Here is a 144,179-nt window from a genome sequence, read left to right on the forward strand (position 1 = left end):
CAGACCAAATCGGGCCTGCTGCCCCTTTCTGTAAAATAAAGTTTCATTGGTATACAGCCACACCCGTTCACTTACATATTTTCTGTGGCTGCTTTTACACCGTAAGGGCAGAGGTGAGTGGTTTATAGAGACCATATGATTCTCAAAGCCCTGGATTATTTACTATCCCATCCTTTACAGAAAAAGTTTGTCAACCCTTGCCCTAGGGGGTTTCCCAGCAATCTAACATAATGCATATGTTTCTCTACTTTTATGAACACTCTGCTTTCTCTTCAAATGCACGTGTGTAGTTCATGTATTTTATACTTCATTTTATTTGTTGGTGTATACCAAAGAAGCTCAACATCCCAGCTGAGTTCCCATGTTTAACATATTTGGAACATAACTGATCTCTCTGGCCATAACCTGTTTGATTCCAGGTCACTCAGGAATTTTCCAGGGGTTGGAGGATAATAAAGTGGATAAGCCACGTCTAACAGAATGGCCGGGAAACTGTACATCTTATTTTATCTTGAATAAGGAAGTTGAATAGCAAAAAGAATAATAAAAACCAAATATCCCTTAGGGTATATGCCATTAAGTCAGGGGAAAAACAGCTCAAGAGTTTTCAAAACACACACAAACATATCCAGGGCCATCTTCCCACCTATTACAAACTAATGACTACAACATAGAGTATTTGTTTTATAAATATATTACTGTCTATATACATATAGATACGTCCATAAAAGACATGTTAAATAATTATCTGTATAAGCAATACTACTTTAAGGTTTTTTGTGTGTTTTAAAATTACACATTCTATTAAAATTATCAAAATAATTCTTTAAAAATACCAGGAATAAAGCCAGTAAAGAGTTGCTTTCCATTCAAGTGGTTCTAAATCTTATCATTGGTCATCCAGACTCCAGACTTGGTTGTCCATAACTCAAAGAAACAGTTCAATTAAGGAAAACTTAGCCATCAAAAGCATAACATTCTCCCATTTTTAATACTTCTTAACAAATATGTATGCATGTATGTGTGTATATATATATATATATATATATATAAACACTCTTTTTAGTTATATTACACATTCTCATAAATGAATTTTCATAAAAGCACAAAGTTCAAGTTTCTCCCAGTATCAAATATTTTATACTGGTGTGCATTTCTTTCAAATGTTTAGGTCAATGACAAACTCTATGAGGATACAGTGATCACAAAAAGGAGATTGAAAACTTAGGTGTCACATGCAAGAAAGGAGGAAATACTAAGGGCCAGAATTTGGCCAGTTGGGTACTACTCCCTCTGTACTAAGACACAGAGACAACAAACCGGCTAGTTACTGTGTAAAACAGTCAACTGTCAATTATTCAGGGGCAGAATATTCCAATCTGAATCCTCCTCTTCTATCAGTTGACCACTTCTGGCAGTTCTACTACTTACTAACATACCTCTCTCCGGTTATTTGTTAGCAAGTCTGAAGATACGATTAAGGTGAAAGTTTTGGCTAAAATGAAGTTTGGGAATCAGCTCTGAATTTAATTAATGATGGATCCTTTTACTTATTGCTTTAGATAATTAAGAAATTGCTGCATCTAAAGTCAGCCAAATACCTCATTCTTAAGCTCTGAAAGCAACATCGGTGCTTCAAAAAAAAAAAAAAAAAAAAAAGCGCGGGTGGGGTGGGACAAATTGCCTGTTGACATAAGAAAACTATTTCTTAACTCACAGTCAACTACACTGCAGGATTTCAGCGTGGCTATTCAGAGCTATTCACGTCAGGCCACGGGGCGGCAAGCCCCACTGTTTTTCCATAGTCTAAAATCCGGAAAGCAATGAGAGATAGTTAGCTACAGACATTAGGAGGTCAAATTAAAGGGTGTGTTACACATTTCACCGAAGACCTCATTTAAAGAAATTTCATAAAATTTGGCAGAATCTTCAAATAATTCAAATGCAAAAATTAAGAAAATGGAAGCAAAACCTACTTGTACAATTGAAAAATGATTTCATACTTAAAAAAAAAAGCAAGCTTAGAATAAGACTGAGATGAAAGGTACTCCACGTTTGTAACTCTACTTTTGGCACTGGGTTAGCATCTACATTAAACTTGTTACAGAGAGTGACCGACAAAATCAGGAGAACGATTTCACAAGTGAGCAGGTCGCTCAGAGGACGCCTCGGCGGGTCCATGCGGCCGTGCCCGTATCCTCTGCGGGCGCAGCGAGGGGCACCTCACCTAGCAGGCGGCAGCAGCGACTGTGAACCCCACTTTCCTGAATTAGGTTTGCTGAACATGGTTCAGATTATTGGATATGTCAATATGCACAATGCCTTTTAGAAGCATTTACTGTAACCCAAATCCTACTTCATGCGACACACAGTGTCACAAGAGTAGTGAAAATGTTGTCCTAGTCAAAGGTGCTTGGACGTTATTTTCAGGCAGCATTTTACCTTTATTTTAAGTTAAGTTCACGCTAGATAAGTTTTAGGAGAAAGAAAATGCCAATAAATTCATTTAATATATTTTAATATATAAAACTAAGACAGACACTTTTATTCACCTAAATTGTTTTTATTTTCTACCCTATTCTAGACCTCAATTTTACTTTAAAAATTTGTATTTAAATAAGGGATAAAATGTTGCCCAAAAGTCTAATCATAGTTACACATCTGTGTTTTAACTAGATCTACAAATCAAAATAGTTCTTATAGTTAAAAAGATACAATTTGTATCAACAGTAAAAGGTAATTTCTGGTTTTTCAGGGCTTTACTTCAAACTGTAGCAGGTAGAATACTAAGGATAACCAGGGCATCTAGGCACACTCCAGAAGCAGATCGGAATGCGTCTGTTACACTAAGTAAAATTCAAAAACTGGAGGCAGCGGTGAAGTCGTGTCAGTCACACAATTGTCTGCCACTGATTGCATCATCTCTCTTCTAACCAGCGACAGAAAGGAATCCACGCTCAGCAAAACCCATGACTTTGAAACCAGAAATATCCCTTACTAATACGAGAACAGACTTTAGTCTGTATCTAAAACTACACTATTTGTGGCAAGAATCTGGCCTTAATAATATAACAGGCCCCCCCCAAAAAAAAACTACCTTCAGGAAAATGGAAAATATACAGTATCTTACAAAAATTTTAAGTTACCATTTACAACTCCTGCATCACCATTTCTATAGTGCAGTATCAATAAATGTTGCATATGCTCAACACATAAAACCACCTCAGGCCAGCCTTGATAAATAGCAGGAAAGCTAAAGGGTATATTAAATATAAAAGTTGCATTGAGAATAATTAGATTCATTAAAAACAGGCAAGTACTGCAAAAGGGTTATTTTATCCAGTATTGTTGTGCCCCCAAACAAAAAGACAAACACATGAAAAAATACAGGTTAATGGAAGTCTAGGAATTCAATTCCATTTCTACTGTCCAGAAGCACATCATAGCTGGATAACAAAGCTCTAAACTGTAACAGTTGATGGCTTTTGCCTTTTTTATAAAAAAAAAAATGGAAACAATTTTTCCATTGATTGCATCTGCTTTCCTTTAAATCAACCATATTAAATTAACAAATTACTTAACACAAAAAATCCAAACGAAAATAAAACAACGAAAAGTGCCATACTGTAAATCATTCTAATATATACTGTTACCCATTTCAACATAAACTGGTAACTTTCATTTTGTTTAAAATATAAAGTCAGTGCTGTAGTATATCTTTGTTTCTATAAATAATGATTATAGCACAAAGAAACCCACTTTCCCCAAATAAAAATAACTTAAAAAGCTGTAAAAGATTCCAATTATGCTTGGCTTGAAAAAATAGTTTGCTAGGTCTATTCAAATGTTCAACATTCTGAAGGTATTGTAATTGCTTGCAATTGATAGAGAAACACCAAGTTAATAAAACATGAAACAAGAATAAAAAGTGCTGCATATAAACCCCTGATGCACCAAAGATTAATATCAAAGATCACAGATACATCTAATAAATCAAACTGGAAAAACTTCCAGCCAAGGATATAGCTTTAAAAAGGAAATATTAAAAAAAAGTTTGAATGTAAAGCAATCCCGTGATACTTCCACTATGTGGGGCTATACATACAGATTCCATGATACAGTATTTCACATAAATGGATACTATATAACCTCCTTGCTGAGAAGGAGATCACATGTGCTATTGTAGCAAACCTCCCTCAGCATTTGAGCTGAACAAAAAACTACTAAACACCACAAAGATGCATCATCTTTCAATAACCCAGCTGTGATTTCTCCACTAAAATGGCTGCAGCCAGCTGCTGGGCATCTGTCATGTGAGGGTTCCTTTTCATGACAATTCTCACAAGGTCAGGTGGGAAGATGTTGCACAAGTTGATATAAATCTTTTCTCGGCTGTCTTGGTACCTGGGGGGGTCTTGTGGCACCCCACAGTACGGGACGCGCCAGGTGGGCTCCGGCTGCTCAGGGAGGCTCTGGAAGGTGAACTGCTCGTAACACGGCTGCGTGGAGGTATCAGGCAAAGAATAAGTCTGCCGGTAGCTGTACACATCGATCCCGTAGCTCTGCCTATCCCAGCTTCCCAGCCCTTCCTGGCGGGCGTAAGGCTTTCTTTGTCTGGAAGGAGAACTGTCATACAGCCGAGAGTCAGAAATGCTGTCTATTCTCGTGGCCACCAAGGACCGCCCCAGGTGTGGTGCCTTCGAGTGCGCTGAACTCGGAGGAGACGGGTAATCGCCAGGATAGCTGGACCGGGCCCCCACGGCGGCGTGCTGCAGGTGCACGGCCAGGTGTGGGAGGGGAGGTTTGTGATGGTACTTTGGTTCTTCGTGACTGTAACTCTGCACTCTGGTTAAGGGGTCGTGGAAATTCTGCAGGAAGGGCTGAGAATTAAGGCGGCTGTGAGGGTGCATGTGTTGACACTTCAGATTCTCCTCCAGCTGTGGGTCAGGAGAACTGACGTAGGAGCGGTCACTGTACCCCACATATGAGTCACTGCTCCCGCAGCTCATGCTCCCTTCACTGCTGCAGTCAGAGGCGACAGAGCTTATCCTATAGTCTGTGTCTAAGGAGAAACGCCTTTCAGGACTTCGTGGGCCTGAGATACTCAGATTTGAATATGCATTCAACATGGAATAATATCCAATGTCGACAGGTGAGTCACATTTTGGATACTGTTCATAAGGCATTGGCGTTCCATGATTTTTGGTTGCCATCAACATTGGAGGATATTGTCCCTGTGGTCTTTGATCCTGAGGTGGGAAATGAACTCCAGATGGAAGGCCATTGCTTAAAGATGTAGTGCTTTGGGGTTTTGCAGTAGAAGTAGCCGGTATACTAACTAAGGAAGGTACAGACCTGGTTTCCAGTTTGTTTTTGGTGGGAAGCTTTTCCTCTAGGTCTTGGTAGACTTGAGTCCTTATGCTTGGATCTGATTGCCTCTTTGGAGCACCTCGCTTGACATCGGAAGTGCTGTCGGCTTTAGTGCTGCAGGGGACACTGTTGCTTTTCACCAGTCCTCCTTCATTTGCAGTTTTGGCTGCTGTGTTTCTAGACATGGCACGCAGTTCATCAGCCACTGACCGCTGAGGCTGACTGCCCCTTTCCGGATGATAATATTTGCACTTGTGTCCATAGGTACACTTCTTTCCTGTGAAGAGTAAAATCAGTTAGGCAAAGGGCCATTCATTCCACCAGACCCCTGACACCCAGTGCGGCACTGCTCTTTTAACGTGAAGAAGAAACAAGGGCAGAAATGAGAGCTGTGTTCACTGCTACTCTGCTACTTGTTTCTGAGAAATGCCGCCTTTCAGTCTTATCCCGTCGGCACTATCAAGAGCAATAAGAAAGCTGGCTGGATGAGTAACAATCACCTCCAGAGGTTTGGTTAATACCCCGTGTCCTTAATCCCTACCTGCCTCTTCTCTTCCACTGTGACTCTGCAATCAGGTAGGACATTCTGTTTTGCAGAACACAATGTACTGCCGTGATGTGACAAAACCAAGCTAATCTGATGTGTAGCTAGATGAAAGAACTCCAAATTTTTACCTACCTGAAAATTTACTTCATGTAGAGTTAATCAAAACCATGTTTTAATTCAGGGAAATGCATATGCGTTGACCCCAGCTAGGTAAAAATAATAATTTTTTTCACACAGACTTTTTCTTAAATTTAATTACACTCAAAAGAACCACATACTATATGCCATCCAAAATTTATTTTTAATAGCAAAAGTTTAACAACATATTGTGTTCTAAAGGCATATATTAAATACTCATAAAGAAAGTTACCATATGGACAAGGCTGCTTTTTGTGTTCAGGAACAATAGGTTTCTTCCTCAGAAAATTATCCAGGCTTGGGCCATGTCTGCCAAGAGGGTCATCTGGGGGCATGAACCTGTCATGGATATAATACAGAATTATACCTAAGTAGGAGGCTGACAATTTAATTCTAAAGACAGAGTGTAAAGATTATTCACCCCAAGGTATATTTTTGAAATTTTAATCCAAGTATTTTGATTCAACATTTATAGGATAGGGACTTCCCTGGTGGCGCAGTGGATAAGAATCCGCCTGCCAATGCAGGGGACACGGGTTCGAGCCCTGGTCCGGGAAGATCCCACATGCCGCGGAGCAACTAAGCCCATGCACCACAACTACTGAGCCTGTGCTCTAGAGCCTGTGAGCCAAAACTACTGAGCCTGCATGCCACAACTGCTGAAGCCCGCGTGCCTAAAGCCCATGCTCCGCAACAAGAGAAGCCACCGCAGTGAGAAGCCTGCGCACCGCAACGAAGAGTAGTCCCAGCTCTCCGCAACTAGAGAAATCCTGCGCACAGAGAAGCCTGCGCACCGCAGCAAAGAGTAGCCCCAGCTCGCCGCAACTAGAGAAAACCTGCGCACAGCAACGAAGACCCAACGCAGCCAAAAATAAATGAATAAATAAAAAAAAAATAAAACATTTATAGGATAAAAAAAAACAGTACAGGAAGTTTTCTTTTCTTAATGAAAACAAAATTAAAATGTTTCAGGCTGAACCTGTATTTGTTTTAATTCAAGTAAGTTTTGAGCCTACCATGTTCTAATTAATTCTTCCTTTTCTTAGTCTTGGGATTTTGTAAGGACTTTAGAAAATGACTACAATGACATTTTAGGAGAAGTTTTATGAACATTAATCTTGTGAAGCAATATGAGGCAGGTGGGCACCAGGAGGAGCAGCTGAGGGACAGAAGGGAGAGGTGGGGGAGAGGAACGGGAAGACTGAAGCTACCCAAACACCTAGTACATATCGGACACCCTGCACACATCACTACATCTCATCCTCACAATATTCCCTTGAAGTGTTAGTTCCATGTTACAGATGAATACACTTTTCTAATCTAGGCTTAGATGAATTGAGTATTTTTATCTCTGTTCACATGGCCTAGCCAAGATTTAATTTGTCTAATTCCACATTCATTCTCTTCCCCCTATAATAAGGTACTTCTCAGCTGAGATAGAAAAAAATCTTAAGGAAATAAACTTATTGTTTTGGATTGATTGTCCAATGGAAGCAAGAATTCATGGCATGAATACTGTAACAAGGTTATGATTGCAGAGTTTGACTACTAGATATGTCACTGTTTGAACATGAAATAAACCAAGTGTTTACCCACAAAATGTGAATAATGTTTGAACACTTAAGGGAGTGTCAACATGCCTGAGTAATAACACTTAGCAACTATGATGTTTAAGATTATTATAAAAATAATATGGCAACCCGAAAAGTTTAAAAATAGAAGACAAAATCACTCAATCCTACAATCTTAACACAATTATTTTCCAGTTACGTGTTGCATTTTAGTCATTTTCCTATATGTACATATCACTTTACAAACACAGATGTAATTTTATGCTTTGTCTTTTTAACATAAATATTTTTCCATGTTTCTTAACAGCTTTCATAATCATAATTCTGAATAGCTGAATAATATTCCACTAGGAGATGTATTGCAATTTAATTGTCTTCTCTATAGTACCTTTAGTTGCCTTTGAAGTCTTGCAATTATAAATATACAGAAATGAACATATTTGGGCTTCCTTTTTTCCTCATTATATACTCTAAGAAATGAGATTATTGGCTTGAGAGGGTATTTTTAAGACTTCTGCTAAACCATGCCAAACTTTATTCTTAATGGCATAAGGCATATGCAAAAATGTTTTTTAATTTTGTGAATTAAATGGGTGAAAAAATATGCTCTTTGTAGATTTAGTTTGCATTTTTGATGATCAACAGGTGAGCTTTTCCCATATATTTGTAAATACAGTTGACCCTTGGACAACATGGGTTTGAACTGTGTGGGTGCACTGATCCTTGGGTACTTATTTCTCAGGAGACAATCTTGTTCATGTCACCCGTCCATTCATCAACTTAATCATGACTAGCCTTATATTGCTTTAAATTTTAAAAAATCATATATTTAAAAAATCGTATATTGAAGTAAGCTCTCAATGCTCTAAGTTGATTTCAAAAGGCAGGGTTCTAGCGGTCAGTATGTTCTACATCTGCATCCTCTGAAGATGGCCAGTCTCCCTGTGTCAGTTACTCCCTGTCAATCAGCCACAGAAGACCTGCTCTGCTAGTCACTTATGGGGAAGGGCAGCCTGCGACTCACACAGGGCCTCCCGAGGCAGGACTCTGTCGTTTTCTTACTCTCACTGAGGATTAGTGGGGACATCAGTGGTTAGAAGAAACTGTCTTAGGTCTGATCAGTGGCAAAGAGAGAGGGCTTCTGTAGCAGCTGCCCAGGGATAGTTATATTTTCAGGGAAACAGTGTTACTGTAAGTAAGTGGTTTTACTTACTTGTCATTGACAAATGAATACATTAATAGTCGCTCATCTATGAACTTCTTCCATTCTGGCTTCTCATTTGCCAAATCCCTGTAGTTATCATTGGATACAATTATACCATCCGACTCAAATGCCAACTTCACGATGAACCTGTCATCATAGCACACCACTCGCCTCCCCTGCACTCTCCGGGACGGTGTGAACACCAGGATTTTCTCCTTCTCTAATTTACGTAGAACTTCTTGATCTGCAGGAATAATCAGGGTAGAATTTCAGTAATAAGTACCTACGAAACACATCTCGCAACCTTCATACAAAGTGAGTGTTTATAACATGAACTGGATACCTATAACCACTTAATTAGGGATTATGATTTACAGTTTGTAGATGTAGCAAATTTGTAACTCCCAGTAATAGTTTTTCTTCAGGATTTTCAATAAAAAAGGTTTAAAAAATAGCCAAAAAAGTGAACCTGAAAAACATGAAAAGTGTAAAACTTTAAAAGCATAAAACCTGAACATGACTGAGCAAATTCTGATTTTCATTACATAAAGCTTTTGCTTGATAGCTGGAGCCTGCAGCTCTACACTGTGAACCAACTTCTCACACATCCCTAGCACTATGCCATCCTAATGAAGCAGTTGTGTTGGGTTCAGGTGTGAGCAACAGATTCTTTTCCCCAAATTTGTTTATTTTGTAGTGCTCTTTTTCTAACTAGTGGATGTGATGGTGGGAGTTTCAAAAAGGAAGGAGGCAGTGAAGTCAGAACTGTTGTTCTGGACATGGCCATTCTGCATTCTGTGTCCTTTCCTGTGAAGCAGGTGCTAACAAAGGCCAGCAGTCTTGTGGGGCTGAACTGAGTGAATAAGAAATTAGAAGTGATTATATGGGGAAAACAGACATTGATTAAATATGGACAGGTAAGGGAATGTCCATTTTCTCTTTGGTGGGCACACTCTTTCAGTACTTTCTAATTCTACTGACTTGTTAGTGGGTTTTTAAAAAAAGGTGCCAGAACTCATATTTTGATTAATGATAAAATTCTCTCCTCGCCATGCCTTCTTCCTACTTTTGCTTTTCCACTCCCTGACTTCCCACCCCTGTAAATTCTGGCACAGAGTGCTGGGTATAAGCTGACAGATGTCATGATTTTTTTTAAAACAAAGGCTCACTTCTCCTCAATGCTTATTAACTGGAGTTACTAATTTTAAAAAAAATCTCTCTTTTCAGCGGATAATCACTACATGCCTACTCTATGGTATGTGCTGTCTAAGTGTCAGTGGCCCTCAAGATGAAGAACACTTTCTCCTCAAGGAGGCCTCAGTTATTGGGCCAGACGAGCCTGTAAACTGGGAGAGCAGGGGTTGTGATCGCCACAAGAGAAGTATGAGCAGGGTGTGGGGAAAGGGGGAAGGAAGAGTGACATGGGTCAGCTTGGCATACAGATTTCATGATGTCCCAGACAAATGAGTTCATTAAGACCAGAACTTTGGTTTAGAAAAGCAGCAGAGTAGAAGTGGAAGAAATATGAATGTCAAAGTCAGCAACTCGTGGATAAATTTCAGGTTCTGCCACTTTCTCTATCTGGCAATCGTGGTCTTATTGAACCTGCTCTGTCATGTCCTCAAATGCAGTTTGTAGGCCATGAGGAGTCAATGAGTTATCACATGTAAAAGCACCTAGTAGAGTGCCGGGCAAGCTCTCAATAAACACTGTGTCCTTCAACTTGATTTTGCCTAATAGATGCATGTAATTATTGATCTCTTTTGAAAATCACAGAAAACCAATACAAAATCAAAAGCCCAGTCTCAGCCACAAGATTTGCCATATTATAGTTATTTTGTGTGCCCCCTAACAAACATTTTGAGGGCAGGTGGCTCACTTATCTGTGTGCCCATCAGCACTCAGCACAAGGACATATTAGCACATCAGTAGATCCTCAATAAATGTCTGTGAAAGGAATATGTAAGCTACTTAAAGATATGTATTCTGAGGGCTTCCAGTTTATTCACTGTCCATATTCATGCATAATCCGTGGCCCTTTATTTGTGTTTACTTGTATAGGATATGCCTGGATCCTGGAAGTGACTGGGGGACTGAGGTGGTGGCCTAATAGTCATCACCATCTTGCTTAATTTGCATTTCTTTACCAGCTAAGGAGGTTAAAAGGATACTAATTAGGATGAAAATTAGTGGTAATTAATTAGGATAAATAGTCCTAACCTAAATAAATATGAATTCAGTCTAGCTGGTAAGTTAACTGAATATCTAGTTCCTAGCACAGTACCTGATACATAGCCTCGTGCTTGCTTGTTAAATATTTGTTCAATCAATGGAAGTCTGGCTAACGAGCTAGTCTGAATCTATATCTGAGAACTTTAAAATATTTCTTATCAAGTTTCTTTTTTGGTATGGTGAAAAAAGACTGGACTATTCAATTTACCAGGCATTATCTGGTTGAGGGTTTTAGTCAAAAGAATTATTACCTGGGGGAGAAAACACCTAACAACCTCTGATTACAGTGGTACACATTTTACAAAGTAAACTGCATACCGATGAGTTCCAGAGACCTGGCGTGCTGGTATTTTAAAAATTAAACTCAGCCACATCTCACACTGAGTACTACCATTTTCCCTTCGTGATCTCATATTCCTTTCACACTCAAGAAGCTTTCATTTACATGTTTAAACATTGTTTTTTCTTTTTCAGTTTATCTTTCCCCTGATTATTAACGTATTGTAGTTTCCTGTAAAACATTGGGAAAGTAAGAAAAAGTAAGAAGTAGGGAGAAAATAAGAGTTCATAAGGACATGACCCAGAGGCAATTACTGTTAATATTTTGGCATATTTCCTTCTAATCATTTTCTGTGTATTTTTTTCCTTCTATATACGTGTATATATGTATGTATGTATGTATATGTGCACACATACACACAATAACAAAGGCTGCCTTTTACGTAAGAGAGTACCTCCTGAGATCATTAAAAATTCTGCCTAAATATTCTAATACTACGTATTCTATCATATAGATATATACTTATTTATTGAGCCATTCTTCTGATGAAAGTATGTTTTTTTTCCTTTTTTTTTTTTTTTTCCTAACTAATATTGTACTGGATATATTTGTGGTCAAAAATCTTTGCCTGTACCTCTGTTTATTTTCTGGGGAATTATTCCTAGAAGGGGAACTAGTAGATCCAAGTATTTGCATTTTAAGATCAAAATTGTCCCGAAAGGTTGTAATGATCTACGTTTCCACATCAGTATAGGAGTAACTCCCTCCAGGCACTGAGTATTATCAGTTTTTTAATCTATGCTAATTTGACGGGTAAAAAAATAACAGTTTTTAAAATTTTCATTTCTTTAATTACTAATGAGGTTGAACACTTTTCCCTCTTCTCTGGCACTTGCATTCTTCCGTGAACTGTCTATTCCTACTATGTTACCAATTATATACTGTTTTATCAGTGTGTAGGAGCTCTTTATATGTTCAGGACATGGATTCTTTGTTTATTTGTTGTACTTTTTCTTAAGCAAATAAAAAATGTTCTCACTGTGAAGAGAACATCCCAAAATACAGAAGTTTGATCCAATTAAATCTACCTTTCCCTTCACAATTTCTTCTAAAAATTTTAATTCTAGAAAGGTCTTCCCCAGCCATTCAAAGACTATTTACAATCTCTAATGGAGATTTTTGACAATTAATTCTTCAACCATCTGCATTATACGGTGTAAGATAAGGATCTAAATATGTATATTTTTTTCAAAGAGTTATCCAATGTCTTGGTACTGCCGACTGAATTATGCCCACCCCTCCCACGCCACAGTTTATATAGGCTATGGTCTGACTCCATGGCTCTGGGCTCCACCATAACTTGTCTATGGATTCTTATTCTAATTTAATAAAATTTAATAATTATAGATAAAAATAAAATAATCTTCCCTTGGGGTACATGGTGGGTGGTCACTCCATTTGTTTTTATTTTAATTTTTATTGGAGTATAGTTGCTTTACAAGGTTGTGTTAGTTTCTACTGTACAGCAAAGTGAATCAGCTATACATATACATATATCCCTTCTTTTATGGATTTCCTTCCCATTTAGGTCACCACAGAGCACTGAGTAGAGTTCCCTGTGCTATACAGTAGATTCTCATTAGTTATCTATTTTATACATAGTATCATAGTGTATATATGTCAATCCCAATCTCCTAATTCATCCCACCCCCCCACTTCCCCCTTGGTATCCATACGTTTGTTCTCTATTTCTGCTTTGTAAATAAGATCGTCTATACCATTGTCTCAGATTCCACATATATGCATTAATGTATATTTGCTTTTCCCTTTCTGACTGACTTCACTCTGCTTAACAGTCTCTAGGCCCATCCCCGCCTCTACAAATATCCAATTTCATTCCTTTTTATGGCTGAGTAATATTCCATTGTATATATGTACTACATTTTTATCCATTCCTCTGTTGATGGACATTTAGGTTGTTTCTATGTCCTGGCTATTGTAAATAGTGCTGCAATGAACACTGTGGTACATGTCTCTCTTTGAATTATGGTTTTCTCAGGGTATATGCCTGGTAGTGGGATTGCTGGGTCATATGGTGGCTCTATTTTTAGTTTTTTAAGGAACCTCCATACTGTTCTCCATAGTGGCTGCATCAATTTACACTTCCACCAACACTGCAAGAGAGTTCCCTTTTCTCCACACCCTCTCCAGCATTTATTGTTTGTAGCTTTTGTGATGATGGCCATTCTGACTGGTGTGAGGTGATATCTCATTGTAGTTTTGATTTGCATTTCTCTAATAATTAGTGATGTTGAGCATCTTTTCATGTGTTTGCTGGCCATCTGTATGTCTTCTTTGGAGAAATGTCTATTTAGGTCTTCTTCCAATTTTTTGATTGGGTTGTTTGCTTTTTTGATATTGAGCTGCATGAGCTGTTTGTATATTTTGGAGATTAATGCTTTGTCAGTTGCTTTGTTTGAAAATATTTTCTCCCATTCTGAGGGTTGTCTTTTCGTCTTGTTTATGGTTTCCTTTGCTGTGCAAAAGCGTTTAAGTTTAATTAGGTCCCATTTGTTTATTTTTGTTTTTACTCTCATTACTGTTGGAGGTGGGTCAAAAAAGATCTTGCTGTGATTTATGTCAAAGAGTGTTCTGCCTATGTTTTTCTCTAAGAGTTTTATAGTGTCTGGCCTTACATTCAGATCTTTAATCCATTTTGAGTTTATTTTTGTGTATGGTGTTAGGGAGTGTTCTAATTTCATTCTTTTACATGTAGCTCTCCAGTTTTCCCAGGACCACTTATTGAAGAGGCTGTCTTTGCTCCATTGTATATTCTCTCCTCCTTTGCCATAGATGAGGTAACGATAGGTGCATGGATTTATCTCTGGGCTTTCTATCCTATTCCACTGATCTATATTTCTGTTCTTGTACCAGTACTATATTGTCTTGATTACTGTAGCTTTGTAGTATAGTCTGAAGTCAGAGAGCCTGATTCCTCCAGCTCTGTTTTTTTTTTTCTTCTCAAGATTGCTTTTGTTATTCTGAGTCTTTTGTGTTTCCATACAAATTGTAAAATGTTTTCTTCTAGTTCTATGAAAAATGCCATTGGTAATTTGATAGGGATTGCATTGATTTGACAAGTACTGTTGTTTTCTTCACACAGGTTCCTCAGTTTTGTTAATGTTGGGGCAGAGAGGGGCGGGAAGGGTTGGGTGCCAGTTGAGAATCACTGACTTGAGCAAAATGTTGGGCAGCAATAATTAACAGTTACAGGGGACACCTCTGCCTGAAACTCATACATTTAAAAATTACAAGATAATGCAAAATACTGATACTTTATTGGGATCGAGTCATTTCCTCTACTTCACACCAGACAGCATGCTCCCAGGATCTCACAGGTCTTTACTGATCTGCAATCACTAGAATTTGATTACCACCTAATTTCATACAGTAGATGAGAAAACTGGGGTCCAAAGAGGTTCAGTGTGCTGCTCAAAGTGCCATGGACAGTACCTAGCACAGTTGGAATTTGAACCTAGGCCTCTTGACTCCTAGCATGCCTCTAAAAGTCAGAATTTTTACAAAATTTGAAGTAAAAAGTTTCCAAATTAAAAAAGAAGAACTGGCTTATGTAGCAAGAATTACTGTTTAGTTAACATAACCCAATAGTTTTTAAACTCGAAAATAACTTTAATGTCCCACCCAAGTGAATGTGGCAGTCACACAAACTTAGTAAACAGAAGCAGACACACAGATTATTCAGCGAGACACTGGCTCAGGTACACACGGAAGCTTGCGGGCTCACCTGTGATGAGCGCATCAGGTCGGGACTGCTCTTTCCTCCAAGCAGGAACAAAGACGGTAACATCCTTGTGGCCTCTTTCCAAAAACCAATCCACTGCTAATTTTATTCCTCGGCAGGAAAAGACTTCTTTGTTTCCATGGCTAAAAGATTATTTTAAAACACAACAAAACCTAAATTTGACTCCATTAATTCAAATTTGTAAACAGATGTGATAAAATAATTAAAATATTAATAAGAAATTCAAATTTAAGATAGAGTTTTATGGCTCAGAGAAACATTAAGATAACCGAGGAGTGGAAAATCTGTGAAGAATAAAAAGAAAACTGGGATGATTACTGCGTGAAGAATAAAGAAAACTGAGTTTTCAAATGTGAGGCTGTAAAGGTTAAGTAGTTAGAAAGATACAAGCTCGTTTTGAAAGGAGAGGGAAAAAAGGGCCTCAGCCACAGCGAGAGTAATTTCAGTCATATGTAAAAAAGGAGTCACATAGGAAAAAAATCTGTAAAAACAGTGGAATGGAATACTTAAGAGTTTCTAAAAACTCTTCCTTTTCAAGAGTTCATATGTGTATATTTCTATCCAGTGATTAAGCAATGCACAAAATTTATCAGGTGACCAATGTAAAACAACATACACACATGCACTCAAGTGAAAAACTCAATGCTTAATCTCATACAAGAAACACTTTCTGTCCTTCAGTGAAAAGACACCTGGTTTCTGTTTAACAATATTGTGTTGCACAAGGATTAATGATGACAAAAGGGCATTCAAAATTGGATTAGCAGTTTTAGTGCCTAAAAGAAAATGCCCAACTAAAAGTGTAGTCATTCAATAAATATTTATCTAGCACCAGGCTCTTCTTGTGTACTTTAACCTAATAATTCAAAGTAACACTATTCTTATGTTTTAAAAGAAACAGTCTCCTGCTTTGAATGCAATAAGTACACTTTTTTTTTACAATTTGAGCACTGAAGGCTCCATTCTTATCTATAATGGAGACAGACATTCTTTATTCTTGGGCTAAGGTGCACTGAATGGAATAAGGTAAGTAAATGCTCTGTTAACTTTTAGCACAAATCAAACATTAGGTATATTAATATACTGTTTTAGTGGTCCCCTGGGAAGCCCTAAAACTATCTAAATATGACTACTCATGTTTGAAGGACAAAACAGAAATAGACCAACTTGCTTTATAGGTATTGAAGGTTATAAATGCAAACCTCAGAAACTGTTTATGTTCCATAGACCTGTCCTAATGGTCTGGGGCAAGATTAGAGGTGAAATCAGATGCACTGAAAGTCTCAGAGAAAGGGATAAGGGATGAGGGAGTTTGAGGCACATTTTCTTGGAAAGAAGGGATACCTGATGGCCTCAACAATGCCCCAGCAAATGACACAGAGCGATGCTAGGTTTCATGGAAAATACTGAAATTTAAGCAGTCTTCTGAGAAAATATAAAAAATGATGGCTAGGGCTTCCCTGATGGCGCAATGGTTAAGAATCCACCTGCCAATGCAGGTGACACGGGTTCGAGCCCTGGTTCGGGAAGATCCCACATGCTGTGGAGCAACTAAGCCCATGCGCCAGAACTACTGAGCCTATGCTCTAGAGCCCGTGAGCCACATCTACTGAGCCCGCATGCCACAACTATTGAAGCCCGAGAGCCCTAGAGCCCGTGCTCCACAAGAGAAGCCACCGCGATGAGAAACCTGCACACCACAGCGAAGAGTAGCCCCCACTCTCCGCGACTACAGAAAGCCCGTGCGCAGCAACGAAGACCCAACGCAGCCAAAAATAAATAAATAAATTTATAAAAAATAAAAAAATGATGGCATTCTCTTGTGAGGATACATATACTAATTATTCCTAAATACAAAACTCAACTTGCTAAGACCCAAGTATATTTTTATTTTGCATTAATGCTTTGAGATCTAAATGTATTATGCTTTGCTACTCATTATGACATTTGGTTTACTGAGACTTAAGAATTTAACTGCTTCTGGCTCTAAAGAGAGGACTGCATAAGCATTTTCTTCCAGGTGACTTCACTTGGTAAAGACAACCATCACATTTTACTGTAGAAAGAGAAGATTCCATCTTTCTAACTAAAGAACTTTCATAAACTGTGTGTAAACAGCAAACCACTTACAAACATGGGACAAAGATTCTACAGATGTTAACCCAGGTATTATACCATGTGCGACACTGACAACAGGTTGTTCCCATTATCCGCTCTTTCCCTCTGCCCACAGCCCCACACCCCCTTCCCACAAAACCTCCTAGGGAGAACGCAAGCAAGAGGATGACAGGCACCACACTGTGAATGGCAAATAGAACCATATCAACTGTCAATGGACCCACATCAATCTCTGATTTTGTTATTTGAGAAAAAATACCTCCTCGACATTTGTTTAAAAAACTGTAGTTAAGTTTTCTGTTATTTGCAGCTAAACACATCCTTAACTGCTACCTTACTCATACCATAAACCAACAGAAAACTCTATTAATATCAGAAAAAAAAATATTTTAAGGCAGAAACATTACCAGGGGTAAAAAGTTATTATATAATAGAAAAAAGGGAACAATTCACAAGGAAGCTATAATAATTGTGAACTCAGTGTAAGGCAGAAGATCACGGGATGACAAGAAGAAATGAACAAATCCACAATCATACTAATTGACAGGTGAAGCAGAAAACATTTAGTAAGAATACAGACAAGTGAATAATCGATTACAGGTGATCTAATGGACATATACAAAACCCTGCACAAAATTAAAGAGAAAACCTTTTCAAGAACACATGGAACAAGAACACATTGGCTGTGCACTAGGCCACAGAACAGATTTCAACAGACATCAAGAATCTATCATACAATGTTCTTTGACAATACGTTATTAAAGATTAGTGTTGCTATACACCAGTAAACCAATTTAAAATTTTAATTTTAAAAATGACGCCATTTTTAATAGTAACAAAAACGAAACAGATCTAAAGAAGAAAAGATATCCCAAGAGCTTTATAGAGAAAATGAAAATGAAAACCTATTTTAAAGGGAGTAAGAGAAGACCTAAATGAAAGGAACAATATACCATTTTCATGGATGGTAAGACTCAATGTATGAAGATGGCAATTCTTAAATTAATCTATAAGTGCATTGAAATCCCAATAAAAATCCTGAAAGGGTTTTTTTATGGGACTTGAGAAGCTGATCCTAAAATTAGTATGGAAAAATAAAAGGCCAAGGATAGTTAAGCAATTCTGAAGAACAAAAGAGGAGGAACTTCCCCACTAGCTATCAATACTTGTGCATAAAACTACAGAAATCCAATCGGTGTTTTACTGGCAAAAATTAAAAAACAGAAAAAAATGTAACAGACAAGTGAGCCTAAGATATCTCTCTCTCACACATACACACACGTGTGTATAAATGATAAAAGTGTCATTACAGATAGATGAAGAAAAGATGGATCATTTAACAAATGGTACTAGGTCAATTGATTATTTATGTGGAAAAAATAAAATTGTATTTTTACCTCATACCATACATAAAAATAAATTGTATATAGATAGGGAAATTCTTCTTAAAGAATTGAAATCACAATCACATACTATCAAGGAAAAGAATGATACATTTGAGCACCACATAAAACTTCTTTATGAGAAAGACTCCATAAAAAACTAAAAATGCCATAGCCTGGAAGAAGGTATTTGCAATACATAGGATAAAGACTAGTACTCATAATACATAAAGTACTCCTATACCTTGAGAAGGGTAACCAGTTTTTTTTTTTTTTAAGGCAATAGATATGAACAGTGAATTCTCAAGAGAGGAAACCCAAATGACCAACAAACATATGAAAAGATGCTCAACAGTGAAGAAATGCAAATTAAGCTAAAGTGAGACACCACTTCACACCCATCATACTGGAAAAAATAAAAGTCTGCAAACACCAGATGTTGCCAAGGATGTGTGAAAGTAGGAACTCATACGTTACAGGTGGGAGTATAAATGGTATGACTATTCAGGAGAGCAATTTGGCAATGCTTTATAAAGGTGAAGGCGTGTTTTCTCTCAAACATAGTAATTCCACATCCAGGTAGAGTAAAACCCCACAGTAAGTTGAAATCAGATTTAAAGCAATCAGCAGTTGGCCCAGGCTCAGATCTCACATGGGGGCAGGCTAATGTCTTCTCCTCTATGGTTGGGACAGAAAGAAGCAGGCAAGTGGGGATGTGTAGGGTTGGTCCCTGGGTGTCTAATACTTCCCCAGCCAATCCTCTCCTGATCAGGCCAAACAAATGAATGCCAGCTAGGAAATCTCTGGAATGGCTGCTGTTGTCTTGGAAGTCCCTACTAGCTGCCAAGGCCCAGAATCATCCCTAGTAACAGTAAAAGCCTGAGCAGACAACTACCAGCTGGCTCCAAACTGCAGGTGGGACTTACAGACTGGGAGAGGCTGGGGGAGACTGAACTTGACCTAAACTTATGAGGCGTGTTGAAGGATGTGACTAATCATATGTGCTGGTTACTATATAAGGGGCAAGGGTAGGAGGCTCTGATAAAGAATTATAAAAAGAGTAAGCCTGATAAAAAAAAAATTATGAAAAACAGGATGTCAGAGTGAGCACAATGTAGCTACTGGTGCAAATTAACTGTCTGTTGAGTGTTTACTAAAAGAGTAGGATGATGTTTACAAACTGTAGCTCTAATTCCATAAATAGAGAAGAAAATTCACTATAGTTCTGTAGCCACCTTACAGGCTGTATCTGCATGCATTTATGGTTTTTCTCCTCAGTAGTAAAAACAGCTAGTTCTATATTTATGAATTGGCATTGTTCCTGTGAGCCTCAATTTCTTTCGTATTTCAACACTTTGGCAATAAAGATGGTATACCTCAAGTGAGTCCTGCTGGTGAATTTTTTAGAGGGTTTGTAGCCACCATTGATTAGGTTGGAGACCCTGGATGTTTGCTAAAACGTGTTCTTTTGACTACTTTGGCTCAGTGGGATTGGTTTCCCAGGGAAAATGCCAAACTCTCACTGCTAATTCTGAGTTCCTGCTGAGCAAAATGGGTAATAGAGGCTTGAAGGTTGCGTGTGATTCAACACTGGCTTTAATGTAGAAAATATAAGGAGCCTGCCAGAAGGTCTCTTTCTTAAATGGCTTATTTTACTCTGTCATGTTTTGAATAGGCATGTTTATAAAAATCCTGCTTTGCAATGGCCAGAGGAAGGCTCATTTGAAGTAGACAAATTGGTATATTTACACAGATTTTTAGAAAAACCCTACTTAAAATAAAAGGATTATTGGTATCTCTGGAGCTCAGGAAATAAATGAAAGAATGAACTGGACAGCCAGTAAGAATGAATTAAAAAAACTGAAGGAAGAGATTAAGAAACTGAAAGCACCTTTCTGTTTCTCCAGGTTCTCAACACTTCTCTGCTACTGCTCCTTCTCCCCGCTTCGCCTTCTTTGCCTTATCTGGGACCTAGAAAGAGGAGATGGTGCCTTCTTGGACAGATGGTTCCCAGGGACTTCAGGATCTGGGGATAACTTCCCTTTGGAAGAGGGAGAATTGCCAGCCTTATTTGAATGTTCTGGTATGGACTCCACATCCAAGACTCCCCCTACACTCAACGTGCAAAACATAGCTAGGGAAGCAGAACTGATTAAGAGGAAGGAACAAGGAGTCTGAAAATCTGGATAAGAAACTGTCTTAGAATTAAGGCATCAGGTTGGCAAATGGTTTCCCTGATAACTTGGAGGGAAGGGGAAACAAAAGGAGTCAGGCTTTTAAATTGCAAAATGAGCCTGAAACTATAGTGTCATACAAACCAACTTAGTTTTCATCTCAGTGTAGAGAAAATCAGCCTTCTCCCTTTGGAGCTACAGGGATTCAAATACCCTTCAGAAGTTATCCAGTACTGCTGGGTGGATCAGATGTGGTAAGGGTACCACATCCCTTTCCCCTAGCTGATATCCATCTTAAGAGTTATTTTCCAGTGCCCTGGAAAGATCTGCAAAGATGTGTCAAGGTTTTCTACAGCATGTTTTCAGTTTACAGTCCTGTGTGTGAGGATGGACACTGACTGTAACTTGGAATGTTGCCTTGGATGAGTCTGCTTGACTAATGGAACAGGTGTGATGGGGCAAATGGAGTGTCCTGGCTTCAGGCACCTTCTGCAACAACTCTGGCTGCTCCTCAAACCTAGGACACCCATTGCAAGGCACTGCTGATGGCAGACTTTGCAGTCTTTCTGCAAAATGTGGCCTGAGGGAAGCTGCAGTGCTGCTGCTGCATGAGTCCCCCAGTGATTTCCATCAGTGGTTCACCAAGGCATTTTCTAAATGAATGGGGATGGATACAGGGGTGGATCAGAATAGACTCTTAATCCTCTCCACTTCCTTGGTAGCCTTGTTGCAAGCACAAGTAAGAGAAAAGGTATCTGTATGTCAAAAAATAGACAGTTTCTCAGGTATTGGCAACAGTAATCCAGTTTGGGGGAAAAAAACGGAGAAAGGTGAAGCCAAAAAGAAACTCAAGATTGCAGTGTTACCTGCCTACTTATTCACACAGGGAGCAAACACTTTTCTGGGGCTACCAACAAATAAGATAGGACTTGCTGATGAAAAGTCAGTATGTTACTATTGTAAGAAGATAGCCAGAGACTGAGGAAGATACAAGGGATGCTACCTATGAAACATTACCATCTCCATCAGGAGACACCCCCTCTCTGCTTGAAATCAGACAGGAACCAATTAGCAAATGGTGCAAACTAATGAGAAAAACTGACTTAATAGAGGAGCTTCAGAGATGGGAATGGAAAAGCCTTATATATGTTTCTTTTTCCTGCCTTAATATTTTCCTGTCCTTTCTTGTAGATACTGGAACCATGCATGTATTCTGCAATTTCTACTGACCTCTCTTGTTTCACCTACATCCAGAAAAACATATAAGTTGTGGGTATCTCTGGACAACCTTCTACCTGTTCTTTCTCATCTGAGATTCCTGAGCAGGTAGGTCCTCTGTTGGAGGAACATGCTTCTCTTGTCCCTTAATGCTGTTCATCTGTTGGTAAGAGATCTCCTGTATAAACTAAAGGCTACCATATTCTGGACTCCAGGTAGAGGATTTTTGAAGCTCCTGGGAGACAAGCCACCTGAGTTAGTGAATATGTGCTTATCTATACTGAGAGTAAATATGTGCTAGGGGTCTGCCATGCTATGGGCCAAATTTTGCATGAGAAGTTTTCTAAGATCCTACAACTAATATGCCACGTGCAAAACTAGTTGCTGTTTTATTAATCATTGCAACTTCCCAAACAGATTTCTGTAATTCATTGTAGAGCTTATTCCAGACAATAAGATGAAATTAATTTGCAAGCTGTGAAAAGGGCTACTAAGGTCTGGACTGGGGTAACTGACACCCCATTTCTTCTATGCAGGGACTCCCACTCGGAGTTTCAGACAAATGCACCTTCTAGTGAACTAGAAATTGGAAACTAAAGGGAGCAAAAATGAACACAAATTATCTTGACAAACATATTCTTCATAAGATTTTCACTATCATAACTATTATTCTGTAAATTCACTTTGTCTTGTATCTAATGGGATTATCTTTAATCTCTTCATATATACTACTGCAACAAATTTGAAAACCCCTCAGTTCTACTTTTCTGTCTTCAACAGAAGGGCAATTCCATAAGCACTCAAACTAATATGATATTTGCTAAATCTTATAAAAACATCATATATACTTCCCACTAGAGAACTGAAGTACACTTGCTTATTATGTGCCATTAAATTAGTCACCTGTGATAGTTAACAGATTACAAAGGTGTATTTTGTAATGCAGAGAAAAATTCAGGGAACCACACACTTTAATGTAGCTTGTCTCAATACAGGACCTAGAAGAGAGGGACAATGGGCGAACCATTCCATTTGCTGTGTCTAGGAAACATAATTTCATGTATTATACTTTGTTAAGTTATATACACACATATCATTAACTAGGTTAATCACAGGATAGAAAGTGTTATTTTAGAATTATAACTGTTATATTCCCGTGGTAGACAGGAGCAAATTGAAAAACATGGAGAAATCTAACAAGGGAATGAAGGCATCTACAAGGGGACTACTTCTTTTTAATTCTTTTCATGGCATTGAAAAAAAAAAGAGAGGGAAATAAGGAGTCTTTTTCCAATTACCTTTTATTTCCTCAAATTTGATTTTGCTCTAGTTTGAGTATTTGCTTTGAATTAACATATTCCTTTTTTTTTTTTTTTTTTTGCGGTATGCGGGCCTCTCACTGTTGTGGCCTCTCCCGTTGCGGAGCACAGGCTCCGGATGCGCAGGCTCAGCGGCCATGGCTCACGGGCCCAGCCGCTCCGCGGCATGTGGGATCTTCCCGGACCGGGGCACGAACCCGCGTCCCCTGCATCGGCAGGCGGACTCTCAACCACTGCGCCATCAGGGAAGCCCTGAATTAACATATTACTTATAATGCTTGCAAAGAACCTTGGAAATCATAGCTGATTTTTATTTTCTTATATTTATGTAATAAGTATATCCCTTATATGATCAAAGGAAAGCCATTCTTAAAACGTTTTTCCATAACTCATCTAAAATCTAATTGTAACAATCATACCTAGAATGGCATGTTTAGTACTAGTAATAGTAAATTAGCACTACTAATTATTATGACAGTCTTAGTACTATTAATACTACTACTAGTATTACTACTAAATAGAGATGGCTTTTCATGAGTAGGCCAACATAGTGAAAATAACAGTGTCTGGAATTAGACATGAGTTTAAGTATTTTCTTTAGTACATTTCTATGTGACCTTGGCAAGTTACTTATTTTCAACCTCAATCTTCTCTTATTTAAAATGGAGATAATCCTGCCTACATTACAGCGTTGTGAGAAATGAACAAGGTAACATCCACAGAGCACTGAGCAGAGTGCCTGGCACATAGAAGACTTCAACAAATATTAGTGCCTTAACTTTCTCATGTCCCTTTGGTCCTAATTTTTAGAAAATGGAAAAGAGCTTGCTTTGGAATGAAAATGAAACCAGTAAAGCTTGAATAGCTTTAATCTCACTACTGATGGTAAACTGTGATTTTTTAGATCAATGTGTTTGATATGTGGAGATCAGTAAACAGTTTTAGTTTTTAAAAAAATAACAAAAAGAGATCAAGGTATCAGGGGACTCAAAAAAACAATCCATTGCTTTTTTATAACCTTCGATATATAACCTTTTATTTAAATCAAAAACTTGACCTACAAGTTTGCTACACCCTTCACTGGAAGAATCAAGTATGATTATAAAACTTCTGTGACTTTAATGGGTCATTATATCAAACTGCATATAATGATAAGGATACAAGTTTGTCAGTGAAGTGCCTACAATGAACAGTATGAGTAAAATGTATACTTTTAAACTAGAAAACCATATTTGAATCTTTAGTACCAAAGTCCTTTAAGTTTAGATATAGTTAGCTTATATAATTATATTATATTAATATAATAATAATAATAGATATTTATCAAACACTAAATTATTAATACACCTAGGTGTGCTTCAAATACTTGATGACTTATTTTTTCAATTTTTAGGCCTGATTGTACATAACCCATGTTGTATACATGAAAATAGATTTTAATTTTAAAGAACTCTTTCAAATACTAATGCATTAGCAATGTTTAATGATTGTTAAGAAGAAATTCTCCTACATCTAACCCATTTCCCTTAAGCAAGGAAACAGGAGTACAGCTGGATATCATCTTCAATATGGAAATAAGAGAATATTTTCCTTCCTATTATTGTAGTCTAATTAAATTTCATATTGTATTTAAGAATTTATAATTCCAGATGCTGACTCATGGGCATCTAGAACTTTTTCTTTTATATTGAAGGCTCATAACGAGTGATATATGTCTATTTTGTCACTCTTATAGCTACTGAACTTTTAATCTCTGATCTCTTTCCCAATACACCAAGATCACTTTGAACCTAAACCTAGTGGTCAGGATGCAACATACCCAGAAAACTAAATCCCTTCTTACAGATAAACTCCCTTGTTACAGATAATTTAATCAGGTCTATCAAGTTGTGTTCCAAATAGAAATCCCAGAGGCCCTTCTAGGGAGCAATGAAGGGAATTTTTAAGTGGGAAACACAGCCCCCACTTATACCCTCCAATTCAAACGATATTATGTTTTTGTTTGTTTTAAATACTGGGCTTCCTTTTAAGATTTGCAGGATTGTACCACTTCAAAGGAAAATAAAAGCCTGAAAATTACTGATTTAGGACAATGAAAATTTCAACACCAAAATTACAGTGGAAGTCTTAACATGAAAGTTTATTATTACCCTCCAGTTGGTATAGACACAAGAGCAGTGTGGCCAAGAGAATTTTGAGAATGGGAAAGGATAAGGAAAAAGGAAAGTCAAAAGATGCCCTCACCTTATAAGGTCCATAATTTGAAGCCAAAAATCAATAATAGGAAGCACATCTAGCTAATCTAGATCCAAGTGGTCATTAGTCTAAAGATGCTGAACAGAACATACCTGTTAAGTAGATGTAATAATGTCTTCAATATTAAGACAGTTAGGAAATGTAAAACTCGAATCACTTTTTTTCCTATTATAATTGGGTGACTTTTCCCATTTCTTACAATTACTAGTTAGGTGATTTATAATTAACTTTATTCATTATGTAATAGGATTATTAATGTTGCTATTTCCTAGGTTAGGGTTTAAATAAGCATATTTGAGATAACAGGAAAGTTTATTGACCATTGGTCTATGAAAATTCATGAATGATGACAGGTAGAAGTATATACTTAGGGTTATAATGAGATGCAGTGGAACAGAGCTAACATCTGTCTTTGTCAGACTCCACACTGATATAATCAAACAACAGAAAAAACTAGTTCTGATTCTCTGATTCCTTTCATATTACCTAAGGATTTTCTTTAAAACAATAAGAGAAATGGGACACTGCCAACTAACCTGTAAGTAGTACCTATGACACTGACACTCATCTAGAGGGAAATCAAGCTGTCTTTTAATTGATGTTAAGCCCCCACTAAGTTGGAACTTAAAAAGCATTTCACTGAGAGGTTACCCAATATAAGTATAATGTGAACCACAAATATAATTTAAAATGACCTAGAATAGCACATTTTAAAAAGTAAAAAGTAGGTGAAATTAATTTTAGTAATATATTTCATTTAACTCAATGTATCAAAAATGATCATTTTTACACATATTCAGCATAAAAGTTGTTATATTTCACATATTTTTGTACTAAGTTTTCAAAATCTGGTATGTATTTTACATTTACAGAATATCTTAATTTGGATTAGACACATTTGAAAATCTCAACAGCCACATGTGGCCAGCGGTCACCGTACTGGACCATGCAGATCTACTGCACATAATTTTGATACATTTTTGTTGAGGGCCAAAACCAAATTTGAATGAACCCTGGCAAGCTGTAGTCTCACACCTGTAATCTAAATCAAAAACTTGGACTAGGTGTACTGGAGGATTTTATTAACTGTGAGACAGGGCTGTACTAAAATGGTAAACAGGCAACAGGACAGCAAACCCATCAAACAATTGAAGGCAAGTTTTGGAGCGCAGGCAAGATGGTCTTCAATATTCTAATTCACACTGAAAAGAGTTCTCAAGTCCATACAACTTCACAAACCGGATTAGATACATAAAAGCCTTTGTACCTTCAAAAAGATTAATCTAGATAAATAAATCCTACTTATACAGACTGCTAAATTCTGCTCATATTTTATAAATATATAGGCTTAGCCCACAATTCTTGATATAAAGAAAAGTTGTTACAACTTGGGCATTTTTCTGTTCATATTCTGACTCTATAATCTGACTATATCTGATTTCTGTTCAAACTTTAAGAAAATGACTTCAGTGATTTACCTGGAGTGCTTTTCTACACCCAAGATTCAGATTTATACAACACCAGCTGGTTTCTAACACGAGTCTTTCTGAGGGGTAGGGGTCGAGCAGATGGTTGTTTTATTTATGTACTCTCTGCCATTAGACTGGTATACAAAAGCAATATTCTTCTTTTTCCAGGAGTTGTCTACAACTTAACTTTTGCATATATTTTCAAATATAAGTAGGTCCCCTTGTCTGCAGTCTTAGTGCTCAAATCCTTCTCTAAATTTCTCTACAGAGTGAACTTTCTTAAACGTAAATGTGATATGCCACTCTTCCCTTGCTTAAATTCTTTTCATGGTCCCCCATCATTAACACAGAGGCAATACAAGCATGGATCCTACTGGTCAAAAGTGGTCCACCTGAGATTTTTAGCAAACAAAATATCTATCCTAATACTCTGCCCAAACATGCAGCTATAAGGCCTACCCACCAGTTAGGAGATTTTATCTAAAACCAAAAGCCTGGATTCACTGACCAAGAGAGAGGACTTTGCAACGACAGGGGAGTCAGGGTGGGGAGGATCTCAATAGTTTGTTCATATCAAAAAGAGAAGGCTGGTGTGCCTAGCTTCCATCCCACGAAACTGGAGAATTTGTGCTACACATGGTGTAGAGGTAGTGATGAGGCTCTGGGTTTTCTCTTGTTCACCACTCTTATTTCACATATTTGGTAGAAGCTGAAGTAGAAATATGGAGATATAATTTTAATGAAGTCAGGTGACTATGTCATGGAAGCATACTGAAGAAATCAAGGACTTTTAGGAATCCAAGAGCAACAACATCCAACTTACACTCCCATCCTTGACGGCTCACAAGATGGTACTTTGTTAATGGCAGAACAAGTCATCTGAACCTAAAACCATGGGTAAATTAAAACACTGGACTCTCTTAAGGAAAAATGATTTAAACTACTGGATACATGTGGATAGAGAATAATTCTATACTCCATTGCCAAACTACCTCAGGTTTAATAGAATCAGATTTTGAAGAATTGTAAAGCTACTTAGAGGAAATAAAAATCACAATATCATGAGAATTTCATTTCAGAAATATGATAAATATTACTTATGCTTTGTTTCTGTTTCTATATCGGGAGTATACATTTCACGGTATACTTATATTATGAAGTATCTGCCCTACTATGGAAAGAAGCCTATTTGCTGAATGACCAATTTGCTAAATTACTGAGAGTTTTTTTCGTTTTTGCTTTTTTAAGAATTAAAATTAACTGCAGTTTTTTGTCAGTACTTGTTAGTTAGTCCAGTTCCACTAAATTATAAATTTATTGTTTCATATTTCAAAAAACAAGTACTTTTGTGCAAAAGTTTAGGGCTTTACCTAAACTTATTAGTTTGCTGTTTTCTATTTTTGAATACTTATGTCCTCTTTGCTCTTATACCTCACATTGAAATGCTATCACAAATTATGCTAGACTACGGTCTAGGTATTTGTCAATTCTGAATGAATTGCTTATTCAGCAAACTTACCCAGAACTTCTATCAATGTGGCACATTTTTAAGAGATATTAATAAGCTGAAAGTAGAAGCATGCTTCCTGCAAAGCAACACAGGATTCCTGCAATTTTGGGACCTATGCTGTATATTATGGTTATATGGCTTGTCCCTGGGCAATTTTGGTGTCACCCAGATCTAAGAGCCCAGGTCTTCTTTATGAAACCATAGAAATCATTGAAAACAATTGATGATATAAACATAAAGAATTAAAATATACCTATAGATCATAGGATGGACTCCTAAACTGCTGTTTGTTAAATGTTGAATAAAAAAACTGAAAACCTGGGACTTCTTGGTGGCACAGTGGTTAAGAATCTGCCTGCCAATGTAGGGGACACAGGTTCGATCCCTGGTCCGGAAAGATCCCATGTGCCGCGGAGCAACTAAGCCCATGCGCGACACCTACTGAGCCTGTGCTCTAGAGCCCGCGAGCCACAACTACGGAAGCCCGCACGCCTAGAGTCCATGCCTTGCAACAAGGAAAGCCACCGCAATGAGAAGCCCGTGTACTGCAACGAAGAGCAGCCCCCACTCACCACAACTAGCAGCAACGAAGACCCAACGCAGCCAAAAATAAATTTATTTTAAAAAATCTGAAAAACTAAGTTTTCATTACATTAGTTATTATGTTATGGATTAAAATACAGAATATAGCTCTTTAATGTAATAATAACTGTAATTTACTGAGCATCTACTACATGCCAGGCACTTGGTATTAATTATCTACAATTCTAATAACAAGCTTGCAAGATGAGTTCCTCTTTTTACAATCCTGAAAACTGAGATTGGAGAGTTTAAACAAGTTACTCAGAATCACAAAGGTAGTGTGTAGAGAATTAATTGTTTTTTAAAGTCCATTTTGGTAATTTTAATAAAATGCCTTTCTTTCCTACTTTTAATTTACATCTAAAGAATCATTTATATCAGTTCCACTGCTAGCATTTAAATGAAACTAAAATTTATTCATCTTATATGTGGAATATATCTGCCTGAGAAATCAGAAAGGAAATAAAATAGTACTCTATTCTTAACTCATCATTGCATTTACCTATTATAATTTATTATGATGTATATAAATTTATTATATAATAGGTTTGCTAAAGTAACATGAGTACGACACTAACTTAAAAAGTAAAAGCATGGGGCTTCCCTAGTGGCGCAGTGGTTGAGAGCCCGCGTGCCGATGCAGGGGACACGGATTCGTGCCCCGGTCCGGGAAGATCCCACATGCCGCAGAGCAGCTGGGCCCGTGAGCCATGGCCGCTGAGCTTGCGCGTCCGGAGCCTGTGCTCCGCAACGGGAGAGGCCACAACAGTGAGAGGCCCGCGTACCGTAAAAAAAAAAAAAAAAAAAAAAAAAAAAAGGTAAAAGCATGTTTTGCTATATTTTATGCAACAGGAAATGGGTAAAATCTCTCTGCATTTTGTTAAATTAAGACTTTGAATCTGAAGTAGATATGTGTTTCTAAATGACTTTTATTACTTTATGTAGATCTCGTAAGTGGCAGAATGTAAAAGTTTACTATGCATTTCCATGAATTCTGGCACTTTCAAAGTTATGGACTTGGTACGACATTTCATTGTGACCGACAGTATAACGCTGCTATAAGAAAATTTCCTGTCAACTTGTTCTCTCCTGCAATGCCTGAAGCATCCCAGGTTACATGTCAGATTAAAACATATGATGTTCATTGTCCCGTCTTTATAGAAAAAGAAACAGAATGGGGCCAAAATAGCGTAGGGGTGGAAGTGTTTTCTAATTACATATAGTAGATTGCTTGAAATGCCTTAATTATGCCATTTATTTTTGTATCTCATCATGTGGGATAAGTAAAGTTTAGAGTTTTATGCAAATTTTCAGTTATCTAAGTACTTTTCAATTGCCACTGGGAACTAGGTTTCAGTCATGTGAGTTGCTCCAACTGTGACGTCATTTATCTAAATGATAACCATTAAAAAAAATTCACTTCTATGGGCTCTAAGTTTTATAAGTCTGATGCTGTTTTTCCCCTCCAAGGTGTTCTTCTGACTACCCCAAAGTGTATTTACCTCCAATGCCAAATTCTCTATTTGTATTTTGATTGTCTCCTCCTTCAAAGAACTTTACTTCAAAAATTAAACTCTCATATTATTGCTGTTGTGGAGACTTTTTCCCCATCCCCTCAGCTTATATAGTTCTGTTCTATATAAAACTAAAAATCCTTTCTCAACTCTTACTCCTCTTTCTTCCCTTCCTCTGTCAACTTTCGAGAAAAACAGTCTAGCTCTATTCCTTCATTTCTTGACATCTTGTAACTGGGTTTCTATCTTTAACACCATATGGCATACTTGAAGACAATGATTTCCTGGCTGTCATGTCCCTGGATCTTTTTTTTTTCAGTTCTGCCCACAGGATACTCTCTCCTTAAAGCCTCCGCTTCCTTGAGTTGATGGCATTTGTATGTCTCTTGGTTTTACTAGCACTAAACTTTTTTCTAAGCCTGGTATTTTTCACACTAAACTTTTTTCTAAGACTGGTATTTTTCACACTACTCTTTCCCTGGATCATCAGTTTCTTCTACCTCCCAACCTATTGATATCCACACTTTCCATGTTGAGTGGTTCTTAACACTGGCTATGCATCAGAAATACCTTGGCGCTTTAAAAATACTATACAGTTATTTGGGCTCTACTATACCCCATTGAATCAGATTCTCCAAGATTCTCCAAGAATCTCCAGATTCTCCCTTTAAGAACCTCTCTGGTGCTTTTGGTATATGGCTATGGTTGTAGGTGTTTCTCCAGGACTTATTACCTTCCTTCATTACTCTCTTGCTTGGCGATTCCATGGTGTTTTGGCTTTACTCATTATCACTCTGCTAAGGTAACTGTTCACTAGTTCTGGATTATTACAAGAAAAAAAAATCATTTCATGGCTAAATTGGGGAAAGATTAGACAACAGAGAGGTTATTTTACTGAAGGACTTCTCAAGATTGTAGGTACACTTCATACCTCTATGACACTTAAGGCCCTTTATGCTCCCTTAGAAAGGGTTGTTTGCATTCAAATTTATCTCCTATCTCCTGTAGTCCACTTTAAATATCATGGCCAGATTATCAGTTTAAGGCACAGCTCTACTCTTGACATTACCCTCCTCAAAAATCTTCAGTTACCTTTGGGTTGGAGCCAAGTTTAAATTCTCTAGCTTGGCATTGAAGGCCTTGGAAGATCTGGCTTGAACATTTTCAGTTTGTTTTTGCCTTTCATTATGATGAAAAGTGTATAGACTTTGAAGTCAGACATATTTGGGTTTGAATTATATTTTACCTTGGACAAGTAATTTAAATACTGCAAATCTCATTTGCTTATAAATGAGAGATAACCTTTCCATCAGGTGGAAGCAGTATTATTTTGAGGATTACAAGTTGGTCCTTCTCATACTCTATGCAGAAATGCTGCTATCACCTAAAAAACAGTGGTTCTCAAATTTTAGTAGGCATCATTATTAGTGGGGGTATTTGTTACAAAAGGAGATGGCTGGGCTACACCTTGATCTAGACTTGGTAGGTCTGTGTGTGGACTTGGTAGGTTTCTAGAACTATACTGTCTAATATGTAGCCACAAGCTACATGTGGCTATTAAGCACTTGTAGTATGGCTAGTCTGAATTGCGATGTGCTATAAGTGTAAGATATCTGATTTTAAGACTTAATATGAAAGAAATAATGCAAAAATATCTTATTAACGATTTTCTTATTGAACACACATCAAAATAATATTTTGGCTATATTAACCTAAATAAAACATATTATTCATATTAATTTCACTTGTTTCTTTTAATTTTTTAATGTAGGTACCAGAAAATTTTAAATGACATATGTGCCTCACATTACATTTCCATTGAACAGCACTGCTCTAGAATGTACACTAGTTAGAACAAGTTCCCCAGATGATTCTTTGACAGCTATCCTCAGGTCACCTTGAGAAACAATATATGAAATGTTAAGCTTTCTGAAAGAAGAACTGATGCCTTTCCATATCTTTATATCCCCACAGTATTCTGAACACTGTGGGCAGTTAACTATATACTAATTGAATTTAGATGCACTTTATGTTTTTAGCCATCAAAATCCATAAAGAAATTTCTCTGGAAGCTTTGCTTTTGTTTTTCTCCCCCCAGTTCCTAAAAAATTATTTTTGATTTACATTTCTTAAATGGAACAAAAAACCCCTGAAATTATGGCTTTGATTTGTTCCTGAAATCAATAAAAATAATTTTCTCAAAGAACTGGGATTTTATCTTATGGTTATTTGACTTTGTATAGAAATAGGCCATTTAGCTCTCTAGGTTCCAAAGTTATTCAATATGATCATACTCAAGTTCTTCAATTAAAACTAATGTTTAACACTATACTGGGAATATATGCTAATTTTTATACCATAGTAATTTATCAGATGAGGGGGGAAAAAAGACATAACTAGGGAAAAGGAGGTCTTTTATTTAGGGACAAATGAGGTAAGAGTGGTTGATCACTCTGGAAGTAGAGAGAGAACTAAGAGAGACACAATTAGAAATATGGAAGTTAATGTTGGGATGCAGAACAACCTTGACGTTAATGACTGTTAGAAAAGAAACAGTCACAAAATTAGAAATATGTTTTAAAGACTGTTTGGTAATAATGAGTGAAGATTTCCCCACTTACCTCATCGCCACATTGCTGCCATCGATAACTATTGGTCTCAGATTTTCCCCATCATCTGTTACAATCTCTTGCATCGGAGATTCAGACCGCTGAGATTCCAGGGAAGACGTTTCCCTCATTATACTGTTAATTGTACTAACTGTTTGTTCAGCCTCACTTTTATTTCCAAGTTTGACAAGTTCTCCCAAAATATCATTGATTAAAGCATCGGTACCAAGTTTGTTTAGCACAAGCTGAACCTGTTCTTCAGAATAACCTAACTTCAGTGCAAACTCCAGTTTTGTTTGGTACTCTCGCACCACATCAGGAGGTTTCCTCACTTCCTTGGTTGGCTGAGACTCTTCAGGTTTAAAGTCTTGCAAAATTTCACTGCGTTTGAGTATGTGAGGCTCTAAACCCGGAGACCTACATAGTTGTCTGTGAGTCTTGGTTAATAAGCATGGCTCTACTGAAATGCTACTCAATTGTTCTGACTCATTATCAGAATTTGTGCTTTCTTCAGAGTCACCAGAGCTCGCATTCTCTTCAGACACCTCTTTTTCTTCCTTCCCGGAATTAACTTTATCCATTGTTGGTTTTTCTACCATTGACCAAGGTACAGATGTACTTAAATGTGGGTCAGTGCTCTCCACATAAAGGTGGCCTAGGTCATGCCCCAGATGATCCTTCAAGCCCATGAAGCTGTTATGTGTACTTGACTCCACTTTGCTGTTTTTTCTGTATTCTTGAATGCAAAGCACCCCGTATTCCTAGAGAAAAATGTAAAATATTTAGAATTTCATATCTACTGAATGATATTTCAGTATCATTTCTATTTCAATAAAGAAGTTGGGAGAGAATTACCAAACTATTGAATATCAACTTTGTTTGATATCAAACAAAGTTTGATAAACAAACTTTGTTTGTTTACCCAGTTTTGTCTGACTCCAAAACCCATGCTTTCCCCACTATATCATGCTGCTTCTCAATCCTGATGGAAGAGATTTTCCCACAGTTAGAAGGCCTAAGTTTCTATAGTGACACACAGAATATTATAAAAAAAAAACAAACCTGTTTTAGATGTGCTATGACAGGTTATGTACATTTTCTCTAAAATAATTCACAAAAATTTGGAAAAAAATTTTTAAAGAGAAAGCTATGTGAAAAGGAAAACATTAACTTATTATAATTTAAAAGTTATTGTTAATTTGGATCAAGCGTAACAACAATCTAAAGACTTTCAAAAATGATTTAGAGTACTACTGCTATGAAAGAGCATACATTTTACAACAGCCAACAAGGAATGAAATAATTACAAAGTGAATTATATTCCACTTAACAGATGAATAGCTTTGCCCTAATAATCTTTATTTTGTAAATCCTGACCACAGTAACAGAATACAACACTGTGCTACCCTTATTAAGTGCCAAGGGCTACAGTCTATTTCATTCCAGGGGAAAAAGCTCTTATTCTATGCACATTTATAGAAAGCATAGGAATGGAATATTCCTATAATTATATTTGCTGATAAATAAAATTAGCAAATAATTAAGTACACTGAATAAATGTTATCTTAATTTCTTGAATTTTATGGCAGAAAATACTTCTGTATTATATTAGGTAATTAGCTAATTATTATCTGCATTTGGTTAAAAAGTCATCTTTTATTCTACTTTCCCCCTACAGGAATGCTTTTACTGTTTAAAAGGCTTTGGCTGTTTTACTGTTTTCCTAAAAGTCTACTGGGAATAATTGTTATTTCTCTACCAGGAACAGGTTAGCAAAATAAAATTATTTTCTCTTGTGCTTCATTGTAAGGACTATATGCACATCAGTAGTTTACTTATTAAGGCAATTCCAGTGTTCTATGCATGGATAACATTAGTAAGCCAGTGGTAGCTGTATATGAGACTGTCATAGAACACCTATTTAAATAACCTAAAAAAGAAAATTGGAAAAACATTTTATTCTACGGTTCCTCAACATCTTATTTACACTAGAAAGGAGCTATTATATAAATGTTAAGGGAAAATGCTAAGTGATTTTCTAAGAAGTTGCACATTTGAATGCATTAGAGTGAACTTATTAGAGAGTGCAGTATTTCTATACAATGAAATAAATTATATTAACTATGGTAAATAATAGAGAACAGAGTGTGGAATCTTTAGCTTGATAACAGTACACTTAAAATTCCTTCAGTGTAGAACTCCTACACACTTCTACAGGAGTTTCTTCAGTTTTATCCCTTGAGAAGACAGATAAATTTAACATCATTGTTCTACTAATATAGCATTCATTAGTTTTAAAGAAACATCACACTCTCCTGGCTCCTGACTGCACAACTGATAAAAAGAAATTTTCCTTGGGAGACCTCTATATCCATCTGCTCCATTATGAAGCTGTAACCATTTCAATTTTTTTCTATTAATATGGATATGCATGAGCCCAATTATTAGAATTAAAGGAAGCAGTTTTGAAAGCAAATCTTAATACTCAGTGATTTATTAACTACTGTAATATACTGACACCATAATGCAAGCAACAAATCACAACAGCATCCTAATAAAGGGATACAGTTAAAAAGAAAAATCTGCACTGTGTCCTTGGTAGAGCTCCCACCAAAAGTATCTTAAACAAGGAAAACCTATTGGAAGCTGGGCTGCCAGGCAACCAGAGCTGGTTGCTAAGCGGCACTCTTTTAACGTGCCATCATGAATGCTAGCACAGTAAAAGAATAATTTGGTATGAACAAAAGCCTATAAAAGAGACTGGGACTTAAGTGCGTCTGGTTTACCATCTGAGAACAATGCAGCTGCCAAACCAATCTGGAAGCTCCGACATCATTGTTCTGTAAACCCCACAATCTGCTCTGACTGCAGGAAGTGTATTTAACGGGCAACATTTTTGATCCCCCTGAAAAGTTTGGATTTTGCATAAGTGCTGTTGTGAGATAATTTTTCAAGATAATGACTCACTGACCAAACCCCTGAATTGAACTAAGAAATATTATTTTAATATTGAGCTGTAGTGTTTTTCTTTTGGACTGTTTTAAACAAGATTAATACTTTATGAAAAATAGAGCCGGTGGGGAACATTAGAATGAAATGTTATGTTTAAAGAATAGTGAATTCTTAATTTCCACATTTTTCAAAGAAGCAAAACCAGATATTATAAAGTTTTTAAACTGAAAATTATCCATCCTAAAAACGTATTGGGTTGGTCAAAAAGTTCTTTCAGTTAGTGAATACGCTGTTCAATAAAGTTCTTCATGAACATGAAAAATGTCTGCTATTTTTACCTAAAACTAAACAAACTTTTTGGCCAGCCCAATATTTAAATCAGTATCACTTTCAGTCTAATATTAAAAAAGTGTTGGTTATATGGCTATAATGTTTAAATAGGGAGAAAAATGGGATTATGCACTGTTTGCTTTTTATAATATTAAACTAGATAAAACTCATTTGTATTCAAATGTATTTAGTGAATACCACACACCTTGAACTTGTGATAATTCATATAATTTATATATACTATTTAAATATAATGTTTCCAAGTGAGCTAACATGATTTTTAATATTAGGTATAAGTGTAAGCTTGATTTACACTACTTCAAAAAATGTACACCTAATTTTGTTAGGCAAAATAACTTTTCTTTCAAAATATTTTGGTTGAACTTTTTTTTCACACTGACAGGCCTCTCTTCATCTTCCAGATTTCACTGGATAACTTTCTTTGAGGTAACCAATGTCATCTTGTACTAAACAAGCAGTTAAATAATTTTTAGTTCCTATAAACCAACAGACTATAAGGACAAATAAGTTCAATTACCAGGCCTATAAGCTGCGTATATTTTCTCTATTACATAATATAAATTTGAAATAACTTATTTTTATTGACTCAAATGGTAAAGATTTGGTTTTTAAAACTTTAATCTCTAAAATTCTTCCTTATTCACTTGTAATTAGTAAAAGATCACCTTTCACATATATACAATGGAATATTACTCAGCCATAAAAAGAAATGAAATTAAATTATTTGTAGTGAGGTGGATGGACCTAGAGTCTGTCATACAGAGTGAAGTAAATCACAAAGAGAAAAACAAATACTGTATGCTAACACATATATATGGTATCTAAAAAAAAAAAAAAAATTGGTCATGAAGAACCTAGGGGCAGGATGGGAATAAAGACACAGACCTACTAGAGAATGGACTTGAGGACACGGGGAGGGGGAAGGGTAAGCTGGGAAAAAGTGAGAGAGTGGCATGGACATATTTACACTACCAAATGTAAAACCGATAGCTAGTGGGAAGCAGCCGCATAGCACAGGGAGATCAGCTGGGTGCTTTGTGACCACCTAGAGGGGTGGGATAGGGAGGGTGGGAGGGAGGGAGACACAAGAGGGAAGAGATATGGGGATATATGTATATGTATAGCTGATTCACTTTGTTATAAAGCAGAAACTAGCACACCACTGTAAAGCAATTATACTCTAATAAAGATGTTAAAAAAAAAGATTGCCCTGAGTTAATATGGCACTAAAAAAAAGTCAATATTTTGAAATCATTCAACAAAAAATTAAATTTTAAAGCTGACAAAAGTCTTAAGATATAAAAGCTGACAAAAATATCTTCATAGGTTGCAGTACTACTTAATGCAATGTGTAAAACTTAACAAGGACTTATTACATCTTAGAACAAAGAATGCTATGTGATCTTTATTTTTGTTCAGTGTCTTAAAAATGATCAATATAAAAAAAATCATCAATATAACTTTGAAAATGATTAACAAAGACTACAATAACAACACAAAATTTACTATTACATGCAAGGGAGAAAACATTTTTCTTCTTAAATTTTTAAATTAGACTTTTAAGTTTTGCCATTTACTGAAATGCAAACACATAAAAATAATCTTTAAATTAATCAACTATTAACAAGAGTAATTTTCCTCATTTCATGAAGCCGCCTAGAGAAAGTTTCACACACAAAGTAGGTCAATGTTTATATTCCCATAGTTATCAAAAAACTCCAAGAATACGGCTTAACTTTTAGGTTATCAGAGACCTATTATAATTGGCCTTTACACTATATTCGTGAACACAAAAGGTACTGAGCAAACATATATTGGCCTGAAAACAGATTTCTGTGCTTACAGAGCTTTAGATTTCCTCCAAATATTGTACTAGAAACTAAAACAATTTTTCTTGTTGAAGGCCTAATAAGTTAAAAATGAAATAATACTATATGTTGAAAAAGAACTAAAAGGTCATGCTATAGATGACATTTATAGATGATAAAGTGTAACCAATTATTTTAATTGCCAAAAAGAAGCTTTATAGTAGCTGAAAGCAGATTATATGATATAAAGGCTATTAACTAGAAATTTGTTGCATACACAAACATTCCCCCATTTAGTGAGATTTTCTGAAAGTTCTCATTAGATAACTTAGATAATCCTTCATCTCAAATCCAGTAAATTTTTTTTTATTCTAAAAAGCATCATATTAATCAAGAATATTAGACCATAAACTTGTTAAATCAATGTTTGTAACATCAAGTTACAATGCCGTAAAGTGGGTTCTGATTGTTATCCAAATGGTAATAGTATGAGAACAATGAAAATAAAATAATGAATATGTAATAAATACCTACTGCTGTAGTCTCTGTGTATTTAATTACCACTGTATTTTAGTGAGTGCTGTTGTCTGCATCCCTCTAGCTAACAAAAGAAGGATGTCCCTTTGAACAGATTGGTTAATGCTCTGGGGCAACAGATGTCTACTGGAACTGCAGGAGACCAGCAACTGGTGGCCTGCCCATCTTCTGAAAACTTTCAATAGACTTATGCATATGTTCACACAATAGGGCATGTGGTAGAAATGAAAACCTCTTTTTAACCCTTTATGCTCTTTCTTTTCCTCTCAACTGATAGATGAAAGTCTTTGTCTCCTCCCTTCCCCATTACAGATCTCTTGAAAGCAACAGTTCTCCAAGTGACATCTTCAATCTAATATCTGAAACTAATGCAAGCAAAAAAAAAAGGGGGGGGGAGAGAAGAAATTGTGAACTATACATGAGTACTGAAACTGCTGACAAAGCAATTGAATACTTAATCATCATAATTCAAACAAGCTGAAACATCTAATAGCAATCCATCTCCCCAAGCTAGATTTTTAAGACAATGGAAAAATCTATTAAATCTTACTATCATTTTACAGCACCTAGGTCTGACAGTGACACCTTAAGAAACCTAAGAATGTGACAAGAAGATAAACTCTAAATTCATTGTTTATCAAAATATCAGAACACACTATAACTTATCTTTAAGTACAAACGATTACATGACATGCCTAATGCCTTGTGAATGTTTATGAAACTGTAATTATTTATATAACTCCAGAATATAAAAATGTAAAAAATCTGCTTCACAGACATATTTTACAGAAAGAATTTAATTTTCTGGTATTTTGGCACTATGTAATAATTTGTAGGCTTTCATTTGAGGTGCATTCTATCCTTAACAGAGTTCAAATTAATATCCTGAATACTTAGCAAAGTTTTACTTCCAAGGCATTAAGTAGCACATATACTCACGTTCGCAGGAAAATACAAAGACATTGGTTTCTGTAGCAGCTTCAGCAGTAACTCCTTAACACAATTTTAGCTGCAGCCTTCCAGGCAAGCAAGAAGAACAATGAATGGGTGAACAGATGGAATGGCAATGTCTTTGCTTAACCTATTACCGAGTGGAATAACAACCAATCATAGGCCGGGAAGCTCACAATTAGTCGGCCAGGCAGATGCAAGGCAACCTCAGCACCCTGCGTCAGGTTTGCAGGTTTCTAAGATAAGCAAGTTGATGTCATTCTCGGGTCTGCCCCGGGCAGCATGTGTATTAACGAGGGGTGTGCGGCAACAATAGGCCATACAAAGCTGTAGTAGGCAGCTGCTCTTTGAGAGCAGAGCCATGAGGGAGCAGGCTGCCAACAAGAAACACCTGGCTTGGGCAGACCAGCTTTTCCTCCTTGGTTTTAAACAAAACAAAGAAACCAATTATATTTTAAAGTAGTAAAAGTTGCATGTTTCCAAAAAGTCAAGGCTATCCTCTAGTCTATTAGCTTTTTGTTTCTGAGAAATAAAGAAAACGAGGTGTGTCAAAGTAGCAATTAACTACTGCAGCAATCCCTTTTCTTTAATAAATGATTTACTGGTGAAATGAGACAGAGATTATAGCAAAGCTACTTCCCTGGAAATACTGGGAAATATAAAATATTTGTAAGTATTGGTTCATTTGTGGCAAGAGAATAAAACAAACAAAAAAAGGGATGATGAAAATAAGATTGCAAAAGAAAAAGGTTTAAAAGCGTACAAACAGAACTGATTTTTTAAAGTTCATAAGATAAAACAAGTTTGGCCAAATTTGTGCCAAATGAGTCATCTAAACTTAATATTTAGACAAAACTACTTAACTTCAACCTAAAATCACCAGAACTACCCACTTTATTTATGTCAAATAACAGTGTAAAATTATTTTATTATGGATACTAGTTAATCATGTAATTAAATAAAAGCACAATCGTTCATTATGTTTTGATATACAACATGATGTTATTTGTTATATTTGTATTTCATAAAATTTGTAAGATGTAATACTCAAATTTCAGTTCAGGAACAGGTTAACTTTACAAAGAAGAAACATTGTAATATTTTTAAAGGATATGAGTATACAAAAATCAGTTCTGTCAGTGAGGAAGCTTGTCATCCCTGATTTATTTCGAAGTTCCAGACTACAGTATTTATAATGTTATGGACTACTTGCTTTTGAGAGCTGCATAAATTGTATCTTGAGTGACCTCTGATTACAGAAATTCAATCAAAATTTAAACACCATCAGGTGTTGTGATACTAATTCCTCACTAAAGAAAAAGGCGATCTAAAGCGGTTCTACTACCTACTTATGTGATGTAGAACACACACACACACACACACACACACACACACACACACACACACACACACACGTCTTCCCTTTTCATTCCAGTGCAAATTAAAAGAGTGAAGGAAAAAGCTCCTCTTAAAATACAATTTTCTGAGATAGGCTGATTTATGCAGAGCCTGGGCTTTCCCATTATACAATCAAGTACCCTAAAGGTATAAAATTTGGTTAAAGCACCCCAAACAATCTCAAACAATCTAAATCAGTTTCTCTTCTCACACACAAAAACAGAGGCTACTCACATTTAGGACCATGTGACAATACTTGGAAAAAAAGTTATTATTGGTTGGGACTCTTGGGCATGTCCTTATTGTGCCCAGTCAAATGTAAATGAGAGGTACTCTATTTACAAAATAAGAGAGAAATCTACTCTAAATGGTTAAAATTTTTCAGTTACCTCACCGAAAACATTCCTTATGCCTACTAAAAGCCTAAAAATTATTGCTGTTTCCAGAAAGAAAACTAAAATACAAAGTATGGTATTTGTAGATCACCATTTGTCTATAGATATTTTTCCTCAGAAAGAGCTTAATATTCCATGAAAGTATGTTATTCCAAAAATGTTAGAAAATTTAAAAATCTGTGAAAGTATTTTTAAACTAAATGTAATTATTAGATTCTGAATGCCAGACTAATTTCTAAAGGAAGAACTATTCTTTTTCTGCCAAGGGTTACAGTAATGTTTTTGCAATAGTTACACCCATAGCCTAATTCCATAAGCCCACAAAAGATCAAGATAAAGCATTTCTAATATTATAGTTTATTGCAAGGTATAATGTGAATTACATAGAGTTCAAATTTTATGTCTTGAGTAAGCATATGAACATCACAGAAATCAAGTTAGAATTTTTTTTGTTGTTGGTGTGGTAGTCATTTTTTTGGTTTAATTTCATGAGTAAAAAGTTATCATCAACTCTGAAAAAAGTAAGAAAGATAAATCAAGGCCACTATTATGGTTAGTAAATGTACTTCTGGTAAAACTGAGTTTGATTAAATAAGATTAAGATGAAAAATATGACATATATTCATGCAAAGTAGTTACAACTAAAACCTAATAAAACTTAAGCTATGTACTGACTAGAGATAGCGAGGTAAATATTTATGAATTTACATTAAAATCTTTTCCCTTTTGTATATAAAAAAGACACTCTTTAGTATGAATAGACAGTCCCTCTTTCCCTTGGGCTTTCTTTCTTCTTTTTACCCCTTTGCTACTATAGTTACTACTTTATAGCTTTAATTCAGGAGGAGGAGGAATCTTCTCACTAATTCCTGCCACTGTGAACACAAAGAATGAGAGAAAACTACCCAAGAGCTCAGCAGGAAGCCTGATCCCTAGCACTGGATTAAGCTTTTTTGCAAACAGCAAATAAAGGCAGTGATCTGAAAAAGCTAATCAGATCCTGCTGTGGTATTTAGATTACCTTGGTTGCTAGTATTGGATAACGTTAAGCACATTAAAACATCTGTAGGTGAAAAAGGCCCTTGCCTGCCTTTCTTAGTCACATGGCCCTGGTCCACTTCCCACTGAAGAGAAAACGCAAACAGCTGTACTGGGCTGTCTGGGTCACTGCAATAAATGACTGAGCACAGGGCACAGTTATGACAGTGTGGTTTTAGTGATAACACTAAAATCTGTCAATGTCAAGGGCTTTTCTAAATTTGAAAATTCAACTGTTTGCTGAGGTATGAATGTGAAACACGTGGGTTTTGATGCTAGTGTTGGAATCAATTCTCTTTGTCAGCAGTGATCCAAGCCGCCTTCCCGGGTACCTTTCTCCGAATATGGATTTGTTCTCCTTCAATCTACAATTCTTTTCATCCTAAAACACCTCCATAGAAGTAAGATTATTAAATCAAATTTTCCCAATTGTCCCCAGAAGATTGAAAGGTTAAATTTTTAACCAAAAGCTCTCATTATTTTTGATTAAAAAAAAAAACAAAAAAACAACCAACCAAAAACCTAATTTATACACATGGTGTAAAAGAATGGAGCAAAATCAATCAGGCACTAACTCTAACTTCTGAAAGTTATTATATTTAGTAAATCAGATGGACATGAGAGCTTTAATATATTTCATTTCCTTAGGCTTAGATTACCTTCATTTCTTAACTTATCTCCTTCCTTGAATACCCCCTAAGTACATCCCTGCCAAAGTAATTTTCAATGACATCACGCTTAGGTTTAAAAAAAATCTCAGCAGATCACATCTCTGGTCCTCTGCTTTGTTTTCAAGATTCTTACAACCAGAGCTCCTCTAGCCCTGTATTCTTATTTCCCACTTCAATTAAGGTGAAGGAATAGCAAAAGTGAAGTCACAGATGCTGAGACAACTGTCCCTTCACCCAAGTGTTCTCTTGCACAGCCTCACCTACCCAGATCACATCTGTTGTTCTAAGCCCAGCTCAAGGCTTATTTTTCCATAGAAATCTTCTTGGACCAGTCTGGTTTTTAATTGAACTTCTATAACATTAATAGTCTGTACTGCACAATATAGCATTTATTTATGAACCAGGCTGTAAGCTTCTTGAGGGCAGATCCATTTAATCTTTGATAATCCACACAGCAAAAAAACCTATATGGTACCCAGCAGTGTGTTGCTATCTAGAAGACATCTGAGTGAAAAACAAGACCAGTAAAAAACAGGCTCCAGCAAATTTGAATGCAGGCATTCATATGAACAAAATGCTCCCTGCTAGTTTTTATTTCTCTTTGTGACAGGGTGAGCTTATCAAAGAGCCCGCAGTGATTTGCAATGTTCCTGTAGCCCTGGCTCTGCCACTGGGGCTGCTTTCAACATTCAAGGCAGCTGTGAAATTGAGTGAGCTCAAGCCTGGCAGGGATGGGAGGTCTTTTCCTGCAGTCTCCTTCTCTGGCTTCAGTTTCCTAACTAGAGTGGCATCCCTTGGAGTAATGCTCTGGCCTCTTCCGCCTCACTTGAGGATGACTTATCTGAGGGGTAAGTCTGGGAAGAGGAGTTGTGTAAGCAAAGTGCAGCCCCTTCCTCTGCACGTTTCTCTTGGGATCTGCCCAGGTGCAGACAGCACACAGTTGCTTTGCTCTCCAGCACTGCCTGAGATTGGATGACTATATCTTTCTAATTTGGGGGTTCAATGTTGCTAAGTCCTTTATCCTGTGCTCTTAAGTCATGTTCTGCAATAGCTCTATCAAAAAAAGAGATGTTATTTTGATGTCCATCTACCTGGCTCCTTTGTTTATTTCTCAATTGGTTCAGAACTAAGGCAGGAAAAAGACCCCCTCAAACAATATTCAGTAATAATAAGTTTTGTTATAAAGAACTATTAAGGAAAAAAAGGTGATGAAAAGACTTACATAAATTAACAGACCACTTTAAAACTACGTATGAAGGGATAAAGTTTAAAAAAAAACAATTCTGTGACAAAGAAAGAAGATAATGCTTCTTCAAGTCAAAATTCTTAGGGTTTGATTATAAAAATATTTCAGTGCCATATCACTAAGAGCAGATATCTTTCAAGTCTCTCCAGGGTTCAGAGACAAATAGGAAACCCACAAAAACAGTATTTCTTCTCAGTGGTCTTAAAATAAAGAAACTTTTCTATAGTCACTTTAAGTGACAATATAACCCATATCATTATTTGGGTTATATTTTCAAATATTTCCCAAAGATTAGCTTCCCATTTAGTTTTTTTTTTTTTTTTTTTTTTGGCAGCTTGCGGGATTTAAGTTCCCTGGCCAGGGATCAAATGGGGGCACACAGCAGTGAAAGTGCCAAGTCCTAACCAGTGGACTGCCAGGAAATTCCCCCCATTTTGTATTTTTAAAAATTCAAATAAACAAGCAAGTCTTTTAAAAAGATGATCTTCAATTCCTATATAACTTGTAAATACTCAAGGAATGAGAAATTTTAGAAAAGCTCAGAGAATACAAATGACATCCAAAATGCTGATGTACTAGGTTGCTAAAGCAGCTAATGTGTGGCGGAGCAGGATAGAGAAAATTCGTGAGGAAAAAAGGACATAGATGATCTTAGAAGAAGTATAAAGCACATGATATCATCCACATTAACAAAACACAGTTATATTAAATACAACTAAAACTGAGGAAAAGCTGACCAAAACTGTGTAATTTTATATAAAATATATGCAAGACACATTCTCTGCATTATAACACAGGTGGATGGTAGTTAAATGGCACTTTGTCTCTGACAATAATGATAAGATTTACAACATCATTCTCCAAGCCTAGTCAGAACTCAACCCATCTCTCCTTTTGATGCCACAGCACTGTACCTCTCACTCCGGACAGCACCCCTCACTTCCCACCTGCACGAGCTCATGTGTGCACATCATTTCATCTCAGGCTGAGTGTACCAGCTGAGGACGGTGCATGTCTTATTCTTCTTCGGGTATTAAATAACTCTATTTAGCAAACTAACTCAAAACTTGACCAAAAGTTTAAGTGAAATTGACAGATTCAGGCTATAAAGAATAATTGTATCAGACAGAATTAAAAGAGGACTCTATTATTAGAGGTCTCTGTTCTTGCTAATGGTCTAGAAGACATGTAATGGTACATTAAATGTAAAGGAACTCAGGAAAAAATATATAAAACATGGTATACAGCAAATTATGACCCAATAAAAGTTCTTTGTTAATTATAAGTTTGATCTAAGTATAAATTCTTGCTAATAATCAAGACAGATAATAGCTCCTTACATACCAACACCTATAAGCTGAGAAAATGAAATGCTTGAGTTAGTACTTCCAATGGTCCTCATTCTACTGATTTTAGACAATTGTCTCAGTGTGCAAGAAACTGAAAAACTTTGAGAGGCTAACAAAACGAATGGTTGTGTTAGAAAACGCTCAGTCAAATTAGCACAGAAGTTCACAACACAATTTTTCTTTACAGAGTTCTATTCATATCAGAGGATGATATAGTAATTTAGACATTAAATTTAGAATTCTGAGCATTTAGGACAAGATCCCTTCTAAATGCAAATCATCATATACTATAAGTTAAATCTAGACTATGAATCATCCTAAACAGCTGCCAAAACAATTCAACTATAAACTCTAACAGGCCAGAGATTCTTGTGTTTTGTCTTCTGCTGTATCTCCAGCAACTAGCAGAGTGCCTGGCAAACAGCAGGTGCTTAATAAATATGTGCTAAATGATAACATTTCAATAACTGGGCCAAAATCTCTTTTCCACATTTATTTGTTCTTTACATCCCTTCACATAACCTACACTCCAGCCAAACACAGGATTTAAAGCAGTGGTTCTCTTAATTTGGTTGCACACTGGAATCCTCTGGGGAGGTTTAAAATATACTGGTGTAAGAGTTTCAGCCATAGAGATGTTTATTTATTTATTTATTTTTTGGTCTGGGTGATTCTAATGTATAGCCAAGTTTAAGATTCTTTCTTCTAAAATACCTTTCTCCATAGTTTCACAGGTTAAAATCTTATCTATTAGTATTGAACATTCAGCTAAAACCCCAACTCTGCCATGGAACCTTTCCTGGAACACTGTTAAACTTATCTTTGGATTATTTGAGTTTTGCACAGGGCCTGGCATAAGGTTAGGACTTGATAAATGTCTGAGTGGTAAATAACTCTGGGAGCATGGCACATAGCAGAAACGCAGTAAATATTTATTGAAAAAATGATGTATAGTTGGTCCCCGTTATCTGTGGATTCTGTACTTGCAAATTTGCCTACTCACTAAAATTTATTTGTAACCCCAATAAATCCTCGCGGTGCTTTACAGTCGCCCCACGGCCATGTGCATGTGCAGAGAGGTGGAACATTTGAGTTGCCAGACAGGCATTCCAGCGGAGGCTGAACAAAGCCCTCATGCTGAAACGTGTCCTAAAAAGGGCTTGTTAGTGCTATGATTTTTGCATTTTTGTGCTTTCTGTTGGTGAATTTGCTGTTTAAATGGCCCCCAAGTCTAGTGCTGAAGTGCTATCTAAGTGCAAGAAGTCTGTGATGTGCCTTGTGGAGAAATATGCGTGTTAGGTAAGCTTTGTTCAGGCACGAGTTACAGTGCTGTTGGCTGTGAGTTCAGTGTTAATGAATCAACAGTACATATTTAATAAAGTGTCTCTAAACAGTACTGCATGTACAACAAGGTTATGTATTGATTGGTCCATGAAAATGTTCTGACCGGAGGCTTGCAGGAACCTAATCCCGTATTTCCTCTAGAAGCAATGGTTCAGTATTTGCAGTGACTTTATAGAACATAACTACAGTTGCCCCTTGAACAACAGTGGGTTTGAACTGCATGGGTCCAGTTATATGTGGATTTTTTTCAACAGATACATAAGGACTATGTGATTCTTGGTTGGTGATCTGGGGATGCAGAACCCTGGATAAGGAGGGCCAACTGTGAAGTTATACTCGGATTTCTGACTGCACAGAGGGTCGCTGCCCCTAATGCCTCTGATGTTCAAGGGTAAACTGTTCAAGAAAAACAAGATTGACTGTAATTTCATCCTCTCTTCAGAACTCTTAGTGATCTTACCTGTAATTTTTAATGCCAGTTTCATTCAGCAAACGGGCACCTCCTAGGTGCCAGGTGCTGGGGATACAGCAAGAACAAAGCCAGTCTCTTCTCTCACCAAACTCACAGAGGGAGAGAATGTAAACAGTAAATACACGTCAGGTGATGGTAAATGCTATAGAGAAACTTTTAATCAGGGAAGGTCTTTATGATAGGGTGGTATTTGTGCAGATACCTAAATGAAGTGAAAGGAATGTGTAACAGGAGGAGGGAGGGTTAAGTACAAAGCCCAGAGATGAGAGCGTTCACAGGACAGCAAGGTGGCCAGTATGACTGGCGGCAAGTGAGCAAGGGGAGGAGTCAGCAAATGAGGTCAGAAAGGTCAAGGTCAAGACAAACTATGTCATGCAGAGCTTTGAAGGGCAACACACCTCAAAACTTTACGCAGTGTGGGAATCATATGAGAATCTTTTGCATGTATATGCTTCCAGCTACTTAAGAATTAGTTTGACAAGTTTTAATAGAAAAGCTGCTGTTGGAAGTTTGATGGAGATTGTGTTGTAGTAATCCTTGCTTAAAAAGCACTGCTGATTTACTATATTGTTTAATCAAGAATAATTGATTGAAATTTCCTCTTTCAATACAGTTCCTAGATTTCTTTCCTTCTTTTTTTCTTTAAAGATGTTGGGGGTAGGAGTTTATTAATTAATTAATTTATTTTTGCTGTGTTGGGTCTTCGTTTCCGTGCGAGGGCTTTCTCTAGTTGTGACAAGCGGGGACCACTCTTCATCGCGGTGCACGGGCCTCTCACTATCGTGGCCTCTCTTGTTGCGGAGCACAGGCTCCAGACGCACAGGCTCAGTAGTTGTGGCTCACGGGCCCAGCCGTTCCGTGGCATGTGGGATCCTCCCAGACCAGGGCTCGAACCCGTGTCCCCTGCATTAGCAGGCAGATTCTCAACCACTGCGCCACCAGGGAAGCCCCCTAGATTTCTTTGTAGGGGGCTTATAAATTTCTTTTTAAACTTGTCTTAAAATATTTTGCTTTTGTTTTTGCTGTGAATGGAGGTTTTTTCCTTCCCTTATATTTTCTAACTAGTTATTGTTGGTGTCTAAAAAATAATTATTTTTATTCTTGTACATAAAAACTTTAGTGAACTAGGTATCTCAGTGAACTCAATGTTTCTATTAGTGTTTCACTGAGGTTCTTGGGTTTTCCAGGCATATATAATAATGTAAAATCATCAGATTGCCTCTTCCTTACCAATTTTTACATTTCTTGCTTCATACTTTTGTCTAATTACATTGTAATGTTAACAATGGTTATTTTGTATCATTCCTGATATTAATGGGAATGTGTCTAGTGTTTTATTATTAAGCATTATATTGATGACTGGTTAGGTTGTACACACACACATATACATATAAAACATACACATCTATCACGTTGGGCAAATTTACCTCCTCATGCCTCATCTGTTAAAAAAAATACACACACACACACACACACACACACACACAAAAATAGTTGTTTTGAAATTTAATGAGCTAATACATGTAAAACACTTGACACCTGGAACAGTGCCAGGCACACAGTATGCACTAAGTGTTAGCTGTATGTAATTATATGTTTATATACAACTATACATTTACACACCACACAATATGTAGCCTTTAAGAAGTCACTTACAGAAATGTTTTCCTCCTACATGAAAGATTTAAGAAAAAAATTAAAAATGTGTATTGCATTAAAATGATATATTAAGGGCTTCCCTGGTGGCACAGTGGTTGAGAGTCCGCCTGCCGATGCAGGGGACACAGGTTCGTGCCCCAGTCCGGGAAGATCCCACATGCCGCAGAGCGGCTAGGCCCGTGAGCCATGGCTGCTGAGCCTGCACGTCTGGAGCCTGTGCTCTGCGACGGGAGAGGCCACAACAGTGAGAGGCCCGCGTACCGCAAAAAAAAAAAATTAAGATGATCGTACAATTTCTTCCTTGAGTTACTAATATTGTGAACTATGTTAAAAGATTTACTAATATAGAAACATGATTACATTTTGGAGGATTATACTGTATATGCTGGTATTTCCCTAGGAATTTTTACATCAATAATCATAAGACTGGCTTGTCATTTTCTTTATTTGCTTTGCCACATTTGGGTACCACTATTTTGCTGATGTTAGAAAAGGGATATGGTATTCCATCCAAACTTTTTCTCAATGACAAACCAATTTCCCCACGTAACAAAGGGAATTAGACTAGACTGGGCCATGTGTTCCTATACAGGCAGCACTATTTCTAATATCTGATTTACTGGTATTCTGAAACGTGTACCTGACCCCTTACTATAAGTTCTAGGGTAGAGTTTACTACAGCATGGGGTCCAAAGAAAAGAGGATGAGCAAGAGAGAGATCTTATAATTTATGGATATAAGAAAAAACACCATAACACACCCGCTCCCAAAAAGTATCCAAATATCCTGGACAAATTACACAACTGCTCTGTCTCAGTTTCTTCAACCATAAAATGGGGATAATAACAACACCAACAGCACAGGGTTGTAATATATATATATATATATATATATATATATATATATATATATATATATATATATATATATATATATATAATAACTTAGGACAGTGTTTGGCACATAGTAAATATTAAGTATTATCTTAAAAGTTTATACTAAAAGTGAAATTTCAGTACAAAAAAATAGAAAACCAGATTTTCATTATTTTATGTTCTCATTAATATAATTCTAAAGTTCTGCCTTTGTTCATAATCTCAGAACATGAATTTTGTTAAATTAATAAAATAATTTAGAACAATGTTTCTCAGAGGGAAAGGGGAATGACATTTAGTTTGGAAAAGCCAAACATACCTATCCATTTTTGTAAGAAAATTTACTCAAGATTTAAGTGTCATGGAATACTTTGGCTAATAAGGATAATTAGAAGACAATAGTATCAATAACTATGAATATCTTTGTATGGTGACACATCATAACTAGACTTATCCTGGTGATTGTTTTGAAAAGTACAGAAATATCAAATCACAATGTTGTGTAACAGGAACTAACATTGTGCTGTAGGTCAACTATACTTCAAAAACAAACAAACAAACAAACAAAAAATAGAAAGAGATCAGATTTGTGGTTACTAGAGGCAGGGGGTGGGGGGAGGGAGAATTGGATGAAGGTGGTCAAAAGGCACAGACTCCCAGTTATAAGAGAAATAAGTACTAGGGATGTAATATGTACAACATGATACAGATAATGAACACTGCTGTACATTATGTGTGAAAGATGTTAAGAGAGTAAATGCTAAGAGTTCTCATCACAAGGAAAGATTTTTTTTTCTAATTTAAAAATTTTGTATCTATATGAGATAAAGGATGTTCACTAAACTTACTGTGATAAGCATTTCTTGATGTATGTAAGTTGAATCTCTATGCTGTGCACCTTAAATATATACAATGCTTTATCTCAATTATATCTTGATAAAACTGGAGGAAAAACATATTCAAAAAAGAAGATAATGGTAGAAAGCTTAGTAAGGAACATGAGTATAAAAATGGCTGGGAATCAGTAATTTAGAAGAAATACATTGATCTGATGGTGGGCAGAAGTGAAGGGATGTGGGAGAAAATGGAAGTAAAATTAGAAGAAATTATAACAAGCACCTGAAAGGAAACAAAGGTTTTTCTTATGGAAAATGAGAAAATACTTCTTTCAGTTTAGCAATATAGATGGTGGACTGTGCAAAATTATTTTAAAATAAATGGCTGTAGACAAAGATCAGCCATCGTCTCCCACCTCTCTCATAATCTCATTAACTTTTAATAAAGTAATAAATTAGTATACTTTTAAGAATTAGCTTTCTCTTAAGATCTGTAAGTTACTATCAAAAAATTAAAGCCATAATAATTTTCTCCCTTAAGTAATTGTTATTTAACAAATCTTTTATGAAAAAAAATCCTATGACTTAGGAATCTATATTCTTGATAGTAATATCATTAAATATGGAGTAATTTAGTTCTTACGGCATTTTTACAGATGTTAGCTAGGTGATCAAATTCTATTTTAAAATGTATACAACTAATACATTTTAAAAGTAATACTCTGATGAAACGCAGGACAACAGCGGCCTGGTCCATGGTTACCCAATCAAGCTAAATCAGAGGTTAAGCCAGTATTCAATGAATTCATGTATTCACTCAAGAAACATTTATTTGAATGCCTACTATGAGAAAGTGACATTGAGTGAAGAAGATGAGAGAGGGTACAAACATGAATACAGTTGCTACCCTAAGGAATATAAATTTACTAAAGAAACCAAATAGATGAATACCTATACAATATAGCTCATGTCAAAATTAATGCTGTTAATAGTGATATACCATAGAATACAAGAGACAAAGACATTGGCTCAGATTGGAGAAGGTTCTGAGAGGCAACATATAAGCTGAGAACAGAATGATGATGATGACACATTCTTATATATACTATGGTGTATGTGTCTGTGGTAGGGCAAGATGGGGAGTGGGGTAAGGTAGGGAAAGAAAGGATTTTTGCCCAGAGAAAACAGGATCAAAGGCCCAGAGACATGAAAGATGATAAAATATACAGAATACTGTGAGATTAATACTGCTGTAGAAGATGCTAGAAAGTTAGGATGTGGTTAGTTCATGGAAAGTCTTGAATGCCATACTAGTGTTTCAACTTTGTTACTGGGAAACTACTGAAGGTTTTTGAAAAAGGGAATAGTGTATTTCCACCCATATTTTAGAAAGGTAATTAAATCAACTATAATATAAAATAAAAATTAAAGTTATCGATAACAAAAAAGAAAGGTAATGGGGAACCACTGAAAGTTTCTGAGAATGTGAATGATGTGTTTCTAACTACATTTTAGGATGGTAATTCCAGCTCTGTTAGGTTTGAGGGGGCAAAAAACTCAAAGAAGACAAGTTAGGAAGGTATTATAATACATAATGGTCTAAGCAAAATGTGACTGGTATCTAAATTATGCAGAAAAAAAGAAACAAATATGAGATATTTTCTAAGATGAGCTAATGGGTCCAGTATGGATTTGATACTATAGACAAAAGAGGAAGGAGTAACAAAAAATAACTGATGGCACCAAATGATACAGATACACTGCAGAATGACTGAGGACATTGGGTAAAGGTGATTAGTGACCACTGAGGGAGCTTTTTTGGAGATTTGAAGACAGGTGGGTTGAACAGGCAGCTGCTCCTAACCAAGTTTTTATGCCATAGATCCTTTCTCAGTCTAATGAAGGCTATACACCTCTTTTCGAAGTAATGCTTTTACATGCATAAAGCAAAAACAAAGACTGCATTACAAAGAAGCCAATTATAATAAAATAGTCATCAAAATATGTAAAAGTGTGATATAGTAAAATATATGCCTTTTATTAACACATTAAAATAAGATGTAGCAGCAGACCTAATAACTACCATGATTTTGAAGTAGTTAAAAGTAAAAATGATATTTCAGAGTATTTACTTCAACTGTAACATGATAGGGAAACATTTATGATTTCTGTGGATGACACAGTCATATATGCTGTTATTAAAATTGTACTTGTTGCTTACATTCATAATTGAGGGAAATGGTAAATTTCAATCAGAGGATATGAATATAAATACATAATTTTTTTCCCATCCAACATCACAGAATGCCCAAATTCTATCCATGGACCCTTTGGGGAACCACAGAACACAGGCTAAAAACTCCCAGTTAAGGAGTAAGTGTGTGCTGAAGAAGAGATGAGAGCATATGTATTCTTTTAACAAGTTTGGCAGGAAAGGAATAAGATATAGAAAGATATTTTGGTGGGTAGGGAGGGTAAGTTTTTTTTTCTTTCTTTCTTTTAAGAACTTTAAACCAGGAGAATGGATTTAATGGGGCAGGAGAGAAAAAGGGTATGCCCACCTATGTATGAATGAAAGACTAGGAATAAATAAAAGGACAATAACTTAGAGGAAAAAAAAGAAGGAATAGCGGTGAATTGGGAAAACAGAGTTGGTTCAATGAGGCAAACGTTGTCTCTACTTTAGCCTCTAATTCTCGGTCAAAAGTAACCAGCCTACCACCCTCAACCCTGCAGTCCTTTCCCAGCCTCCACAAGACCCAGAGGACCGGTACTGACTGGGGTGAAGAGTGAAAGGCGAGGACAAGCACCGCCGGCAGGGAACCGCCAATGTTCAGGAGCAGGAAGTGCGTTCTTGTTGCTCTTCTGCCTCCTTTTCTAACGCATCTTCAGTCTTCTTTCCCAGCTCTCAAGATACCTAGAGGCTTAATGCTGCCATTTGGTCGTCTAGATACTCCCAGCCTAGTTGCTCCGTCCAGTCTCCCTTCCCGCAAAAATCAAAACTCCAAAAGAAAGATCAGTGAGGGTACTGTGATGTTTATATGATTAAAGTAATTATTAAATATTTAAGTATGAAAGATTCTTGAGGAAGGGGCGTAAGTACAATGGATACTCTAAGGATGGCTTGTTAAACCAAGTGACTATTTATTTAGATAAAACGATTGATGAAAGATTTTTAAATATAAGAATCTTAGCGTAATCCTGGTCTCTGGACCTCCTTCCTTGTCGGCACCTTTCCTCCTCTGCACTTGTGTGTGCATGTGTGTGCGTGTGTGCATGTGCACACATGTGCATGGAGAGAAGGGGGTGCAGGGAGGACAGAACGACTTTCCGCATTTCCCACTCTTGGAAGAGATTCTTAAGCCTTTGGGTTTAGTAAGCAAAAAGCTACTTCATTGGGAAGCAAATATTTAGCAATAAAACAAATTAATCAGTCTTTAGATCCAGTATTTCTATTTTTTTCATTTTTATTTTTTTGGCCATGCCATGCTGGCATGTGGGATCTTAGTTCCCCAACCAGGGATTAAGCCATGCTCCCTGCAGTGGAAGCACAAAGTCTTAACCACTGGACCACCAAGGAAGTCCCCAGACCCAGTATTTCTAAAATAAATAACTGATTGTTTTATTTTATCTTCTGATTATTTGTTTAAGAGATAATACAAAAAGTTGTGGAAGAGGTTAGCACACATTGAGAAGAAAATTATTTCAGGATTTTGATCACATATAAATCCATGTTGAACTGGATTAGCTTATATTAGGTGTTTATCATAAAATAGTATTCAATCTATTAAAATGCACATAAAACTTAAGTACTCATTTGCTATCAAAGTGGGAAATAAACATTTATGATCTACTTGTTATTTTGAGGAATGCTCAGGCCCAAGACTCAGCACCTGGTAGCACTCTTGCCAAATTGGCATTCTGGCTTTTGGCTATCACTCAGGAATCCCAAAGTGTTTTCTCTACCTGCCACATCTTCACTCAGGTGCTCTCCCAGCATGGGATGGTCTAGAAGCTAAGTTGCAGCTGTCAACCTGGCACGTGCTTCCCAGCCACCTAGGCTAGCAGTTAAAATTTTCTACATCAACCAAACTCACAGAATTAATTTTGTGAAATTTTTTCTTATAAGCCAAGTCCTGATTTTTTTTTTTCAAAATCACACTTATACTACCTATTCTAAACCTAGTCTCTCTCCTAGTACAGAAAAATTTTCTAATTTGTGGATCAGTATTTGACTTCAAACATTAGCTGCCTCTGATTCCCTACTGAGGTTCTTATTTAAAAGGGAGAGATTAAAGACCTTAGGACCTAGCAGAGCCTCTATTTAATGTAATCAAAAGACCTGAAAGAACACTGAAAAATAGAGAACTTAATGGGAAATAAAAGAGCAGCAATTTAAAGCATTTTGTTTTTCTTAGTTATAGGGATCACTAGAATTGTCCACCATCCATTTTAAAGAATGTGGAGTATTTTCTATAATTCTGTCATTTCTCTTGGCCAATTTATTCATCCCATCCATAAACAGGCCAGGAAAGAAGAACTAATTGTTATTTCCAAAGCTTTACAATTTGGGGGGGTGAGAGTATTTGAAAGATGCACCCTGAAATACTATAAACTGGTAAAGAGCATAGTGGGGCCCATGGAAAAACAGAGTTGCTGGCTCAACTTCCAACCCCAGGAAATCCTAGAACACACACAGAAGGGAGCACACAAGGGCCAAGAGGTGTAGAGATCTGCAGGCAGAGATGCCCCATTTAAGGAACTCAAATACTTTTCAAACAAACTTAGAAATCAGCTTATTTTGAAAGTTACACCATCCTATCCTTACACAAAGATGACAAAAAGCCCTGACAATCTAAAGCTTTAGATTTACTTCTTTTATCCACAGGCCTTAAATGATGATGATGGCATTAAATTCCAGGGTATATGCATATTTAATCAACAACAGCAACAACAATTAAAATGGCCCTATCTGAAGTACTCACAGAGTAATTGCTAGGGACTTCTTGACTTCAAAGATAAGATACAGAGGACATTTGCACTCGACTGACCAACTTTTTCAAGGCATTTAGGAAAAACTCAAACATAGAGAATGGAAGTATACTCTGACTATGAGACACAAAAATGAGAAGTTAGTATCTGATAACAACAAAAAAATTTTTTAAACCCTAAATCTCCCAATATCTGTACATTAAAACTCTCTTCCAGATAACCCTTAAAAGAAAAATAAAAAATAAAATTATGGACATTAAAAATGGATGACAATAGAATTATAACCTATGGGATGTGGCCAAATTAATACTCAATGAAAAAATTAATGGTGTAAATGTATTTAATAGAAAAAAGAAATAACTGAATTAAACATTTAAATTAGAAAGGTTAAAATAAGCAAACAAGCCAAAATAAAGGTAGACGAAGTAATAAAATTAAAAGCATAAATAAGTAAATTGGGAAGCAAAAAAATGTAGAAATGGTTAATATAATGGAGAGCTGGTTCTAAATATGAATGAATAAATAAATGAATAAATGAATAAGTGAATAACTTCCTAAAAATGTGACCAAGAGGTTGAGGAACTCTACAAATTAACAATACAAATATAATGTTCAATGAAATGGAAGGGATTCTTTGCATAAATCTTTATGCCAATAAATAAGAATCCATAACTGAAGCCGACTTAAGAAAAGGTTGTAAGTGAATAACCATGGAAGAAATAAAAACTTTGTTAAAGATTTATACCCTCTATTCCATTCCTGACAAAGAATGCTATACCTATTTTTTCTATGGGTGTTTTCTGGCAAAATCCTTTGTTACTGAGATTATTCTAGGGCACCTAAGAACATGCGAAGCATCCCAACTGGTTTATGAGGCTAGCCTAATTATGACAAAACCAAACAAAGATGGCACCAAAACTAATCAAATATATGTATAATCTTACTTATACTTTATACAAAAGTTCTAAATATAAGAAAGGTAAGTTATATAGTATATTCAAATTATAACAATACACATTTAACCAGTAGATTTCATTCTATGATAATAGATTTTTCTAATATTGAACACTGTTAATTCAGTTCATTTAATCATAAGTATTGATTAAAGACTTTCATTGGATGGGTGTGGAAGATGAAAGAGACATGAAGAATCAAGAACTTCTAGATCTTTGGTGTGAGCAGCTGAGAAGATGGTAGAAACATTTAATAAAGTGGGGAAGACTTGGAAAGGGACAGATTTGGAAGGACAAAAATTGTTTTAGATAATTTTGTTTCAGATACTAATAGCTATCCAAGTAGAGCTGTCCAAAGACAGCTGGGTAAAAGAGAGAAGTCAGTATTGGAGATAAAAATTTGGTAGTCATTAGCATGTAGATGGTATTTAAAAATATAGTTTTGCATGGATGGAAAACTGTACAAAAAAGAAGAGAGTCCAGGATCCAAATTTTAGTAACCCAACAATAGAAAGACACTACCTAGATCTGTGAATACCTTATCTTCATATAGTATATGTTGCTATACTTAATCATTTTTTAAAACATGCTAAATCAGGACTTTGGAACAAAAATTATTTAACAAAAACCTTATGATATCACAGGGTGGGTTTCCTGCTAGCCTCTGAAAACTTCAGTTTCAGTAGCACTGTCATATTTGTGATTTGTAAATTATTTGAATCTTTTTTGGGGGGCAGTCATTTTCAAACAGTTTTCTGAAAGATGCCTCAGAAGCTGAGTAAGGAGGGCTCTGGGACTATGACCCTAACACTTTATTTGAATAAGGGTTTTATTCCAAGGGGCAAATTTGTTTCATTTACTTTAACTAGTATTTTATAAATATAATGTAATAGCAGACAATGGTGAAAAGTAAAGTGGGCCTCAAAGTCTGTATCACTGAGAAAAGAATGGAATCATTAAGTGGGTTGAAAGCAGCAAAATTTCAGCCTTACTGACATTTAGGCTTATTTAAACTGACTGTATGTTCAATTTAAAAAGAAGAGAACATGAGTCAAATGCTGAAAATATATTTTTGAAGATGTGCCTAAAAGATACTTAGGAATTTAACAATTTAAGGGAATTCTCCCATAATATATAAATCTATTTTCAAGTTTCTCACATTTAGCTTTTATAGATATTTGCAGGAATATGTGTATGTAAGCAGGGGACACCTATGTCAGGAAACAATAGCCATTGGCATTTAAAAAATGAAATAATAAGGAGAAAGACCCAGTAAAACAAGAAATAAGCTCAAATGCCTAATATCACTGTTCTATGGTTTCAACCAATGCAATAAGACAAGAAAAAAAAAGGTGACATATTTTTAAAAATTTATATTATTTGGGGGTCACTTATAATATATCCTGAAAATCAAGAGAGGCAACTGAAAAAATATTGGAACTAAGTCTTACAATGTAACTAAAAGTATATAAAAGGTGGTTATTTGGGCTTCCCTGGTGGCGCAGTGGTTGAGAGTCCACCTGCCGATGCAGGGGACACAGGTTCGTGCACCGGTCTGGGAAGATCCCACATGCTGCGGAGCAGCTAGGCCCGTGAGCCATGGCCGCTGAGCCTGCATGTCCGGAGCCTGTGCTCCGCAACGGGAGAGGCCACAACAGTGAGAGGCCCGCGTACCACAAAAAAAAAAAAAAAAAAAGGTGGTTATTTAAAATTGACTAACTTTCCTTTATACCACCCACTACAAGGTATAAAATATAGGCATACCAAGTATAGAATATAATGAGGTGAAATCTCATTCATAATTAATAATGATCGCTAACATCTCTCAAGGGCTTATGCTTCAATGTACATTATTGGTTAATAGCCACAACCATGATATTATATGATATTACCATGATAATAGGTACTATCATCACAATTTCACAAAGAAACTGAGGCTTAGGAAAATATAGGAAATTTGCCCATGATCACACAAGCATCAGAACAGGAACTCAAACTCAATCTCTCTGACTCTACTGAAGGAGCTTCTTAGCACTATTATGTCATTCTTGTTTATCAAATTAACAAAGACAGACTGTGAAGGGAAACTGTGATGGGTGCAGAGAGCGACACACATGCATTTCTAAGAATATAAATTGGTGCAACTTTTCTAGAGGGCAATTTGCATGATCACATCTAGGAATTTGTTTAAAATATATTCATCAATGTGTACAAAGATCTATATACATGGACATTTATCACATTGTTCGCTGTAACAATAAAAATATTGGTCATACTCTAAATAATCAACAATATGAGCTTGATGAAATTGCAGTATTTGAATGTACTGAATGTCATTCAGCCAATAAAAATAATCTTTTAAAAGGATATTTAATGATATAGGAAAACATGGTATATTGAATGAACAGCAAGAAACAAAACTACATATGCATACAAATTTTTTAAAGGATGTGTTTATATTGACTAGGAGATTAAAAAAAAATGAAAACATTACCAAAACTTTAAGTTATCTCTAGGGGAGAATTATAGATGATTTTTCACTATCACTTTTACTTTTTCTCTATTTTAAAAATGTGATAAAATAAAAATGTTAAAATATTTAACTTAAAATTTAATTTTAAAAGATAAAATGCGTTAGTCAAAATAATAGAAATGCACTTTGGAAAACATCTCTCCTATTTAAAACTATTTTTCCTATGCATGATATTGCTAATTTTAACATACTTTATGAACACAATTTTTATGTTACTTAAGGCATTTTTCTATCTTAGCAAAAATAGAAATAATGCCTACTTTATCAAAATAGATAATTTATTGCACACTTCCAGCATTTTAGATCTGTACTAATCATTTACAATTACAGCAAAATTCCAAGAAGTATCTAGTACATAAAATCGTCAACTCAGTGGGTCAATTCAAAGAAACGATGACTTAAAAAACATCTAAGTCAACAATGAGGAGGCAGCCTCAATTATATGGGAGAACTGCTCCCTATAAGTATACAAAATAATAAAAATAAGTTATAAAGTAAAAGCCAAGATTTGAAACAGACTAAGTCACAGAATAAGGATAAAATTAAGCCCATGTAATTTTGAATAGGAAATGAGTAGATGACTAAGAACAAAGAACAGAAACTAATTTTAGCTTCACCCTAAATGACATGAAGTAATAAATTTGAAAGCCCTTTGAAAAATCTAAAATATAAACTGACATATTAAAACCAATAACAGTAAACTTGATTTTTTAGGTATTTTTCATCTGGTAAGCCCAATTACCCAGAACACAATTAAGAGCCAGTGAATAAGTAGACAGAAAAATAAAGCAAACAAACAAAATCTCTGTCTAATCAATTCAGTGAATACTGCTAAGTCATTTTATAATAACATTCACTGCCTTCTATGTACCAGGCACTTTTATACTCATTAGTTTAATCAGTAAAAACAACTTGCAAAGTACAAGAAATCAAAGAGAAACTGAGTTTTGTCTAAGGTCACAGCCAGTAAAGGACAGAGCTGGGATTCAAACCCAGGTCTATCTGATTGTTAGAGGCCCCAACTACTCTCTCTGAAAGTGCAATTTCTCAGTTCTCCAACCTAGACAATCTGAGAGTCCTAAAGGCCTTTAATTGCTGCCTAAATACTTTTATGTTAGCCATAATATTAGCTGTTGTCATTCAGTTTCACAGTCCATAGCAGTTATCTTCTTCAAATTAGAGGGAAGAAGTGATAATGTCAGCAAGGAACAGCTAACAGCAAGGAGAGAAGACCAAAAATCATTAATATAAATGAACAGAAATCATTGAGTTCTGCTGTTCTCACCATCTTTTTTTTTTTTAAAAAAAAGCAAGAAGCGTTGCTATTTAGATAGGATAAATCAAAAATCTTGATAACCCCTGTTCTATCACCTGGAAGATAGGCAAAACAACAGTATAAACTTTATACAATTGTTGTAAAGCTAAATTAGATAATGTAAGTAAAGTGCTTAATACTGTACCTGGAATAAAGTTAGTACTCCATAAATGTCAGCTATTATTATGCTTCATAATAAGTGAAGTTATAGGCTACATGTTACTTGAAGGTAGAAAAATATAATCCATGTATTTAAAGTTTTCCATTTAAAATAGTTAAAATGTTTTGTTCTTGAAAGACTTTAAAACTAACTTTTAGAAATTCTCCTTTATAATATCCTTCCCCAGCTAAGTGGGGTAGATAAGGGTAAATGCATATGACCACTCAAGAAATCACATCATACATCCTAAGTTAATTTTATTTTATTTTATTTTTTATTTTTTTTTTTTTTTATTTTTTTTTTTTTGTGGTATGCGGGCCTCTCACTGTTGTGGCCTCTCCCGTTGCGGAGCACAGGCTCCGGACGCGCAGGCTCAGCAGCCATGGCTCACGGGCCCAGCCGCTCCGCGGCATATGGGATCCTCCCAGACCGGGGCACGAACCCGTATCCCCTGCATCGGCAGGCGGACTCTCAACCACTGCGCCACCAGGGAGGCCCCCTAAGTTAATTTTAAAATGTTTGGGTACACAAATTGTGTTATTTGCTCTACTGATTACTGCGATCATCTCATAACCATCTACTGACTTTTGTTCACCCTACCACATCAGCAGATCCATTTAAAGAACATGCTTTATGGCCTTTAACAATAAAAACACATTCATGAAGTATCTACTAGGTATTGAACACTGTAGAAGACTTGGGATAAAACAGTGTGAACCAGAGTCCTTGCCTAAAGACTACAAATAAGATAAAGAAGATCCTAGGCACAGTATAAGGTACTGTTATAAACATTTTGTATTATCAGTTAAACCTTATGACAAATCTATGCCCTAGCTAGTATTTTTTTTTCCTGTTTTATAGATGAAGAGCAGAGACACAGAAAGCAAAAAAGAAATAAAGAAGAAACAGTTAACTATCACCAAATATACAAGTGTTATAGAGGGATTTAAAGTATTTTGAAAACACAGGGGAGTAAACAAATAATTTTGCCTAAAGATGGGTGATTAGACAATGCTTGTATTTTAAATTTAAAACTCAAGTAAAAATTCTGTAAAGTATAACTACAGGAATAAAAAATAGGAGAGTGTTTATTAAAACATTTACAGAAGTTATTTATGGGTCAGAAGATTCCAGGTGGTTTTACTTTTCTCTTTGCTTCTTCTTAATCAACCTGCCTACTTTAATATCTTAAAATATAAGTAGAAAAAAGTCAGCATTAAAATTAGATATTAATGTTCATCTAACAAACTGTCCAAAAATTTTACAGTTAATAGTTCATTCAAACATGGAATGAAATCAGCTCTCTCACGCTTTTCTGACAAGTGTACATACCGATACAGCTTTTCTGGAAAACTTTTTGGCCATCAAAGACCTTAAAGCTTATTCTCTTTGATCATTACTTCTAGGAAACCATCCTAAGAACACAGATGCAGAAAAAAAAATTTACTGGGATGTTCAACTAAAGCATTATGATTTTGAAATACTGGGGGAAAACACATGTCTAACTGAAATAGGAGAATGATTAAGTAAAATGATATGCTCTTAGGAAGAAAATGTTTGAAATATTTTTAATGTCATGAGAAAATCCTTAGTGAATGTTAAATGGGGATGGAAAGGTGGGGCACCAAGCTCTATAAACTACCAAGAGAGATGATTCTATTGTATAGTTTAAATCTCACAATAATATATTTATTAACATGTATTAGGTTAAAGAGACCTTAATATTTGGTACTTAGCCTAAGTTGGGACACCTGCTCTGCCATTATTAACTGTGAAACCTCTTGCAAGTTATTTAACCACACTGTAGTTTGGTTTCCTCATCAGGAAAAAAAAAAGTATTGAAATACTTCTTCATAGGAGTGCAGTAAGTATTAGATGCATTAATATATGTAGAGCACTTAGAACAGTGCTTGGCACAGTAAGTGTCACCTACTATTACCAATCTTAACCCACAATGGAGTAAACCCAGTGAGATCTAAGCTGAGGCCTGAATAATGAGGTGTGAGCCAGGCAAAAGATGAGGGGGTGTAGGGGAAGAGTGTCCAGGCAAGCAGGAAGAACTTGGGATTTTTATTCCCTATCTACCTTTAGAGATCTGATAATTTATCTTAAAGGCAGAATGCTTTGAGTGTTCAGGCATCTGCTTATGGGCTTTACTTTATGCTAGTTCACCGGGCATAAGAATCATCATGCATCTCTTAATTTTGAAACAATGTGTATCAACATACGAACACACACACTATGACACACTTTTTACAGAACTAAAAATAGTATCACAGGAAGGCAGAACTGCTCAGTGGTTAAGGGCATGAGTTTTTGTTTTTTTTTTTTGCGGTACGCGGGCCTCTCACTGTTGTGGCCTCTCCCGCTGCGGAGCCCAGGCTCCGGACACGCAGGCTCAGCGGCCATGGCTCACGGGCCCAGCCGCTCCGCGGCATGTGGGATCTTCCCGGACCGGGGCACGAACCCGTGTCCCCTGCAGCGGCAGGCGGACTCTCAACCACTGGCCACCAGGGAAGCCCCAAGGGCATGAGTTTTAAAGTCAGACTCAAGGGTTCAAACTCCCTCTGCAATTTACTAGATGTGTGACTTTGGACAAGTTATTTAAACTTTCTGTGTCTCAGTTTCCTCATCTATAGAATGAAGATAATAAAAGCAAGCATAAGCATGACATTAGCACATCAGTGCACAATACACAATAGCTATTATTATGTCAGCTATAAAAACCAAAGATGGAGAATTGATATCTCCACATCACAGATCTGAAAGTTATCTTTATGCTGCTGGATCCAAAATACAGTGTGCCACAGCAAAGGAAACCATGAAGTAAATGAAAAGACAACCTACAGAATGGGAGAAAATATTTGTAAATTATGTAACCGACAAGGGATTAATCTCCAAAATATATAAACAGCTCATACAGCTCAATATCAAAAAAACAAACAACCCAATCAAAAAATGGGTAGAAGATCCAAAGAAGACAAACAAATGGCCAAAAGGTACATGAAAAGATGCTGAACATCACTAATTATTAGAGAAATGCAAATCAAAGCTACAATGAGGTATCACCTCACACCCGTCAGAACGGCCATCATCAAAAAGTCTACAAATAACAAATGCTGGTGAGGGTGTGGAGAAAAAGGAGCCCTCCTACACTGATGGTGGGGATGTAAAGTGGTAGAGCCACTATGGAGAACAGTACGGAGGATCCTTAAAAACCTAAAAACAGAGCTACCGTATGATCCGACAATCCCCACTCCTGGGCATATATCTGGAGAAAACCATAATTCGAATCAATACATGCACCCCCAATGGTCCTTACAGCACTATTTACAATAGCCAAGACATGGAAGCAATCTAAATGCCCATCAACAGATGAATGGATAAAGAAGATCTGGTATGCTTATACAATGGAATATTACTCAGCCATAAAACAAGAATGAAATAATGCCATTTGCAGCAACATGGATGGACCTAGAGATGATCATACAGGAGGCATATCAGCACTTAAAATACAAATTTTTTAAAGAACATTTGGTATTTCTGAACCCCAGAATCACGATATTTTAGGCTTAAATTTGAATTCCTGATTTAACATGCTTCTGTTATTCACTGACCTTCTTACTTAATATTTTTCTTTCCAACAAAAACTATACCCTTGAAACCATCTTTGCCACCTTAATCATCCACTACTCCCACCATCCGGGGAACGCTCCAGACACACTGGATCACCTCCTCCCTGCTTTCCTTGACTCAGGGTATTCATCTGGAAATGACTCCCACCTTTAAGGCCTGGCATGCCACCTTTCCCAGTGCCTGAATTTCCTACTTCTTTGCTAATGGCATGTAGAATATTCCATCTAGCTTTATGTGCTCCCTGTTAATAATCTCTCTTCTTTTAGAGGTCAGGGTCCTTATACAGCACCTAGATTGATAATAAATAATTATTTGCTGAGGTAATAGAAGTTTACCAGTCTCACATGAGCAATAACTGCCAATTAGTTTACAATCCTACATTCTAATTCTAATACTAAAATGATAAAAAAAAACCTCCTACTTAAAATCTTACGTTTGCTTCTTTAAAACTGCTATCAAATAAGAATGAAAGTAGAATTCTTTTGAATATATGTAGAAAAGCAATGGAAAGCACTAAAAGGGTATAAAATGATATAAAAATGGTATTAAAAACTATAAAATGATAGCAACACTTTTACATCTGTTACAGTAATTAAAATTAATGTAGAAAACATTGTGGTGTGCTAGAATGAAGACAAGGTCACCCAGTTGTAGAATGAGAAAAATACTTAAAAAACACTATACCCATTGAACACTTGGGGTTCAATTTGGCAGATGTAATCCATGAAAACATAGCTCCAAAGAAGCCAGTAGTATAAAATAGGATAATTTTATTAGTATAATAATTAAAACAAAAATGTAGTAAAAGGAAATGACTAATAAAAACTTCCATCAGCATACAAACATTCCAAGTTTCTGTTTCCTATCATTTAATATTTTCCATTATAATAAACTAGTTCATTAGACTTTCATTATTAAAAGCAGGTTAAAAAAATAGTGGCCTCTTTTTTGCTGTTGTTTTGTTTAAAAGTTCATTTTACTTTATATCTAGAGTTTAAGTACTTGTGTGATGACCAGATGCTAGAGGTAGAAATGTAACCTACTTTGAAAGCAAAATCCATTTTTAAACTAAGTAAAAATATGGAAACATTTCAAATCATAGATACACAGGTACTAGACCATTCTGATGTTTAGGGTATCTTCAAGTAGACAGATTAAGGTAACTTAAAATCCAGATGCCAAATTGGAAGAAAGCAGGTGAATAGGGAGGCAAGTCTGAAATAAGCATCTTCCTGGGGTTATCAACAGTAAGACAATTTTACAAATATTTGGTGAAGCTATCCTTATATTCGAACAATAGATAACATCAAAATTGAGAAATTGCGACTAAAATTAATTGCATATGTGATTAAATAAATGAAAGTCATACCCTCATACCCTAAATATATTAAGACTTTAAAAAAAAATAACACATTACATTCCTACTTCTTGTAGTTCTCCAGCGTCCAAAAACTTGTATGAGGCATATCCACGGTTTTCTGTTTATAATATACATTAGAAAAACTAAATGCGGAAATAAGTGAAGAACTGATGAATTTTCCCAAATTTCTAAATATACCGAGTCCCAAGTATCTCTGCAACTATTCTAAGATGGTTAAAAAAAAAAGAACAAACCTGAATCAATAAGCGCCTCACGGGCCTGGGGATATTCCAACACATTCTTGCAACCAACGCGAAAACTTTCCCTAAATCTGGATTAGTATTTCTTCTCTTTATCACAAAACACAGAGCACAGACCAGGATTGTTAACGGTTACCCAAACGGCAAGAAATCCAGTTAGAGTGATCAGTACTTGGAAGCTTAGGCTGTTTTTAAGGTCTTGAAGGGGTGAAGGACGAGACAGTTGAGGGAGGGAATGCGGGATTTATTTCTCCAAGTTGTATTTGTAACACCTCTTTGTAGGGAGTTAAACATGGGGACCGGTCCGGCTAAATGAACGCAGGGTGAAAATGGGAATTTGGCTGGAGACTGAGGGGTGAGGGGACACGGGGGCAGAGGGGGGTTTCGCCACGGCCCGCCTGGGGGCGGCGGTTTGGCTGGAGGGATGGATAATAAAAGCTAATGGCTGGGGCTGGATCCGAGCTGTCGGATGCTGCCTCACGCCCCCCCCCGCCTCCCCCCGCAGCGCGCGAGGTCTGAGCCCCAGGAGCGGGACTGTGGGTCCGTTTCCATCCGGGGCGCCCGGGTCCGCCTCCATGTTCGGCGGCCGTGCCCTGGGGCGGCCGGGAGTGGACCGAAGCCCTAGGCCGCGGGGCCGAAGAGACCGGCCTCCCCTCGCCCGAGATCCCCGGTGGGGCCGGCTCTCCCGCCCTGGAGGATGCGCTGGGCTTTCGCTCGACCCCGCCCGAGCCCCGGGAGCAGCCGGGGCTCAGGGACTCGACTTCCAGCGGCCCGACCCGCCTGGGCCTGGAGATCCGCCGGCGCGGCCGCCCCAGCCCCGGCCCCTCCGCCCGGCGCTCGGGCGCGGCCTCCCGGCCCGCGGCCCTCCCCTCGCCCAGCTCCCTCAGGGCCACTGTCGCCGCTGTCCGCCCCTCCACCCCCTTCCCGAGGGACAAACCTGGGGGCCGCTACCCGGCATGGCCGGCCCCGCGAGGAAGCGGCGAGCCGGCAGCGGGGCCCGCAGCGACAGCAGCCACTTCGGCCCTCCCCGCTCAGCGCCGCGCCCGCCCGCCCAGCCCGCGCGCCCTCCCCGCCGGCCGCAGCCCCGGCTCCCCCTCCCCCGGCTGGCACCACTCGCCACCCCCCGCCCCACGCGCGCGCACCCGGATCTGTTGCTCAACCTACTTGCAGTCTCTTCTCATCAGCCATCACCACATGCCCTGGAAGCGGGGCCGCCCCGGGACCCTCCGGCGGGCGGCCGCCTCTCCTTCAGCCTCTGGCCGCCGCTAGGGCGCGGGGCGAGTGGGAGGCTCCCCCATGCCGCCTCCGCGCACACCGGCCACACGCCGAGGCCCCGGCTCGGCCCGCCGCCCGCGCCGCTGCTCCGCGGGGAGAGCGAGCCTGGATCTCCCGCTGTCGCCTCGCCCCTCGCCCCTCGCCCGCCCGCAGCGGCAGCCGCAGCCGCTGCGCCGCTTCCTCCTCCCCTTTCCTCTTTTCCTTCTCCTCCTTCGCCTCGTCTGGAGCTGAGGTTGGCAAACCAGCACCTGCTGCTGGAGATCACCGAGAACTGAAACAGGAAACCCCGAACCCAGGGGAAAACCCGGGAGGCGTGGGGAGGGGTGAGGGGAGCTGCTGGAACCTGTCGGGCTTGGCCCGGCCACTGCGGCCGCAGGAGGTTCCCGCGCCGCCTCTCCTCGCGCCCAGCCCTGGGGTCCCGACCTCCCCGCTCCGCTCCCCCTGCCCGGGCCGGCGGCGCCTCTCTGCTCAGCTACGCCTCTTCCACCCGGCAGTACCACGGATCATTCCCTGGGCAGCAAGGGAATCGAGCGGCTGCCTTCCTTTCCCGTGCTGGTTTGCTTGTTATCAATATTCCGTAATGAGGAAAAACCACACCCGGCATTAGCAAGACCAATAAGGGAATTTAAACAAATGAAGCTGTTGGGATTTTACCCAGGGGAAGGACTTCTTTCAGTAAGGAAACTGGCCTTGTTGGAAGTGGCAACATGTCAAAATTGAGGTGAAAGTCAGGTTGAATCCAGATCTCCTTCGGGAGGTTGGGAGGAGAGCCCTCTGCACGGAGGTGGGCTCCTGAGTTGCAAGTGTGAAAGCACTGAAAGCAGCGGGCCTTTCTACTTCTGTGAATTGTCCAACACCCAGCACAATCTAGGCCAACATTTCAGAAATGTTCAAATCATCTCACTCACCTGCGTGTGGAATTGTCACCAGGCGCCTCACTCCTAGCCTTGGGCAGGATGCATCTGCTTTTGGAGTGAGAGGGAAAGGAACATCTCCGTCCCTGGATTGTGCCTCTACCACCTGCCACAGACCTGGCAGCTTCTTTAAGTGCATTATCTCGTTTAAGTGTCACCACGGCCACTTGAGCTAGGTGTTATAATCCCCTTTATCCCACAGAATATTGAGATTAGAAAAATTTCCCAAAAGTACACAGATTGCATAGGAAGGATCCAGGTCTGTCTGCATCCAAAGCACATATTTGTTTCAGTGGACCTGAGTTCACACCTTTGATCACACTTTTCACCCTTAACAAAATTATTTCTTGCCTCTCTGAATTGTTTTTAATGAGGGCATACTTGCTTTAAGCATGGATCCGTTGAATCTGATCCATGGGCTGCTTAATGGTAGTGATATCCATGATGCTTACTGGGGTTCAAACTTTACAGTTTCTCTATTTTAAAAAAAACCTGCTTTTATGGCTCAGTTGAGTAGCATAGATGTCCCCACCTCATTGGCCAGCATCTGTTGCTCTTTAGCTATGGATGATATGGGGTCCCAGCTGAGAGCATTCTGCTGGCTGGTGTCCATGGCATGCTGACACTGCGAGATGAAAGGAAAGCATCTCACTGAGCCTGCTTTCCACTACAGCAGGCCAGTCTTGGAGCCTAGTAAATGAAATAGTAGACTGGTAGGCTTTTTGGGGGGCATATGAGAATTCTCCGGTCCACATTTTTAGTACCACCTTAGGAAGTTTGGCAACCTTCTGTCTGCAGCCAGATCCATTTGAATTGGCAGGAAGGAAGGGATGCTCGGGAAAGAATTCCCTGTTCGCTGAGCCAAACCCTCAGAAGCCTCTTGAGCAGTATTAGGGAGTGGCAGGGACTTAGAAAGAGGCTGGCTTGCTGACAACAATACGTGACGGCATTTATGGCATGATTTTAGTGAGGCCAGGAAGTTCCCCTATTCCACAGTATACCACCCACACAGTCTACTTATTTCCCTCAGTTGACTCAGCAGAATTCCACTCAATATTGATTAAGCATGGTTATGGGCCAAGGCATTATACTAGGAACTTTGGAAGTGAGACGTATGAATAACTATTATAGTTGCTAACATTTAGTGAGTGCTAATCATGTTCCAGGTACTATTCTGAGCACTTTGCACATATTCTCTCACATAACACCCACAAAACCCCTGCAAGGAAATAACTATCACTGTTTCCATTTCACAAATGAGAAAACTGAGACCAAGGTTAAGGTCAGTAAATAACAGTGCAAGGATTAAAACACAGGCATTCTAACTCTACAATTCAGGACTCATTACGTGAATGATACAGTAACTGCCCTTAATTACCTTACTCTGTAGTTGGGAGATAAAAACATATGAAAGTTAAAAGAAAACTAAGAAGGCAAGAGAATTCTTAACTGTTAAATATGTGTCACGGGTAACAAATGCAATGAAGTTTCAGAGGACAGAGGAATCACTTTAGGTTGGAATGGTTGGAAAGACTTACATAGAAGATGATTCTGGGTTTCAAAAAGGGGACATTTAAGCTCGATAATGAAGATGGATAGTATTTTGATAAGCAGAGAGGATAAGGAAGGGCATATGAGTGGTACAGCATAAACAAAAATAGAATGCCAGGGAAATCTGGAAAATAGGGATAAAAGAAGTTGGAAAGGAAAATTAGGAACAAATTACACAGATTTGCAGATAAGAGAGGGAGAGAGAAACAGGGAGAGAGACAGACAGAGACAGGCAGACAGACAGAGACAGAGTTTGAGCTCAATGTATCCTATATACACTGGGAAGTCTGTGAAGGTTTTGAACAGAAGGTAACATGGAGAGCATCCCAATTTAGTAAACCCGATATTGTATTGGTTATTGGATAGTTTGGAAAGGGCAAGGATTGAAGCAGGGAAACAGGTTTGAAGGCTAATATGGGAGCACTGACAGGGAATAATGAAGAAATTGTGAGGGAAGTGAGGAAGGGACCAGTTAGTGAGACATTGTGACTTAAAAAAAATCACTGAAGCTTTGTAAATGATTGGATACATTTGATGGAGATGAAGCTAAGAAAAGGGAGAAGTCCAAAATGACTTGGGGGTGTGAATATGAAACCTGTAATATCACCGACTGGAAAAAAGGGGAAGTTAAGGGTAGAGGAACTACTGTTCTGAGCAAATGTTTAGAGGAATCTGGTTTTAGGCATGTATTTGTGGTAATAGTGGGGATATGCTTGTGGAAATGTTTCATAGTATTATCTAGAAAAGGCAGGGAGTTAGGTAAATGAGGCTTTTATCTGCTACTGAGAGAGTAAGTATGAACACTTTAAATGGTCGCTGTTATAACAATAACCATCTATGGTTTTCATCTTAAGTAAACCAGAGTTGAAAGAAAATTTCAATCTCAGATAAATGAGCATTAGGGACTTCCTCTTCTCTTTACTCCAAGTTCTATTTACTTAAAAGGAAATGAAAATGTATAGGGAAGACATTTCATGCTTCAGAGAATGTCAGACTGATGAAAGAAAACTTAGAAATCATTGAATCTGACCCCACTTTTCAGCTTGTGAATGGTGAAAATGAGGATCACATTTTTGAATGTCTGATACTAAAACTTAGAAATAGGCAAGTAGGGCACATTTGCTATGACCAATTCTGGATAGCCCGTTTGTATTTCAGTTGTAAACTCAAGTCTAGACCTGGAATTGTGACTTCGAATTGCACATAATTAAAGAATTTGAGTGGCTATGGATCCATAACAGGCAAAGCCCTGGAATAGCCTCACTAGTTAAAAGCAAATGCTTTGGAAAGGACAGGTTGTGAGCAGAAGGTGGGAGGGAGAATGGTTGCAATGTCAGCACTTCTTTCTAAAATGTATCTCCCAAGTAGACTACCTCACACTGAGATTCACATTTGAACCTTAAAAGACAGAGTTTCAGGTGCTCATCATCCCCTACTTGGCTGCCTCAGCCTGGATTTTCCAACTGCCCAGCCACCTTATTTAAGACCTCTCAGAGCTTCAAAAATGATGGCCCATAAGTCACCCTCAGGTTCAAAACTGGCACACAACCCTGGAAACTACTTCTAGTTCTATCCAGAGTTAGTGAAAATGTGTGGACCCACTGGTTACACTTGGTGATGCAAGAGAATTATTTCTCTTGTTCTCACATCTCCTACTTTATCATTTATGCCAAAACACTTACCTTAGTTAAAGTGATGTCAATAGTCCCTTGGATGCACCTTCCTCTCCAGCTCTTTGTCCAGCACTTGATTTCCTCTGATTGAAGAGCTTCACACACATAGCCAGGTGACTACTGTGATTTTTCATTCACAGTTTCTTTTATGTCTTTCAGAGAAGTTAGGGTTAATTCCAACAGCCCATGAAATGTAATGTTTCCTTAATATTATTACCCTAACTGACCACTTCCCAAGCACATGATCTATATAAGACGGACATGGAAGGATACAACACACTCTTGTCCATGTGCTTCAGTGATTGGTTAGAGTTGCTTTTCAATACTAAGCTCTTGGGGAAAGGAACTAGACGGCATGAGATACAGGCTGTTGGCCAATCCCAGGGCTTCTTTCTTTTGATGAGTTACCACAGGATTCCATACTAGCAGCATGACTCTGGTTTTCAGCATGTGGGAAGCCAGGCAGCAAGGTTTTCAATACTGTTGTGTCATACAGTTGTGTGCTTGTTCTTCTACCTGAGCCAGACAGTGTGGCTGCCCTAATTTCACCATATTTGACCAATATAGAAATTTTGAAAACAGTAAACACTTAAAATAAGAAATGCTCCTAAGGTGGCATTTTGCCATCTTGACAAGGATCACACCTGTCATTGTAGTTCATCCTTCCCAGAAGTTTAAAAATTTTTGTTTCAACATGGAATTTTAAGTGTACCAAAAACATCCTCGTCACCTCTGAAAGTATCTCTTGTTTTATAAGGAAATTGGTATAAAGAATTACAAATGTACAAAACTGAGATGTTAGTTGGAAACATAATTATGGAAATTTCAGGTTAGAGTACATCTATGTTAAAAGGCTATATCCAAGACTATTAATTGCAGTATTACTTACAAAGTCAAAAAATTAGAATCAATTTAAAAGTCCATTAATAGGAAACTATTTAAATAAGTTGCAGTGTTGCCATATATTAGGATGCCATTCACCTATTAAAGAGAGTAAAGTGGCTCTATGGGTATGGAATAAACTTCAAGACCCATTGATTATTGGAAAAGTAAGGTACAGTATATATAGTATGCTACCATTTGTGAGAAAGACAAAGAATGTCTCTGTGTTTGCTTATACATGCATATAACATCTCTGGGAGGGCACACAAGAAACTGCTAAGTGTTGTCTTGGGCAGGGAAACTGGATGATTTGGAAGAAAAGGTGGAAGAGAGATTCACTTTTTAGTCTGTACCCAATAATGGCTTTTGAATTTTAAATTGGATACTTGAATTAGCTATTTGAAAAAAAGTTTTTTAAGTCTACACTCATTGGTGTTGGGTACTATCGTCCACACCTTTCTATTTGATTCTATAAATAAGCAGATATTATTTTTTAAAATAGTTGAAAAGGAAGAGAAAGAGAAGAGGAAGTTGAAGGAGCCCTGTGAGGTGCACGTGTGGAGTCTGGGGCTTCCCAGACGAGGGGAAGAGTCCTGTGATCGTGTGGAAGGGGAGATCCCATAATTGCTAAAGGGTTCCCAGCCAGCGTTAGTGGAACTGGTCAGTTTTTTTTTAATAACAACGTAATTGTCAAAAGCTCCAAACTCAGATTCTGTGAAGATTTCTGATGGGAACTGCTTTAACTAAGGGAAACATTCAGGGACATTCTCATCAGCAGATGCAGGAGAAGTTCCTATAAGCTGCAGGCATCACAAGTCAGCAGTAGGCCTGGGCAGATGAAGCAGGTTTTGGTTTTTTTTGTTGTTTTTTTCGTGATACTCATCACCCAGGATTGTATTTGCTTATTTATTTTACTGTGTATCCTCACACCAGAACGTAAGCTCCACAAAGGCAGGAGCTTTGTCTGTCTTGTTCCTTGCAGTGTCCTCAGTTCTCCTGTGCCTGACATGTAGAAGGCACTTGGGTTGGTTCTAGACTACTGAAACTGGGGACCATAACACCCAGTGACTCTCCAGCCTGTGGCTACTTATTTAGGCCTTAATCTGTTAGAACATAGTAAAGACATGGCCAAGGGAACCAAGTTTTATGGCTTAGTATCTGAAAAAGCAAGCAAAGCAGAATTCAAACCTCAAAGCAACTGGGGAATTAGAAAAATACTTAAATTAAGCGTGGAGAAACAAGACAAGGAACCAACTACTGAAGTAGCAGAACAAGGTAGGTGTTGGCTTAAAAACAAAAGAAAGGAAAAAAGAAAAATAACCAACCAGAAAACAAATTAAAATGAAGGAATCTCTCCAAACAAAAAATAGCACAACAATAAAATAGAAGAGATAGCTGCATAATTAGGGCTGCAGTTTACAGGAAGAGCAGGACTATAAACAGAGCAAGTTTGCTGCTGAGTCACTGTATGCTGGAGAGTTGGGTGGCTGAGGTGGGAGAGTCACCTTGATTTAGAGTCTACAGTGGCTTCAGAGTCTAGGATAGGGGTGAGTGAGCCTAGACGCTAAGGTCTGAGGAATACAGAGGAAATGGGTAACCTAGGTGGTTCCAGGTACTCCCTTCCATCCGTAGAGTAGAAATCAATGGGACATTTACACTGTCAGCTATTCTTGTTTGAACGTGGACATTCCAGGGGATATTCAGCCAAAGAGCATCCAGGAGTCAGAAATGAGGAGTCCAGCCAGGCAGCGACGGGTTCCACAAGCGAGTGCCACAGGCCCAGGGAGGAGATGATCTAGGCTGAAGAGATAAATAGACTGGAGCTATCTGATGGCTTTTAACAGTTTTGGATATAATACAGCCATTTATCTGTTTCTTTCTTCCCTTTTTCTTTTTTTTTCTTTTTGGCTGTGCCATGCAGCATACAGAATCTTAGTTCCCTCACCAGGGATCGAACCTATGCCGCCTGCATTGGGAGCTTGGAGTCTTAACCACTGGACCACCAGGGAAGTCCCCATTTATCTATTACTATGTCTCACAGCCCTTCATTTTTGTCCAAATATTTACCTAATTTGAAACGTCAGTATTCCCCTTAAACGTTTCTCTAACTCTTCAGTTATTATGTGACTTCCTCTGCTTTTTTTAGTTTCATACACAGACCCCTGTTTTACTGAGAAGGGCTAGGCCTTCTGGGTTGTTTTTTACAAGCATCTATTTTAAAAAGTGAGAATTATTTGTCTTTGGCAGTTTCTGCTTTTAAATGGCGATCTTGCTAGAGAAATTCAGGGACTTGTCACTTTATTTTGGAAAACTACAGGAGGCAGCTAAATGTTCCGTAAACTTTGGCAAGGACAACTTGTTTACTAGAAGACACTTTCCTGATGAATGTATTATTGCTACCTTCTGTGTTGCCTTTGCTAAAATATGTGTTTGCAAGAACATTTTAGAGTGTTGGTAGGATTGGGTCTAACAATTACTTGTACTGTCTTGGTGGTCAATTCTTTACGTACAAAAGCAGGAGCTGGCATTTTCCAAGGCTTTTTATTTTTATTTTATTTAACATCTTTATTGGAGTAAAATTGCTTTACAATGGTGTGTTAGTTTCTGCTTTATAACAAAGTGAATCAGCTATACATATACATATATCCCCATATCTGCTCCCTCTTGCATCTCCCTCCCACCCTCCCTATCCCACCTGGCTAGGTGGTCACAAAGCACCAAGCTGATCTCCCTATGCTATGCGGTTGCTTCCCACTAGCTATTTTATATTTGGTAGTGTATATATGTCCATGCCACTCTCCCACTTCATCCCAGCTTAACCTTCCGCCTCCCTGTGTCCTCAAGTCCATTCTCTACGTCTGCGTCTTTATTCCTGTCCTTCCCCTAGGTTCTATATAACCATTTATTTTTTTTAGATTCCATATGTATGTGTTAGCATACAGTATTTGTTTTTCTCTTTCTGACTTACTTCACTCTGTATGACAGACTCTAGGCCCATCCACTTCACTACAAATAACTCAATTTCATTTCTTTTTATGGCTGAGTAATATTCCATTGTATATATGTACTACATCTTTATCCATTCATCTGTCGATGGACACTTAGCTTGCTTCCATGTCCTGATTATTGTAAATAGAGCTGCAATGAACATTGTGGTACATGACTCTTTTTGAAATATGGTTTTCTCAGGGTATATGCCCAGTAGTGGGATTGCTGGATCATATGGTAGCTCTAATATAGTTTTTTAAGAAACCTCCATACTGTTCTCCATAGTGGCTGTATCAATTAACATTCCCACCAACAGTGGAAGAGTGTTCCCTTTTCTCCACACCCTCTCCAGCATTTATTGTTTGTAGATTTTTTGATGATGGTCATTCTGACTGGTGTGAGCAGATATCTCATTGTAGTTTTGATTTGTATTTCTCTAATGATTAGTGATGCTGAACATCCTTTCATGTTTTTTCTGGCAATCCTTACATCTTCTTTGGAGATATGTCTATTTAGGTCTTCTGCCCATTTTTGGATTGGGTTTTTTGTTTTTTTGATATTGAGCTGCATGAGCTGCTTGTAAATTTTGGAGATTAATCCTTTGTCAGTTGCTTCATTTGCAAATATTTTCTGCCATTCTGAGGGTTGTCTTTTCATCTTGTTCATGTTTTCCTTTGCTGTGCAAAAGCTTTTAAGTTTCATTAGGTCCTATTTGTTTATTTTATTTTATTTTCATTTCTCTAGAAGGTGGGTCAAAAAGGATCTTGCTGTGATTTATGTCACAGAGTGTTCTGTCTATGTTTTCTCTAAGAGTGTTATAGTGTCTGGCCTTACATTTATGTTTTTAATCCATTTTGAGTTTATTTTTGTGTATGGTGTTAGGGAGTGTTCTGAATTCATTCTTTTACATGTAGCTGTCCAGTTTCCCAGCGCCACTTATAGAAGAGGCTGTCTTTCCTCCATTGTAGATTCTTGCCTGCTTTATCAAAGATAAGGTGACCATATGTGCATGGGTTTATCTCTGGACTTTCTCTCCTGTTCTATTGATCTATATTTCTGTTTTTGTGCCAGTACCATACTGTCTTGATTACTGTAGCTTTGTAGTATAAGTTGAGCCTGATTCTTCTAGCTCCATTTTTCATTCTCAAGATTGCTTTGGCTATTAGGGGTCTTTTGTGTTTCCATACAAATTGTGAAATTTTTTGTTCTAGTTCTGAGAAAAATGCCATTGGTAGTTTGTTAGGGATTGCACTGAATCTGTAGATTGCTTTGGGTAGTATAGTCATTTTCACAATGTTGATTCTTCCAATCCAAGAACATGGTATATCTCTCCATGTGTTTGTATCATTTTTAATTTCTTTCAACAGTGTCTTATAGTTTTCTGCATACAGGTCTTTTGTCTCCTTAGGTAGGCTTATTCTTAGGTATTTTATTCTTTTTGTTGCAGTGGTAAATAGGAGTGTTTCCTTAATTTCTCTTTCAGATTTTTCGTCATTAGTGTATAGGAATGCCAGAGATTTCTGTGCATTAAGTTTGTATCCTGTTACTTTACCAAATTCACTGATTAGCTCTAGTAGTTTTCTGGTAACATCTGGTAACATCTTTAGGATTCTCTGCAAACAGTGACAGCTTTACTTCTTCTTCTCCGATTTGGATTCTTTTTATATCTTTTTCTTCTCTGATTGCTGTGGCTAAAACTTCCAAATCTATGTGGAATCATAGTAGTGCGAGTGGACAACCTTATCATCTTCCTGATCTTAGAGGAAATAGTTTCAGTTTTTCACCGTTGAAAACGATGAGAACCAGTGAGAAGGATGTTGGCTGTGGGTTTGTCATATATGGCCTTTATTATATGACATTAGTTCCCTCTATGCCTACTTTCTGGTTTTTTTTTTTTTATCATAAATCGGTGTTGAATTTTGTTGAAAGCTTTTTCTGAAACTATTGAGATGATCATATGGTTTTTCTCCTTCAATGTGTTAACATGGTATATCTCATTGATTGATTTGCTTATATTGAAGAATCCTTGCATTCCTGGGATAAACCCTACTTGATCATGGTGTATGATCCTTTTAATGTGCTGTTGGATTCTGTTTGCTAGTATTTTGTTGAGGATTTTTGCATCTATGTTCATCAGTGATATTGGCTTCTAATTTTCTTTCCTTGTGACATCTTTGTCTGGTTTTGGAATAAGGGTGATGGTGGCCTCACAGAATGAGTTTGGGAGTGATCCTGCCTCTGCTATATTTTGGAAGAGTTTGAGAAGTATAGGTGTTAGCTCTTCTCTAAATGTTTGATAGAATTTGCCTGTGAAGCCTTCTGGTCCTGGGCTTTTGTTTGTTGGAAGATTTTTAATCACAGTCTCAATATCAGTGCTTGCAATTGATCTGTTTATATTTTCTATTTCTTCCTGGTTCAGTCTAGGAAGGTTGTGCTTTTCTAAGAATGTGTCCATTTCTTCCAGGTTGTCCATTTTATTGGCATATAGTTGCTTGTAGTAATCTCTCATGATCCTTCTTATTTCTGCAGTGTCAGTTGTTACTTCTCCTTTTTCATTTCTAATTCTATTGATTGGAGTCTTCTCTCTTTTTTTCTTGATGAGTCTGGCTAATGGTTTATCAAGTCTGTTTATCTTCTCAAAGAACCAGCTTTTAGTTTTATTGATATTTGCTATTGTTTCCTTCATTTCTTTTTCATTTATTTCTGATCTGATATGTATGATTTCTTTCCTACGGCTAACTTTGGGGGTTTTTTGTTCTTCTTTCTCTAATTGCTTTAGGTGTAAGGCTAAGTTGTTTATTTGAGACATTTTTTGTTTCTTGAGGTAGGATTGTATTGCTATAAACTTCCCTCTTAGAACTTCTTTTGCTTCATTCAGGTTTTGAGTCGTTGTGTTTTCATTGCCATTTGTTTGTAGGTATTTTCTGATTTCCTCTTTGATTTCTTCAGTGATCTCTTGGTTACTTATTAGTGTATTGTTTAGCCTCCATGTGTTTGTATTTTTTACAGATTTTCCCCTGTAATTGATATCTAGTCTCATAACATTGTGGTTGGAAAAGATACTTGATACGATTTCAATTTTCTTAAATTTACCAAGGCTTGAGTTGTGACCCAAGATATGATCTGTCCTGGAGAATGTTCCATGACCACCTGAGAAGAAAGTGTATTCTGTTGTTTTAGGATGGAATGGCCTATAAACATCAGTTAAGTTCATCTTGTGTAATGTATCATATAAAGCTTTTGTTTCCTTATTCATTTTCATTTTGGATTATCTGTCCATTGGTGAAAGTGGGGTGTTAAGGTTCTGTACTATTTTTGTGTTACTGTCGATTTCCCCTTTTATGTCTGTTAGCACTTTTTGGAGTTGATTAACTATTTCCTTTCCCATACTAGGGAAGTATTCAACTATAAACGCTTCCAATGTTTTCTCAGTCCCTTTCCTTTTCTCTTCTTCTTCTGGGACCCGTATAATTCGAATGTTGGTGCTTTTAATGTTGTTCCAGAGGTCTCTGAGACTGTCCTCAATTCTATTCATTCTTTTTTCTTTATTCTGCTCTGTGGTAGTTATTTCCACTCTTTTATCTTCCAGGTCACTTATCCGTTCTTCTGCCTCAGTTATTCTACTATTGATTCATTCTAGAGAATTTTAAATTTCATTTATTTTGTTGTTCATCTTTGTTTGTTTGCTCTTTAGTTCTTCTAGGTCCTTGTTAAACATTTCTTGTATTTTCTCCATTCTAAGATTTTGGATCATCTTTACTATCATTATTCTGAATTCTTTTTCAGGTAGACTGCATATTTCCTCTTCATTTGTTTCGTCTGGTGGGTTTTTGCCTTGTTCCTTCATCTGCTGTGTGTTTCTCTGTCTTCTCATTTTGCTTAACTTACTGTTTGGGGTTTCCTTTTCACAGGCTGCATGTTCGTAGTTCCTGTTGTTTTTGCTGTCTTCCCCTAGTGGCTAAGGTTTTTTCAGTGGGTTGTGTAAGTTTCCTTGTGTAGGGGACTGGTGCCTGTTTATTGATGGATGAGGCTGGACCTTGTCTTTCTGGTAAGTAGGACTATGTCCAATGGTGTGTTTTGGGGTGTCTGTGACCTTATTATGATTTTAGGCAGCCTCTCTGCTAATGGGTGGGGTTGTGTTCCTGTCTTGCTAGTTGTTTTGCATAGGGTGTCCAGCACTGTAGCTTGCTGGTCGTTGAGTGGAGCTGGGTCTTAGTGTTGAGATGGAGATCTCTGAGAGAGCTTTTGCCGTTTGATAGTACATGGAGCCAGGAGGTCTCAGGTGGACAAATGTCCTGAACTCAGCTCTCCAACCTCAGAGGCACCAGCCTTACACCTGGCTAGAGCACAAAGACTCTCTCAGCCACGTGGCTCTGAAGAAAAGGGAGAAAAAAAGAAAGAAAGAAAGAAAAATAAAATAAAGTTATTAAAATAAAAAAATTATTAAAAATAAATAAAAAATTATAAAGTGATAGAAAAAGAAAAAGAAAGAAGAGAGCAACCAAATCAAAAAAGAAATCCACCAATGATCAATGATAACAGGCGCTAAAAACTATACTAAAAAAAAAAAAGGACAGACAGAACCCTAGGACAAATGGTAAAAGCAAAGCCATACAGAGAAAATCACACAAAGAAGCATACACATGATCAGAAAAAGAGAAAAAGGAAAAACTATATCTATCTATCTATCTATCTATCTATCTGTCTATAAAAGGAAGAGAGCAACCAAATCAGTAAACAATTGTACCAATTATAATAAACTCTAAATACTAAACTAAGATAAACCTAAAACCGAAACAAATTAGACACAGAAAGCAAACCCCAAGTCTACAGTTGCTCTCAAAGTCCACCTCCTTTTGGGATGATTTGTTATCTATTCAGGTATTCCACAGATGCAGGGTACATTAAGTTGGTTGTGGAGATTTAATCCGCTGCTCCTGAGGTTGCTGGGAGTGATTTCCCTTTCTCTTCTTTGTTCACTCAGCTCCTGGGGTTGAGCTTTGGATCCAGCCCCGCCTCTGCGTGTAAGTCTCCCGAGGGCATCTGTTCTTCGCTCAGAGAGGACGGGGTTAAAGGAACAGCTGATGCAGGGGCTCTGGCTCACTCAGGCCGTGGGGAGTGAGGGGCACAGAGTGCGGGGCAAGCCTGTGGCAGCAGAAGCCAGCGTGAACATTGCAACAGCCTGATGCACGCTGTGTGTTCTCCCAGGGAATTTGTCCCTGGATCACAAGACCCTGGCAGTGGCGGCCTGCACAGCCTCCCAGGAGGCGCTGTGTGGATAGTGACCTGTGCTTGCTCACAGGCTTCTTGGTGGCGGCAGCAGCAGCCTTGGCGTCTCATGCCCGTCTCTGGGGTCCGCGCTGATAGCCGCGGCTTGTGCCCGTCTCTGGAGCTCCTTTAAGCAGCGCTCTTAATCCCCTCTCCTCGCGCACCAGGAAACAAAGAGGCAAGAAAAAGTCTCTTGCCTCTTCGGCAGGTCCAGACTTTTTCCCGAACTCCCTCCCGGCTAACCGTGGCACACTAGCCCCCTTCAGGCTGTGTTCATGCAACCAACCCCAGTCCTCTCCCTGGGATCCGACCGAAGCCCAAGCCTCAGCTCCCAGCCCCCGCCCGCCCCGGCGGGTGAGCAGACAAGCCTCTCGGGCTGGTGAGTGGCGGTCGGCACCGATCCTCTGTGCGGGAATCTCTCCGCTTTGCCCTCCACACCCCTGTTGCTGCGCTATCCTCCGCGGCTCCGAAGCTTCCCCCCTCCACCACCCTCAGTCTCCGCCCTCGAAGGGGCTTCTAGTGTGTGGAAACTTTTCCTCCTTCACAGCTCCCTCCCAGAGGTGCAGGTCCCGTCCCTATTCTTTTGTCTCTGTTTTTTCTTTTTTCTTTTGCCCTACCCGGGTACGTGGGGAGTTTCTTGACTTTTGGGAAGTCAGAGGTCTTCTGCCAGCGTTCAGTAGGTGTTCTGTAGGAGCTGTTCCATGTGTAGATGTATTTCTGATGTATCTGTGGGGAGGAAGGTGATCTCCATGTCTTACTCCTCCTCCATCTTGAAGTCTCTCTCTCCAAGGCTTTTTAAATATATGTAGCTGACTAATAGTGAAATTGAGACTCAAATACTTCAGCTATATGGATCTTGAACAAGGGTTAATGGAGGTGGATTTCACTGACTTTAATAGCTAGTACCTTGTAGTATTCTAATGTATCATTTTAAATTATAACAAGAATACATGTATATGGTAGAAAGTTTTAAGACACATAAAAACATAAGGTTTCAAAGATACAAATCATCTCTCATCCCATCATCCAGATATAACCAACCACCCTTTATATTTTTTTTCTTTTTCTTCCATTATATATCTATATTCCACTGCCTTTCCTGATTTATTTTTTTTGAGTTCCAGTACTGAAGTTGGAATCATAAAAGACATGGTCCATAACTTAAAAAAATCCAAATATTTTCTCAGAAAGGTAAGACATACATTTGAAAAAAATCTAGAGAAAACATTAATTTAAATATAATTAAGTGCCAAACTTGCCTGAGTTAAGGACTCATTCAGTCAGCTGTGTTCTCCACGATGCAGATATCAAATAATTCTCTGTCACCTGAGGGATTCATTCTTTCACCAAATGTTTATTGGGCACTTACTGTGTTCTGGGCGCAGGTTGCACCCAACTTCCTAAGGCAGACTTGGAGAATCCTTAAGCTGAAGGCAGTTGCTGCTTCCTTCAGTCTATCCTGTTCACTGCCAACTGCTTGTCTTCTTCCACCCACCCCCACCCCCACTCACTCTCCACCAGCCCCACTGGACTTCTTGCTGTTTTTGTTGTTCCCTCTCTCTAGAACACTCTTCCTCAAATATATACAAGGCTCATTCACTAATGTCCTTAAGATTTCTGCTCAAATGCCATCTTGTTAGAGAAGCCATTCCATAACACCTTATCTAGGATATCACATATATCCTCCATTCATATACATTCTGGTCACTATTCATCCCCTAACCTTGCCTATTCTTTTAGTACTTATAATATATATATATATATGTATATATGTATCTCCAGATAGGATGAATATATAAATGGAAATTTATTTATTTGAAGATGAGAATGCAGGGAAGATTTTTTAATAGGTAAAAGGAGAACAGACATGGCATCACTATTGAGATATATTACAGGAAAACTAGACAGACAGTAGATATGTAGGTGAGGCTTCAGAAGTCCCCAGATGGGCACAATAATGAGACAATGTAATGAGAGGAGTCTTAGCTATCTAGGTATCTGCTGTACATCATAATCAGCCAGCAGCAAATCATCTAATCAAGTTGTGATTTACATTGTGAACTCTGTTTTCCTTTAGCTTCTGTGATACCATTTCTCTCCTGCTTCCCCCTTATCTCCCCTGATCAGTATCTTCGGGATATTTCTTCTTCTTTCTACTACAAAGAACTCCTGTATGACCCATGTCCTGGGTTTTCTCACCCATTCCTCTGGCATTAACTACTACCTACATTCTGATGTTTGTTCAATCTCTGCAGCCTATAGTACCTGGTACTGAGTAGGTGCACAATAAAAGCACTTTTTATGAATTCAGAATGAATAAATGACCTTTTTCTTGGCTCTTACTGTTGTGTTAGCTATTGTTTTAGGTGCTGGAAAGGTTTCCTGCTCCAGGAGTACTTATATTACTTAGCCAGTATATAATTAAACAAATACACAAAATCCACAAATAAGCAAAGGAGTACAATAATTTCACATAGTAGCAAGTGCTCTGAAAAAAATAAATAAGAATGAATCACTAGAAGGTCTGGGACTGGCTTGTGGGTGGTCATCAGGGAAGACCTCTTTTAAATCACATTTGAACTGAAATGATGCAAGAGCCAGCCATGCAAAGAATGGACGTTCAGTTAGAGGAAACAGAAAGTGAAGGAGCTTGGAGGCAGTATAAGCTCAGTGGTTTCCAATGCAGAGAGTGAAGGACAGTGTAGTGGAGCTTGGTGAGCGGGAAGGAGTTTGGTAGGAGCAGAGGCTGGGCCCCTATAGGTGAGTCCTGTGCTCTCCTGTTTGCCCAGATCTCACACCTTACTGTTATCTTACCCCTGGCCAGTCTCTTTACTTACTTTACTTGCCTGGTTCTTGTAGGTATTTGAGTTTGTGACCCTTCCTTGCTCTTGGGAAACTGCACTGACAGTTTAAAACAATCAGGTTCTATGCTTTTGTTTACCTCTGGGCCTCCACATAGGTTGCTTTCTCTGCCTTCAACACTCTGACCCTTGTGAACAAAGATTCAGCTCAGCGATTCATTTCATGCTACAAAGCTGTCTTTGATCTCATCTATCTGAGTTACATGTCCCTCCTCTGTTCTCCCAGAGTCCAGTGTGACAACCAATGCACAGAAAAGTTGAGTAGCTTCCCCCAAATCATGTGACAAGGTCAGGATTTGAACCCAGGCAGTCTAGCCCCTGTTCTTAACCACTGTGCTCTATTCCCTGCCTCATAAGGCCGTTGGGAGAACTACATGGAATGATGCATGCCAAATGCTTAACACACCTCTGACCTTTGGAAAATACTCAGTAAACGTTAGCTCTAATTACAGACATAATCTCTGCCCTTGAGAAGCTTATGGTCAAATGAGGGAGCTAAATGTCTAGTAAATATAGTAAGTTGGAGACAACAGTTTGAACACTAGAAGTATCTTCTCTATAGTAGGATCTGAAACTGTAGTTTTAACTGCTTCTCTCATTGGCATTGCTTTCTATAAAGTACTTGCCATTTAATAACAGTGATGGTGACACTCTTTGAAAAAGAAAATATTAAAAAGAGGAGCAGGTCTTATGGAAAGAATTATTAATAAGATTCAGTTAGAGACATGTTGACCTTGTCTTCTGGAAGGGCTTCTGGAACATCCAATTAGAGATGACAAAGAGGCTGAACAAATGGTTGCATAATTCACCCTGTTGCTTCAGTATCATTCTTGATTCTCCCCTTCCCTCACTTCCACATGTAAGCCAGTGGCCAGGTCTTGCTGGTTCCACTTTCAAAATACATCTGTTAATCTGCCCTCTTTTCTCCTCTGCTGCCACCCTGATCCAAACCACCACCTCTGTGTCTTGTTTTCTTCATCTGTAAAATATAAATACTGATAGTGCTTATCTTATGGGGTTGTTATGAGCCTTAAATAAGAAAATTTGTGTAAAGCACTAGGAATGCTGCCTAGCACATAGAAGAAGGACAGACCAAAAAGTAGAGAGAGGACCAAGACTGTGGGGTCAAGGAATCCACAGAACAAAAGTTCCTAGAAAAAACCAATTATCAGAGGATAAAAGATTGGGAACTTCCAACATGTGATGTCCTGTTCCATTAGGACATGTTTACATGAGAGTGGTGAAAAAGAAAATTGAACAAGGTTGTTCCACACAATGTGTTAATTAGAATAATGTATACAACAATTATCTACAGTAAGGTTGAGTCAATTAGGCCTCTTGGTTAGAAGGAGTAAGATTCAGCTAGGACCTGGTTGACTCAGGTCACCTCTGTTGAGTCAAAACTTTTTGTGTCAGGCAACCTCATAGACTGCCGATCAGTCTGTTGAATTGGCTTCCTTTGGGTCAGCTGCCCACCCCTGTTCAATTAGTGGAGGCCAGAGGGGTGTGATCAAACCACAGTGGCTGGGGGCTGCCCTGTCAGTAGGGACTCAAGATGTGCAATTTCCCCTAGAAGTGGTTCTGGGTTCTGGGTGTGGCAGGCACCACAAATGACACTAATAGTTGAGAAGTACAGTTATGTAGAGGAAAAGTAGGGGTTTGAAGCTTGGGTTTTGAGTCCCAGCAATTCAGTTCCACTTTGAACCAGCTCTGTGCTTTGAGCAAGTTAGTAACTTTCTTTAACACCTAACTTCTCCATCAAGTGGATATGCTCATAATTTCACAGATGCTAGCTTTGGAAAGCTCTATGTGAACTGTCACCACCTTGAATCAGCCAGGTCCCAAATAAACTTTTTTGTTTAGAAGGAGAGGTGGTTTCAATTGAATAGTTAAGTTATTTACTGAAAAGTTTGTTAAGATACTACTTAAAGTGGCACCACTCTCTGGGAATAGAACAAAGGTAAAATTCCCACAAAAGATTCTCTCATATTTCAGAGGTATGGAGAGAAGACATTCCTTAATACTAATGAGAGATAATAGGGTAACGCCAACAAGGACAGTCTCCACATACACAACTGACTGCTATGAATTTACCTCCTAAGAAGTAGGATGAAATGGGGTAGAAGAGCTAGTTAAAGCTCTTTCTTCAAAGAAGCAGAATATTGTACTAAGGAACTCTGACAAGAAAGGGGAAAGAGAATGAACTAAATGAGGGAAAGTCCAGCGGAACAAAAGGTGGACCTAGGATTTCAATGCTGTTCTCAGTGAATGGGAATCGGAATTACTCCTAGTCGAGCACCCTGAGTGGGCCATTTAGGGGTAGAGAAAGAGCAGTCTGGGAGCCATAGTGTGGTGTGAGGGCTCTAGAACAGGTAAGAGAGAACAGTTAAATGCTGATTCACATCACATGTCCGTGCACAGTCATTGCCACCTGGAAGGTACATTCTGGAATTCAAAGTGAGAATGCCCCTGACTACCAGCAAATGTTTTTGCAATGGCTACCAACTGCCCACCCCCTTCTCAAACTACCACATATAGCTGGAGTAATGCGTTCTATATTTTAAAATATTTAAAAATAGATATAACAAAATAGTCAGGATTCTGGTCTTACACAAAAAATTTATTTTAAAATGTTTAGTCTTTGATATAACCTACAGAAGGGCTTGAAAACCGGGCTTGTAAGTGATAGAACCAGGTACCATGTCCAAAATTATATCTCAGAAGCATCCCAGTAAGATATCACTGTCTCTATGATAGGCTCAGATGCCACAGCTTGCCCTACCTTCAGCCTGATGCTGGCACTGGAGGTGGCCTGGAATCACTGTGCTTTGGAAAACGAACGCAGCTTCTGTCCCTGCTTATTATTAATCTATTCAGAATGGACTCTGAGCTTCCTCCTTCTTTGGTCCTGGTTCAAAATCTGAGGTGGGTGCATCCAATCAGAGGAATCTAGACCATGTACCAACAGCAGTCTAGCTGGCCAAGCCAATACCTGGAGTGCTGAGCTTCTGTAGTAGAAGGTGGGTTCTATCTCATAAGGTTTCTCATGCATGACAAAGAGGTTTAGATGCTGGGGAGCCAAAAACATTAAAAGTGTATACAAGGTTTGTCTTCTAAGAATGCTTGGTTTTGGTCAACAAACTCTTGATTTAGTTAATTCAAAATATTTTAACATACCACACACAGTCTTCTAGACATGTCCTTTTAGTTCCCAGTACTTGTTGGCAATTCCTGAGAAATCCCAAAGAAAGTGAAGGCAATACTGATTCATTAGACCCTTTTACCAAAGTAATTTTTCCCCTGTGGGATATTATGTAAACATTTGCTTAGTTCAAAATTTTGAACATTTACTAGTATTAAAAATTATGATGTGTTTTTTGTTGCTCAAAGATAATTGTTAATATATTGAATAATCACCCATAAAAATAATGAATAGGTTAAAAGAAAAGCTTATGTATTAATAAGGTACTTTTCTACTTAAAATATGCCATGATTAGGTAGCATTATGTGGTGATAATCATCATCATCATCATCATTAAGGAGAGAGTATCACACTAAATATTTTATGTATTCTTAGATTTTTTTTAGATTTCTGCCCAGACCTCTGAGAGTGTATACATACAAAAACTAGCTTCAATCTCTTTTTGTCACCAGTGGAATATTTTGTGGTCCAACATCCAGACTGTAAATAACAAGGTCTCTTATCAAAGCTATCTAATAGTCATTTCATAATTGATTAGCAATGCCAGTCATGACGCAGATGCATGCCACATGTAAATATTTCTAATATCCATGGTCCCTGTACATCTTCCCCCAACTCCTAGTGTAGCTAATTTAGAAGTTATGAAATTTATAAGCCAGGTAGGAATTAGACTATCCTCAGAAGCCTGGGAGATCTTGTCCATATGTTTTTGGTTGCTCCATAGTGAGACCATATTTTCCCAGAGTGATGTTGAAGGGATGAGTGGCCTGTCGTTGGTGCTTACTCAGTCTTTGTCTTTCCTGTGAGTCATTATTGTTTTCTAGCTAGATTCTGTGGCCAGCCTCTCTTTCAACGTGCCATTTTTTCATTCATTTGGAAACTAAAGAGCTGTGCTTTGCATCATGTCCCTATGTCAGCAAAGCCAGCTCTGCTGGATTAAAATGCAGAGATGCATTTGCAGCTAGTGCAAAGGGCTGCAGGCTGCCTATCTGAGCCAAGCAGACACACTGAGCACATTGAAGGCCCTGTTCAGAAGGGGTCAGGGCTGGATGCCTAGGGTTAGTAGCATGTCAAGGCTGGCCACAGCAAGAAAAACTGCCTTTATTTTTTGACCGGCAGGTACAGAATATGGCATGTAGGAGAGATGTGGGCTGGTAGAACTCACAGTAAAGTAGTCACATGATATTTATCCCTTAGCCCCTTATGGGATGGACACCTGGTAAAGGGTAACTTAGTTAATACATATAAAGCACTTAGAACAATGTGTAGTTAAACTTTTATAAATGTTATTTCACTTAATCTTTACAATAGTTCTATTCAGATAAGAAAACTAGATTCAGAGATGTTAAGTAACTTATCCAAAGTCACACCGCTAGTTAATGATTTGGAGGCAGAATTCAAATCCAGTTCTGCCTGACATCCAGAATTCAACCTTTCAGTTAACTCAAATTCAACATCTTGAATTATATTCTGTTGGAAATGGAACGGGCGGGGAATGGTATACTTCACATGGAAAGGAAAAGGCGTTCATTAAAGAGAACTGCCCCAGTGGGCTGCTCAGAAAAAGGAAGGGACCGTTGCTAAACAGATTGGAAGTTCCAGAATGGAGTCTCTGAAGCTACAGCCAAAAGCCGTTTTAATCTTTGATGAGGGATTCTGTTGACTTTTATGTTCTTTGGTGTATTTACACTTCCCCCAAATTACTTCACTATATAAATAAACCCACAGGTGTGGGAAAACTGAGTGTGTGATAATTGAGTCAGGAAACAAAGAATTAAAAACTCAAGCTATGCTAACCCTTGGGTAATGATAATAATCATAGTACCTCAATAAATGTTTTATTTAATGAAAGAACTTAGAGATTGTCACAGAATGTTTTGTATGTAGAGCACAGATTACAGGAAAAAGAATTAAGATCTTTCTGACCATAGTAAAATAATTTATGCATGTATAATTTTAACAGGTGTTTTGAAAAAACCTGGATCTTTCCAAGAAAAGACATGTGGTTGTTTAAAAGAGGAAGACTTATTGCAGTGAATTCTATGAGGCCTGGGAGGCTCCAGATGATACTGGCCCAGGCATCTCGTGTTTTTCACAACGTATTTGCATTTAACTATATCACCATCTAAAAGCTGAATATCCTTTAGGCAGTAATGTTGCAAGGAAGTTAGAGTCGCCCAAGACCCTAAGGCACTGCTCTCCAGAGTACCCTAGAACCTGTCATTAATATTAAGAGAAGGGGGCCTCTGGACCAGGGATGCCCCTGGGCAGCTGGTTGGTCAACTATTAACTTAGTGGGTAAAGAGTATACCTCCCAAAGGCCCTGCATTCTGAATTTCAGCCAGGTTTCATTTCTCTGACTCCAAAATTTGCATAGTTGCTTCTTCTTAAGTTTTCCCATAGCATTTTGTATGTTATCCCACTGTGACTCCCACGGGACTTTATTGTGTAAGCTGGTTTACTTGTCTGTCTCTTCTCTAGAGGCTTGGAACTGCTTCATGTTCACTAAGAAAGTTCCACTGCCTAGCACATTGCTTGGCACATGGTCGGCACTAGATAGATAACTGTTGAGTGACTGATGTTAAGCCATAAAGGAGTAGGAAATTTTAAAGAGGGCGTGGGAGAAGGATGCTCTCTAATTGCAGTTAGTACAGTAGGAGTTATTTAAAAGTCCTTCATTTGAATTGCATTAAATTGCAAAGAATTATGCATATTTTATGCCACTTTTAGGTTCAGTTAAAAACCCACTTATTGTGCATTTACTGTATGTCAGGCCCTGTGATGAATAAGACATAATTCTTGCTCTTAAGAAGCTTCCAGTCTAGTTGGGTAGAGTGAAACTGAAATAAATAACTACAACCCAATGTCATATGATCAATGGTAAAAGTGCTTACTATGTGACAGTACATAAGTACTTTTAATTTCTTATATTATTTAATTCTAACAACCCTATGAGATAGATACTATTATTGTCCCCTTTTGCAGATCAGGAAACTGAGACCTAGTAAGGTTAAATAAATTGTCCAAGATCACGTAGTTGCTAAGTGGTGGAGCCAGGAGATGAACTCAGGTTAATTTGAATTCAGAGACTAAGCTAGAAACCATTGCACTGTAACTCTCCAGCACAGAAGAGGGAGGAATTACTTTGGGAAAGGAGAAGAGAAAGGGAGGAGGGAGGACAGCAGGCATCATGGAGGAGGCGTTCCTTAAGCAGTGATCTGAATGACAGATGGCACTATGTCATATGGACAAGTTGGCAAAGGAAGGGTGAGAGGGAACATTTGCAAAGATGTGGAGAATTGAAAGACATGGTGTGTTCAGGAAACTGGGGTAGTTTGGTGTTGATTAAGCTTAGTGTGCAAGGAATGGAAGTCGGGAAGGGTTAGACAAGGATCATATCATTGGAGTTAGAATATCCTCAAAAGTCAGTAGCCTCTGGCAGAATCTGCACCTATGTTAAATTGCTTCTTTCTAGAAGGCCATTATGAACTTGGGGTCAGGGGCTGCACACGGGTAGAATGGAAAATTGCATTACTCTGCTATGCAGGTCCTTGATGGCCATGTGTCTGGTAGTGTCTGCAGAGCCCTCTGGTTCAGAGAGACCAACCTGGGAGATGAGACATTTGCAAAGAGCCTGGAATTTTTGACAGAGAGATCATAAGTTTGTAAAAGAGCTTAAAATAACTTAGCGTGAATTGATTCCTAGCTTAGATTGTAAACTCCATGACTGCTTCTGTCTTAATCACAAGCTCCAAGACTTGGCACATAGTGGGCTCTCAATACACGGCAATACATTTTATTGAATGAGTGAATAAAAGAATAAGACTAAGAAATTACCACTAAAAAAGGCTTAAGCCTAAAGCAAATAAAGGAAAAGCAAGAATAAATGGAGAAGGTGGATTGTAAACTCAAGAGATAACAAGTTAGGGCTGGAGTGGCCATATTACCTGATAATGACTAGCAGAGCTTTTACTGCAAACTGGGCTCAGAGGACCTGGAGAAGTAAGCTACTGGGCTGAAATTTTGACATCACTTAATAGAAAGGAGGAATCATACACAATATCTCAGAGTAACTGAGATTTTCCTAGTCCTATTATTTTTTCTTTTTATCTTAAGAAATGTTACACACGAAAGTTTCTGTTAAGGATGGTCATTAATGATTCCAGTGATTTTATTTTTTATGGGAAATCAAATAGGGGATTTAATATTACTATTTCTTGCAGGTTTTGTTGATAAACATCTCATCTGACAGTCTGATTTGATTCGGTGCAGTAACATAGTAACATATCTTCTACCATAGAAGAACAGAGGGACTGCATATCATGAAAGATAATTTCTAAATCATACCACTCTCAGAGAGGCTCTTGATAGGAGCTGAGTAGGAGGTAGATAATGCTGAGGCTGCCTTCTCTGTCCAGTACCTGATATGCCAGTGGTCTCTGGCATAGTGGCTGGTTGAGATCGATATGTACTTTGAAAATAAAAACAATAGAGGTCATATTGTTATCCTATTATTAATGTATAAGCTCTTGGATAATCATTTCTATCTCTACATGGAAATAGATCAGAGAATCAAAAGCATCTGAGACATGTAGGGTAGGGGAGGAAACTTCTTCCTCCCATCCAACTTTTCAGAATTAAAAAAAGAAAAAAATTTAACAAAACCATCGAAAGCATATATAATCAGCTATGTACATTGTAAAACAGATCTCAGGGTTCTATTTATCTTCTGATACCACACAAAAATATCTTATTTTTCCTTGATTACGATAGAAAACAACAACAACAACAGCAGCAAAATTATGAGCCCCTTGTAAAACTCAACAAATAATAACAATACTACAGTGTCATCTTTTCCTGGCTGATGTCCTGCCTGCCTGCCAGCATGATGTTTCCTCATAGCATCACCTACAGACTTACATCACTGGATGAAAATTTTCCTTCCCTCTTAAGCTGTACAATATTTGTTGGTTAATATGTTTCTCTCAGTAACTCATATATTTGAAATTGTTATCAAAGAAAAAAATTTTAATGTTTTTACCTGGCAAAACCATGAGCTGCTATCATTTTGAGTTTCCTTCAATTTCCTTCTCTTCTTTTCCATTACAACCTCTTTTATTTCAGAATTCCTGAAGAATGTGAAGGAATCACCAGGGTCCCAAGAGAAACTCTCACAAAATATTGTTCAAAGTAGAGAATGCCTACTTCTTTTTCTTCTCTTTCACCATAAAAAAATCAGTGATATTACCCAACTCTGGTAGAGTTATACACTAAAAATAATGTTACATTTATTCTAAGAATGTGTTTTGGATCTACACTAACATTCATTAATTCATTTATTAGTTCCTTCACTCAATGATAATTATGGGTCAGTTTCTATCCGAGGAACTAGGGATTCAAAGATAATTAGTGAGAAGACAAATATTAAAAACAAATGATTAGGGCTTCCCTGGTGGCTCAGTGGTTAAGCATCCACCTGCCAATGCAGGGGACACGGGTTCGAGCCCTGGTCCGGGGAGATCCCACATGCCACGGAGCAACTAAGCCTGTGCACCACAATTACGTGGTTGGGGCAACATCACAAAGGACTTTGTCCACCATGTCTGCCACGGGGAATTTCTACTATCTCTTGAAGTCAGACCACAAGGAGCCACTGAAGAATTTTAAGCAGGGAGGAAACATCATGTTTAATTTTAGAGAGATGAATCCGGCTTCAGTTTAGAGGATAGATAATGAAGAAATTAAGACTAGAAACTTTCCAATTTCCCTTGGCATAGGTGCTAAAAGACTGGTGTGGGGATGGTTAGAGGTATCTCTTACCCAAGTGCTAGGTGGAGAATGATATGAGGTGAATATCAGGATTCTGTCTGAGAGAGATACTGGAGTTGAGTTGGAGTAGAATTGTCCAAAGGAAACCATTAATGCTGAGGTCAGAAATCCAGAAGAGACAAGAGCAAAGGGTACCAGATTGGAATACATGGAACAGGAGGCAGCTTGAGTAAATTCCAAGGATGGAAGCGGGAACCTACACTGGGACTGTTAAATGGTGGGACTTTTATATTTTCACACATCTGTATGGGCAGAATGAGTTCATTGAAAGTAGCCAGGATGAGGCAGACCAGAAGCAAGGACTCTTGTGAGAACTCATTTATGGTTGTCCAGTCAAGAAACATTGAAGAATGAGTGGCAGAGCTGATAAAGAGGAAGAGATGGATTTTAGAGCTTTTCAGTTGCTTTCTTGTGATATTTTCTAAGATAAATTAACAACAAAATGTATCTCTAGATAACGAATCAAATTAATTTATGGTAAGTGTTTATGTTAAACTTTGGAGTTAATTTTGGAGACTATCAAAGACAATGTGTTTTAGCTTTCACATAATTAATACCAAGCCTCTCTTTCTGGCAATAGACTCAAGGAACAATTGATTATGAATCCATTCCCTGTTCATGATAAAACCTTGTTAATAGCATGTAGGAAGATACCTGTCTTCTTGTTATATATGGAAGGGGACATCCTCAAGGGCATCTAAAGTATAATTTCAAGCTATGAATGTATAAATTAAAAAGAAGTGGGGCCAGAACACATACCACTGGAGGTTATCACCTGGCTTCTCAGAAGACCACTTGTGCTTACCCTCATTTTGTGTGAACATAAATAACCAGAGTGTATATTGAGCTCATGCAGCTTGGTCCAGAGGCAAGTTGCCCTAAGGAAAGGGCAATGACAGGGCATTGAGAGTTGTAAGCAGTAGTAATGGAGGTGCCTGCTCTTCTCTATGACACAGCTCTTTTGTCCTGTCCTTCTCCTTGTCCCCAGTGACCTCACCTCTTTGCTCTCTAACCTTCTTTTCCAGTCAGTAGGGCTCTGCTCTTCTTTCTAAAGGTGACCACTCTAACTACCCATGTACCCCTTGGAAACGTAGTAGCCCTAAATCCTAACATTCTCCTTTCCAGGCTGCCTAACTTTCTTTCTTTCTTTCTTTCTTTCTTTCTTTCTTTCTTTCTTTCTTTCTTTCTTAACATCTTTACTGGAGTATAAAGATGCTTTACAATGCTGTGTTAGTTTCTGCTTTATAACAAAGTGAATCAGTTATATATATACATATATCCCCATACCTCTTCCCTCTTGTGTCTCCCTCCCTCCCACCCTCCTTATCCCACCCCTCTAGGTGGTTACAAAACACCAAGCTGATCTCCCTGTGCTATGAGGCTACTTCCCAGTAGCTGTCTACTTTACATTTGGTAGTGTATATATTTCCATGCCTTTCTCTCACTTCGTCCCAGCTTACCCTTTCCCCTCCCCGTGTCCTCAAGTCCATTCTCTAGTAGGTCTGCGTCTTTACTTCTGTCCTGCCCCCTAGGTTCTTCATGATCTTTTTTTTTTTTTTTTTTTTTTAGATTCCATGTATATGTGTTAGCATACGGTATTTGTTTTTCTCTTTCTGACTTATTTCACTCTGTATGACAGACTCTAGGTTCATCCACCTCACTACAAATAACTCAATGTCTTTTCTTTTTATGGATGAGTAATATTCCATTGTATATATGTGTAGCCTGCCTAACTTTAATCCCTACAGTCCTGCCCTGACCTAAATGTGGCTGCACTAAATCTCTACCCACCCCTTCTTAAGAGGTGTCTTCAGGGAGAACAGAAGGAAAACAATGCAAACTTATTCTCAAGCAGACATTCACTCCACAGTCTTAAATTTTTCTTTTCTGATTTCTCTATGAGATGAGAATGTTACATAGTCAGTAGTGGAGTAAGTACTAAATGGCTCTGTGACAAAGCAGGGTCACCCTAAACTTCAATTTAAGAGGTATATTCAGAAGAATTGCAAAACCAGTGACCAGGTTCAGTTTGAGAACAGCTTAGAGTCTATGAAACTTGAGGAACCTGAGACATACAAGGTCCCTTTAGAACGATAAAGCTGGAAGAAATAGGCCTTTCAGACAGTTTTTATTTGTGCTTCCAGTATCTTTTTTTGAAAGAGGTACGGTGGAAAACTGTCAATAAACACATCTTTGTCATTGGTTAATCAAACTAAACATTGGGCCTCCTATCTTGATATTTTACATTTTTTAATGAAATACTTTCAAAAATTTTAAGTATCATCTATTACTTGAGTGGTTACATGTTAGCTTCGCTCTTTTCAGTTGCAAAGAAAAGACATGTCCCAGCGACCCTAGGATTATTTAAGGAGCTATGCGCATCTCTGCTGTAGTGTTTGGCTTACTTGTTTGTTAACTCCCTTGCCCCAACTACCCTCATCTGGGGTGTTTTTTACCTTTAACTTCCTCAATGAGAGGACCTGGGGCAAGTGACTAGGATGGTTGATCACGGTGCTTCCAGGCCAGTTCAGCACATTGCCTGCCCTTTTACCTAGCTAACCAAGACAGGTTCATTCCTGCTGCCTAATAGTCTTCAGCAAACACCTGCAGCAGGGTGATGGGGTTATCAATCTATCAGCAGGATGTACTTAGTGCAATTGGAAATGGAATTTAGAAGTCCTGATAGTTAAAAAAGATTCCTATAGAAGTAGGAATGTCCTTCCCATTTCAGTTTAATAAACTCCTATTTTTGATAGTGTGATGATGTGTATAAATAGGTTTTGGAACCAATACTACATTAAGGTAAGGGCTAAGAAGAGGAGGCATTTTTTCCTTTATACCGTTCATTTGTCTACTTTATTTAAATATCATTTTGTTACCTTTTTCACAGTTAGATAGCTTTATTTTTATATAAAATTTAAATTGGTCATTTTATATAAAATTTAAAGTTATTATATAAAATATGTTTGTCAATAAGTATAAATATATTTATCTATACATATAGTAAAGTATGAGAGACTGAATATACAAACAGCCAATGGCCAGACTATAAATACAAATAGAACTCTGACTCACAACCTGCAGCAACCTGCCCATGATACCAACCCCGTTGTCTACAATAATGAGCCCAGGAAGCCAGCCCATTGTAAATCAGTCTTGCAGGAAGCCAGCTTGCTATCTCTAGTGGTAATCCAGGAAGCTAAACAATAACTTCCTTAACAATCACTCCAAAATGATCAGAACTAGATTAATAACTAATGGCTTCCTTGATTTCTGTCCCTGCTTCCAGCTGAGGACCAACCTGAGAAAGCCAAATGTGCACCCCTAACCAATCTCAAAGGATGCCCCAGTCTTAGCCCAGCCACAGCTTCCTTGTGCCCACAGCCTTCAGTCAGGGCACACCTGAAGCCTTCTCTTTTCACTGCTATAACATTTCCCACTCCTCTGCCTGCCTTTGAGTCTCTCTGAGCCTAACACAAGTGATGGAGTTCACGCCTTTGCTATAGCAAGCTCTGAATAAATAGGCTTTGCTTTACTCATTTGGTTGGTCTTTATTTCCACAGATATGATATATAAATAAATTTATATAAAATAAGAGTAGCACATGCTCTTCTTAAAGAATTCAAGCAACATATAAAGATAAAAAAAGAAAGTCAGGTTCATCTCAATTCCACTACCCTGAGATAACCATCATTAACTTTTGGCGATCATTGTTTTTGTGTATCTTTATAGGAGTATATATAAAAATATAAATTCATACATGAACAGCATCATATCATATATTGTTTTTATCATGGACACTTATCAACCCACCCTGTCTAGATTAATTATATTACTTATAGCAAGTTGAGGGAGTTTATATTTTGAAGGTTCTGTTGGTCCGTAATGTGACTTCTTAGCAGAGTTGTTTTAAGTTTTGAGACTCCCCCTTGTTAAAATAAGCTTGAGAACAGCATGTTGTGGTACCTCTCTGGAAGAAACCTGGCACCTTCCTCTCCCTTGGGCTGTGTAGTGATCCTCCACAGGTCTGGCTCCCATCCATTGATTTGTACAGCAGAGACCATGGATGCTAGAAGGACATTACAGAAGGACATCACAGAGCACAGTGTGAGAAGCAACCATCATCCCAAATGTGCTAGTATGTGCAGCTAGAATCGGAAATTTATTGTCTGAGGAAGGAATCGTGGCTGCTGGGTCTTCTGAATGGTCTGTGTTAAAGGTTTCAGCTGGGAGTTTGGGTGTGTGTAGGGTGGGTGGAAAGTGGCCGTTAAAACTGGAAGAAATAGGGGAACCCCCAGGCAATGCTAAGAAATCAGAAGGAATCCTGCAACTAGTTAAAAAAAGAGACAAACAGAAATATAACTATTATAAAAAGTAGTAAGAGAATTAAAAGTGACTAGAAAACTAGATAAAATATAGGCTTTTGAATATTGTTAAAAATATTAAAAGGCAAAACTTGAATAGTAAAGAAGGTAAAATAGACTAAATATTAAAGCAAAAGAAAACCATCATATGCCAAGAAGATATTTCAAAAATAAATATAATAATGTAAAGTGTTAAAATAAAGCCAAGAGATTGAGAAATTAAAAAAATTAAAATCCAATGGGTTAAAAATGAAAGTGAAAATGCAAAACAGATAACAATTCTAGGGCTAAGATCTCCATGTGGGGCCAAACCTTCAAAGCTTCCAGGATGAGGCCACTTACTTCCAAGGTAAGTCCCCAGATTGCTGACGACCCAGAGCAAGGACCTGTGGCCTCTGCCTTCCCCTTTCACTGCTGGTTCTCACCATGCCCACGTGTCTTCTTGGCTAAATGATCTTTGTGCTGTGGGACAGCTGAGTCCCTATCCTAGGCTATAGCAGTACGACAGCCCAGTTTGGTGCACAAACAAGCAGTCTTGGACGCTGGACAATGTTGTCAAAGATTCAGCTGGAAGACAGTTTCCCAAGATACCAAGAGAGTGTCTCATGCTTTAAAATGTTCTGGGTTTAAAAATGTTTAATAGACAGGTGTGTTTGGCTTTGTACTTCACCTTAATTTTTTGCATGGTACACCACAAGGTTGTCTTACCCAGTTGGTAAAATGCAGCAGTGGCACTGAGTGTACTGTAAGCATGTTTTCCTGTAGTGGGACTGGAGGGGTGAAACAACCCTGGAAATTCCAGGTTCCTCACCTCTGGGGGAGGTACAACACAGAAATCAGTTTGAAAGGCAGTTGGTGGCTGAAATTCAGTGTGGGGGTGTGAGACAGACCCTACAATCTTGCTCCTTAACCAGTGTTTCTCACTTGCTTAACTCTGGACACGTGTTTTACACTCCAGTATTTCACTCCTATGCAATGACCTAAATTTAAAAGACTTCAGTAATAAAGAGATGTTTACCTGATTCAAATCTCAGTAGAATTAGGGAATTGACTTACCGTTTTCATTGTTTCACGGAAACGTGCCAAATCATGTCACTTGGTTTGTACATGTTGTTGCACTCAGATGGCTTTACATATGGTGTGTGTGTAAAAACATTTTCGATCTTTTTTTTCTGGAACCACATCTATAGCCAAAATTTTAGTATTACGTGTATTATGTGTTTTTTAAGGGATTATTTTAAAATGCATTCGTGTAGCGATGATTCTTTTCTCTTCAAATTTGTAACACCGCCTACTCCATCTTCATTCTCAGTTGATGGTCTTGTTTCCTACTTCACCGAAAAATTGAGGAAAATGTGAGACAGATAACACAAGCTCCCACCATCACATTTACCCACTTACATTCATCTATGCCCATAAACTCTGCCTTCCCCCTATGACTATTGGTTAAACCTCTGTGTTGGGAGCTCCTCCACTTGGGTACCAGAGCCATCCCCCTCTTGCCCACTCAAGGACATTTCCCAGCAATTATCCCTTCTTCTCCTTGGAGCATCATTTCTTATATTTTCACAATCAGCTTACAAAATCCCACAGATATCACAGCGTTTCCCTGCCACACTAGAGCCTGTTCTTAGCTGAACAGCCAGAGTGATCCTGCTAAAACCTGAGTCACATCATGTTCTTCCTCTGTTAGAAATCATCTGATGGCTTCCTATCTCAGAGGAAAGGGAAAAATCTTAAAATGGCCAACAAGACCCAACATAATTCCCTCTGCCCCCACCTCATCTTATTTCTCCTCCTTATTTAGTCTGCTTCAGTCATATTAGGCTCCTTGCTGTTTCTTGAACAAGCCAAGAGTGTTCCCAACTTGGTGCCTTTACATTTGCTTTCATCTGCCTGGAATGCTGTTCCCTGGACATCCTGCTCCCTTACCTCCTACAGGACTTTGCTCCAGTATCACTTTCTCAGTGAGTTCAACCTTGAGCACCTTATTTAGAACTGCGTGCTCTTTCCACACTCCCATCCCCTTTCCTGTTTCAGTACCTGCCCCGAAAGCCCCAGGATTTATTACTTTCCAATATATCAGTGTTTGTTAATTTCGGGGTATATATATGTATGTAAAGCTCTTGGAGGCAGGAATGTATATCCACTGCCGTATAGAGGGCTTGGCACAGTCATTATTTTTCATTTGAATGAATGAAATGGTAACTCCATGAAAGAAGAACCTTGTTGGCTTGTCCATTGCTCTGCCCCCAGTGACTAGAAAACTGCCTGGCTCACAATAATTTTTCAGTAACTATTTGTTGAATGAATGGGTAAATAAAACTAAAAACTGAGAAAAACTGTGCAGTACTGTCTCATGGCATTTAGCTCTCCATTACCCACACCTCTGAGCTGGCTATGCAAGTTCTTTGCTTTTACCTGCATTTAGCTTAGAAATGATCCTAGATGAAACATGATCAATTGGTCTTCAGCTTCTGCTGATTCCTCAAATATTTCCAAGTAATGAGGTGAGCTTGGGGAAGGGGGAGGGCAGTGGGGAAAGGTTGGGATTATAATTACAAGGCCAGCAATTCTGCCTTGACTTTTATCTATTGGGGTGAGTTTACTTACTCATTCAAGAAATACTCCTAAAATTTCATCTATATGCTGGATACTAGGGATACAATTCATTCATTCATCCTTTCATTTAACAATGCTGAATGTTGCCCCCTGTTCCTGCAGCTCCAAGTTGTCTTTGTATAGTGATAAGTGTCCAGATTCAGGGAATGAAGACTTACCCTCAGGGAATGGTGAGGAAACTAACTACAACCCCCTCCTGGAGGGAGAATGCAACAGGAAGGGGCTCATTCAACTCAAGACTGGGGTCTACTGGATACTTTGAACCCAAAGGAGCAAGCAAAGCCTCAAACTGTCCTGGATTTTAAGCCTTCTTTTTTTTTTTTAAATTGATTTTTATTGGAGTATAGTTGCTTTACAATGTTGTGTTAGTTTCTCCTGCACAGCAAAATGAATCAGCTTTACATATACATATATCCCCTCTTTTTTGGATTTCCCTTCCCATTTAGGTCACCACAGAGCATTAAGTAGAGTTCCCTGTACTATACAGTAGGTTCTCATTAGTTATCTATTTTATACATAGTATCAATAGTGTATATGTGTCAATCCCAATCTCCCCATTCATCCCCCCACCCCTTTCCCCCTTGGTGTCCATACATTTGTTCTCTAGGTCTGTGTCTCTATTTCTGCTTTGTAAATAAGATCATCTAAACCATTTTTCTAGATTCCACATATTGTGTTAATATACGATATTTGTTTTTCTCTTTCTGACTTACTTCACTCTGTATGACACTCTGTAGGTCCATCCATGTCTCTACAAATGATCCAATTTTGTTCCTTTTTATGGCTGAGTAATATTCCATTGTATATATGTACCACATCTTCTTTATCCATTCTTCTGTTGATGGACATTTAGGTTAATTCCATGTCCTGGCTATTGTAAATAGTGCTGCTATAAACATTGGGGTACATGTGTCTTTTTGAATTATGGTTTTCTCTGGGTATGGTTAAGACTAAATGAGAACATTACTTGATTATCCTATGGTGATGAAAGAATTACAGCTCAGATTCACCTGGCAGCAGTTTTTGTTCCTTGTCCTTGGTTGCCAGTAGCTTATTTGACCTAGAAAACTTGAGATTATTTGATAGTATCCCACTACTTTAAGAATCTTTGTATTTAGCATTTATTTTGTTTCTGGTGGTGAGATTTATATTTATAGCCAGAAATAGATTATGAACAAGACTCTTCTCTTAAACATCCAGTAGCTAATCCCTCACAGAGCACTTGGTACATAGATACCCAGGAGATATTTGTTCAATTCATTGTGTGTTTTGCATACCTAGGAGAAAGCCTGTCTTTTCCTTCCTGAAGACACCATCACTATCTTTTTCTTAATTAAAAATTTCCCTGTTTATTAGAAGCCTATACCAAAAAAACTGGCAAAAATCAATCACAGCGTAGGATATAGATTCTTTCTTTCCACTGTTGTGAATGAAGTAAGGGTTGGAGATACGGGTTATTCTTTTCAAAAGCCTGATTGTGAAAGGAAGACAAGAGGGTGGAAGCCAGAGAAGCACACTGAGTTAGGGATGGACTTTTTAAATAGGATGGGGGTAACTTCACTGTGCATGTATGGCTTGAAGGGGGTCAGCTGAGAGGAAGAGATTCAGAATACACAGAAGAGAAATGAAATAATTGCATAATGAACAAAGAAATGAATTAATGTGTTGAGGGGGTGGAAGGTGTTAGGGGAGTGAGGGAGAAAGGAGGCTTGAAGAGAGTGGTGCAGGCTTAGAACAGCCTTTAAAGCCATAGATCAGGGGCTGACCACAGGCCCAGGACAGCATGGCTGAACTCCTAGCCAAGGCCTTCACAAGCTCAGGAGTGTGAGGATAATAGTGTCACTTCCCAGAGACAGGAATTGTAAAGGCCTGCCCCAACACCTGGCACACAGAGGCACTGAGGGGCAGTAGAAATTTTTATCATTATTGAATCCATGGATCACTTTGGGAGAAAATATAGATTAAAAAAATCTTTATTCTAAAATCATTTCAGACTTTAAAAAGTTGCAAAATAGTACAAAAATTCCTGTTTACCTTTTATCCATATTTACCCAGATGTTCACATCATACCACACGTGTTTTATTATTTATTTTATAGTTCTCTCTATAAGTGAGTGTATAATTTTTTTCTGATATATTTTAGAATAAGTTGAGATATATTGACTCCTTTACCTCTAAATACTTCAGTGTGTATTTCTTAAAAACAAGAACATGCTCTTCTATAACCACAGAGCAATTTTTAAAATCAGGAAATTAACATCAATCTAATACTATTATCTAACCTACAGACCTTATTCAAATTTACTTTGGTAAAAATTTTAAAAGTGATTATACCTGTCATCTTTCAATAGACTAGGAGAGATTCTTTTCTTAACTAAGATGATATATTCTCTGTAAATCAGTGCAAATATCATAAAAATGCATGATTTAAAAAATAAATGAAGCTTTTAACAATTCTATATTCAATTAAGAAAAAAGGTGGATTGATTTAAAATTGTTTGTAGTGGTTACAAGAAAAGGCTCAGTCTATTCAAATAAGATTGCTAATGGGGTTTTCGGTAATGGCTTAAAAAAAAAAAGAGATGCCTGGGTCACTGTTTTTACAGTAATACGCCACTGAATTCAGGATTATTTTAGAAAATTACTAATGGAGGTGTAGAAATAGTGACTATCACATTTCTCAGTGCTTCTTGTAAAATGTGGTATTTTTATTTCCCGCACACAAAAATGTCAAGTTGTGTTCAAAGAGGAACACATTGTTCTGGAACCACTGTCACACTCAGTAGGCAGCGTCCTAGGGTCTGTGAGGAGGCAAGGGGGCATGTCTCTCTAAAGCTGAAAAGGTTATAAAACTGCTGGACAAACAGCCGGAAGGACAACATGATGAATGGGCAGCCATTTTAAATGAGAAGTGACGGAGGGTGGCCCTTCTCTCTGGTAGCTTCTCATAAATCCTTAGAGTCCTGGCTAATGCTACTCATTTAACTCAGTCCTGAGGGAGTGTATACATATTCTAGTTTTCTCTTTTCTTTTCTTATCCATTCATTTTAGTTACACAGGCAATACACCAAAAACTCTTACTCTATTAAACTGAATCTTATGAAGTTTATATTTCTGTAGGTCAAAATGGTCAAATAGCAATTTCAAATAGTCCAATCTAATAAAAGAGGTATAACAAAAAAAGAGTCAAATGATAGAAAATACACAGAACCAAATGTTAGAAGCTGTTTATCCTTACTTATCACACTTCCTTTCCCAGAAGTAACCTCTATAACTTTTGGAAGTATATCCTTCCAGTCTTTTTCTGAATATTTACACAATACAGATATATATATATTTAAAATGTGCAAGTGGGCTCATTCTATATGCATTGCTTTACAAATTGCACTATGCATGTGAGATTTTTGCAAATCAGAAAATCGGGTCTGCCTCATTAGAATAACAGTAATACATTCCACATGACTATTTCATGGTTTATTTAACTACAGTATTTTCTTATTAATTTCCTTTTTAATATGTAGCTATATTTTAAAATGTTTTGGACAGTACTAAATGAAGATCCTAATGTGCATTTATTGTACACATGTACAAAATTTTTGTAAATTAAATTCCTAGAAATGAAATAGCTGGACCAGAGGTATATGCATTTAAAATTTCATTAAGTACTGCCAAATCCCTTCCAAAAAGTGTTTACCAATTTATCTACTAGCAGTAACTATTTTCCCACATCCTCCTTGCTTATACTAGGTATTATAAATCTTTTAAATTCTTATTAGTTTGATGGGAGGAATATAATATTATCTTAAAAAATATTATCTTAAAATGTATTTCCTTGATTACTAGAGAGGTCAGACAAATTTTGATAGGTTTTTATGAGCCACTTAGATTTCTTCTGACAATTACCTTTATACAACCTTTGATTTGTATGTGGTTTGAATATTAATTCTCTATTTGTTTTATGTTGTATTATTTTCTACTGGCATTGTGTTTTAACTTTATGGCAAATCTCATCATTAAGAAGGTTTTAGTTTTATTTAATTAAATCCATCAATCTTTCCCATTTTGAATTATGGAGTTTTATAACTTAAGAAAGCCTTTTCAATTTTAAGATTTCAAAATTGATTTTTTTGTTTTTCTAATTCTAATTTTTAAATTTGTTTTTCACCATTAGCTCTATTACATTTGCCATTTTGTATTTATGTAAGTTAAAGTGAAGGTCTTGTTTTGTTTTATTTTTTCCAAATAGATGTTTATTCTAATACTATTTGTTCAATGAGTACATCATTTCCTAACTGATTATGATGCCACTTTTATGGAATATACTGAAGTCCTATTTACATATGAGCCTGTTTCTAGACTTTGTATTCTGTTTTATTTATCTATATATTTCTACATCCATATCACATTAATCTTATTACTGTACCTTCAAAATATTTTAAAAACTATCTGGAAGACTGCTTTCTTCTTATAATTTTTGTTTTTTAATCTTGGCTATTAACTCATATTTTCTTTATCATATGAAATTTAGCATCAGCTAAGGATTCATAATATTCTTGTTGAAGCTTTATCTAGTATTAAATTGAATTTATGGATTAATTGGGAAAGATGGATATTTTTACAATTTTGAGTTTTTCCATCCAGAAACTTTACAAATTTTGTATTTAGTTTGGTCTTTTAAAAAAAATGCTTACTTCTTATTATTGCTTTCTTTGTTGTTTTCTTTTACTCTTCTTGATAGGTTTACTCATAGCTGTTTTGTAGTTTTGATTCTGTTGTGAATGGAATAGTTTTCATTGTGCTTTGAAAAGATTAAGGAAACAGAAATGAAATTGATTTTTGTATATTGATCTTATGTCTGATCATCTCTAAAATTCCTATTAGTTCTAATATGTTTTCAGTTGACTCTTTTAAATTTTTTAGGTAGACAGTCATTGGCAAATGGGAAACTTGTCTTTTCTTTTCCATTTTATTTATCTCTTATTTCTTTTTTTGTAGTATTATTTGACAAGCATTTCCAGGATAATGTTGAATAGCAGTGGTGTTAAGAATCCTTGTTTCACCTCTGACTTTAATGGGACTGCTTTTAATGTTTCCCTATTATTTATGATGTTTGTTTCAGGAAGATACTCTATCAAGTAAAAGAAGTTTCCTTCCAGTTTTTTTTTCTAGTTTTCTAATACATTTTTTAAAAAAAAGTCACATTAAAAAAATTGCTGTATGATGTACCCACACTAACCTTCAGATGCACAAATCTTAAGTGTTCAGTTCATTTGACAATTGCATTTATCCATTTAATCACCACCCAAAATAAGATATAAGACCGTGACCTCAGAAGATTCCCTCATACCCCTTTCTAGTCAATTCCTCTCCTACTCAGGGGCAACTGCTTTCTGACTTTGTCACTGTTCATTAGCTTTGCCTGTTCTTGGACTTCATTTAAATGGAAACACTCTGCATGTATTCTGTTGTGTCTAGGTTATTTCACTCAATATAATGTCTGTGAGATTCACACATGTTGCTGCTTGTGAAAGTGGTGGTTCCTTTTTATTTCTAAGTAATAGTCCATTGTGTAAATATACCACACTTTTTTTTACCCAGTCACCTGTAGATGGACATTTGAGATGGTTTCCACTATTTGGCAACTATAAACAGGGTTTCTGTATGTAGTCTTATAAAAGGGTGTTTTTAGTTTTTTTTCTTTCTTGGGGAAAATATGTTTTACTTCTCTTTGGTAAATCCTAGGAGTGGAAATACTGGTTCATAGGTAAATATCTGTTTACCTTTATAAACAACTGCCAAAGTATTCTGCAAAGTGGTTGTACCATTTTATACACCCACCAGCAATGTATGAAGGTTCTGGTTTCTCCTGATCCTCTCCAATATTTGGTGTAGTTAGTCTTTAATTAAGCCATTCTAGTGTGGATGAAATGCTGTCTCATTGGGGTTTAATTAGCATATGCCTGATGACACTGGGCACTTTTTCATGGGCATATTCCTCATTCATGCATCTTCTTTCAGTAAGTTACTGATTAAATTTTTAACCTATTTTAAATATTTTTAATTGCTTTTTTAGGAAATATTTTTATATTTTGGATACAAATATATTCTGTCATATATTGATACTGTAAATATATTTTCCCCTCAACTGTGGCTTACCTATTTTTTGTATTGATGAATTTTTTTCCCCCAAAAATATATTTTAATGAATTGTACAGGTTCTATGTGGCAAACAACCATGAAAATAAAATGTGTAGACTTGAGATGACAGTACATTTTTTTTTTAATTTCCTTATTTTTATTTTCTTTGTTCTTTATTTCTATTTATTTATTTATTTTTGCTTTATAACAAATTTAATCAGTTATACATATACATATGTTCCCATATCCCCTCCCTTTTGCGTCTGCCTCCCACCCTCCCTATCCCACCCCTCCAGGCGGTCACAAAGCTCCGAGCTGATCTCCTTGTGCTATGCGGCTGCTTCCCACTAGCTATCTACCTTACGTTTGGTACTGTATATATGTCCATGCCACTCTTTCACTTTGTCACAGCTTACCCTTCCCCCTCCCCATATCCTCAAGTCCATTCTCTAGTAGGTCTGTGTCTTTATTCCTGTCTTACCCCTATGTTCTTCATGACATTTTTTTTTTCTTAAATTCCAAATATATGAGTCAGCATACAGTATTTGTCTTTCTCTTTCTGACTTACTTCACTCTGTATGACAGACTCTAGGTCCATCCACCTCATTACAAATAGCTCAATTTCGTTTCTTTTTATGGCTGAGTAATATTCCATTGTATATATGTGCCACATCTTCTTTATCCATTATTCCGATGATGGACACTTAGGTTGTTTCCATCTTTGGGCTATTGTAAATAGGGCTGCTATGAACATTTTGGTACATGACTCTTTTTGAATTATGGTTTTCTCAGGGTATATGCCGAGTAGTGGGATTGCTGGGTCATATGGTAGTTCTATTTGTAGTTTTTTAAGGAACCTCCATACCGTTCTCCATAGTGGCAGTACCAATTCACATTCCCACCAGCAGTGCAAGAGTGTTCCCTTTTTCCCACACCCTCTCCAGCATTTATTGTTTCTAGATTTTTTGATGATGGCCATTCTGACTGGTTTGAGATGATATCTCATTGTAGTTTTGATTTGCATTTCTCTAATGAGTAAAGATGTTGAGCATCCTTTCATGTGTTTGTTGGCAGTCTGTATATCTTCTGTGGAGAAATGTCTATTTAGGTCTTCTGCCCATTTTTGGATTGGGTTGTTTGTTTTTTTTGTTATTGAGCTGCATGAGCTGCTTATAAATTTTGGAGATTAATCCTTTGTCAGTTGCTTCATTTGCAAATATTTTCTCCCATTCTGAGGGTTGTCTTTTGGTCTTGTTTATGGTTTCCTTTGCTGTGCAAAAGCTTTGAAGTTTCATTAGGTCCCATTTGTTTATTTTTGGTTTTATTTCCGTTTCTCTAGGAGGTGGGTCAGAAAGGATCTTGCTGTGATTTATGTCATAGAGTGTTCTGCCTATGTTTGCCTCTAAGAGTTTGATAGTGTCTGGCCTTACATTTCGGTCCTTAATCCATTTTGAGCTTATTTTTGTGTATGGTGTTAGGGAGTGATCTAATCTCATACTTTTACATGTCCCTGTCTAGTTTTCCCAGCACCACTTATTGAAGAGACAGTTCTTTCTCCACTGTACATTCCTGCCTCCTTTATCAAAGATAAGGTGACCATATGTCCGTGGGTTTATCTCTGGGCTTTCTATCCTGTTCCATTGATCTATCTTTCTGTTTTTGTGCCAGTACCATACTGTCTTGATTACTGTAGCTTTGTAGTATAGTCTGAAGTCAGGGAGCCTGATTCCTCCAGCTCCATTTTTCGTTCTCAAGATTGCTTTGGCTATTCGGGGTCTTTTGTGTTTCCATACAAATTGTGAAATTTTTTGTTCTAGTTCTGTGAAAAATGCCAGTGGTAGTTTGATAGGGATTGCATTGAATCTGTAGATTGCTTTGGGTAGTAGAGTCATTTTCACAATGTTGATTCTTCCAATCCAAGAACATGGTGTATCTCTCCATCTATTTGTATCACTTTTAATTTTTTTCATCAGTGTCTTATAATTTTCTGCATACAGGTCTTTTGTCTCCTTAGGTAGGTTTATTCCAAGAAAATTTATTCCTTTGGTTGCAATGGTAAATGGGAGAGTTTCCTTGATTTCACTTTCAGATTTTTCATCATTAGTATATAGGAATGCCAGAGATTTCTGTGCATTAATTTTGTATCCTGCAACTTTACCAAATTCATTGATTAGCTCTAGTAGTTTTCTGGTAGCATCTTTAGGATTCTCTATGTATAGTATCATGTCAACTGCAAACAGTGACAGCTTTATTTCTTCTTTTCCGATTTGGATTCCTTTTATTTCCTTTTCTTCTCTGATTGCTGTGGCTAAAACTTCCAAAACTATGTTGAATAAGAGTGGTGAGAGTGGGCAACCTTGTCTTGTTCCTGATCTCAGTGGAAATGGTTTCAGTTTTTCACCATTGAGGACGATGCTGGCTGTGGGTTTGTCATATATGGCCTTTATTATGTTGAGGAAAGTTCCCTCTATGCCTACTTTCTGCAGGGTTTTTATCATAAATGGGTGTTGAATTTTGTCGAAAGCTTTCTCTGCATCTATTGAGATGATCATATGGTTTTTCTCCTTCAATTTGTTAATATGGTGTATCACGTTGATTGATTTGTGTATATTGAAGAATCCTTGCATTCCTGGAATAAACCCCACTTGATCATGGTGTATGATCCTTTTAATGTGGTGTTGGATTCTGTTTGCTAGTATTTTGTTGAGGATTTTTGCATCTATGTGCATCAGTGAAATTGGCTGTAGTTTTCCTTCTTTGTGACATCCTTGTCTGGTTTTGGTATCAAGGTGATGGTGGCCTCGTAGAATGAATTTGGGAGTGTTCCTCCCTCTGCTATATTTTGGAAGAGTTTGAGAAGGATAGGTGTTAGCTCTTCTCTAAATGCTTGATAGAATTCGCCTGTGAAGCCATCTGGTCCTGGGCTTTTGTTTGTTGGAAGGTTTTTAATCACAGTTTCAATTTCAGTGCTTGGGATTGGTCTGTTCATATTTTCTATTTCTTCCTGATTCAGTCTTGGCAGGTTGTGCATTTCTAAGAATTTGTCCATTTTTCCAGGTTGTCCATTTTATTGGCATAGAGTTGCTTGTAGTAATCTCTCATGATCTTTTGTATTTCTGCAGTGTCCGTTGTTACTTCTCCGTTTTCATTTGTAATTCTATTGATTTGAGTCTTCTCCCTTTTTTTCTTGATGAGTCTGGCTAATGGTTTATCAATTTTGTTTATCTTCTCAAAGAACCAGCTTTTAGTTTTATTGATCTTTGCTATTGTTTCCTTCATTTCTTTTTCATTTATTTCTGATCTGATTTTTATGATTTCTTTCCTTCTGCTAACTTTGGGATGTTTTTGTTCTTCTTTCTCTAATTGCTTTAGGTGCAAGGTTAGGTTGTTTATTCGAGATGTTTCCTGTTTCTTAAGGTGGGATTGTATTGCTATAAACTTCCCTCTTAGAACTGCTTTTGCTGCATCCCATAGGTTTTGGGTCATCGTGTCTCCATTGTCATTTGTTTCTAGGTATTTTTTAATTTCCTCTTTGATTTCTTCAGTGATCACTTCGTTATTAAGTAGTGTATTGTTTAGCCTCCATGTGTTTGTATTTTTTACAGCTCTTTTCCTGTAATTGATATCTAGTCTCATAGCATTGTGGTCAGAAAAGATACTTGATACAATTTCAATTTTCTTAAATTTACCAAGGCTTGATTTGTGACCCAAGATATGATCTATCCTGGAGAATGTTCCATGAGCACTTGAGAAGAAAATATATTCTGTTGTTTTTGGATGGAATGTCCCATAAATATTAATTAAGTCCATCTTGTTTAATGTATTATTTAAAGCTTGTGTTTCCTTTTTTATTTTCATTTTGGATGATCTGTCCATTGGTGAAACTGGGGTGTTAAAGTCCCCTACTATAATTGTGTTACTGTCGATTTCTCCTTTTATGGCTGTTAGTATTTGCCTTATGTATTGAGGTGCTCCTATGTTTGGTGCATAAATATTTACAATTGTTATATCTTCTTCTTGGATCGATCCCTTGATCATTATGTAGTGTCCTTCTTTGTCTCTTCCAGTAGTCTTTATTTTAAAGTCTATTTTGTCTGATATTAGAATTGCTACTCCAGCTTTCTGTTGGTTTCCATTTGCATGGAATATCTTTTTCCATCCCCTTACTTTCAGTCTGTATGTGTCTCTAGGTCTGAAGTGGGTCTCTTGTAGACAGCATATATATGGGTCTTGTTTTTGTATCCATTCAGCCAATCTGTGTCTTTTGGTGGGAGCATTTAGTCCATTTACATTTAAGGTAATTATCGATATGTGTGTTCCTATTCCCATTTTCTTAATTGTTTGGGGTTCTTTATTGTAGGCCTTTTCCTTCTGTTGTGTTTCTTGCGTAGAGAAGTTCCTTTAGCATTTGTTGTAAAGCTGGTTTGGTGGTGCTGAACTCTCTCAGCTTTTGCTTGTCTGTGAAGGTTTTAATTTCTCCATCAAATCTGAATGAGATCCTTGCTGGGTAGAGTAATCTTGGTTGCAGGTTTTTCTCCTTCATCAGTTTAATTATGTCCTGCCACTCCCTTCTGGCTTGTAGAGTTTCTGCTGAGAGATCAGCTGTTATCCTGATGGGGATTCCCTTGTTTGTTATTTGTTGTTTTTGCCTTGCTGCTTTTAATATGATTTCTTTGTGTTTAATTTTTGACAGTTTGATTAATATGTGTCTTGGCGTATTTCTCCTTGGATTTATTCTGTATGGGACTCTCTGTGCCTCCTGGACTTGATTAACTATTTCCTTTCCCATATTAGGGAAGTTTTCAACTATAATCTCTTCAAATATTTTCTCAGTCCCTTTCTTTTTCTCTTCTTCTTCTGGAACCCCTATAATTCGAATGTTGGTGCGTTTAATGTTGTCCCAGAGGTCTCTGAGACTGTCCTCTGTTCTTTTCATTCTTTTTGCTTTATTTAGCTCTGAAGCAGTTATTTCCACTATTTTGTCTTCCACGTCACTTATCCGTTCGTCTGCCTCAGTTATTCTGCTATTGATCTCATCTAGAGTATTTTTCATTTCATTTATTGTGTTTTTAATAGATGCTTGATTCATCTTTAGTTATTCTAGGTCCTTGTTAACTGTTTCTTGCATTTTGTCTATTCTATTTCCAAGATTTTGGATCTGGGAAATAGAATCTTGGATCAGCTTTACTATCATTATTCTGAATTCTTTTTCAGGTAGACTGCCTATTACCTCTTCATTTGTTAGGTCTGGTGGGTTTTTATCTTGCTCCTTCTCCTGCTGTGTGTTTTTCTGTCTTCTCATTTTGCTTATGTTACTGTGTTTGGGGTCTCCTTTTTGCAGGCTGCAGGTTCGTAGTTCCCATTTTTTTGGTGTCTGTCCCCAGTGGCTAATGTTGGTTTAGTGGGTTGTGTAGGCTTCCTGGTGGAGGGGACTAGTGCCTGTGTTCTGGTGGATGAGGCTGGATCTTGTCTTTCTGGTGGGCAGGTCCACATCTGGTGGTGTGTTTTGGGGTGTCTGCAGACTTTTTATGATTTTAGGCAGCCTCTCTGCTAATGGGTGGTGTTGTGTTCCTGTGTTGCTAGTTGTTTGGCATAGGGTGTCCAGCACTGTAGCTTGCTGGTCGTTGAGTGAAGCTGGGTAGTGGTGTTGGGATGGAGATCTCTGGAAGATTTTCGCCATTTGATATTATGTGGAGCTGGTAGGTCTCTTGTGGACCAGTGTCCTGAAGTTGGCTCTCCCACCTCAGAGGCACAGCACTGACTCCTGGTTCCTCAATTCGGGATGATTTTTTGTCTATTCATGTATTCCAAAGATGCAGGGTACATCTAGTTGACTGTGGAGCTTTAATCCGCTGCTTCTGAGGCTGCTGGGAGAGGTTTCCCTTTCTGTTCTTTGTTCTCACAGCTCCCGGGTCTCAGCTTTGGATTTGGCCCCGCGTCTGCGTGTAGGTCGCCGGAGGGCGTCTGTTCTTCGCTCAGACAGGACAGGGTTAAAGGGGCAGCTGCTTCGGGGACTCTGGCTCACTCAGGCCGGTGGGGAGGGAGGGGCTCGGAGTGCGGGGCGAGCCTGCAGTGGCAGAGGCCGGCGTGACGCTGCACCAGCAAGAGGCGCGCCGTGCGTTCTCCCAGGGAAGCTGTCCCTGGATCCCGGGACCCCGGCAGTGGCGGCCTGCACAGGCTCCCGGAAGGGCGGCGTGGACAGTGACCTGCGCTTGCGCACAGGCTTCTTGGCGGCGGCAGCAGCAGCCCCAGCGTCCCACGCCCGTCTCTGGGCTCCGCGCTTTCAGCCGCGACTCGCGCCCGTCTGTGGAGCCCCTTTAAGCAGCGCTCTTAATCCCCTCTCCTCGCGCACCAGGAAACCAAGAGGGAAGAAAAAGTCTCTTGCCTCTTTGGTAGCTTCAGAGTTTTCCCGGACTCTCTCCCGGCTAGCTGTGGCGCATTAGCCCCCTTCAGGCTGAGTTCTCGCCGCCAGCCCCAGTCCTCTCCCTGCGCTCTGACTGAAGCCTGAGCCTCAGCTTCCAGTGTCGCCCGCCCCGGCGGGCGAGCAGACAAGCCTCTCGGGCTGGTGAGTGCCAGTCGGCACCGATCCTCTGTGCGGGAATCTCTCCGCTTTGCCCTACCCAGGTACGTGGGGAGTTTTTTGCCTTTTGGGAGTCTGGGGTCTTCTGCCAGCGTTCAGTAGGTGTTCTGTAGGAGTTGTTCCACGTGTAGCTGTATTTCTGGTGTATCTGTGGGGAGGAAGGTGATCTCCGCGTCTTACTCTTCCGCCATCTTCCCCGGAAATCTCCTTGATGACTTTTTTTTAAAACATCTTTATTGGAGTATAATTGCTTTACAATGGTCTGTTAGTTTCTGCTTTATAACAAAGTGAATCAGCTATTCATACACATATATCCCCATATCTCTTCCCTCTTGTGTCTCCCTTCCTCCCACCCTACCTATCCCACCCCTCTAGGTGGTCACAAAGCACCGAGCTGATCTCCCTGTGCTATGTGGCTGCTTCCCACTAGGTATCAGTTTTACATTTGGTAGTGTATATATGTACATCCCACTCTCTCATTTTGTCCCAGCTTAACCTCCCCCCTCCCCGCATCCTCAAGTCCATTCTCTAGTAGGTCTGCGTCTTTATTCCCATCCTGCCCCTAGGTTTTTCATGACCCCCCCTTTTTTTAAGATACCATATAAATGTGTTAGCATACGGAATTTATTTTTCTCTTCCTGAATTACTTCACTCTGTATGACAGAATCCAAGTCCATCCACCTCACTACAAATAACTCAAATTCGTTTTGCTTTATGGCTGAGTAACATTCCATTGTATATGTGTAAGACATCTTCTTTATCCATTCATCTGTCAATGGACACTTAGGTTGCTTCCATGTCCTGACTATTGTAAATAGAGCTGTAATGAACATTGTGGTACATGACACTATTTGAATTATGGTTTTCTCAGGGTATATGCCCAGTAGTGGGATTACTGGGTCGTATGGTAGTTCTATTTGTAGTTTTTTAAGGAACCTCCATACTGTTCTCCATAGTGGCTGTATCAATTTACATTCCCAGAAACAGTGCAAGAGGGCTCCCTTTTCTCCACACCCTCTCTAGAATTTATTGTTTGTAGATTTTTGATGTTGGCCATTCTGACTTGTGTGAGCTGATATATCATTGTAGTTTTAATTTGCATTTCTCTAATGACTAATGATGTTGAGCATTCTTTTATGTGTTTGTTGGCAATCTGTATATCTTCATTGGAGAAATGTCTATTTAGGTCTTCTGCCCATTTTTGGATTGGGTTTTTTTTTTTTTTTATTGAGCTGCATGAGCTGCTTGTAAATTTTGGAGATTAATCCTTTGTCAGTTGCTTCATTTGCAAATATTTTCTCCCATTCTGAGGCTTGTCTTTTGCTCTTGTTTATGGTTTCCTTTGCTGTGCAAAAGCTTTGAAGTTTCATTAGGTCCCATTTGTTTATTTTTGTTTTTATTTCCATTTCTCTAGGAGGTGGGTCAAAAAGGATCTTGCTGTGATTTATGTCATAGAGTGTTCTGCCTATGTTTTCCCCTAAGAGTGTTATAGTGTCTGGCCTTACATTTTGAGTTTACTTTTTTTTGTGGTGTTAGGGAGTGTTCTAATTTCATTCTTTGACATGTAACTGTCCAGTTTTACCAGCACCACTTATTGAAGAGACTGTCCTTTCTCCATTGTATATTCTTGCCTCCTTTATCTAAAATAAGGTGACCATATGTGTGTGGGCTTATCTCTGGGCTTTCTCTCCTGTTCTATTGATGTATATTTCTGTTTTTGTGCCAGTACCATACTGTCTTGATTACTGTAGCTTTGTAGTATAGTCTGAAGTCCAGGAGCCTGATTCCTCTAGCTCCATTTTTCATTCTCAAGATTGCTTTGGCTATTCGGCGTGTTTTGTGTTTCCATACAAACTGAGAATTATTTTGTTCCAGTTCTGTGAAAAATGCCACTGGTAGTTTGATCGGGATTGCATTGAATTGCTTTGTGTAGTATAGTCATCTTCACAGTGCTGATTCTTCCAATCCAAAAACATGGTATTTCTCTCCATCTGTTTGTATCATCTTTAATTTCTTTCAAGAGTGTCTTATAGTTTTCTGCATACAGGTTTTTTGTCTCCTTAGGTAGGTTTATTCCTAGGTATTTTATTCTTTTTGTTGAAATGGTAAATGGGAGTGTTTCCTTAACTTCTGTTTCATAGTTTTCATCATTAGTGTATAGATTTGCAAGAGATTTTTGTGCATTAATTTTGTATCCTCCTACTTTACCAGATTCATTGAGTAGCTCTAGTAGTTTTCTGGTAACATCTTTAGGATTGTCTATGTATAGTATCATGTCATCTGCAAACAGTGAGAACTTTACTTCTTTTCCAATTTGGATTCCTTTTATTTCTTTTCTTCTCTGATTGCTTTGGCTAAAACTTCCAAAATAATGTTGGATAATAGTGGTGAGGGTGGGCAACCTTGTCTTGTTTCTGTTCTTAGTGGAAATGGTTTTAGGTTTTCACCACTGAGGACGATGTTGGCTGTGGGTTTGTCATATATGGCCTTTATTGTGTTGAGGTGACTTTTGTCTATGCCTACTTTCTGGAGGATTTTTATCATAAATGGGTGTTGAATTTTGTTGAAACTTTTCTGCATCTATTGAGATGATCATATGATTTTCATTCTTCAATTTGTTAATATGGTGTATCACAGTGATTGATTTGCATATACTGAAGATTCCTTGCTTCCTGGGATAAACTCCTCTTGATCATGGTGTATGATCCTTTTAATGTGCTATTGGAATCTGCTTGCTAGTATTTTTTTTGAGGATTTTTGCATCTATGTGCATCAGTGATATTGGCCTGTAGTTTTCTTTCTTTGTGACATCTTTTTCTGGTTTTGGTATCAGGGTGATGGTGGTCTCGTAGAATGAGTTTGGGAGTGTTCCTCCCTCTGCTATATTTTGGAAGAGTTTGAGAAGGATAGGTGTTAGCTCTTCTCTAAATGTTTGATAGAATTTGCCTGTGAAGCCATCTGGTCCTGGGCTTTTGTTTGTTGGAAGGTTTTTAATCACAGTTTCAATTTCAGTGCTTGCAATTGATCTGTTTATATTTTCTCTTTCTTCCTGGTTCAGTCTAGGAAGGTTGTGCTTTTCTAAGAATGTGTCCATTTCTTCCAGGTCCAAAAAAATGTGTCCATTTTTTTGGCATATAGTTGCTTGTAGTAATCTCTCATGTTCCTTTGTATTTCTGCAGTATCCATTGTTAATTCTCCTTTTTCATTTCTAATTCTATTGATTGGAGTCTTCTCCCTTTTTTTCTTGATGAATCTGGCTAACGGTTTATCAATTTTGTTTATCTTCTCAAAGAACCAGTTTTTAGTTTTATTGATCTTTACTAGTGTTTCCTTCCTTTCTTTTTCATTTATTTCTGATACGATCTTCATGACTTCTTTCCTTCTGCTAACTTTGGGGTTTTTTGTTTTTCTTTCTCTAATTCCTTTAGGTGTAAGTTTAGGTTGTTTATTTGAGATGTTTCTTGTTTCTTAAGCTAGGATTGTATTGCTATAAACTTCCCTCATAGAACTTCTTTTGCTGCATCCCATAGGTTTTGAGTCATCGTGTTTTCATTGTCATTTGTTTCTAGGTATTTTTTGATTTCTTCAGTGATTTCTTGGTTATTAAGTTATGTATTGTTTAGCCTCCATGTGTTTGTATATTTTACAGATTTTTTCATGTAATTGATATCTAGTCTCATAGTGTTGTTGTCGGAAAAAATACTTAATACCATTTCAATTTTCTTAAATTTACCAAGGCTTGATATTTGACCCAAGATATCATCTATCATGGAGAATGTTCCATAAGCACTTGAGAAGAAAATATATTCTGTTGTTTTTGGATAGAATGTCCTATAAATATCATTAAGTCCATCTTGTTTAATATGTCATTTAAAAGTTGTGTTTCATTATTTATTTTCATTTTATATGATCTGTCCTTTGGTGAAAGTGGGGTGTCAAAGTCCCCTACTATGATTGTGTTACTTTCAATTTCCCCTTTTATGGCTGTTAGTATTTGCCTTATGTTTTGAGGTGCTCCTATGTTGAGTGCATAAATATTTACAATTTTTTTTTTTTTTTTTTTTTTTTTTTTTTGCGTTACACGGGCCTCTCACTGTTGTGGCCTCTCCCGTTGTGGAGCACAGGCTCCTGATGTTCAGGCTCAGCAGCCATGGCTTATGGGCCCAGCTGCTCTGTAGTATGTGGGATCTTCCCATACTGGGGTATGAACCTTTGTCCCCTGCATCGGCAGGCAGACTCTCAACCACTGCACCACCAGCGAACCCCAAATATTTACAATTTTTATATCTTCTTCTTGGATTGATCCCTTCATCATTATGTATTGTCCTTCTTTGTCAGTTGTAATAGTCATAATTTTAAAGTCTATTTTGTCTGATATGAGAATTGCTACTCCTGCTTTCTTTTGATTTCCATTTGCATGGAATATCTTTTTCCATCCCCTCACTTTCAGTCTGTATGTGTCCCTAGGTCTGTAGTGGGTCTCTTGTAGACAGTATATATACAGGTCTTGCTTTTGTATCCATTCAGCCAGTGTGTGTCTTTTGGTTGGAGCATTTAATCCATTTACATTTAAGGTAGCTATTGATATGTACTTTCCTATTACCATTTTCTTAATTGTTTTTGGTTTGTTATGGTAGGTCTTCTCATTCTCTTGTGTTTCCTGCCTAGAGAAGTTTCTTTAGCATTTGTGGTAAAGTTGGTTTGGTGGTGCTGAATTCTCTTAGCTTTTGCGTAAAGGTTTTAATTTCTCCATTGAATCTGAATGAGATCCTTGCTGGGTAGAGTAATCTTCGTTGTAGGCTTTTTCCTTTCATCACTTAAATATGTCTTGTCATTCCCTCTGGATTGCAGTTTGTGCTGAAAGATCAGCTGTTAACCTTATGGGGATTCCCTTGTTTGTTATTTGTTGTTTTTCCGTTGCTGCTTTTAAAATGTTTTCTCTGTATTTAATTTTTGATAGTTTGATTAGTAGGTGTCTTGGCATGTTTCTCCTTGGATTTATCCTGTATGGGACTCTCTGTGCTTCCTGGACTGGATTAACTATTTCCTTTCCCATATTAGGGGAGTTTTCAACTGTAATCTCCTCAAATATTTTCTCAGTCCCTTTCTTTTTCTTTTCTTCTTCTGGGACCCTTATAATTCACATGTTTTTGTGTTTAATATTGTCCCAGAGGTCTCTGAGACTGTCCTCATTTCATTTCATTCTTGTTTCTTATTCTGCTCTGCAGTAGTTATTTCCATTATTTTACCTTCCAGGTCACTTATCCATTGTTCTGTCTCAGTTTTTCTGCTATTAATTCCTTCTGGAGGATTTTTAATTTCATTTATTTTGTTTTTCATCCTTGTTTGTTTGCTCTTTAGTTCTTCTAGGTCCTTGTTAAATGTTTCTTGTATTTTCTCCTTTCTATTCCCAAGATTTTGGATCATCTTTACTATCATTCTGAATTCTTTTTCAGGTAGACTGCCTATTTCCTCTTCATTTATTTTGTCTGGTGCATTTTATCTTGCTCCTTAATCTGCTGTGTGTTTCTCTGTCTTCTCATTTTGCTTAACTTACTGTGTTTGGGTTCTCCTTTTCGCAGGCTTCAGGTTTGTAGTTCCCGTTGTTTTTGGTGTCTTTCTCCAGTGGCTAAGGTTGGTTCAGTGGGTTACATAGGCTTCCTGGTGGAGGGGACTAGTGTGTCTGTTTTCATGGATGAGGCTGGATCTTGTCTTTCTGATAGGCAGGCCCACGTCTGGTGGTGTGTTTTGGGGTGTCTGTGACCTTACTATGATTTTAGGCAGCCTCTCTGCTAAGTGGGCTTGTGTTCCTGTCTTGCCAGTTGTTTGGCATAGGTTGTCCAGCACTGTAGCTTGCTGGTCGTTGAATGGAGCTTGGTCTTTGTGTTGAGATGGAGGTCTCTGGGAGTGCTTTCACTATTTGATATTACGTCGAGCTGTGAGGTCTCTGGTGGACAATGTGCTGAACTTGGCTCTCCCACCTCAGAAGCACAGGCCTGATGCCTGGCCTGAACACCAATATCCTGTCATCCACATGGCTCAGAATAAAAGGGAGAAAAAAGAAAGAACAAAGAAAAAATAAAATAAAATAAAGTTTATTAAAATAAAAAAGAATTATTAAAAATAAAAAAACATTTTAAAAGTAATAAAAAAAAAGAAAGAAGGAAAGAAACGAGAGCAACCAAAGCAATAAACAAATCCACCAATGAAAACAAGCGCTAAAAACTATACTAAAAAAAAAAAAAAAAAAAGAAAAAAGAGACAGAACCTTAGGACAAAAGATAAAAGCAAAGCTATACAGACAAAATCACACTCAGAAGCATACACATACAAACTCCCAAAAAGAGAAAAAGGAAAAAATATATATATCATTGCTCCGAAAGTCCACTGCCTCTATTTTGGATGATTCGTTGTGTATTTAGGTATTCCAGAGATGCAGCGTACATCAGATTGATTGTGGAGATTTAATCTGCTGCTCCTGAGGCTGCTGGGGAGATTTCCCTTTCTCTTCTTTGTTGACACAGCTCCTGGGCTTCAGCTTTGGATTTGGCCGCACCTTTGAGTGTAGCTTGACTGAGGGCATCTGTTCTTCGCTCAGACAGAATGGGGTTAAAGTTGCAGCTGATTAGGGAGCTCTGGCTCATCCAGGCTCGTGGGAGGGAGGGGTACGGAATGCGGGGCAAGCCTGTGGCGGCAGAGCCCAGCGTGACATTGCAGCAGCCTGAGGTGCGACGTGTGTTCTCCCAGGGAAACTGTCCCTGGATCACGGGACCTTGGCAGTGGCGGGCGGCACAGGCTCCCGGGAGGGGAGGTGTGGATAGTGACATGTGCTTGCACACAGGCTTCTTCTTGGTGGCGGCAGCAGCAGCCTTAGCGTCTCATGCCTGTCTCTGGGGTCCACGTTAATAGCTGCGGCTCACGTTGTTCTCTGGAGCTCCCTTAAGCAGCGCTCTTAATCCCCTCTCATCGCGCACCACGAAACAAAGAGGCAAGAAAAAGTCTCTTGCCTCTTAGGCAGATCCAGACCTTCTTCCGGACTCCCTCCCGGCTAGGCGTGGTGCGCTAGTCCCCTTCAGGCTGTGTTCACGCAGCCAACCCCAGTCCTCTCCCTGGGATCTGACCTCCGAAGCCCGAGCCTCAGCTCCCAGCCCCCGCCCGCCCCAGCGGGTGAGCAGACAAGCCTCTCGGGCTGGTGAGTGCCGGTTGGCACCAATCCTCTGTGCGGGAATCTCTCCGCTTTGCCCTCCACACCCCTGTTGCTGCGCTCTCCTCCGTGGCTCGGAAGCTTCCCCGCCTCCGTCTCCCACAGTCTCCGCCCAGGAAGGGGCTTCCTAGAGTGTGGAAACCTTTCCTCCTTCACAGCTCCCTCCCACTGGTGCAGGTCCCATCCCTATTCTTTTGTCTCTGTTTTTTCTTTTTTCTTCCCAGGTACGTGGGGAGTTTCTTACCTTTTGGGAGGTCTGAGTTCCACTGCCAGTGTTTAGTAGGTGTTCTGTAGGAGTTGTTCCACATATAGAAATATTTCTGATGTATTTGTGGCGAGGAAGTTGATGTCCACTTCTTATTCTTCAGCCATCTTGATGTCGCCCCCCCCCCCCCCGTATTGATGACTTTGGAAGAGTAGAAATTTAAAATTTTGATGAAACCTAATTTATTTATATTTTGTTAATGCTTTTTCTGTCCTTTTCAAGAAATAATGGTTTACTCCTAAGGTCACAGAGATATTTTCCTATGTTTTCTTCAAGAAACTTTGTATTAATTTTTGCATACAGAGTGAGATGAGATCAAGATTCATTTTTTTCCCCACAAAAATATCCTATTGTTCCAGAAGCATTTGTTAAAAATTCTTTTTTAACCCATTGAATTGGCTTTGTGCCTTGGTCAAATATCAATTGAGCACATATATAAGGATCTATTTCTGAATTTTGTATTGTTTTCTATTGATTTATTTGTCTATTCTTATACTCATACCACACTGTCTTGATTATTGTAGGTTTACAGTAAATTTTAAAACCAGGAAGTAATTTTTCAATTCAGCTATTGAAGTTCCTATGCATTTCCATATAAATTTTAAAATGACCTTGCCAGTTTTCTATTAAAATCTGGTGGACATTTTAATAGAGATGGTATTGGATCTATGAAGTAATTTTAAAACAGTGAACCTCTTAATAATATTGTCTTTGAATCCATAAAACTTTATTTAGAACTCCATTAATTTTCTTTAGCAATGTTTTGTAGTTTTCAGTTAGAAATCTTATTCACTGTTAGATGTATTTCTAGGGTCTTTACATTTTTTGATGCTGTTTAAATGTTATGTTTAAAAAGTTTTATTTTCCAATTGTTTGATGGTGGCATCTATGGCAACAATTTGACTTTTTATACGGTCTAATCCTGTTAATTTCACTTGTTAATTCTAGTGGGGTTTTTTTTGTAGATTCAATGGGGTTTTCTATGTACACAATCACAGTTTGTAAATAACAGCTTCTATCTTTCCAATACTGATGACTTTTATCCTTTTACTTGCTTTATTACATTGTCCAACACTTTCTCTCCTTGTATTTTTAATAACTTTGTTTTATATATTTTAATTTATGTTGTGAGATTAATAAAAATGCATGACCAGTGTGTCTTTCATTGTGTCTTCAAGTTAGAGTATACCTTTTAAAAGTTGTGATTAGATACACACAACAAAATTTACCATGGTACACATTTTGAAGTGTATAGTTCTATGGCATTAAGTATGTTCACATTGTTGTGCAACCATCACCACCATCCATCTCCAGAACTCTTCCATCATCCCAAACATAATTTCTGCACCCATTAAACACAAATTCTTCATTCTACCCCTTACCCAGCCCTTGGCAACCACCATGCTACTTTTCATCTCTATGAATTTGACTACTCTAGGTACTTTAGTTACCTCATATAAGTATTTGTCTTTTTGTGATCAGCTTATTGTGCTTAGCATAATATCCTTAAGGTTCATCCATGTTTTAGCATGTGTCAGAATTTCATCCTTTTTAAGGCTAAGTAAAATTCCATTGAATGTATATGCCATATTTTGTTTATTCATTCATTTGTCTCTGGACACTTGGAGTGTTTCCATCTTTTAGCTATTGTAAATAATGCTGCTATGCACATGGTGTACAAATATTTCTTAAAATTCCTGTTTTCAATTTTTTTTGGTTATATACTCAGAAGCGGAATTGCTGGACCATATGATAATTCTGAGGATTTTCTGACGAGCTACCATAATCTTTTTCTACAGCAGCTATGCCATTTTACATTCCCATCAGAAATGCACAGTGTTCCAATTTCTCCACATCCTTGCCAATACTTGTTATTTTCTGTTTTTTGTTTTTGTTTTTAATAATAGCCATCCTAGTGGGTACGAAGTGGTATTTCATTGTGGCTTTGATTTACAGTTCCCTGAAAACTAGAACTGCCAAACAAATTCTCATGTGGTTATTGTCATTTATATAACTTTTGAAGAAATATCTATTCAAGTCCTTTACCCACTTAAAAATCAGGTTTGCGGGCTTCCCTGGTGGCACAGTGGTTGGGAGTCCACCAGCCAGTGCAGGGGAGGCAGGTTCGTGCCCCAGTCCGGGAGGATCCCACATGCCGTGGAGCGGCTGGGCCCATGAGCCATGGCCGCTGAACCATGGCCACTGAGCCTGCGCATCCAGAGCCTCTGTTCCGCAGTGAGGGAGGCCACAGCGATGAGAGGCCTGCGTACCGCAAAAAAAAAAAAAAAAAAAAAAAAAAATCAGGTTTGCTTCTGTTGTTGTTGAGTTGTAAAAGTTCTTTATATATTTTGGATATTAATCCTTTATCAGATATGATTTGCAAATATTTTTCTCCCATTCCAGAGTGAGAATTGCCTTCTCACTCTGTTGATAGTGTCCTTTGGTGCACAAAAATTTTTAATTTTGATAAAGTATTTTTTTCTTTTGTTGCCAATGCTTTTGGTGTCATATTCATAAAATAATTGCCAAATCGAATGTCATGAAGTTTTTTGCCTATGTTTTGTTATAAGAGTTTTAAAGTTTGGACGATTCCTTGTATCAGTATGAAATGTCTCATTATGCTGGGTCAGTGCATTTTACCTTGGATTCTACTTTGTCTGCTTCCATGCAAATGCCAAAAGAATGAGTGGGTAAATTATGGTATGGAAATTGCGGCAGTGACACAGGAGCAGGAGGCAGGCAGGGAGGTTCTGGGCCAGCTGGCCAGAGTGGGGAGGCTGAGGAAGTAAAGGGACAGAGGACAGGCTGAAGTCGGGAAAAATTATCAAGATTTCTTTTCTTCTTTAAAAAAAAATTTTACATTGGAGTATAGTTGATTAACAATGTTGTGCTAGTTTCAGGTGGACAGCAAAGTGATTCAGTTATACATATGCATGTATCTATTCTTTTTCAAATTCTTTTCCCATTTAGGTTGTTACACAATATTGAGCAGAGTTCCCTGTGCTACACAGTAGGTCCTTGTTAGTTATCTATTTTAAATATAGTAGTGTGTAAATGTTAAACCCAAACTCCCAATTAATCCCTCTCCCTCACCTTTCTGCTTTGGTAATCATAAGTTTGTTTCCTAAGTCTGTGAGTCTGTTTCTGTTTTGTAAATAAGTTCATTTGCATACTTTTCTTAGATTCCTCATATAAGCAATATTATATAATATTTGCCTTTTTCTGTCTGACTTGGTATGATAATCTCCAGGTTCATCCATGTTGCTGCAAATGGCATTATTTCATTCTTTTTAACGGCTGAGTATATTCCATGGTATATATGTACTACATCTTTTTTTTATCCATTCATCTGTTGATGGACATTTAGGTTGCTTTCATGTCTTGGCCATTGTAAACAGTGCTGCAATGAACATTGGGGTGCATGTATCCTTTTGAACAATGGTTTTCTCTGGATATATGCCCAGGAGTGGGATTGCTGGATCATATGGTAGCTCTATTTTTAGTTTTCTAAGGAATCTCCATGCTGTTCTCCATACTGGCTATAACAATTTACATCCCTTTTCTTCACATCCTTTCCAGCATTTATTGTTTGTAGACTTTTTGATGATGGCCATTCTGACTGTTGTGAGATGATATATCTTTGTGGTTTTGATTTGCTTTTCTCTAACAATTAGCAATGTTGAACATCTTTTCATGTGCTTCATGGTCATCTGAATGTCTTCATTGGAGAAATGTCTGTTTAGGTCTTCTGCCCATTTTTTTGATTGGGTTGTTTGTTTTTGTGATATGGAGCTGCATGAGCTGTTTGTAAATTTTGGAGATTAATCCCTTGTCAGTTGAATCATTTGCAAATATTTTCTCCCACTCTGTGGGTTGTCTTTTTGTGTTGTTTATGGTTTCCTTTTCTGTGCAAAAGCTTTTGAGTTTAATTAGGTCCCATTTGTTTATTTTTGTTTTTAATTCTATTACTCTAGGAGGTGGACTGAAAGAGATGTTGCTGCGATTTATGTCAAAGAGTGTTCTGCCTATGTTTTCGTCTAAGTGTTTTATAGTATTCAGTCTTATGTTTAGGTCTTTAATCCATTTTGAGTTTATTTTTGTGTATGGTGCTAAAGAATGTTCTAATTTCATTCTTTTACATGTAGCTGTCCAGTTTTCACAGAACCATTTATTGAAGAGACTATCTTTTGTCCATTGTATAGTTGTGCCTCCTTTGTCATAGATTAATTGACCATAGGTGCATGGGTTTATTTCTGGGCTTTCTATCCTGTCCCATTGATCTATATTTCTGTTTTTGTTCCAGTACTATACTGTTTTGATGACTAAAGCTTTGTAGTATAGCCTGAAGTCAGGAAGCTTGATTCCTCCAGCTCCGTTTTTCTTTCTCAAGATTGCTTTAGCCTATTTGGGGTCTTTTGTGTCTCCATACAAATTAAAAATTGTTTTGTTCTAGTTCTGTGAAAAATGCCATTGGTAATTTGATAGGGATTGCATTCAATCTGTAGATTGCCTTGGGTAGTATAGTCATTTTGACAATATTGTTTCTTCCAATCCAAGAATATGGTATATCTTTCCATCTGTTTGTGTCATTTTCGGTTTCTTTCATCAGAGTCTTACAGTTTCCGGAGTACAGGTCTTTTGCCTTCTTAGGTAGGTTTAGTCCTAGGTATTTTATTCTTTTTGATGTGATGGTAAATGGGATTGTTTCTTTAATTTCTCTTTCTGAACTTTTGTTGATAGTGTATAGAAATGCAACAGATTTCTGTATATTAATTTTGTTCCTGAAACTTTACTGAATTCACTGATGAGCTCTAGTAGTTTTCTGGTAGCATTTTTAGGATTTTCTATGTATAGTATCAATATCATGTTGTCTGCAAACAGTGACGGTTTTACTTCTTCTTTTCTAGTTTGGATTCCTTGTATTTCTTTTTCTTCTCTGATTGCCTTGGCTAGGACTTCCAAAACTGTGTTGAATGAAAGTAGGGAGAGTGGACATCCTTGTCGTGTTCCTGATCTCAGAGAAAATGCTTTTGGCTATTGACAGTTGAGTATGATGTTGGCTGTAGGTTTGTTATATATGGCCTTTATTATGTTGAGATATGTTATCTCTATGCCCACTTTCTGGAGAATTTTTATCATAAATCAGTGTTGAATTTTCTCAAAAGCTTTTTCTGCATCTATTGAGGTGATCATATTTTTTCCTTCAATTTATTAATATGGTGTACCACACTGATTGATTTGTAGATATTGAAAAATCCTTGCATCCCTGGAATGAATCCTACTTGATCATGGTTATGGTCCTTTTAATGTATTGTTGGATTCAGTTTGCTAATATTTTGTTGAGGACTTTTGCGTCTATGTTCATCAGTGATACTGGCCTGTAATTTTCTTTTTTGTGGTATTTTTTTTTTCTGGTTTTGGTATCAGGGTGATGGTGGCTTCATAGAATAAGTTTGGGAGGATTCCTTCTTCTGCAATTTTTTGGAATTGTTTCAGAAGGATAAATATTAACTTTTCTCTAAATGTTTGATAGAATTCATCTATGAAGACATCTGGTCTTGGACTTTTGTTTGTTGGGAGTTTTTTAATCACAGTTTCAATTTCAGTACTTGTGATTGGTCTATTCATGTTTTTAATTTCTTCTGGTTCAGTCTTGGGAGATTGTGTCTTTCTAAGAATTTGTCCATTTCTTTTAGGTTGTCCATTTTACTGGCATATAGTTGCTTGTAGAGTAGTCTCTTATGATCCTTTGTATATCTGTGGTGTCTGATGTAACTTCCCCTTTTTCATTTTTAATTTTATTGATTTGAGCCCTCTCCTTGTTTTTCTTGATGAGTCTGGCTAAAGGTTTATCAATTTTGTTTATCTTTTCAAAGAAACAGCTTTTAGCTTCATTGATTTTTCTGTCATTTTCTTCATCTCTATTTCATTTATTTCACTCTGGTCTTCAGTATTTCTTTCCTTCTACTAACTTTGGATTTTGTTTATTTTTCTTTCTCTAGTTGCTTTAGGTGTAAGGTTAGGTTGTTTATTTGAGATTTTTCTTGTTTCCTGAGGTGGGATTTTATTGCTATAAGCTTCCCTCTTAGAACTTCTTTTGCTGTGTTCCACAGGTTTTGGATCATCATGCTTTCGTTTTCATTTGTTTCCAGGTTATTTTTGATTTCCTCTTTGATTTCTTCAGTGATCATTTGGTTGTTTGGTAGCATATTGGTTAGCCTCCATGTGTTTGTTTTTTAGTTTTTTCTTGTAGTCGATTTCTAATCTCATAACGTTGTGGTTGGAAAAGATGCTTGATATGATTTCAATTTTGTTAAATTTACCAAGGCTCTCTTCGTGGCCCAGCATGTGATGAATCTTGGAGAATGTTCCATGTGATCTTGAGAAGAATGTATATTCTGCTGCTTTTGGATGGAATGCTCTATAAATATCAATTAAGTCCATCTGGTCTAATATGTCATTTAAGGCCTGTGTTTCCTTATTGATTTTCTGTCTGGATGATCTGTCCACTGATATAAGTGGGGTGTTAAATTCCCCTACTATTATTGTGTTACTGTAGATTTCCTCATTTGAGGATGTTAGCATTTGCCTAATATATTGAGGTGCTCCTATATTGGATGTATATATATTTACAATTGTTATATCTTCTTCTTTAAGGTAATTTTTGATATGTATGTTTTTATTGCCATTTTGTTAACTGTTATGGATTTGTTTTTGTAGGTCTTTTTTCTTCCCTTCTTCTTTTGTTTTCTTGTGATTTGCTGACTAACTTTAGTGTTGTGTTTGGATTCCTTTTTCTTTTTTGTGTGTATCTATTCTAGATTTTCTGTTTGTGGTTACCATGAGGTTTTGATATAGCAGTCTACATATAAACAAGATTTTTAGTTGCTGCTCTTTTAATTTGAAATGCATTTCCAGTATCCTGCATTTGTACTCTACTCTTCTCACAATTGCTGGTTTTGATAGCATATTTGTGTGTGGCTGATTTTTTACCTTTACTTTATGTTTGCCCTTACTCATGAGCTTTCACATTCATAATTTTCGTGATTCTAGATGTGGCCTTTTCTTTTCCCCCTAGAGAAGATCCTTTAGGATTTGTTGTAAAGCTGGTTTGGTGGTATTGAGCTCTCTTAGATTTTGCTTGTCTGTAAAACTTTTGATTTCTCCTTTGAATCTGAATGAGAGCCTTGCTGGGTAGAGTATTCTTGGTTGAGGTTTCTTCTTTGTCTTTGGATGCAGGATATCTTTTTTGGCAGCTTCCAGCATTTTTTTGTTGTTGTTGATGGTTGTTCAGCAGTTAGTTGTGATTTTGGTGCTGTCATAAGAAGAGGTGAGCTCACATCCTTCTACTCTGCCATCTTGTCTCTGCCCCAAGATTTCTTTTTGAAAGTGAACATCCCCTCCCTCAAAGGCTCTAGAATTCTGCATTTTAACTAATGTCTTGGGACTTAATTAGGTCACAGATTGAACTCTTTTGGAACAAGGGCCTTTGTGGCTAAGGCCATGATTTTGTCCTCCATGGCTCAAATCTCTTGAGTTCAACTCAGAGTTAAAGTCTTTGCTACACTGTCAGGAGACGTGGGGCTCCACATATACCATGACATAGGAACAAAATGATGACATTATTTACAATAATGGGGACATGGGAAAGATAGGTTTAAAAATGTTTAAGATATTTAAATGTTGGATAAATATCTAAGGCAAAATGTCCTCCTAGACAGGAAATTAAATAACCCTAGTGAGGTACAACCTCCAAGGCCAAAATGTAATAAGAATAGAAGCACTGAATATAAGGCGAGCATTTAAATCACTTTACAAATTCATACACATTTATTCTTTCAATCGCTGAACTAATACCAATTATAGGTCAACTATGCTATCTTTACAAATATTAATGACATGTCCACTATCTTCTACTATACCTACTATTGTCTACTCTGTGAAAATCTACAAAAATATTCCTTTCGTTTTTCTCTACTTTGACTTCAGATTCCCAATCATAAGATAAGATTGACATTTGTGTCCTAGAATTAGGTAGCTTTTGTCAGGGTTCATAAAACATGATCTGGGTTAGAATCCAAGACAGAGAGCCACCTGGGACAAAAAGGTGAAATCCAGGACAGTTTAGGTCAATACAAGACACAGGTTTTCTTATAAACAAGTGACTTTAAAAAAAAAAAATCGTATATTTTTATTTATTTATTTTTTATTTATTTATTTTATTTATTTTTGGCTGCGTTGTGTCTTCATTGCTGTGTGCAGGCTTTCTCTAGTTGCAGCGAGTGGGGGTTACTCTTTGTTGCAGTGCACGGGCTTCTCACCATGGTGGTTTCTCTTGTTGTGGAGCACTGGCTCTAGGCGTGAGGGCTTCAGTAGTTGTGGCATGTGGGCTCAGTAGTTGTGGTGCACAGGCTTAGTTGCTCTTTGGCATGTGGGATCTTCCCAGACCAGGGCTCGAACCCATGTCCCCTGCATTGGCAGGTGGATTCTTAACCACTACACCACCAGGGAAGCCCCAACAAGTGACATTTTTAAAAGGTGGGAAATTTAATTTTAAAGCAAATCCTATATTCAGCATAACTAATCTCCCTGTCTTTTTATCTGGGTATCTTTAGGAGACAAGTATTCTCTGCAGAATAATGTACACTTTATCAGAACTAAAATTTTGATGTGGTAAATAAAAGAGACAATATTTCTCTTATAGTAGTCACTCTCTCTCTCCCTCTTTTTTTTTTTTTTTTTTTTTTTGTGGTACGCGGGCCTCTCACTGTTGTGGCTTCTCCCGTTGCGGAGCACAGGCTCCGGAAGCGCAGGCTCAGCGGCCCAGCCGCTCTGCGGCATGTGGGATTGTCCCGGACCGGTGCACGAACCCGTGTCCCCTGCATTGGCAGGCGGACTCTCAACCACTGTGCCACCAGGGAAGCCCCACTCTCTCTCTTTTAAGACCTTTTTTTGTTTTGTTTTTTTAGAGCAGTTTTAGGTTCACAACAAAATTGAGCAGAAAGTACAGAGTTCTCATATACCCTGGAACCTACACACGCACATTATTAACCCTGCATTATCAACATCTCCCACCAATGTGGTACATTTGTTACAATTGATAAACCTGCATTGACACATCTTAATCACCCAAAGTCCATAGTTTACATTAGGGTTCACTCTTGGTGTTGTACATTCTATGGGTTTGGACAAGTACATAATGATGCATCCACCATTAGAGTATCTTACAGGGTAGTTTCACTTTCCTAAATATCCTCTATGCTCCACAAAGTTACAGACAAATTGCAAGTTCAGTATAAAAAACTTAGTTTTCCTGAACCACAGTGAGCTTAAATTGCTGACCTGATACCTCATTACTCTCCTCCCCCGAATACCTTAGCATGTATTTCCTATAACAAGGACATTGTTCTATGTAACAACACAACCAGGAAATTAACAGTGATACATCTTTATTACTTAGTCCTCAGACCATTCAAGTTTCATCAGTTTGGTCCCAATATTTAGTAACTTTTATAGCAGAGGGATCCAGCTCTATATCCTGCATTGCACTTTGTTATCATGTCTCTTTAAATAACTTCAGTTTAAAACAGTTTCTAAATCTTTCCTTGACTTTTTCTTTTTGACTTTCATGATGTTGATATTTTTGAAGATAACAGACAAGATATTTTGTAAAATGTTTCCCATTTTGCATCTGTCTCATGTTTCCTCATAAATAGAATTAAATTATGCTGCTTTGGCAGGAATATGACAGAAGTGAGTTGTGTTTTTCTAGGTGTAACCTATCAGGTGGTGCGCAATTTCAATTTTTTCTGTTACTGATGAGGTTCAATTTAGTCACTTAGTGTCTGCTGGTCTTCTCCACTTTCTTACCATTTCTTCCTTTGTAATTAATAAGCAATTTGTATGAAGGTACTTGTACATATCCCATTACACTTACAATTTATCTATGGATTTTAAAAATCTTTATGGACTCACTGTTTCCTATTTTTTCTAATTTTTAACTTATTTTAATTTTATATAATTTTAATCATTTTAATATTTTATTCCTATTTTACATATTACTATCATTACTTATTTTGATGCTCATATGGTCCCTAATTAGGTTAGTAGGAGCTCTTTCAAGATGACCTCTGTATCCTTTTGCCATGTTCCTATCATTCTTTGAACATTTTCTTATTTTTTGGCATAAGACATTCCAGACTCATATTTTCCTTGTCTGAGCCTTGGAATCAGACATTTTTCCAAGGAATGCTGGCTCTTTTTTGAGGAAACCCCTCCCCATACAGTCTCCCTTCTCTCCTGCTCATGGTTCTGATGCTCCTCACAGGGCTGTCCTGCCTAGGATACTCTTCTTTCCCTGCTTGGGCTCTGTCATCCTGTGCTAGGCTGTGCTCTGCCACCCCTCCCCTGCAAACACCCTTCTAGCCTGTTTAGGCAGAGTCCTTTGAAAACCAAAGTCGGATCATGTAGCTTATTTGGCTCAAAACCCTAAAAGGGCTCCAGTTCACTCAGAGTAAAAGCCAAAGTTTGCCATAAGCTCTGAGCTGCAACACAGTCAGGGTCAGGCCCTGGCCTCTCCCATCTCCTCTCCTTCTGCTCTCTTTTGCTCACCCTGCTCTGGGCACACATCAGGCTCTCTCCTACTGGAGGGCTCTTGCTCTTCATCCCAGAAATGTTCTTCCTCCGTAGAATCTCTTGGCCAGCTGCCCCGTACCCTTTGAGTCTTTGCTGAGATCTCACATCTTCAGTGAGGCCTCCCCGACCCATCTCTTTAATACTACAGACTTCCCTTTGCTTAGGTTGACCATGTTTCTTTCTTTTAGGAAATGTGTATAGATGGACCTATTTGGCAACGCAGGCTGATGTTCACAGGACACGGGCCTGAGAAGAACAGCAAAACCAAAAGAGATCAGAGCTGCTCTGCCTCAGAAAGTGAAGGGAAATTAAAGTTTGCATGGGCGGCTGCCCAGCAAAGGGATGACGGCTCTGGGAACAAGTGCGAGCAGCAGGGATAAGATGTGAACAAGATTTAGAGGTGATCCAGAAACATTTAAGAAGTTGTCTCACACTCAAGTGTAAGTTGTTTTCTTGGAACTTTCAGCAATGCAGCTATCTTGTTTGAGGGTGCAGTTAGTGTTCAACTGGGGCAGATGGAAAATGCAGTGGACATGACCCACCAAGGAGAAAGGAGTCAGTGAGAATATATGCACCCCCAGAAAATCTGTCCGCGTTGGGGGGCGGGAAGCTGGTCTTTTCACAACGTGTGGAATGATGAGCCAAGCTGCTGAAACAAGCTGTTAAAGAGAAAGTTGATCCCAGAAGTCTGAAGGCTTCAGGGACTCCTAGGTGATACATACAAATGCAAGAGTACTCCCAAGCCCCTTTCTCTGATCTCATGCAAATGAATATCTATTACATGCTCAGAGGAAGGGAGTTCACCATTCAAAGAACTCTGTCTGAGACTGCCAGGTGTGCTCTGGGAATGAAGACAGTCTTGGATTGAGGTGGAATGTTCTTCTTAAATTGGGAGCACAGACAGTGTGAGCATAGAACTGTGGGACCAAATACGACACACTTTCATATATTATGAAGTTAAATATCATTGTGTTAAAACAGAGAAACTATGGAACCAGTTGTAACATTGGCTGCAATTTTTGAGTAAATCTAAAACAGAAGCTCTGCACTGAAGATAAGCTGCTTTAAGTTGTGCCTTTAGCCCTTGGGAGTTGTTTAGTTCCCTCTGCCACTGGATTACTACATTCTAAGAATTAGAGAAACACTGAAGGAAGGTAAAAACACTGAAGTGCCCTTTCTTCATCACTGTTGACTTTGGGCAAATTACCAAACTCATTAGTTTTCTGACTTATAAAATAAAATAAGGAAGTTGACTAGATGCTTTTCAGTTGGGCTGCTTTGGGCTTTAGAAATGCCCTCAGGATTCCTTTCTCTTTCTCTTTCAGCATCTCTTTTTCTGTAGGTCTGTTCTATATTCACCTCTGTACCATTTGCCTTCTTCTCTGTCCTCTGAGTTTCTAGTTTCTTAGAACTTTGACCTTTACCTGGTCCACTATGAAGGTCCCACCTCTCTCTACTTTATGACGCTTCTTAATTTTCAGTTTCTGCCTTTCCTGTGAATTGTTCTGTCTGTCCACTTCCACTTAATTCCTTACACCTGAAAGGAATCTGGCCCAGCTCATCTTTCTGAAACAATTCACTCAGTTACAGATTGCAACCAACCGATAGAGGAGGAACCCTGCAATCAACTCCCATCCTGACACAATCAGAGTCAGTGAACAATAAGTTTGTATGTTAGAGAACATGGCTGCTGTCCCTTAGCAGGACTGTAGGAAAGTCATAGTCCCTTAGAACTGAATGCAATTGGCAGGAATCATTTTAAAAAGTCAAATTTAACCCCAAACCTCTTTTGACTTTTATTAATTCTATAAGTAAGACACTGTCTCACACCCAGGTTTGCTACGACCATCATTTTGACACTTATGACTTTATCTACTGTATTTTAATATGATTTATAATATTCATCTATGTTACTAAGTAACTCTAGAAAATGAGCACAACACATTACTAACAATTTTTAAGGTTGTTGAATATTTTAGGCTTAGTAAAGATATGAGTTAATTCCTTATCCATTTCCTTTTATTCAGTTCAACAGATATTTATTGAATGGCAGTTCTGGACCAGATGCTGTTCTAAGTAATGGAGATACAGAAGGGAACAAAGTGAACAAAATCCCTTCTCACAGGGAACTCACATTCTAGAGAAATCTAAATAAGTTGTTTGCTTGTTTCTTCTTTTCAAAAAATCTTTAAGCATGAAGAATTATTAACAAAACCTCATATATCCCCTACTCTGTTAGAGCTCAACATTTTGCCACACTTGTTTAGTTTTTTTTTTTTTTTTAAGGAAAAACACTGCATATAGAGTTGAAACTCTATGTAGCCTCCCCTTCCCAGAGTGCTATGGACTGAATTGTGTCCCCTCAAAATTCATATTTCAAAGCCCTAACTCCCAATGTTACTGTGTTTGGAGAAAGGACCAATAAGGAGGTAATAAAGTTGTAGTCAAATGGGTGGAGTCCTGATGCGATAAGGTTGGTATCTTAAACAAAGAGAGAGACACAGCAACCTCTCTCTCTCTCTCTCTCTCTCTCTCTCTCTCTCTCTCTCTCTCTCTCTGCTGTATGAGGACCCAGTGAGGAGGTGGCTATCTAAAAACCAGGAAGAGGGTCCTCACCAACCAGAAACTTGATCTTGGACTTCCCAGCACCCAGAACTGTGAGAAAAAAATTTCTGTTATTTAAGGCACCTAGTTTATGGCATTTTGTTATAGCAACTGAGCAGACTGAGACACAGAGTTAAGCACTATTCTGATGTTGGTATTTACCAATCCCAAGCAGGATATATACTTTTACTACATTTATGCGGACCTGTGAACAAGAACTACATAGCTCTTTATATAAATAGTATCATGCTCTACATACATTGTATATTTTAAATAACTAGTCTATTTTCATTATAGCTCCTTTGAAAATTTGATGAAAGTTATGGCCAATTTTCTCAGAGGAAAATTGTACAATATTTTGTATATAATTTCTGACAGCTCATAAAGTGTGATGCTCAACTATGAAACCCAGATTAAGAATCACTGCTATAGTTATAATTACTCTTCAGAATATTTACCCCACAATATTGCAAGGTCCTTAGTCATGTAGCAATAAAGTAAATCATGACCACTGTTCCGTGCTTACTGAGACTGGAAAGTGGACTCATATTTTAGAAAGATAAGTAATAATAAATGTTGAAAATAAAAATAATTTTCTTTGAATGCCAGAAAATTGAATTGTCTGCATATTCCATTTTTCAAGTTTTCTAAATAATTGAGGTTAGCAGCAGAGAATCACACAGTAGTGATATTGGCTTGATAAGGTGTTAATAAAAATAGGATTCATTTGACATGACATGAAGGGTTTCAGTTATTACAAATGAATAGAACTAAAAAAAAAAGTTCCTGTAATTTAATGTGTTGATTGCTATAGTTAATATCAAGTCTCATCTTGTTCCCCTATAAAATGTGAGGACACTCAACTACTTCCCTGGGAATTTGGAAAGCAAAGGATTTTTTTAAAAACCCGGTGTGAAGTTTCTTGGAAAGGATGCCTAGCATAAGGATATAATTGTTTTTTGGCATGCTGGTAGGTGCTTCTGTACTGCTCTTTGCTTTCCTCTGATTGTAGCAAGAATACTGTGAAAGACGTTCAAGGCCAAATGAACATTTACAGATGAATTACCACCTGCCATGAACACAGAAAGAAGTATTGATGTTAAATAGAGCCATTTGAGAACTCAAGTAGAGGGAAAGACTGTGGAACCCAGTGAGATCTGATGAACCCTCCAAATTCCAGAAAACAGCACAGGTCTAGAATGAAGTGGGATATTATCTGGAAATCACATTCTTGTTTTTGTTGAAGTCTAACATTGCCTGTCTTTATCAAGGAGTGCTGCCAGCTATGGAGGAGACACATTCTGAGATTAACTTCAGAGCAAATATTTCCCAGGCAGAAAAGAAAGGAAAAGTCTTAACCATGATAAAGGTGAGGAATCGAAGACAGCATACATACAGTCAAAGAGAGACAGAAATTCGTGGACTGGAAGAATCAGTGGGAACAAAGATCATTCTTAGGTTTTTAAAATACAAAGAGAAACAAAGTGATAGAGAGATAGAAGAAAGGCTGAGGAAACTGAGTTGATAATATACACAGTGAGATGGGCATTCTGAACATTATTTTAATACATTATTTTAATATGTGATTGCTGGATGGACAGACCATAACTTAGGACCAGCATGCACCTGAGAGTCTATATATATGGAGAGAGAGAGAGAGATCCATCTCCAGTAAGGTATAGAAGAAGAGCTGTTATTAATAAGACTTAGAAGGAGAGAGAATGAAGAATAGGCTAACCACACTTTGAGTCCCTATATGGCTTGTCTTCTCCTGAGACTGTGGTAGGTTGAAAAATGGACCATCAAAAGATATCTATCTCCTAAGTCCTAGAACCTGTGAATGTTACCTTATGTAGAAAAAAAGACTGTGGGTATGTATCTTGAGATGAGGAAATTATCCTAGATTATCCTGAATTTACCCTAAATGAAAACACATGTCCTTACAAGAGGGAGGCAGACAGAGATTTAACACATACACAAAAGAGAAAGAGGCCATGTGACCACAGAGGCAGAGATTGGAATGATGAGGCCACAAGCCAAGGATTGCTGGTGGCCACCAAAACCTGGAAAAGACCAGGAATGGATTCTCCCCTAGGGTGTGAAGGAAGCTGACACCTTGATTTGGATCCACTGATGCTTATTTCAGATTTCTGGCCTCCAGAGCTGTAAGAAAGTAAATCTCTGTTTTTGTAAGTCACCCAGTTTTTGTTAATTTGTTACAGCGCCCATAGGAACATAATACAGAGATCAAGCAGAAAATCAGCAGCAGAGCATCACACGACAGGGATATCAAAGATTCCACATATGATGACTCTTTGAGTGAGTATTTGAGAGTTAATAGACTCACATTAGCCTCCTGGACATCTGAGTAATGTAACCACATGTGTTTCCCAGAGTAAGAATGAGAAAGTATGAGGAAAAAATTGTTTATCCTGCCTTTTCTGTAGAATTGTATTTTAGAATAGCCAGTTACTCCTTTGATAAGGGAAAGCTTTTTTTTTTCTTTCTTTTTTTTAAATACAGGGAGAGGGAATTATAGAATTAGAAAGTCACCAATTTTTAACCACCAGTGAAAAAGCTGAGGCAAAGATCAGGGAAAGATCATCAGGCTAAAACCATTCCATCAGTGGTTCTCAAAGTCCGCTGCTTGCTGGAATCACTGATGAGCTTTGAACAATGTCAATGCCTGTATGAACTACTAGACATTCTGATGGAATTGGCCTGGAATCCGTTCTGGGCATCAAGATATTTAGAAGCTCCAAGGTGATTTCTTTTTTTTTTTTTTTAAATTTTATTTATTTATTTATTTTTGTCTGCATTGGGTCTTCATTGCTGTGTGCGGGCTTCCTCTAGTTGCGGCGAGTGGGGGCTACTCTTCGTTGCGGTGCACAGTCTTCTCACTGCAGTGACTTCTCTTGTTGTGGAGCATGGGCTTTAGGTGCGTGGGCTTCAGTAGTTGTGGCACATAGGTTCAGTGGTTGTGGCTCGCAGGCTCTAGAGCGCAGGCTCAGTAGTTGTGGCACACAGGCTTTGTTGCTCCACGGCATGTGGGATCTTCCCAGACCAGGGCTCAAACCCATGTCCCAGCATTGGCAGGTGGATTCTTAACCACTGTGCCACCAGGGAAGTCCCACAAGGTGATTTCTAATGAGCACCTCAGGTTACAAATCATTGCTGCCAAAATATCACTCCGTAGATTTTTTAAGTTTAATTCTATCTATCTATCTATCTATCTATCTATCTATCCTAATCACACAGGAGAAACGTACCTTACAATGGAGAGATCTGGCTGTCAGTACCTCAACCCAGTGATCAAATTTAGTATCACTGTACTTAGAACTACCAGACATTATGTACCTTTGATGTGATGCAATACACCATCATATGATGATGGATATTAGATAGATGATGTCCTTAACTTGTAAAATTCCATGTAAAATTAAAAATGATAACTGTGCTAAGTGCTGTGAAAGAAAGGTACGTGATGACAGGAGAGGGTCTAATGGGGCCAGACCTGGATGAAGAGTCAGGACTGGAGCCTCCTGGGTGACTCATGTAATAATGAGATTCATAGAATTCCTGACTCACTCCTGCTAGCTGTACTAGCTCTCAGACCTCCTTTCTGCAAGTTCAAGGAGGGTTCACAGGGGAGTGGGAAGCTGGTTTTATAGACCTCATGCAAGTGCCCCACAGCCTCCTCCTCCTTCACTGCTCCTACCAAGCTAACAGAGCCTGAGAGGAGAGCTGTCTGCTCCTGCTAAAGTGCTCACTGTCCCTTGGAGGGCCCTGAGACCAGACTGCCTTCTACTGACGCTCAGCCGCTTACAAGCCAGCTCTTGAGTCATCATCGTAGCTGTGTCTTCCCATGGGAGTGTGACAAACCAGCTTTAGTATCAAGCAGTCCTGTATTTGAATTCTTTCTCTGCCACTTAGCAGCTCTGGGCCATCATTTAAGCTCCCTGAGCCTCAATTTTTCTCATCTGTAAAATGGGAACAATAATACCTACTTCAGTGTAATTGTGTGGAAGAACTAAGATAATGAGTGCAAAGTGCTAAGGAAAAGACCTGGTGCACAGTAGTTGCTCAATGAATGGTAGTCCTTCTGCTGTAGGCTCTGTTTGCCTGTCAAAGTGGAGGAAAGAAAGACCTGCCAGTGTGGTAGTCTGCCTTGTGCCCTCAGGATGTGGTATACATTTTTGACTCTCTCCCTATGAGGGCTTCTGTAAAGTCTGACATTGAAATTGCTTGGACAAGAAGATAGTCTCCATGTCTCTGTGCAGGATGCATCCTGTGATCTCCACCCACTCTCTCAGTTCTGTCCCCAGGCCAAGCTTGTGAACCCTCAGTCAGACTGAATTTCTCCCCCACCCATAAAGGGCCTCAATCCACATCAGCTCCCTTCAGTGAACAGTCATTTATGAGCACATCCTAGCATTACTTTCAGCACTGGAGAAAGAGGGCAATGGATACATTGTTTGTGTTCACAGAGCTTACATCCGGTGGAGGTTACAGGTGATCAACTCAAAAGCAAATAAATATGTAGGATAATTCCAGATAAGTCCTGCAAAGAAAATAAAACACAGCAATTGGATAGAGAGTGAAGAAAAGCAGGAAGGGTTTTCATTAGCTATGGTCAGGGACATTTTGTTGTTGTTGAGGAGACATTTCAACTGAAGGGAGTCCCTCAAAGATCGGGGGAAAGAGCTTTCCAGATGGAGGCAACAGCTGGTGCAATGGCCAAGGCTAGAATCATCTTGGGGGGTTTGAAGGCTTGAAAGAAGGCCGGTGAAGAATGGAGCTGAGTGGTGAGAAATGAGGTCAGAGAAGGAGGCAGGGGTCAGATCATACAGGGCTGTGGTAAGGAGTTGGATTTTATTCTATTGAAATGGAAAGCCATTGGAGAACTTTCAGTCAGAGAGCACATGTCCTGATTTTCACCTTAGAAAGATCACTCTGACTGCTGTGTGGGTAATGGACCACGTAGGAACAATAGTGGAGGTAGATTGACCAAGGGGAGGTTATCATATAGTCTAGGAGAGATGATGGCGGTTTGGATTAAGGTTATAGCACCAAAGATCGTGGGGACTGGTAGGATGGGTGATATGCTTTAGAGCTGAACATCAGAACTAACTCATTGGTTATGAGTACAAGGGAAGGAGAATAATCAAGAATGACCCCAGATTCTTGGCTTAAGCAACTGGTGACTGGTGGTGCCATGTAATTAGATAGGAAAGACTCGGGGGAGAGTGGATTTTGGAAAAGAAAAAACAAGTTCTTTTTGGGTCATGTTATGTTGGAAATGTTTACTGGATGACCAATTGGAAATAGCAAATAAACAACAGAAGTACAAGTCTGTAACAGGAAGATCCTGGCTTCAGTCATAAATTTGAGAATCATTAACCTATTAGATTAATGGTACTAAAGCCATGGGAAAGAATGCAGTTAGAGGAGAAAAAATACCTGAACACGTAGTGAGATAAGGTCCACAATCGTGGCCTAGAATCCTCCTGACCCTATGGGCTCCTTATCTAGTGCCACCCTCTTTCTGGCCCAGTTCAAAGCCAGAGGCTCTGTTTTTCCCAGTCAATCCTGGTTTGGCCTTTCTCTCAACCCCAGCTGCTCTTACAATCTATCTCACTCACTTAATGGCATGTGGCCTTGCTTGGTTACTTTATCTCTTTGATCTTGTTGCCCCACCTGCATTGCTGCTCCTGGAGGACACTAAACATGTCTAGTAAATCCCTGTATCATCTTCAGAATCTGGCAGAGAACTCCATGCTGACTGATGAGATACAGTTGCCTGGGAAATGCCCATCAGGCCTGCTGGCACTGCTGTGTTTGTGACCCCCAGGCCTCCTGGCAGGGATAAACAATTGCTTCTACTATGGAAAATTAAATAAACATCAGAAAGTCTCCTAGCAAGGCAGGTGGGCAAAACAAAGCACAAAGAAGTAAAATTGCTTTCTTGGTAAACAAACAAACAGAAACAAAACAATACAACATAAATAAATCCCAAACCAAACTCCATTAGAAGGGAAAAGGCCGGCAGCATCCACTCTGGGAGCCTGACCACAAGATCTATTTGTTGAATGAGTCAAGCCAATTTGAACAGTAAGTACAGTTAGTCCTGTTTACGTTCCTAGAACACTGACATTACTGAAAAGCTTGTGGCAGGATATTTTCTCTGTGCTTCTGTTTCTTGCTTGTATATTACAAGTTGCCTGCAGCTTAAAGAGCTGTTGGATTGTTAGCTGTGGCCAGAATGCCAGGTCCTCACAGCCCTTGAAGCTCTGATCAGCAGCATAAAAGACAAAGAAGCTCACAGGAAGGGAGGACAGTGAGGGAGGGAGGAAAATGGAAAGAAAGTAGTGCATTGAAGCCAGGGAACACAAAGGAAACCATGGCGCAGAGGTCAGCGAGGGAAAATGTTGATGAATGGAGGGGAGTCGAAACTAACAGAAACAAAGAAAAGATTACTGGAAAAGGAACAGAAAACACAATATGGAACATGGATCAGAGAAGAGAGAATGAATGTAAATGTAATTAGAAAAAAATAGGTGAAGTGTAGATTAGTGGGAAAATTATATACTAAACTGGAAAAAATAACTCTTTTTAGGGTATAACTTGAAATACTTTAAGGCCTTTGGAATACTTGGCTGAGAATGATGAATAACAATGCCTTTAATGGAATTAACTTAATATGTTATTAATTAACTTTGGTAGGTATAGCACATGGTTGAATTTATTTGGAAAATCAGAAAAATTATACAATACATAATTTGTATAATTCATGAAAGTCACAAGGGAGAAATTTTTTTCTTCAATTACTATAATTAATACCAACTTACTAACATGTGTGCACTCAGGGTACATCAGTGAGTTTTTACTGATATTTCTACTAAGAATGAGGCCAAACTATGGACCATGTGGTATTCCAAAACTAAATGTGAATAACAAAATGCAGAAAGCAAAAGGGTTTTTGTTCCTAGGCTGTTGCATTGCAGGAAGAGTATTATTTTCAATTACCCTAGTCACATTCATAATATTACAGGATTACAAAAGTTGGAAATTATCCTATGAGAACTGTTTGTCCATTCTCTCTGGCTCTAAATGCAAATCCTAAGACCTAAAATAGTTGGGAAGATTTGACAGCGGTCAGAATGGATCTATAAAAGCTAAAATCTTTACTTACTAAATGATTACTAAGAACTCAGCAAAATTTTAGTGACAGATGAACACCCATGTATCCATTCTGCCTAAAGTCATCAATCCAGAAGGCATCAGCATCCCATGGACCGTCCACCCATGGTTCATCTATGGCCATCTGGACTAGTGGGAGGTTTGATGTTTCCTGGGTAATTCACATCAAGAAGTGTGGGGGAAAACATAGGATTACTGGCAAACAAATTAGTTGTTTTGTTTCATTCAAGTATTACTTTTGGTTCTTGCTAGCACAGTGGAATTAAGAAAGGTATCAAAAAATATTAGATCTGAAATAAATCGATTAAAAAAGGGCTAAGGACTTGAATAGGCATTTCTCCAAAGAAGACATACAATTACCTAAGAGTTATATGAAACTGTGCTTGACATCACTAATCATCAGGGAAATCAAAACCACAGTGAGCTATTATCTCACTCTTGTCTGGGTGGTTATCTTCCAAAAAGACCCCAAAAGTCAAGTGTTGGTGAGGATCAGGAGAAATTAGAACTCTTGTACACTATAGGTAAGAATTCAGAATGATGCAGTTGCTATGGAAAATGGTGTAGAAGTTGCTCAAAAAATAAAAAATAGAACTGTCATATGATCCAGCAATCCCACATCTAGGTATTTATCAAAAAAATCTTGAAATCAGGATCTTGAAGAGATACTGATTGTTCATTGCAGTGCTATTCACAATAGCCAAAATGTGAAAACAACCTAAATGTTCATTGACAAATGAATGGATAAAGAAAATGTGGTGTATTACAAATAATCGAATACTATTCAGCCATAAAAAGAAGAAAATTCTGTAGTACGTGACAAAATGGATAAAACTTGAGGACATTATAATGAGTGAAATAAGCTAGTCACACAAGACAAATACTGCATGATTTCACTTATATGAGGTACCTAAAATAGTCAAATTCTTGAAAGCAAAGGGTGGAATAGTGGTTGCCAGGGGCTGAGGGGAGGGGGAACTTGGGAGTTGTTAATCAAATGGACATAAGCTTTCAGTTAAGTAAGATGAATAAGTTCTAGAGATCTGATGTACAATATTGCACCTGCAGTCAACAATACTGTATTGTACACTTAAAAATTTGATAAGGAGATACATCTTTTTTTTTTTTTTTTTTTTTTTGCGGTACGTGGGCCTCTCACTGTTGTGGCCTCTCCCGTTGCGGAGCACAGGCTCCGGACGCGCAGGCTCAGCGGCCATGGCTCATGGGCCCAGCTGCTCTGCGGCATGTGGGATCTTCCCGGACTGGGGCACGAACCCGTGTCCCCTGCATCGGCAGGCGGACTCTCAACCACTGCGTCACCAGGGAAGCCCATGAAGTTACATCTTATGTTAAGTGTTTTTGCCACAATCAAATCAAATCAAAGGAAAACAAAAGGTGATCAGTGTATTGCTACAAAATTTTAATTGATTCTCCTTTTTTTAAAATCAAGAAGTCCAGGGCTTCCCTGGTAGCGCAGTGGTTGAGAGTCTGCCTGCCGATGCAGGGGACGTGGGTTCGTGCCCCGGTCCGGGAAGATCCCACATGCTGCGGAGCGGCTAGGCCCGTGAGCCATGGCTGCTGAGCCTGTGCGTCCGGAACCTGTGCTCCACAACGAGAGAGGCCACAACAGTGAGAGGGCCGTGTACCGCAAAAAAAAAAAAAAAAAAAAATCAAGAAGTCCAAATATATTTTAGAAATAAAGACAAAAGTTTATTTAAGGAGAGCAAAAAAATATATTAGATCTGAGATTTATGATGGTTAGCTACACAGTATCTTCCCATCCTCTGACACCAATGACCTAAGTGGCTTGTTCAGTGGCCACTTTTATACCCCATGCTACACTGGTCTATTCTTGATTTCAAGGGCCCTGGGAACTCATTTTAGGTGGTCATGTCAGGTTCAGTGTAGACTCTGGGTAAGTTTACTCCAAAATATGGAGAAAATTGGCCATGGCTTTAGACTTGTTTAAGTAGCCCCAAGGATCCTGGAGGAGACAGATGGTAATTAGTCTCCTGAGTGACTCATAATCTCTGGAACCAAATTGCTCCCTCAGTAGCTCTGGACCAGATTTTGACTCAGGACCATAAAAGATCCTAGAGGGGAACTGCAGAAATGTGGGGTTCCCAGGTGCTCCTCATCAATGTTGCCCATTACCAAGGTCATTTACTAGGGGAAATAATTCGGGAAGGAAAGGTTACACCTTCCCTTCTCAGAATTTTAGGAGCAGAGCATCCATGATAGAGAAAACAATATGACTAAACGTAAGCCCATCAAAGTGGCCTGTCCCACTTTGGGTCAGAGACAGGAACATTAAACTACAGAGGTTAAGAGATTTGCCCAAGTTTGCAGCCAACTGGAGAAGCAGCACTCTCTTCCTTCCACAAAACTGCATTCCTTATGTATGACCAGAAATATTTTATGCCCTCACAGGTCAAAAAGGGGCAAATAAGATAAAGCCCCTAAGTCCATCCCTGGACCCTTGGCAGGTGGCCACGCTCTACTGTGCTTTCCACACAACCTATCTTTTCAGACGTGGCCGCTACACCTCTCGCAGGGCAGCGGGCAGTGAACAGGATGCTCCCTGTAGAGAATGACCAACAAGGCCTTTCATTGGAGCACAGGGGCGCTGTGTTTAGAATGACTCCACACTTGTCTTAACAGGCATGACCCTTCCTCCTGGGACACATTTTTCACTGTCATGTCTGCCTTGTAGCTGAATCAAGGCAGTGATTCATTTGAGTTTTTCACATTCTCTCTTTCATTACTGAAAGAACCCTTGGGTCATATATAGTTTAGACCTCAGCTCCTATCGTCCTTTATTTATAAAAAGGCATGAACAATCTCCCTGTTCATAGGGAGGCCTGTTTCACTGGCACCCTATTTCCTTTTATTCACAAGGTCAGTATTTTTGTTTTGTCTTCTCTCCTCTCATAGATTATTTCTACATATCTGATAAAAAAGGAAGCTCAAAGAAGACTTTTAAGCGCCCTTGTCACTCTATGGCTTGTTAAATCCCCTGTTGCCTTGTCTTTTGCCTACCTCTCCTGTGGCCTAAAGTGTTTTCTCTGGTGCATGCAATTATAGGGAGTGGATTTTGGCTCAGTATAAAGGCAAGCCAATAGCAGTTATAGCTACCTGAAAAATAAATGGACTTCTTAGCTTTGAGGCATGTAGCCTACGTATTGGCAAAGGCCATGTGCCAGAGATAACATCAGAGAGGATTCATGTATCAGATTAAGGATGGCTCAATAGCAGCAAACATTTGAGTATTTTTTATGCTAAGGACAAGGAAAGCACAAGTGAGACTGTTCAGCAGGGTTAGATGACAAGATCCCCCAGGTTCCTTTCAACCTGAAACTATATCTAGATACATATGCTGAGACCTTTAAGAAAAGTCTTAAATGCAGCATGTTTCTTAGAATTACTGAGTGATATTTAGAGATATTTTTTAGCCTATTTTTTTTTCTAATAGAAGAATAAAATTAGGCTCCAACAGGTGAAGTATTTTTTTCCAAGATCACACCGCTAGTCATGTTTGTTTAAAAAACAAAAATAGACAAGCTCCATAGATTAGAGTAGGCAGGACACTTAAGCCATGACAGTATTCTAAATTTCCCTTCTGACTGGGTTTGGAAATTCCTACCTCTTTAGCTACTATTATAGCTGCCATTTGGCAAAGGGACAAAATTTGCCCCTCTGTAAAACACCCTGATTCAT

The 144,179-nt window shown here is 38.1% G+C and overlaps 1 protein-coding gene across 2 annotated transcripts; it reads right to left on the reverse strand.

Annotated features, from left to right (window-relative positions):
* Positions 1-4,250: 4,250 nt before the first annotated feature.
* On the reverse strand, positions 4,251-67,765 carry ZC3H12C (zinc finger CCCH-type containing 12C; the record flags this gene model as incomplete). 2 transcript variants are annotated; one of them, XM_079708512.1, is made up of 6 exons in its annotated part: positions 4,251-5,647; positions 6,288-6,394; positions 8,840-9,074; positions 15,148-15,287; positions 33,329-34,077; positions 67,572-67,765. In XM_079708512.1, the coding sequence occupies 6 exons, from the start codon at positions 67,593-67,595 to the stop codon at positions 4,251-4,253; spliced, it is 2,652 nt and encodes an 883-aa protein (XP_079564638.1). The 2 variants fall into 2 exon arrangements, with proteins under 2 accessions (XP_079564638.1, XP_079564639.1); XM_079708513.1 differs by lacking the exon at positions 67,572-67,765 and adding an exon at positions 39,904-39,927.
* Positions 67,766-144,179: the final 76,414 nt, after the last annotated feature.

Source organism: Hyperoodon ampullatus (genome assembly GCF_949752795.1).
Source record: "Hyperoodon ampullatus genome assembly, chromosome: 7".
NCBI classification, from domain to species: domain Eukaryota; kingdom Metazoa; phylum Chordata; class Mammalia; order Artiodactyla; family Ziphiidae; genus Hyperoodon; species Hyperoodon ampullatus.